Source organism: Ranitomeya variabilis, chromosome 5 (genome assembly GCF_051348905.1).
Source record: "Ranitomeya variabilis isolate aRanVar5 chromosome 5, aRanVar5.hap1, whole genome shotgun sequence".
In the NCBI taxonomy this organism is placed as follows: domain Eukaryota; kingdom Metazoa; phylum Chordata; class Amphibia; order Anura; family Dendrobatidae; genus Ranitomeya; species Ranitomeya variabilis.
The window spans coordinates 39,536,366-39,679,727 of record NC_135236.1 but is presented as its reverse complement, the minus strand read 5'-3'; the positions used below and the strand labels follow the sequence as shown (position 1 = coordinate 39,679,727).

The window sequence follows — 143,362 nt, the reverse complement described above, 5'->3', positions numbered from 1 at the left end:
CCCACAAAGTTCCAACACAAAAGTCTCTTTAATGTGTTTCCTCACAGCATTAAAGTCCAATTCACACAAATGCATATAACTCCAGTGTATATTATCAGTGTTCAGTTCACACCAGTTTATAGCAATACATATCATATGGCTTCAGATGGGTCAGACTTCCCTTGCCCAGTTTCCCTGGGCGACCGCACGCCATATTACAGACTCCATATACACAGCCTCATATGTTGGAGGCACTACACATGCCAGCCCTCCTCTGACTAGTTCTCGTGGGTGTCCTGCATCGCTGTATCACAATCTTTTATAGTCTCTTTACTCACACAGCCGTACAGTCCAGGATATCCTCCGGAAAGCAGCCGGGCACCATATCCACCTATTTGCAATCGTTACACATGCTAGTCCTCTTTCGGGCACAGGACATCCACCTCCGGGCACAGGACTGTCCACATCGGTCTCTTTTGGGCACAGGACAACCACCTCCAGGAACAGGAGTGTCCACATCTGACTCCTTCGGGCACAGGATATCCACCTCCGGGAACAGGACTGTCCACATCTGAGACCAGTATCATGGATGACTTGAATCGCTGTGTACGCTGCGGGTGCCAGGCCAATCAGCTGCCCTGGGTGCTGGCTCTGCTGGCCTGTGCCTCCATGCACTCAGCCAGCGCTCTGCAGGACTCTGCTCTGCACACCAGAACACAACAGACTGACACTGACGTGCACCTGACACACCCATACCTCTTACTGCAGGGCTTTTACCACACACAAACCTGTGGCCTTCAGCCACATGGAAAACCAGGATCGGAAATCCGTGACTCCCATGCATACCTATGGACTTCATCCGTTTGCATGTACAACCTGGGGAGAAGACACAGCGCCCCTACATCTAACATGAGTCACTGCCATACAATTCAAATAAGCCTTCTCTCTCATTTCTTGCAGTTTCTTTCCTTCATTTTGGGAGACGTACTCATGTTGTCTTTGTTTTCATGCAAAGGTTCCAGAAACTGGATGCTCCATCTCCACTGGTGTATTAGCATAAACTATATCTCCCAAGATTCCCTGCTTGGACATTCCTACTTTGAAACCCCACCATGCTTCCACATCCTACCATCATCTTGTACCTCTTTGGGGGAAGTCTGAGCTGCTCATCCAGCCCTGATGGGGCGTAACTTTCTATCTACTCCATTAGCTTGAGCTGCTCACACTTTAATGGTTACCCCACAGGCACATCAGTGCATAACACAAAACACCCGCCGGGTACCATGCAGATGTTTGATGAGGCCTCAAACAATTTAAAAGCGAGAAATCCCCTAGTGCATGACTTTAGTAACACGAGGAATATTTTTGGGACTTTGGATGATTCCTCTATAACAAAGACTAAATGATTCAAACAATTTCAAAGTGAGATGTCCCCTAGTGTACAACGCTAGTAACTGACCAATTTTTTTTAGTGTGGGTGACGCCTGTATAACTTAGAAGATATGCTCCAAACTATTTCAAAATCAGATTTAGCCTGCTGTATCACGTTTTGTAAAACCAAATTTTTTTTACAGTTGGGAAAAAAAGTATTTAGTCAGCCACCAATTGTGCAAGTTCTCCCACTTAAAAAGATGAGAGGCCTGTAATTGACATCATAGGTAGACCACAACTATGAGAGTCAAAATGAGAAAACAAATCCAGAAAATCACCTTGTCTGATTTTGCAAGACTTATTTGGCAAATTATGATGGAAAATAAGTATTTGGTCACCTAAAAACATGCCAGATTTCTGGCTCTCACAGACCTGTAACTTCTTCTTTAAGAGGCTCCTCTGTCCTACACTCATTACCTGTAGTAATGGCTCCTGATTGAACTTGTTATCGTTATGAAAGACACCTGTCCTCAAAGGGACTAGGTCACCAGCTGATCTCTACAGATGCGTTTATAAAAATGTTCCTGTGCTGAGATAATCTTATAAATGTGCCACTGCTGTGTACTGTGTAATGGCTGTGTCCATTGTAAGATAGCGCTCACTAACGCCTAGGGGGAATACTCGCTTGGCACGGGATTCAAACACTCAAGCATGGTTTCTAAACACAAAAACAGTCCATATAATTTATTTTATACAGCATAAACTGCACCGTAAGCCAGGTTACATATCATTGGCTTACACATAGTCCGTTACTTCATCATTAGCTTGCATCATTAATCTGCGGCAACTAAACGCGCTGGTCCTCTCATGACCAGTTGCCGTGGGTTGCCACACAGTTCAAAGAACATCATAAGCACCAACAGTCTATTGAGGTAGCTTTCGGAGCTCCTGCTCCACCTGCTGACTCCTTGTCAGTCCTCTCTCCTGGGGAAAGCTGCCTCACGGGAATCACCAACTTGCCTGGCAGGCATACCTCAGTCAGTCCAGACCCACCGAAGGACATAGCTTCCCCAACACAGATCGTCCAGGTCCACGGTCTCAGGTGCTCTATGAAGACTCCACTTACAGGAGCTTCCAACACAGACGGTCCAGGACCATGATCACACTGTGCTCTTCAGGACATCCATCCCACCCGGGACCGTCCAACTCAGAGACATGTGGCCTGTCCAGGTGCTATTCAGGACTTCGTCCAACACCCCAGGCCACCAGTGCGCTATTCAGGACGTCCATCCCAAACTGGGACCGTCCAACACACAGGCGTGTGGCCTGTCCAGGTACTATTCGGGACATTAGTCCAACACCCCAGGCCACCAGGTCCAAAGCCCCACCATGTGCTATTCAGGGAGATAGCACTCCCAACACATAGGCTCTCCAGGACCTTCAGCACAGACGATTCAGATCCATGCTCAGAGACCATACAGGAACATGTGACCCTCACCCTGGTCACATTATCAAGCTGTAGCCACTCCCCTAGATGGGTGTGTGGGTGTGTGGCTGGTTTGACCCGCCCATCTCTCATAACTAGCCCTGCCAGCCTCCCTTCATAGTTTTACAAACACAACACCATTACTTGTGGGTCTACAGGTCCCAGCACATCCTTACCTCAGGCTGACAGTGCATAGTATCTTCTTCTGCGACACACATACTGGCCGTTCTCAATAATGCTGGACTTTGACTCATCACCACAGTTATGCCTGCGATTGCCATGGCTTCCTATGGTCTCAATATGCCTCCATGCGTATTCCGGGAAGACCATGCAGCTCCCCCTACCTGTAACAGGGGTCACTGCATCACACCATGCAGGAACATGGTCTGATTATGGGGAAAGAGCGCATGCGAAACGCATCAAAAGATGCCTGTATTCTTTTTTTTGTGAACGCACAATTTTAATCCTTGCTTCATGTACCTTGGATAATAAAATGCACTTTTTTGGATTTCATCTGTGTGCTGGATTCTTCTGCTTTCTCCATTGGATGTTGCACCCTGCCAAGGTGTTATCCGTGCTCCAGAAATGTGGAATTGCAGGTGGTGAGCTGGATTTTCCTCTGTGATTTTGAATGGCCTGATTATACCACATTTCCTGGACAGGGGAGGATGGAAATGACAGTATACATATAGTGCAGCTCTGGATCACAGCTGATTCTTTCTTTGAGGTAGAACATTTTTAAAAACAGGCAAGGAAATGTTTTATCTCACAGAAAGAATCAGCTGTGATCCCATTCTGTGCTATCTATATACTCTCTTTTGTGTCCTTCCCTTCCCATGAGCTGGGGTATGATCAGACCATGTCCCTACACAGTCAGACACAACCATTACACAGTACACAGCAGGGGCACATTTATAAGATTATCTCAACACGTAAGAAAAAAGGACTTGTCAGCTTACCAGCATAGGTGTGTTCTTCCCGATGCAATGTCACACACGGATCAGGGCAGAACAGCCTCAGCAGAAAAAGCAAGGAAAAACCGTACGATCCAGTGAAGAAGCTATGGGTTATCTATATATAAAAAGTATCTTTTATATTAGTTATCTAAAAAGAATAAATTCATACTGTGCCAGGCACTTGTACACATAAAAGACTTGAAGGAAAAATCAACGCGTTTCTATGTGCGTATCAGTCATGATCTGACCTAGTGATTGAGTAACACAATAAAGTTGGCTGTTATCTCCTATATACTTAATTGGTCACTTTAATTTAATACAAGAAGGAGTACATATAGGATCTATCAACAAAAAACTGACTGAATATCTTCATACTGACCACCATGTCATACCCATATATCATTCGCTCCCCAAAATCCACAAAAATACCTTGCCACCACCCTTAAGGCCTATAGTGGTGAGTATAGGATCATTGGAAGAAAGAATAGGAGCATGGGTGGATCACTACTTACAGCCTTTAATTCAAGACACTCCCAGCTACATTAAAGATACAAAACATGTCACCACTGTTGAACAACTTTCCATGGTTAGAAGAATACACATGGCTTTCATGCGACATGGTAGGGCTTTATCCTTCTATCCCACATTCCATTGTCTTTGTCTATCTTACCATCTGGACACTTTTAGCTCCTATAATATTGAAACCAAATATTTTTTGCTGTCTGCTGTGAATTACCTTTGTAATCACAACTATTTTAGTTTTGAAAATCAAAATCTGTATTTCCTACAGAAAACTGGAGTAAGCATGGTTGCCAGATTCTCTCCCTCTTTGGCAAATATTGTCATGTCAAGATGGGAGGAATTATTTTTATACAATGATTAAAACGCTCATAGTCACAAAATAGTCTAGTACGGGCGTTTCATTGATGATCTCCTCCTGGTGTGGAGAGACACACAGGAGGAGGCAGAAGCATTTTTAAAATATATTAATAACAACAATTTTAATCTTACATCTACATATTCCTTCCAGAAAAATAGTATACATTTTTTGGATAATATAAGGAGTAAAAAATATCACCTTTTAGAAAACCTACAGCCAGCAACTCCATTTTGACAGCACTATTATGCCATCCTTCCACATACTAAAAAAAAAAATGGCATTTGGAGAAGTGATCTAAAATAAACTAAATTATTCTGATGAAAACACATTTATGGAAAAGTCAGAAAAAGCATGTCAAAGACTATATCAAAGAGGGTACCCTAAATGGTCCTTGACAAAAGCGGCCAAAATTGTATCTAATATAGATCGTAAAAACCTATTGGATACAAAAAGGAAAAACATTGAAACAAAAAACAATAACTCCATTGTTACATTTACAATGGAATATAGCCCACAATACAACAACAGTGTTTTCATTATAAAAAAGTATGCACCCATGCTTAACCAGGACAATAAACTGAATCAAAAGGCTCCATATTATCTCCTAGCCTTTTTAGTAGCAATTATAATCATTTTCACAAACAGAAAACATGGCTGAATATACGAAGTTGTTTTAAATGTGGAGCCAGTCATTGCAAGGCATGCGATTTAGTATAAAAAAACAGATAGTTTCTGTCATGATCCAGACCAGGTTTTGGGTTTTGTCTCTCCTTTCCTGGTCTGGTCATGTCAGGGGTTAATATTCTCTGCCTCTTTCCGGTGTTGGGTCTGCTATTTATCTACGCTGCATCCTGCAGGCAGTGTCACTTACATTTTCTGCTTTTGGCGTGTGTAGCTGGCTCTGGTGAAACCCTGATTTGTCATGCTGCATTTAGCTGTCCTTGCCCATGTCTGTTCATTCCTCTCTTCCCACCCTGACTCTGTGTGTTCCTGTGTGTTTGGATCCCCTGGTACTCACCTCTGCTTTGGCTCTGACCTGATTCTGTCTCTTCCTTCTGATACTTCTGCTATGGACCGGTACTGACCTTTTGTTGCTCCTCTTACTCTGTGTTTGGAATTTCCCTTGGTACTATGCTACTCTCTGGTATCTACCCGGCTTGTCTGACCATTCTGCTGCCACCTGGTGGTAGCCTTGCTGTAGTTCTGCTGGTCTGCTCTGAGCAGGATTTCAGCCCTCTCTCCACTCTGCTGCCATCCAATGGAGTCTGCACTTACCTTCGGAGCTTCAGCGTGACAGTTTCCAATCAAAATATAATTCTTTGAGTTTTCTAATACATGATTTTATTAATTGGAATACAAAAAATGTCATTTACTTAATATAGTGCGCTAAGTGCAAAATTCAATATGTTGGCTGCACTACAGATGCAGTGAAAGTTTGAATAAGATGGCATCGTTCTGATGCAATTAACCCCATGGCAATATCAACATTCGCAGTCTCTAAACATTTTGCAACGTCCATAAAGGAGATGCAATCGGCTTTAAATTCTCAGGCATAGAAAAAGTTTACAGATCTTACCATGGGAGTGACTACAAAAGTAAGTTACTAAACAGAGAATCCTACTGAATATTCATGTGAGATACCAGGCTTAAACAAGACTGTACTTAATCTTACAATATTACATTTATTTGCTAGCTTTAGATTTATTTCAGCTGTTATATTACACATTTTTAACTAAATTCTTCTGCTTGCTTTACATATATATTAATCTCTACTACTCTGTAATTGGCGATGAGTGAACCTTTCAAGGTTCGGTTCAGTTCCCCAAATGTTTAGACTTTCAACGAATGTACCCGAATCCCATTAAATTCAATGGGAGACCAAACCAAATATATACACAACACCTTAGGGGGTGATAAACAGCTTCCCAAACAGCTAAAATTAGGAGCAGACACCATGAAAAGACAGCAATTGACCCACAGTAGAAATTTGCAAATGGTACAGCAGCAGTCAGCCATGGGCCATGCATGAGGTATCAGGGCCTGGCCCAGCATTAACAGCTTGGAATTGAAGTTATAATGAATACCTGGTGGTTAAGGGAGCAGTGTAAGCCTTCTTATCTGGGAGCCCTGATACCTCCAATTTTTTTTCCAGCCACACTCAGATGGCACAAACATTAGTTTCATACAGTACTATTGGTAGAAAAATTTAAGGAAAGTAACACAGGTAGTTGACTGAAAGTAAGTGCAGGCCTGCCTGTCTGGGAGCCCTACGTACACAGGCAACACACATGAAGGAGACCCAACTTGGAGTCTCCACATTTCAAAAAATTATTATAGTGGCATCAATTTCCAGAGAGTAGAAACAGTATAATAGGCTCTTGACACACCTTCCAGCACAGGCAATCCATCATATGGAGACCTAACTTGGAGTCTCACCATTTCAAAAATTATTGTGACACATCACTAAAGTGGCATCAATTTACACTGAGTAGAAACAGTGTAATTGGCCTCTTATACACCTTCCACTACAGGCAACCCACCAGATGGAGACCCATGTTGGAGTCTCCACATTTCAAAAAACTGTTTGTAACATCAGCAGCAGTAGCAACAGCAGGCACAGAAGACACCACAAAGGTGGCACAGACTGCAATTACTCGAGATCAAAACATGACACTAAAAACATCAGCATAGCCTAGTGTGCCAAGCCTGAAGAAAGAAAGGTGGTCTATACTTTCAGGGGATAGCCGGATGCGCTTGTCCGTCAGGACACCACGAGGAGCGCTGAAGATACATTCTGAGAGAACGCTAGCTGCCGGGCTTGACAAAAGCTCCAAGGCATGACAGGTGAGCTCAGACCACACTTCCATTTTTAAGATCAAAATGCAACAGAGTCTAAACCCCTCCTGATGGCATTGATATTGAGCTCCAGATACTCCTGCACCATCCTCTCCAGTCATTCACAACGTGTCAGACTTGTACTCTTTTCTGCTGGTGCAGAATGTGTGAAACAACTCACAGAAATTGCCTATGCCAGTTACACTGCTACTGCTAATGCTTTTGCGATAACACCTTAATGTTCTATGGATGCACCTCTAGAACTGGGATGCGTGCTGTGTGTCTCACTGCTGTTTTGGAAAAAACAAACACTCTTAAAAATGTTTACAAGTGTGTTTCGATACTCCACCAAGCACGAGTGCCTTTCCCAGGGGGGAAGCATCTGGCTAAATTTACTCTTGTACGATGAATCTGACAGAGTGGCAACCCAGTAAACAGCACTATTTCTAACAGTAAGAATATGGGCATCATGTTAAAGATAGTGCAACAAAAAGTGCTTATGTGCCGGGCACTTACATGAGGTCCAAGTCCAGTGTGTTGGTGGCGGGTAACACTCAAGTTGCTTCCTCTGTCCCCTCCCGCCAACCACGGACAACAGAGATGGGATGATTATCCTCTTCATCTCCTGACTGTTGCGTGTCCATCGCCTCGTCCTTCATTTGCTCCTTGGGCTCCTGCACCTTCACCAGCAGTTTGTCTGGTACCATGAGCCCCCATTGATCGCTGTAAGATCCTATGGCACCCGCCTGTGTGATGACAATCCAGAAATTTCAGATATTGTTATCACTTTGCATCCTCCTCTGCTTCCATTTTTTCCTCTGGGAGCACCACCTCCTCCAGCAGACTATTCAACATGTGCTCCAGCATGTAAATGACCGGAATAGTGATGCTGATGATGGCATTGTCTGTGCTAATCATCATAATAGTAGTCATTTCAAAACTGTATAATGGTGCAGAGTTCCTTGATCTGTGCACATTCCCCAAGCGACATTTGCACCACGTCCGTACTGCCTTGCTCCAGGCAATGCAATAGGACAATATGCACCAGGGCTCGTCACTGCTGCCACAGTCGCTGCAACATGTGCAGAGTGGAATTCCACCATGTCGGAATATCACAAATCAAAATGTTAACTGGTAGACTGAGAGACCTCTGCAGCAATGCAAGTTGATGACCTGCGGGTTGCAATCATCGGAAGTGAGCACACAGTGACCATGCTTTCTGAAGCAGAGCAGAGCATCCAGGCCAAGGTAGTAGTGGAGAAATTGCTGTACCACTAGGTTGAGGCTGTGAACCATGCAAGGCACGTGTATGAGGTTGCCCCAGCATAGGGCCCCCATCAGGTTTGCACTGCTATCGCACACGGTCTTCCCTGGCTCCAGGTTCAGTGGAGACAGCCATTGCTTTAACTCAGCCTGTGTGACTGTGATCTCCAAGGCATATTAATTTAAACACTGTCCGATTGCGGTGAGCCATGGCTGCGCAGTACAGAGGTGGGGGGATTCTATCTGCATTGTTGGAACATTAATATCTCATTAATGTTTTCTCCTCTAGTTGTCAGTGGTGAAATGCACTCTGGCAGACAAAGATTTTTTCAAGGAACTGGTGATGTTGTCTGCAACATGCTGGCGTAGTGCAAGCATGGCTTTCTTAGAGAAGTAATGGCAACTGGGCAACTGGTACTGGGGGACTGCGACAGCCATCATTTTTCTGAAACCGGGAAAGGCAGCATTTCCGTGGCCATCAGATTGGAGATGGTGGAGTTCAAGCTCTTAGCTTTGCATGTGTAAGAGGAAACCTTCTTTTACGTGACCACAACTGAGGGACTGAGGGCTGGCTGCTGTGCTGAGAGAGTAGGGAGTAGGATTAGGAGTAGGGTGAGCACAAAAAACTGCTTGTTGCTTTACTGCTTGTAAACAATTGGAGTTTCTGCTGCTGGAGACCAGTGTGAGAAGACATGGCACAGTGACAGAGGAGGAAAAAGCAGCAGATGTGATTGATGGGACTGCCAGTGGTTGGCGAGGCCTGCTAGTCCACATTTTAGAGCAGTAACATTCCCACACTAAGGCATGTTGATCGCACATGTGCCAGTTCATGCATGTAGTTCTCACATTATTGCAATTTTCGCCTCTAGTGGGTTTTTGAAAATTTGCACATAAACGTGAGTTTGGTCATCCTTTGTGGTCTCAAAAAAGGCCCAGGCTATTCAGCCCTTGCCGCCCCTGCAAACGGCACACTCACGACCGGTGCTTGTCATGGTTGCATAACTTCATGTCTATGTGGGAAGCTGCAACATAACCTCCCTGTCTTCATCCTCCTCCACTTCATCTGCTGAGCTACTGAGCTGCATACCTCTGGGTTTGTACCAAGTGGGATCTACAACCTCATTATCACCCTCTCTGTTCTCACACTCCTTACCCTGAGAGTCACCCTCCTCTTCCTGCTCTGATGCCACAATAGTCCGTGCGCACCTCTTGTATCTGAGTCTCATCAGGATCACCTCCACCCCCGGTGGTTAACGTCTGATGATGGTCTGGATTCTGTTCTGACTCTACTTCGCCCAGCCCCGGATCTACAATAAAAAAAATTTGGGCATCATTGCAGATGAGTACCTCCTCTGGATTCTGTCAATCTTCAGAACAGACCTCTGATACCCATGGAAAAGAACATGTGAACAGCTCTGCAGAATGGCCTATTTGTGGTTCCCCACAGTCAGTTGGGCTTTTGGAAATGTGCAATGTAGAAAGAAACAAGGATGATTGGGGTACCAACTCTGAGGATTGTACTGTGTGTGATGTTGAAGTGGAGGAAGAGGAGAAGAGGCCATTGATGCAGCGCTTGCCATCCATTGGAGGACATGCTCTTTCTGGCCCTCATCTACAAGGTACACCGCTGTGTGGCTACCAAAGAAAGGGAATGGAGTAGCCTGTCCAGTAACAGATGTTGTCAGTGGTGTTTGGATAGGACTAAACAATGTTTGTTCACTTGAGCTTTTATTAACATTAACACCTAACCCACGTACATGTCAAACAACAAGCCTATTCCCCCTTCCACCATGACCTTGCTTTTTCCCCACTCATGTTGTATGTAGCCTTCCCCTCTGGTAACCTGCTGTATCACAACCTTAGGCCCACAGCTGTCACTCACCTGTCACTAAATGAACAATCACTTTTTATTATCTTAGATAATGTGAGTGAACAACACTGTTATACCTAACAATTTTTAAGATGAAATGTGGCCTTCTGATTTCTCACTGAAACACAGTTTATCACAAACGATTTGGATTAGCAAATGTGACCTCACAATCTACTTTGATGCTGCAAGATCAATTTCACACAGGACAGGAACCTATCTATTTAACTGATAGGTTCATGTTGTGAATTCTGTTCTCAAACTCCCTCCTGTGGTCATGAATGGTACTTCGGCGAGTTCTGTCCATGGACTCCCTCTGGTGGCTGTGAGTGGAGCTGCTGGTTCTGAGGTTCCTTCTCCAGCTGACCTCATTTAGTTCTAGGCTGGCTGCTCTATTTAACTCCACTCAGATCGTTACTTGATGCCAGCTGTCAATGTTCTAGTACTGGTTCAGTTCTCTCTTGGATCTTGCAGATGACCTGTCTACTCCAGCAAAAGCTAAGTCCCTGCTAGTTGAATTGTTTATCTCTGTTTTCTGTCCAGCTTGCTATCATGATTTTGCCAAGCTAGCTGGAAGCTCTGGGATGCAGAGTGGCACCTCCGCACCAAGAGTCGGTGCGGGGGTCTCTTTTGCACACTCTGCGTGGTTTTTATAGTTTTTTGTGCTGACCGCAAAGTTGCCTTTTTATCCTCAGTCTTTTTAGTTAAGTCTGGCCTTCTTTGCTGAAACCTATTTCATTCCTGTGTTTGTGACTTCCATCTTAACTCACAGTTAATATTTGTGGGGGGCTGCCTGTTTTCTTTGGGGAATTTCTCTGAGGCAAGGTAGGCTTTATTTTCTATCTTTAGGGGTAGTTAGCTCTTAGGCTGTGAAGAGGCGTCTAGGCAGAGTCAGGTACGCTCCACGGCTATTTCTAGTTGTTGTGATAGGATTAGGGGTTGCGGTCAGCAGAGCTCCCACTTCCCAGAGCTGGTCCTGTATTACTAGTTTGCTCATCAGGTCATTCCTAGTGCTCCTAACCCCCAGGTCACCATAACAGTACAGCTGGCCAGTAAAGTGTTAATGCATCTCAATAGAGGGATAAGAGAAGTTCTCAGACCATTTTTTTTTTCCTCTGCAGCGTGTTTTGTTTTTCCTTTCCCCTAAATCTCTGGGTGGTTCAGACACAGGTGTAGATATGGACATTCAAGGTCTGTCCTCTTGTGTGGATCAACTCACTGCAAGGGTACAAGGCATTCAAGATTATGTAGTTCAGAATCCGATGTTAGAACCCAGAATTCCAATTCCTGATTTGTTTTCTGGGGATAGATCTAAGTTCCTGAATTTCAAAAATAATTGTAGACTGTTTCTTGCTTTGAAACCCCGCTCCTCTGGTGACCCCATTCAGCAAGTAAAAATCATTATTTCTTTGCTGCGTGGCGACCCTCAAGACTGGGCATTTTCCCTTGCGCCAGGAGATCCTGCATTGCGTAATGTAGATGCGTTTTTTCTGGCGCTTGGATTGCTTTATGATGAACCAGATTCAGTGGATCAGGCAGAGAAAATCTTGCTGGCTTTGTGTCAGGGTCAGGATGAAGCGGAGGTATATTGTCAGAAGTTTAGAAAGTGGTCTGTGCTTACTCAGTGGAATGAGTGTGCCCTGGCGGCAATTTTCAGAAAGGGTCTTTCTGAAGCCCTTAAGGATGTTATGGTGGGATTCCCCACGCCTGCTGGTCTGAATGAGTCTATGTCCTTGGCCATTCAGATCGATCGACGCTTACGTGAGCGCAAAACTGTGCACCATTTGGCGGTATCTTCTGAGCAGAGGCCTGAGCCTATGCAATGTGATAGGACCTTGACCAGAGCTGACCGGCAAGAATACAGACGTCAGAATGGGCTGTGTTTTTACTGTGGTGACTCCACTCATGCTATCTCTGATTGTCCAAAGCGCACTAAGCGGTTCGCTAGGTCTGCCACCATTGGTACTGTACAGCCAAAATTTCTTTTGTCCGTTACTCTGATTTGCTCTCTGTCATCCTATTCTGTTATGGCATTTGTGGATTCAGGCGCTGCTCTGAATTTGATGTACTTGGAGTTTGCCAGGCGCTGTGGTTTTTTCTTGGAGCCTTTACAGTATCCTATTCCATTGAGAGGAATTGATGCTACGCCTTTGGCCAAGAATAAGCCTCAGTACTGTACTCAATTGACCATGTGCATGGCTCCTGCACATCAGGAGGATATTCGCTTTTTGGTGTTGCATAATTTGCATGATGTGGTCGTTTTGGGTTTGCCATGGCTACAGGTCCATAATCCAGTATTGGATTGGAAATCAATGTCTGTATCTAGTTGGGGTTGTCAAGGGGTACATGGTGATGTCCCATTGTTGTCAATTTCGTCTTCCCATCCTTCTGAAGTCCCTGAGTTCTTGTCGGATTACCGGGATGTATTTGATGAGCCCAAATCCAGTGCCCTACCTCCTCATAGGGATTGCGATTGTGCAATTAATTTGATTCCTGGTAGTAAGTTTCCGAAGGGCCGACTGTTCAATTTGTCTGTGCCAGAACACGCCGCTATGCGGAGTTACATAAAGGAGTCCTTGGAGAAAGGGCATATTCGCCCGTCGTCGTCGCCGTTGGGAGCAGGGTTCTTTTTTGTGGCCAAGAAGGATGGTTCTCTGAGACCTTGTATAGATTACTGCCTTCTCAATAAAATCACCATCAAATTTCAGTACCCTTTGCCTCTGCTGTCTGATTTGTTTGCTCGGATTAAGGGGGCTAGTTGGTTCACTAAGATAGATCTTCGAGGGGCGTATAACCTTGTGCGTATTAAACAGGGCGATGAATGGAAAACAGCATTTAATATGCCCGAGGGCCATTTTGAGTACCTGGTGATGCCATTCGGGCTTTCTAATGCTCCATCTGTGTTTCAGTCCTTTATGCATGACATGTTCCAAAAGTACCTGGATAGATTCATGATTGTATATTTGGATGATATTTTGGTCTTTTCGGACGATTGGGAGTCTCATGTGAAGCAGGTCAGAATGGTGTTCCAGATCCTTCGTGCTAATTCGTTGTTTGTGAAGGGATCTAAATGTCTCTTTGGAGTTCAGAAGGTTTCATTTTTGGGCTTCATTTTTTCCCCTTCTACTATCGAGATGGACCCTGTTAAAGTTCAGGCCATTTATGATTGGACTCAGCCTACTTCTGTGAAGAGCCTTCAGAAATTTCTGGGCTTTGCTAATTTTTACCATCGCTTCATCGCTAATTTTTCTAGTGTTGTTAAACCAATGACTGATTTGACCAAGAAAGGTGCTGATGTGGTCAATTGGTCCTCTGCGGCCGTTGAGGCTTTTCAGGAGTTGAAGCGTCGTTTTTCTTCTGCCCCTGTTTTGTGTCAGCCAGATGTTTCGCTCCCGTTTCAGGTCGAGGTGGATGCTTCTGAGATTGGAGCAGGGGCTGTTTTATCTCAAAGAAGTTCTGATGGCTCGGTGATGAAACCATGTGCTTTCTTTTCTAGAAAAATTTCGCCTGCTGAGCGCAATTATGATGTCGGCAATCGAGAGTTGTTGGCTATGAAGTGGGCGTTCGAGGAGTGGCGACATTGGCTTGAAGGAGCCAAGCATCGCGTGGTGGTCTTGACGGATCACAAGAATCTGACTTATCTCGAGTCTGCCAAGCGGTTGAATCCTAGACAGGCTCGATGGTCGCTGTTTTTCTCCCGCTTCGATTTTGTGGTTTCATACCTTCTGGGTTCTAAGAATGTGAAGGCTGATACCCTTTCAAGGAGTTTTGTGCCTGATTCTCCGGGAGTTCCTGAGCCGGCTGGTATTCTCAAAGAGGAGGTAATTTTGTCTGCCATCTCCCCTGATTTGCGGCGGGTGCTGCAGGAGTTTCAGGCTGATAGACCTGACCGTTGTCCAGCGGAGAAACTGTTTGTCCCTGATAGATGGACTAGCAGAGTTATCTCTGAGGTTCATTGTTCGGTGTTGGCTGGTCATCCTGGAATCTTTGGTACCAGAGATTTGGTGGCTAGATCCTTTTGGTGGCCTTCCTTGTCACGGGATGTGCGTTCTTTTGTGCAGTCCTGTGGGATTTGTGCTCGGGCTAAGCCCTGCTGTTCTTGTGCCAGTGGGTTGCTTTTGCCCTTGCCGGTCCCGAAAAGGCCCTGGACGCATATTTCCATGGATTTTATTTCGGATCTCCCTGTCTCTCAAAGGATGTCGTTCATCTGGGTAGTTTGTGATCGCTTCTCTAAGATGGTCCATTTGGTACCTTTGCCTAAATTGCCTTCCTCCTCTGATTTGGTTCCATTATTTTTCCAGCATGTGGTTCGTTTGCATGGTATTCCGGAGAACATCGTGTCGGACAGAGGTTCCCAGTTTGTTTCAAGGTTTTGGCGGTCCTTTTGTGCTAAGATGGGCATTGATTTGTCTTTTTCTTCAGCTTTCCATCCTCAGACAAATGGCCAAACCGAACGAACCAATCAGACTTTGGAAGCATATCTGAGATGCTTTGTTTCTGCTGATCAGGATGATTGGGTGTCCTTCTTGCCTTTGGCTGAGTTCGCCCTTAATAATCGGGCCAGCTCGGCCACTTTGGTTTCGCCCTTTTTCTGTAATTCTGGTTTCCTTCCTCGTTTTTCTTCAGGGCAGGTTGAGCCTTCGGACTGTCCTGGTGTGGATTCTGTGGTGGACAGGTTGCAGCAAATTTGGACTCACGTGGTGGACAATTTGACATTGTCCCAGGAGAAGGCTCAACGTTTCGCTAACCGCCGTCGCTGTGTTGGTCCCCGACTTCGTGTTGGGGAATTGGTTTGGTTGTCGTCTCGTTATGTTCCTATGAAGGTTTCGTCTCCTAAGTTTAAGCCTCGGTTCATTGGTCCTTATAAGATTTCTGAAATTCTTAATCCTGTGTCATTTCATTTGGACCTTCCAGCTTCTTTCGCCATCCATAATGTGTTCCATAGGTCGTTATTGCGGAGATATGTGGCTCCTATGTTTCCCTCCGTTGACCCTCCTGCCCCGGTGTTGGTTGTGGGGGAGTTGGAGTATGTGGTGGAGAAGATTTTGGATTCTCGTATTTCGAGACGGAAACTTCAGTACCTGGTCAAGTGGAAAGGTTATGGTCAGGAGGATAATTCCTGGGTTGTTGCCTCTGATGTTCATGCTGCCGATCTGGTTCGTGCCTTTCATTTGGCTTGTCCTGATCGGCCTGGGGGCTCTGGTGAGGGTTCGGTGACCCCTCCTCAAGCGGGGGTACTGTTGTGAATTCTGTTCTCAAACTCCCTCCTGTGGTCATGAATGGTACTTCGGCGAGTTCTGTCCATGGACTCCCTCTGGTGGCTGTGAGTGGAGCTGCTGGTTCTGAGGTTCCTTTTCCAGCTGTCCTCATTTAGTTCTAGGCTGGCTGCTCTATTTAACTCCACTCAGATCGTTACTTGATGCCAGCTGTCAATGTTCTAGTACTGGTTCAGTTCTCTCTTGGATCTTGCAGATGACCTGTCTACTCCAGCAAAAGCTAAGTCCCTGCTAGTTAAATTGTTTATCTCTGTTTTCTGTCCAGCTTTCTATCATGATTTTGCCAAGCTAGCTGGAAGCTCTGGGATGCAGAGTGGCACCTCCGCACTGTGAGTCGGTGCGGGGGTCTCTTTTGCACACTCTGCGTGGTTTTTATAGTTTTTTGTGCTGACCGCAAAGTTGCCTTTTCTATCCTCAGTCTTTTTAGTTAAGTCTGGCCTCCTTTGCTGAAACCTATTTCATTCCTGTGTTTGTGACTTCCATCTTAACTCACAGTTAATATTTGTGGGGGGCTGCCTGTTTTCTTTGGGGAATTTCTCTGAGGCAAGGTAGGCTTTATTTTCTATCTTTAGGGGTAGTTAGCTCTTAGGCTGTGAAGAGGCGTCTAGGCAGAGTCAGGTACGCTCCACGGCTATTTCTAGTTGTTGTGATACGATTAGGGGTTGCGGTCAGCAGAGCTCCCACTTCCCAGAGCTGGTCCTGTATTACTAGTTTGCTCATCAGGTCATTCCTAGTGCTCCTAACCACCAGGTCACCATAACAGGTTCACTTACAGCATTAACAGGAGAAGCAACGCTGCACTGTGACACTGAGAAAATGGCACCAGCAAAACAAGATGTCCACGTTTTATATGGACAGGGGCATGTGACTTTGGCAGCCAATCATAGATGACCTTGTGTTATACATTGCAAATGGTTTATGTGCCCTGATTGACTGCCGGAATCAACTCACATAAAGTTAAGGGAAAAGAAAAAAAAAGAATGTACCGCTCCTCTAACCTCTCCACACCTCCTTCCCTCAACAAACATGTACCCCCGTGTCACGCTCACGCCCTGACTGACACAGGGCTGGCAGGAACGGCAGAGACACAGGGCTGGCAGGAACGGCAGAGACACAGGGCTGGCAGGAACGGCGGAGACACAGGGCAGGCAGGCACGGCAGAGACACAGGGCAGACAGGCATGGCTGAGACACAGGGCAGGCAGGCACAGCTGAGACACAGGTCAGGCAAGCATGGCTGAGACACAGGGCAGGTTGGTGTGGTATATGAAGGAACAGGTAGGGACCTGTTCACACAGGAGGTGCAGGTAAGAAAACAAGCAGGAAGGAATGAAGTATGAAGGAACAGGTTGGGGCCTGTTCACACAGAAGATGCAGGTACAAAAACAAGCCAGAAGGAAAGGAGTATGAAGGAACAGGTTGGGACCTGTTCACACAGGAAGAGAACTGCAAGGCTGAGGATAGGAGCGGTAGAGCAGCAACAGAAGGTAAGCAGAGTTGAACCGCAAGGAATGCAGAGAGGAGCTGCAGCAAGAGATTTCTGCAGCAGCAGAAGCTAAGCAGAGCAGAACAGCAAGGAAGGCAAAGAGGAGCTGCAGCAAGAGATCTCTGCAGCAGCAGGAGCGGAGCAGAGTAGAACGGAGCAGAACCGCAGGAGTGTGAAGCAGAGGTAAAGCTTCAAGAGAGCGGAGCCAGGCAAAGTCACAAGAGCCAAAAGAGTGCGGAGCATAAACAGACAGAGGACACAAGGAAAGACAAAGCAGGGAAAGAAGCCACAGACAAGGAGACAGAGGTTGGACTAAGTTCAGACAAGATAATGAACGAGACAAGGTACAAGAACAAAGATACAGGGACCAGGATATTCTGACAGACAAAAACAAGGCAAAGCAAGGACACAGACACTAAGACCAGGATATACATCCTCCTGGAGGGCAGACCAACAAGAACCAGGCAAAGCTAAGAGTAGAGCCTCCAGAGAAAGAGGAACACAGAGCAAGGCCTGGCAGCTCAGGAGCTAAACACTGAGTTTACACATTGAACAGGCCCAGTCCACAGGGTGGAGCTGTCCTAAATACTGGAGACCTCTTGGTAATTGGTCAGGAACAGATTAGACAGATGCACCTGATTCCAATAAGAACCAGAGAGTTCTGGGGCCGCCCCCTATGCACAGAGCCAGGAAGCATGCAGAGAGCAGAGGCACAGAATATGGAGCTGGCAACAGACAGAACGCAACATGACAAGAAGCATTGAGTAAGATGGTGTGTGAGGGAAGGAAGGCCATGTAGGGATGCCAGCAGAGTTGTTATACCCCGTCTCCCTCGCTCATCATACAGCAGCACTATCCTAGCCAAAGTAATTAAAAATAAAAGCATTAGTGGAAACGTGATGATTTACCGAACTGTGACTAAATTTTGCTGACTTTGTGAAAAATGCTTGTGAAATCAAACACGAATCCGAATGTGCTACGTTCGTGCTGAATTTGAGACTGATGAACTTTTTTTAATAAGTTTGCTCATCTCTATGAGTAACCAATTAATTGCATAGGAGGTAACACCAAAGCAGATATATATAATATATAATTTTGTTACTCACTCACTAGGTCAGATCATGACTATGACGCATGTCGAAACTCTTTCCTCTAAGTCTTTTATGTGTACAAGTGCCTTACACACTATGAATTTAATCTTTTTAAATACATAAAATAAGACACTTTATATATATATATATATATATATATATATATATATATATATATATATATGTATATATATGTATATATATATAGAAAACCAATTGCTTCTTTGCTGAATCAAAGCTTTTTTCCTTGCTTATTATCTCAGTGCAGGAAATCTTTATTTGTAAACACATGCAGTTGTGGAAATGATTATTATTTCAAGATGTATTGATTAAAATTATCTTTAAAATTATCCTTGTTCATGGTAAAACCCCTTTAAAGATTGAAAAAAATAGTTGTGTAAATTTTAGGATTTTATTTTTAATATGTAAGCAAGGTAATTAAAATGTGAGTTGAATATTATTAATTTTAACTCTACTTATTTTTTAGTATAATCTCTATAATCTCATTAGGAACCGCTATGGGGTCTGGGTTCATGCCACGTTATGATAGCAATGATTTAACCACCATTTTGTCTTACAGTAAGCCTGTGGTACATCCAGTCCTCTATGGAAGATATATCAATGTACTGCAATAATTACAATTTTCAATTTTATTTTGCTTATGATCTCTATTACTTGTAACATATTTGAATTAGTACCAAGGGTTCCTATTAAGAATATTATCAAAAGTTTCACAAAAAAGTTATATTGAATGAAATTTGTCAAACTTCTTGAAGACTTTTGAAAAGAATATGACAGCCATCATTCAGTTTTCTTGCATGTAAAATATTCATATACCATAGCATTTTAAGTGATTTGATAATTGTCGACAGTACAGACCTTATATTAAAGGTGTTTAAAAATAACATGGATGTTGAAAAAAAGTATCGACGAGGATGGGATTTGAACCCACGCGTGCAGAGCACAATGGATTAGCAGTCCATCGCCTTAACCACTCGGCCACCTCGTCTACTTGCAAATCCAGATGCTATCTTTCACAAATGACATCTCAAGTTGGATTCACATGTGATTTGACTTTTTAACCCCTTAAGCCCGTATGACGTACTATCCCGTCGAGGTGGGGTGGGCCTTAATTCCCGGTGACGGGATAGTACGTCATACGCGATCGGCCGCGCTCACGGGGGGAGCGCGGCCGATCGCGGCCGGGTGTCGGCTGCATATCGCAGCTGACATCCAGCACTATGTGCCAGGAGCGGTCACGGACCGCCCCCGGCACATTAACCCCCGGCACACCGCGATCAAACATGATCGCGGTGTACCGGCGGTACAGGGAAGCATCGCGCAGGGAGGGGGCTCCCTGCGGGCTTCCCTGAGACGATCGGTACAAGGTGATGTACTCACCTCGTACCGAACGTCTTCTCCCTGCAGGCCCCGGATCCAAAATGGCCGAGGGGCTGTATCCGGGTCCTGCAGGGAGCACTTCCGGGTCGGAGCAGGCTGCAGATGAAAGCTGCAGCCTGCTCCGATGAAAGTATGATCGCGGATCTGATAGAGTGCTGTGCACACTATCAGATCTGCGATCTGTGATGTCCCCCCCTGGGACAAAGTAAAAAAGTAAAAAAAAAAATTTCCACATGTGTAAAAAAAAAAAAAAAAAAAAAATTCCTAAATAAATAATAATAAAAAAAAAAATATTATTCCCATAAATACATTTCTTTATCTAAAAAAAACAAACAAAAACAATAAAAGTACACATATTTAGTATCGCCGCGTCCGTAACGACCCAACCTATAAAACTGGCCCACTAGTTAACCCCTTCAGTAAACACCGTAAGAAAAAAAAAAAAAAAAACGAGGCAAAAAACAACGCTTTATTACCATACCGCCGAACAAAAAGTGGAATAACACGCGATCAAAAAGACGGATATAAATAACCATGGTACCACTGAAAACGTCATCTTGTCCCGCAAAAAACGAGCCGCCATACAGCATCATCAGCAAAAAAATTAAAAAGTTATAGTCCTCAGAATAAAGCGATGCCAAAATAATTATTTTTTCTATAAAATAGTTTTTATCGTATAAAAGCGTCAAAACATAAAAAAATGATATAAATGAGGTATCGCTGTAATCGTACTGACCCGAAGAATAAAACTGCTTTATCAATTTTACCAAACGCGGAACGGTATAAACGCCTCCCCCAAAAGAAATTCATGAATAGCTGGTTTTTGGTCTTTCTGCCTCACAAAAATCGGAATAAAAAGCGATCAAAAACTGTCACGTGTCCGAAAATGTTACCAATAAAAACGTCAACTCGTCCCGCAAAAAACAAGACCTCACATGACTCTGTGGACCAAAATGTGGAAAAATTATAGGTCTCAAAATGTGGAGACGCAAAAACTTTTTTGCTATAAAAAGCGTCTTTTAGTCTGGTTTCACACTTGCGTTTTTATCTGCATGCGTTTTTTAAAAAAACCGCATGTGTGAAAAAATGCATGTAAACGCGGTAAAACGCATGCGTTTTTATAGAAAAACACAAGAAAACAAGAAAAAAACAAAAAACCCTAACCCTACCCCTAACCCTACCCCTAACCTGAAATACGTGGCACTGAAATACGTGGCACTGAAATATACGTTTATATACGTATATACGTATATAAGTGCCACGATATTTCAGTGGCCACGTATATAAGTGCCACGTATTTAAGTGCCACGTATTTCAGTGCCACGTATTTCAGTGCCACGTATTTCAGTTCCACGTATTTCAGTGCCACTTATTTCAGTGCCACGTATTTCAGTGCCACGTATTTCAGTGCCACGTATTTCAGTGCCACGTATTTCAGTGCCACGTATTTACGTGCCACGTATTTACGTGCCACGTATTTTTCAGTGCCTGAAATACGTGGCACTGAAATTCGTGGCACTGAAATTCGTGGCACTGAAATATCGTGGCACTGAAATATCGTGGCACTGAAGTATTTACGTGCCACGTATTTTTCAGTGCCTGAAATACGTGGCACTGAAATACGTGGCACTGAAATACGTGGCACTGAAATATCGTGGCACTGAAATACGTGGCACTGAAATACGTGGCACTGAAATACGTGGCACTTAAATACGTGGCTCTTAAATACGTGGCACTTATATACGTGGCACTTATGACTGTCAGAAAATGTTCAGTAAACGGTTAGGGGTGAGGTTAGGGGTAGGGTTTCAGGTAGAATTGGGGAGCTTCCACTGTTCAGGCACATCAGGGGCTCTCCAAACGCGACATGGCGTCCAATCTCAATTCCAGCCAATTCTGCGTTGAAAAAGTAAAACAGTGCTCCTTCCCTTCCGAGCTCTCCCGTGCGTCCAAAAAGGGGTTTACCCCAACATATGGGGTATCAGCGTACTAGGGACAAATTGAACAACAACTTCTGGGGTCCAAGTTCTCTTGTTATCCTTGGGAAAATAAAAATTTGGGGGGCTAAAAATCATTTTTGTGGGAAAAAAAATATGTTTTATTTTCACGGCTCTGCGTTGTAAACTGTAGTGAAACACTTGGGGGTTCAAAGTTCTCACAACACATCTAGATAAGTTCCTTGGGAGGTCTACTTTCCAATATGGGGTCACTTGTGGGGGGTTTGTACTGTTTGGGTACATCAGGGGCTCTGCAAATGCAACGTGACGCCTGCAGACCAATCCATTTAAGTCTGCATTCCAAATGGCGCTCCTTCCCTTCCGAGCTCTGTCATGCGCCCAAACAGTGGTTCCCCCCCACATAGGGGGTATCAGCGTACTCAGGACAAATTGGACAACAACTTTTAGGGTCCAATTTATCCTGATACCCTTGTGAAAATACAAAACTGGGGGCTAAATTTCATTTTTGTGAAAAAAAAAATAAATAATATTTTCACGGCTCTGCGTTATAAACTGTAGTGAAACACTTGGGGGTTCAAAGTTCTCACAACACATCTAGATAAGTTCCTTGGGGGGTCTAGTTTCCAATATGGGGTCACTTGTGGGGGGTTTGTACTGTTTGGGTACATCAGGGGCTCTGCAAATGCAACGTGATGCCTGCAGACCAATCCATTTAAGTCTGCATTCCAAATGGCGCTCCTTCCCTTCCGAGCTCTGTCATGCGCCCAAACAGTGGTTCCCCCCCACATAGGGGGTATCAGCGTACTCAGGACAAATTGGACAACAACTTTTGGGGTCCAATTTATCCTGATACCCTTGTGAAAATACAAAACTTGGGGGCTAAAAAATCATTTTTGTGAAAAAAAAAAATATTTTTATTTTCACGGCTCTGCGTTATAAACTGTAGTGAAACACTTGGGGGTTCAAAGTTCTCAAAACACATCTAGATAAGTTCCTTAGGGGGTCTACTTTCCAAAATGGTGTCACTTGTGGGGGGGTTTAATGTTTAGGCACATCAGGGGCTCTCCAAACGCAACATGGCATCCCATCTTAATTCCAGTCAATTTTGCATTGAAAAGTAAAATAGCGCTTCTTCCCTTCTGAGCTCTGCTATGCACCCAAACAATGGTTTACACCCACATATTGGGTATCAGCGTACTCAGGACAAATTGTACAACAACTTTTGTGGTCTAATTTCTTCTCTTACCCTTGGGGAAATAAAAAAATGGGGGTGAAAAGATCATTTTTGTGAAAAAATATGATTTTTTATTTTTACGGCTCTGCATTATAAACTTCTGTGAAGCACTTGTTGGGTCAAAGTGCTCAACACACATCTAGATAAGTTCCTTAAGGGGTCTACTTTCCAAAATGGTGTCACTTGTTAGGGGTTTCAATGTTTAGGCACATCAGGGGCTCTCCAAATGCAACATGGCGTCCCATCTCAATTCCAGTCAATTTTGCATTGAAAAGTCAAATGGCGCTCCTTCCCTTCTGAGCTCTGCCCTGCGCCCAAACAATGGTTTACACCCACATATGGGGTATCAGTGTACTCAGGACAAATTGCACAACAATTTTTGGGGTCCAATTTCTTCTCTTACCCTTGGGAAAATAAAAAATTGGGGGTGAAAAGATCATTTTTGTGAAAAAATATGATTTTTTATTTTTACGGCTCTGCATTATAAACTTCTGTAAAGCACTTGTTGGGTCAAAGTGCTCACCACACATCTAGATAAGTTCCTTAGGGGGTCTACTTTCCAAAATGGTGTCACTTGTTAGGGGTTTCAATGTTTAGGCACATCAAGGGCTCTCTAAATGCAACATGGCGTCCCATCTCAATTCCAGTCAATTTTGCATTGAAAAGTCAAATGGCGCTCCTTCCCTTCCGAGCTCTGCCCTGCGCCCAAACAATGGTTTACACCCACATATGGGGTATCAGCGTACTCAGGACAAATTGCACAACAATTTTTGGGGTCCAATTTCTTCTCTCACCCTTGGGAAAATAAAAAATTGGGGGTGAAAAGATCATTTTTGTGAAAAAATATGATTTTTTATTTTTACGGCTTTGCATTATAAACTTCTGTAAAGCACTTGTTGGGTCAAAGTGCTCACCACACATCTAGATAAGTTCCTTAGGGGGTCTACTTTCCAAAATGGTGTCACTTGTTAGGGGTTTCAATGTTTAGGCACATCAGGGGCTCTCCAAATGCAACATGGCGTCCCATCTCAATTCCAGTCAATTTTGCATTGAAAAGTCAAATGGCGCTCCTTTGCTTCCAAGCTCTGCCATGCGCCAAAACTGTGGTTTACCCCCACATATGGGGTATCAGCGTACTCAGGACAAATTGTACAACAACTTTTGGGGTCTATTTTCTCCTGTTACCCTTGGTAAAATAAAACAAATTGGAGCTGAAATAAATTTTGTGTGAAAAAAAGTTAAATGTTCATTTTTATTTAAACATTCCAAAAATTCCTGTGAAACACCTGAAGGGTTAATAAACTTCTTGAAAGTGGTTTTGAGTACCTTGAGGGGTGCAGTTTTTAGAATGGTGTCACACTTGGGTATTTTCTATCATATAGACCCGTCAAAATGACTTCAAATGAGATGTGGTCCCTAAAAAAAAATGGTGTTGTAAAAATGAGAAATTGCTGGTCAACTTTTAACCCTTATAACTCCGTCACAAAAAAAAATTTTGGTTCCAAAATTGTGCTGATGTAAAGTAGACATGTGGAAAATGTTATTTATTAAGTATTTTGTGTGACATATGTCTGTGATTTAAGGGCATAAAAATTCAAAGTTGGAAAATTGCGAAATTTTCCAAATTTTCGCCAAATATTCGTTTTTTTCACAAATAAACGCAAGTTATATCGAACAAATTTTACCACTAACATGAAGTACAATATGTCACGAGAAAACAATGTCAGAATCGCCAAGATCCGTTGAAGCGTTCCAGAGTTATAACCTCATAAAGGGACAGTGGTCAGAATTGTAAAAATTGGCCTGGTCATTAACGTGCAAACCACCCTCGGGGCTTAAGGGGTTAATAACTTTTTTGCAGATTTTCCATTTTACTAAACTCTTGGAAAAGGACCACTAGACACAAGCCTGACAAACTTATGCTTTTTTATGTTCATGAATTATTATGTAACATAAGGCTTCACTATTAAAAGATATTGTACATCATAAAAGTGTGTTCTGCTCATACATTAACCCTGTAAGGACAGGGTATTTTTTCATTTTGCACATTACTTTTTTGCTCCTGCTCATCCAAAGACATTTTTTTATTTTTCTGTCAACATGATGGTACGAAATATTACTTTTTTATGGAACAAGTAGTTGTAGTTTTAAAAGACGCTCAATTACCATGGAGTGTACTGAAAATGAAGTTTATATTATTTTATTTATTGGGCTCTAAGAGTGCTTGTTTTTTGGATGAAGAGTAGAGTTGAGAGAATTTGCGTGGGTCCCTGCTTATTCAGCAAGCTATAGCGCTTAGGCTTCTTTCACACTTCCGTCAGTACCCGGCCGTCAGAAAGCGTCGGTGCGACGTACCGACGGACGTTGATGAAATTGTGCCAAACGTGAGCAGCGGACACAGTTTTTAAACGCGTCCACTGCTCATTCTAAAGTCCTGGGGAGGAGATAGCAATCTCCGCCCGGGCATGAACAGCCCAAATTGCAGGATGCAACTTAGAAAAAAACATTCCCATTCGAAACGATGGGCCGCTAAAACCCGACGCATCCAGTGGACGACGCATGCAACGTATGGCCATTCATCGCAGTGAGTCGCTAATGCAAGTCTATGGGGAAAAAATGCATCCTGCGGGCAACTTTGCAGGATGCGTTTTTTCTCCAAAACGATGCATTGCGACGATGGCCAAGCAACGGAAGTGTGAAAGTAGCCTAACCGAATAAGCTGCAGAGAGAACCTGGCTTCCTGGATCGCTCTGTCCAATCAGCTGTATGACTCCACAGCTGCATGTGCTGTTGCTGTGTGACATGACATATGCATGGAGAGCCTGTTTGTTGGGCTGCGATACATGCAGCTGCGGAGTCGAACAGTTGAGGAGCCAGATCCATCCAGGAAGCTAGGTTCCCTCTGCAGCTTATTCAGTAAGGCCTCTTTCACACATCCATTGGTACGGGGCCGTCGCAAACCGTCGGCCCGACGTACCGACGGACGTTGTGTAAATAGTGCACAATGTGGGCAGCGGATGCAGTTTTCAGATGCATCCGCTGCCCATTATGAGTTCCGGGGAGGAGGGGGCGGAGTTCCAGCCGCGCATGCACGGTCGGAAATGGCAGTACCAATGGATGAAAAAACATTACATTGAACGTTTTTTCGCCACGACGGGCAGCAAAATCACGATGCAACCGTTGCACGACGGTTGCGAAGTTTGGCCATACGTCGCAATGCATCGCTAATGCAGGTCTATGGAGAAAAAATGCATCCTGCGGGCAACTTTGCAGGATGCGTTTTTTCTCCAAAACGACGCATTGCGACGTTGGCCAAACGACGGATGTGTGAAAGAGGCCTTAGTGCTATAGCTTGCCGAATAAGCAGGGACCCAAGAAAATTCACATAGCTCTAAAGAAGAGCTGCAGTTCATGATGTTACACTTTTTGGGCATATATGATATTTTGATAATTTTTTTATTGCATTTATGTTGGAGGTCCATTAACCAAAAAACAGCTTATGGCATTTCATTTTTTTTCTTTACTGCATTTATGGCACTGGATAAACAATTTTACTTTTTCATCAGACTTTTACAAATGTAGTGTTACTGATTATGCTTATTTTATTTTTTAATTAAACTTTTACTTGATTTCTCATACAAAAGTGATAATGATGAAAAACAGGGATGAATTAAGATATTCAGATTCTTATTTAGGAATTTTCAGTTTAAAATTTAAAATCTAGTATTAAACCCTCTTTTCTTACAAATTCAAAGATGACAATGGATAAGATATTAATCTACAGAAATTAAATAAAACACTTTTTTTTAAACCATGTGCCGACAGGTTCTATTCTATTGTCAGTAGGATTAGATTTCCATTTTCAATCTTAACCCAAGCATCAATCAAGTTATGAAAAGATGAAAGAGATACTTGACCCCGATGTGATTTGAACACACAACCTTCTGATCTGGAGTCAGACGCGCTACCGTTGCACCACGAGGTCAATTGAAAAACATGTGTGCTCCAGTACTTCTCATGAAAACTGCATGAAATAATATATGGACCCCATCTGGAAATTTGCTACTGTTAATCACATTTTGGAAAATGATATAAACAAGGATAAATTAAGATCATGACATTCAGATTCAGGGATTTCCAGTTTAAAATGTAAAATCTAGTAATAAACCCTCTTTTTGTATAAATTCAAAGATGACAATGGCATGAACAAAGTGTTAGTTAGTGATAATTTTTTTAATGTTTTGAACTCAATTCCCAAATGATATTTCACATCAAAGTATTGATGATAGGATATTAATCTATATAATTTAAATAAAAAACTTTTTTAAACACTGTGCTGACAGGTGGCAGAAAAGTCAAGTTATTCTATTGTCAGTAGGATTACGCAGTTTCCGTTTTCAACCTTAACCCAAACATCGATCAAGTTATGAAAAAGTTACTTGACCGCGATGTGATTTTAACACCCAACCTTCTGATCTAGAGTCAGATGTGCTACAGTTGCGCCACGAGGTCAGTTGAAAAATCATTTTTACTCCAATAATTCACATGAAAAGTGATTAAGATAACTTATGGACGCCATCTGGAAATTTTCTACTTTTAATCACATTCTGGAAAAGATATAAACAAGCATGAATTAAGATTGTCACATTCGGATTCAGGGCTTTAAAGATTAAAATTTAAAATCTAGACATAAACCCTCTTTTCTTACAAATTCAACGATGACAAATTCATGAACAAAGTGTTAGTTGTTCCCGGCATAGATTAATTTTTTTGATGTTTTGAACTCGATTGCCAAATGATATTTCTCATCAAAGTATTGCTGATAAGACATTAAAATCTATAATTTAAATAAAACCCTTTTTTTAAACCCTGTGCCGACAGGTGGCAACAAAGTCCAGTTATTCTATTGTCACTAGGATTACGCAGTTTCCGTTTTTAATCTTAATGCAAGCATCGATCAAGTTATGAAAAGATGAAAGAGTTAGTTGATCCAGATGTGATTTTAACATGCAACCTTCTGATAAGGAGTCAGACGCGCTACCATTACGCCACAAGGTCAGTGGCAAAGCATGTTTGCTACAATACTTCATATGAAAAGTGCATGAGATAATATATGAACACCATCTGGAAATTTGCTACTTTTAACCCCTCTCTGACCTTAGATGTACTATCCTATCGAGGTGACCTGGGCCTATCTGACCCTTGACGGGATAGTACATCATGCCCTTTAATGCTATACCGCGACTAGTGTTGAGCATTCCGATACCGCAAGTATCGGGTATCGGCCGATACTAGCGGTATCGGAATTCCAATACCGAGATCCGATACTTACCGCATATCGGATACCGGAATCGGAAGTTCCCATAATTCAAACAGCACAAATTCCGCCAATGAGGAATGATTACAAGTGTGGGCACATCCTGTTCAGCATGGTGGGCATGTAACCACTGGCAAGGCTGTGATTGGCTGCTGAAATGATGTCATGATGCACTATAAAAAACGCTGCCACCCTTTCTGGCTCACTCTGCTGTGAATTCAGTTAGACATAGGACGCTGTGTTCTGACTGAGGGCCAGTTGAGATAGCGATTTGCTTCTTTTTGCTTTTCCCAGGCTAATTTAGCAACCGCTGTGTGTTCACCTTGCTTTTGCCTTGCAGTGCTGTTTTCACAGCGATCTGCAAGGTCTCTGTGTGTGTGTGTGAGTGCAGCCCACTCTCTAGTCTGTGTGCAGCCATAGCCGGTTGTATTCAGCTCAGGGTGGTTCACTGTCTCATACTGTTCTATCCATTCCATTGTCCTTTTTTGCAAATAGTGCAGCCCGCTGCACTTTTTTTCAAATAATTCCTATTAGTGGCTTTCACCCGTATCCAGCTAAATTGTGGAAAAACACTACATAGGATAACGTAGAGGAGGTTTTTTGGGCCTCGCAGCGCCATTTACGGCTGTCTGCACGGTCTCTGTGTGAGTGCAGCTCACCCTGTAGTCTGTGTGCAGCCACAGCTGGTTGTATCCAGCTCAGGGTGCGTCACTTCCTCATAGCGTAAAATACATTGTCCTTTTTAGCAAATAGTGCAGCCCGCTTCACATTTTTTCAAATAATTCCTATTAGTGGCTTTCCACCCGTATCCAGCTAAATTGTGGAAAAACACTACATAGGATAACGTAGAGGAGGTTTTTTGGGCCTTGCAGCGCCATTTACGGCTGTCTGCACGGTCTCCGTGTGAGTGCAGCTCGCCCTGTAGTCAGTTCAGCCCCCCAAAAATAAATAACTAATAAAGTTCACCAAACACCACTTTACAGTTGTGTAGGCCACATTAGCTCATATTAAAGTCTAGTCCACACTTTAGAAAATTAGTGTTTCTTATACCTGTTAGGAGCTGTTCAGGAATAAGCACACTAAGCCGTTAGTACTTTTCTGCTTATCTTTATCAGTCAACCAAGATGAAGAAGGCAGTTAGTAAGGCACGTGGGCGTGGGCGCGGAGCAGGGAGAGGACTTGGGGATTCTGTGCCTGCTGCTGGCACCAGTGACTCATCATAACTCAGCAGGGAACAGTCCTTCATGCGCAGCTTTGTCGGAGAGCGCCGTACACCGCTGCTGCGTGAAGACCAAATTGAAGCCGTTGTCGGATGGATGGCAGCTAACGCATCGACTTCAATTAGTGCCACATCCTCTCAGGCACAGAGCACTGGAGAGCACCCATCTGTCTCTTCACCACCTGCCAAATTGCACAGGCAGTCAGAGAGCCCAGGACAGGAGCCGTCTCTACTTCTGTTCTCTGAATCTCTTGGCTTGGAAACAGGGGGCCAGCCAAGCAGCATTGGAGAAATGGAAGAAGAGGCAGTGTGCAGTGATGCCCAACAGCTTTTTCTCTCTGAGTCTGAAGAGGCAGGTGGGCCAGTGCCTCCGGTCACCACACCGCAGTACGCAACCGCTGATGATGACACTCAGGTGCCACTTTCTGCGTGCATGCTGTGCTGCTGAGACTACCCAGGAGGAGCAGTTGGTGGCAGAGGGTAGTGTAGATGACGAGGTCCTTGACCCATCGTGGCGTGAGGGACAGGAAGGTGGTGGGAGCAGCTCTGAGGAAGAGATTCCCCGAACGGGCCAAAGAGGGAGAGGGAGGGGGAAGACTGCGGAGCCTGTAGCCTCCACTTCGGCACCCGTTAGGAGCATGCCTATTCCAACAGCCAAAAAGGGCGCTCCCAAGACTTGCAGTGCCTGGGCCTTTTTTGACACAGTTGCAGATGACATTTGCTTTGTCAAATGCAAGGTGTGTCATCAGAAAATCAAAAGAGGGTGAAATGTCAGCAGCCTCAATACGTCAAATATGTGGAAACATGTGCGGACCAGGCACACGGCGGAGTTACAAAAACACACTGAAGAGCTAGGCCAACCAACAGCGGCAGCTACCACCTCTTCAGCTCGTGTTGCCTCTTCCTCCAGCTCACACACAGCTGGTTCGGCTTCCTCCCAGGATCGCCATGGAAGAATCTCTGGCACTGTTGTCCAGAGACCCACTGTAATTCCACCCGCAGCAGCACGTTCCCAGTCATCCTCACACTCCCAGGCCAGTCTACAGCCATCGGTAGTACAGGCATGGGAGAAAAGGCGGCCATTCTCGTCAAACCACCCACGAGCACAGGCTCTGAATGCAGGCATTGCCAAACTTCTGTCACTGGAAATGCTGTCATTCAGGCTGGTGGAGACTGACAGCTTCGTTGACTTGATGGCATTGGCAGTCCCACAGTACAATGTGCCCAGCCGCTTTTATTTCAGCAGGCAAGCCGTCCCTGCCCTGCACAAGCATGTGGAGGGACACATAAAACACGCGCTACTGAACGCCCTCAGTAGCAAGGTCCACCTCACCACAGATGCGTGGACCAGTCACCATGGACAGGGGCGATACCTTTCCCTCACTGCCCATTGGGTTAATGTTGTTGAGCCGGGTACAGATCGTGCGAGTGGCGCAGGACGTGTCCTGCCCACTCCAAGGATTGCAGGAATCCAGTCTGTACGCATTGACTCCCCCTCATACACAAGTTCCTCAGAAATATTGCTGCAGGAGCCATCACAGTCCACCTCCACATGGACCCGTGAACGTTTACCTGTTACGACCGACATGAGCACAGCCGTGGCTAAACGTCAACAGGCCGTCTTGAAATTAATTTCTTTGGGGAATCGAAGCCACACAGCGCAGGAGCTCTGGAATGCCATCAAGCAGGAGAGCGATGTGTGGTTTGTGCCAGCGAATCTCCAGCCAGGCATGGTAGTGTGTGACAATGGCCGATATCTGGTGGCTGCTCTGGGCCTCGGCAACCTCACTCACATCCCATGTCTGGCACATGTGCTCAACTTGGTCGTGCAGAGTTTTTTGAGGGACTATCCGGATCTTGATGCACTGCTGCACAAGGTCCGCCTAGAGTGTGCTCACTTGCGGCGTTCCAGCATGGCAAGATAGCGCATTGCAGCTCTGCAGCGCCGATTCCGCCTTCCAGAACATCACATCATATGTGACCTACCTACCAGGTGGAATTCCACGTTACATATGTTGGAGCGATTGTGTGAGCAGCAGCAAGCAGTAATGGAGTACCAGCTGCATCAGGCGCAAAGAAGTCGCACTCCGCGCCGTTCAGACTTCACAACCACAGAGTGGGCCACTATGAAGGACGTCTGCCAGGTTTTGCGTCCCTTCGATTATTCCACGCGGATGGCGAGTGCAGATGATGCACTAGTCAGCATGACTGTCCCCCTTATCAGCTTGCTTCAACAAACACTGCAAGCGCTAATGGATGATGTTTGTTGTGAATTAGACTTTTTGGCTCCCTCTTGTGGTTACTAGTGATATGACTCTGGGATTGTCCTTCCTCAGTTTGGCTCCCACCTGGGTTGTTAGTCCAGGGGAGTTGCTATATAAGCTTCCTGGATCCTTAGTCCATTGCCTGGCATCATTGTAATCAGATCCTTTCTGTTTGCTCCTGTCTGCTGGTCCGGGTTCGTGCAAAATTAAGCTAAGTCCTGCTTCTTTGTTTTTTGGTTATTTGCTTGCTCTCATTTTTGTCCAGCTTGTACTAAATGTGATTCCTGACCTTGCTGGAAGCTCTAGGGGGCTGGTGTTCTCCCCCCGGGCCGTTAGATGGTTCGGGGGTTCTTGAATATCCAGCGTGGATATTTTGATAGGGTTTTTGCTGACCATATAAGTCATCTTACTATATTCTGCTATTAGCTAGTGGGCCTCTCTTTGCTAAATACCTAGCTCATTCTTACGTTTGTCTTCCTCTTACCTCACCGTTTTTATTTGTTGGGGGCTTGTATCCAACTTTTGGGGTCTTTTCTCTGGAGGCAAGAAAGGTCTTTCTTTTCCCTTCTAGGGTTAGTTAGTTCTCCGGCTGGCGCGAGACGTCTAGAACCAACGTAGGCACGTTCCCCGGCTGCTGCTATTTGTGGTGCTAGGATTAGATATATGGTCAGCTCAGTTACCACTGCCCTATGAGCTGGTTTTTTGTGTTTGCAGACTTAGTAATTATTTCTGAGACCCTCTGCCATTGGGGTCATAACAGTATGCCAGGCAAACATCGAATGTTTAATGCATTGCTGAAGTGGGATTATAAGAAAGGAAATTCTGAGGTTTTTTTTTTTTTTTTCCTCTCTTCCTCCCCTTTACCTCTGAGTGGCTTGTGCTTGCTGCAGACATGAATGTCCAGACCTTGATTATAAGTGTAGACCAGCTTGCTGCTCGTGTGCAGGGCATACAAGATTTTGTTACCAGTAGTCCAATGTCTGAACCTAAAATACCTATTCCTGAACTGTTTTCTGGAGACCGATTTAAGTTTAGGAATTTCAGGAATAATTGTAAATTGTTTCTATCTCTGAGACCCCGTTCATCTGGAGATTCAGCTCAGCAAGTTAAAATTGTTATCTCTTTTTTACGGGGCGACCCTCAGGATTGGGCTTTCTCGCTAGCGCCAGGAGATCCGGCATTGGCAAATATTGATGCGTTTTTTCTGGCGCTCGGATTGCTTTACGAGGAACCCAATCTTGAAGTTCAGGCAGAAAAAGCCTTGCTGGCTATTTCTCAGGGCCAGGATGAAGCTGAAGTGTATTGCCAAAAATTTCGGAAATGGTCCGTGCTTACTCAGTGGAATGAGTGTGCTCTGGCTGCAAATTTCAGAAATGGCCTTTCTGAAGCCATTAAGAATGTGATGGTGGGTTTCCCCATTCCTACAAGTCTGAATGATTCCATGGCGCTGGCTATTCAAATTGACCGGCGTTTGCGGGAGCGCAAAACCACTAATCCTCTGGTGGTGTTGTCTGAACAAACACCTGATTTAATGAAATGTGATAGAATTCCGACTAGAAATGAGCGGAAAAATCATAGACGTCAGAATGGGTTGTGTTTTTACTGTGGTGATTCTACACATGTTATATCAGCATGCTCTAAACGCCTAACAAGGGTTGTTAGTCCTGTCGCCATTGGTAATTTGCAACCTAAATTTATTTTGTCTGTGACTTTAATTTGCTCATTGTCTTCTTACCCTGTTATGGCGTTTGTGGATTCAGGTGCTGCCCTGAGTCTTATGGATCTGTCATATGCCAAGCGCTGTGGTTTTGTTCTTGAACCGTTGGTAAATCCTATTCCTCTTAGAGGTATTGATGCTACGCCATTGGCGGAAAATAAACCACAGTTTTGGACGCAGGTAACCATGTGCATGACTCCTGAACATCGGGAGGTGATTCGTTTTCTTGTTCTGCATAAAATGCATGATTTGGTCGTTTTGGGTCTGCCATGGTTACAGACCCACAATCCAGTCTTGGATTGGAAGGCAATGTCTGTGTCAAGTTGGGGCTGTCAGGGAATTCATGCTGATTCCCCGCCGGTGTCTATTGCTTCCTCTACTCCTTCGGAAGTTCCTGAGTATTTGTCTGATTATCAGGATGTATTCAGCGAGTCCAGGTCCAGTGCTCTGCCTCCTCATAGGGACTGTGACTGCACCATAAATTTGATTCCAGGTAGTAAATTTCCTAAGGGAAGACTATTTAATCTGTCTGTACCTGAGCATGCCGCAATGCGTTCGTATATCAAGGAGTCTCTGGAGAAGGGGCATATCCGTCCATCCTCTTCCCCTCTTGGTGCGGGATTCTTTTTTGTGGCCAAGAAGGATGGATCTTTGAGCCTTGTATTGACTATCGGCTTCTGAATAAAATCACTGTTAAATTTCAGTATCCTTTGCCTCTGTTGTCGGACTTGTTTGCCCGGATTAAAGGTGCCAAGTGGTTCACCAAGATAGATCTTCGTGGTGCGTACAACCTTGTGCGCATTAAGCAAGGAGATGAATGGAAGACAGCATTTAATACGCCTGAAGGTCATTTTGAGTACTTGGTGATGCCTTTTGGGCTCTCTAATGCTCCCTCAGTGTTTCAGTCCTTTATGCATGATATTTTCCGGAAGTATCTGGATAAATTTATGATTGTTTATCTGGATGATATTCTGGTTTTCTCTGAAGATTGGGACTCACATGTGGAGCAGGTCAGGATGGTGTTTCAGGTTTTGCGTGAGAATGTTTTGTTTGTTAAGGGCTCAAAGTGTCTCTTTGGAGTACAGAAGGTTCCCTTTTTGGGGTTTATTTTTTCCCCTTCTGCTGTGGAGATGGACCCAGTCAAGGTCCGAGCTATTCATGATTGGACTCAACCCACGTCAGTTAAGAGTCTTCAGAAGTTCTTGGGTTTTGCTAACTTCTACCGTCGTTTTATCGCTAATTTTTCTAGCGTTGTTAAACCTTTGACGGATATGACCAAGAAAGGTTCTTATGTTGCTAACTGGGCTCCTGCAGCCGTGGAGGCGTTCCAAGAGTTGAAGCGCCGGTTTACTTCGGCGCCTGTTTTGTGCCAGCCTGATGTCTCACTTCCCTTTCAGGTCGAAGTGGATGCTTCTGAGATTGGGGCAGGGGCCGTTTTGTCGCAGAGAGGCCCTGGTTGCTCGGTAATGAGACCATGTGCTTTCTTCTCTAGGAAGTTTTCGCCTGCTGAGCGGAATTATGATGTTGGCAATCGGGAGTTGCTGGCCATGAAGTGGGCATTTGAGGAGTGGCATCATTGGCTCGAGGGTGCTAAGCATCGTGTGGTGGTCTTGACTGATCACAAAAATTTGATGTATCTCGAGTCTGCTAAACGCCTGAATCCTAGACAGGCCCGCTGGTCATTGTTTTTCTCCCGTTTTGACTTTGTGGTCTCGTATTTACCAGGTTCAAAGAATGTGAAGGCTGATGCTCTTTCAAGGAGCTTTGTGCCTGACTCTCCTGGAGTCACAGAACCAGTTGGTATTCTTAAAGAGGGAGTTATCTTGTCGGCCATTTCTCCTGATTTGCGACGTGTGTTGCAGAGATTTCAGGCTGGTAGACCTGACTCTTGTCCACCTGACAGACTGTTTGTTCCTGATAAGTGGACCAGCAGAGTCATTTCTGAGGTTCATTCCTCGGTGTTGGCAGGGCATCCGGGAAATTTTGGCACCAGAGATCTGGTGGCTAGGTCCTTTTGGTGGCCTTCCTTGTCACGGGATGTGCGGTCATTTGTGCAGTCCTGTGGGACTTGTGCTCGAGCTAAGCCTTGCTGTTCTCGTGCCAGCGGGTTGCTCTTGCCCTTGCCTGTCCCGAAGAGGCCTTGGACACACATTTCCATGGATTTCATTTCAGATCTCCCGGTGTCTCAGGGCATGTCTGTCATCTGGGTGGTGTGTGATCGCTTTTCTAAAATGGTCCATTTGGTGCCTTTGCCTAAGCTGCCTTCCTCTTCCGATCTGGTTCCTGTGTTCTTTCAGAATGTGGTTCGTTTACATGGCATTCCTGAGAATATTGTGTCTGACAGAGGATCCCAGTTTGTTTCCAGGTTCTGGCGATCCTTTTGTGCTAGGATGGGCATTGATTTGTCGTTTTCGTCTGCCTTTCATCCTCAGACTAATGGACAAACGGAGCGAACTAATCAGACTCTGGAGGCTTATTTGAGGTGTTTTGTTTTGGCAGATCAGGATGATTGGGTGACCTTCTTGCCATTGGCTGAGTTTGCCCTTAATAATCGGGCTAGTTCCGCTACTTTGGTTTCGCCATTTTTCTGCAACTCTGGTTTCCACCCTCGTTTTTCCTCGGGACATGTGGAGCCTTCTGACTGTCCTGGGGTAGATTCTGTGGTGGATAGGTTGCAGCAGATCTGGAATCATGTGGTGGACAACTTAAAGTTGTCACAGGAGAAGGCTCAGCGTTTTGCCAACCGCCGCCGCGGTGTGGGTCCCCGACTTCGTGTTGGGGATTTGGTATGGCTGTCTTCTCGATTTGTTCCGATGAAGGTCTCCTCTCCTAAATTTAAGCCTTGCTTCATCGGTCCTTACAAGATATTGGAAATCCTTAATCCTGTGTCCTTTTGCTTGGATCTTCCGGTGTCGTTTGCCATTCACAACGTGTTCCATAGGTCTTTGTTGCGGCGGTACGTTGTACCTGTGGTTCCTTCTGTTGAGCCTCCTGCTCCGGTGTTGGTTGAGGGCGAGTTGGAGTACGTGGTGGAGAAGATCTTGGATTCTCATCTCTCCAGACAGAGGCTTCAGTATCTGGTCAAGTGGAAGGGCTATGGTCAGGAGGATAATTCCTGGGTGGTTGCCTCTGATGTGCATGCGGCTGATTTAGTTCGTGCCTTTCACGCTGCTCATCCTGATCGCCCTGGTGGTCTTGGTGAGGGTTCGGTGACCCCTCCTTAAGGGGGGGTACTGTTGTGAATTAGACTTTTTGGCTCCCTCTTGTGGTTACTAGTGATATGACTCTGGGATTGTCCTTCCTCAGTTTGGCTCCCACCTGGGTCGTTAGTCCAGGGGAGTTGCTATATAAGCTTCCTGGATCCTTAGTCCAGTGCCTGGCATCGTTGTAATCAGATCCTTTCTGTTTGCTCCTGTCTGCTGGTCCGGGTTCGTGCAAAATTAAGCTAAGTCCTGCTTCTTTGTTTTTTGGTTATTTGCTTGCTCTCATTTTTGTCCAGCTTGTACTAAATGTGATTCCTGACCTTGCTGGAAGCTCTAGGGGGCTGGTGTTCTCCCCCCGGGCCGTTAGACGGTTCGGGGGTTCTTGAATATCCAGCGTGGATATTTTGATAGGGTTTTTGCTGACCATATAAGTCATCTTACTATATTCTGCTATTAGCTAGTGGGCCTCTCTTTGCTAAATACCTAGCTCATTCTTACGTTTGTCTTTTCCTCTTACCTCACCGTTATTATTTGTTGGGGGCTTGTATCCAACTTCTGGGGTCTTTTCTCTGGAGGCAAGAAAGGTCTTTCTTTTCCCTTCTAGGGTTAGTTAGTTCTCCGGCTGGCGCGAGACATCTAGAACCAACGTAGGCACGTTCCCCGGCTGCTGCTATTTGTGGTGCTAGGATTAGATATATGGTCAGCTCAGTTACCACTGCCCTATGAACTGGTCTTTTGTGTTTGCAGACTTAGTAATTATTTCTGAGACCCTCTGCCATTGGGGTCATAACAGATGTTGTGGAAGAGGTGGAGGATGAGGACTCACCATTTCCATCACCTTCTGGACAGTCAGCGCCACGTGGTTCCTCACAAACGCGTAGGCAGGGGACACTTTGTGAGGAGGATGAGGAGGAGTCAATGTAGGTGGAAGACATCCATCCAGAGGAGGGAGTTACACAATTGTCCAGTAGTCAGTGTGTACAGCGAGGGTGGGGTGATGAAGAGCGGGCAGAGCTCACGCCTCAAGCAGGGGACAGTGTTTCTTGGCCAGTTGGCAGTCTGCAGCACATGGTTGATTACATGCTGCAGTGCCTGAGAAACGACCGGCGCATTGCCCACATTCTCAACATGGCTGATTATTGGGTGTACACTCTCCTCGATCCTCGCTACCGGGACAACGTACAAAGCCTCATCACACTGTTGAACTGGGATCGTAAAATGCGGGAGTACCAAGACACACTGGTGAATTCCATCATCTTCTCCAGTCCAACTGAGAGAAGTGCTGCTAGTGCTTTACAAAGCAGCTCAGTGCGTCCTGGCAGTGGAGGAGGCTCTGCACAAAGAGGGAGCAGAAGCAGTGCCTCTGCCCAAGGCAAGACCAGAATGACCCAACTGTGGCACAGTTTTGTGTGCCCGCCACAAATGTCTACACCATTGCAGGCGGCTCCAGTCAGCAGGAGGCAACGGTTCCGTCAGATGGTGACAGACTACATGTCTTGCCCTTTTACTGTACTCCCAGACGGCTCTTCCCCTTTCAAGTTTTGGGTCTCTAAGCTGGATACATGGCCAGAGCTAAGCCAGTATGCATTGGAGGTGCTGGCTTGCCCTGCGGCTAGTGTATTATCGGAACGCGTCTTTAGTGTTGCAGGTGGTGTACTAACAGACCGTCGCATGCGACTATCCTCCGATAACGTTGACCGGCTTACTTTTCTGAAAATGAACCAGGCCTGGATCTCGCAGGAATTTGCCACTCCTCTTCCTGATTAAATAATTGGGTGACTGTCTACAGTATCCAGGTCTCCTGTTGTGTTCATCTTTCTACCACCTGAACTGTAATTCCTGGGCTCCAATAACGCCAGTTGAGGCTCAGAAGTGCCGTCTGCACAGTCAAAACATACGACCCAGTGTTATTGGGTGTCAGTAACGTCAGCTGATCCCCAGCTGTGTAGTCGGCAATGTGTCCTGCAACCGCCACGCTGACACAACAACTTAAATTTAAGGGAACCTGTCCCCCCCCCAGGCGTTTGTTACTGAAAGAGATACCTTGTGCAGCAGTAATGCTGCACAAGGAAAAGGTAGCTATTTTTGTTTAGCTCCTTGCACACGCAGAACTTAACACTTATAAAATGTGTCCACTGATACCGTAAAACCGTCCCGGAGGTGGGACTTTCCTTCGTAACGTGACGCAGCACAGCCGTCATTCCTACCCCCTTGGTGGCGTGCGCCGCCTCCTCAGCGTTGTTTGATTCTGTCCCGGAGCCTGCGCTGTTATGTTATCCCTTGGGCAGGCACACGTAGCGCTGCCCGTCTTCTGACATCATTTGGTGTCAGGCTGACTGCGCCTGTGCGGCCGCGCTGGCCAAGATCCCGCCTCGCAGTGTCTTCTGATTTAATCACACTGCGGGCCTGGGATCCATGGCCATGCGCATTGCATATCTTCACCTCAGGCTGTCACTCATCTCCCTCCGCCTTCTTTAGACTGTGCGCCGTCAGCTGATCCCTAATAGCATGCCACGGCCGTGACGGCGCACAGTCTGAAGAAGCCGGAGGGAGGGGAGTGAGAGGCGAAGATAAGCACTGCGCATGGCCACGGATCCCAGGCCCGCAGTGGGATTACATTAGACGACACTGCGAGGCGGGATCTTGGCCAGCGCGGCCGCACAGGTGCAGCCAGCCTGACACCAAATGATGTCAGAAGACGGGCAGCGCTAAGTGCGCCTGGCCAAGGGATAACATAACAGCACAGGCTCCGGGACAGATTCAAACAACGCTGAGGAGGCGGCGCACGCCACCAAGGGGGTAGGAATGACGGCTGTGCTGCGTCCCATTACGAAGGAAAGTCCCACCTCCAGGACGGTCTCACGGTATCAGGGGACACATTTTATAAGTGTTTAGTACTGTGTTTGCAAAGAGCATAATTAAAAGAGCCACCTTTTCCTTTTGCATCCTTTGTGCTGCACAAGCTGGCTCTTTCAGCTACAAACGCCTTCGGGGTGGGGTTAAAGGTTCCCTTTCGACTTGCTCCAATTAGGCTTCGGCCTACACGGTGTTCCTCTGCTCCTCCTGCTGTCCCTGGGCTCTAACACCACTAGTTGGTGCCTGGAAGTGCTGTCCACACAGTCAACAGTCGCTCCTCTGTTATTGGGGTTCAGTAAAGTCAGCTGCTCCCCAGCTGTGTGTGCATCAATACCTCCAATCTGATCCTCCTGCTGTCCCTGGGCTCTAACACCACTAGTTGGTGCCTGGAAGTGCTGTCTGCACAGTCAACAGTCGCTCCTCTGTTATTGGGGTTCAGTAACATCAGCTGCTCCCCAGCTGTGTGTGCAGCAATACCTCCAATCTGCTCCTCTGTTATGATCCCAATGGCAGAGGATCTCAGAGATTACAGCAAAGTCTGCAAACATAAATACCAGCTCATAGGGAAGTGGTAACTAGGCTGACCATATACCTGATCCTAGCACAAACAACTAACAGTAGCCGGGGAACGTGCCTACGTTGATTCTAGATGTCTCGCCCAGCCGGAGAACTAACTAACCCTATCAGGGAAAATAAGACCTCTCTTGCCTCCAGAGAAAAGACCCCAAAGTTATAATACAAGCCCCCAACAAATAATAACGGTGAGGTAAGAAGAAAAGACAAACGTAAGAATGAACTAGATTTTAGCAAAGAGAGGCCCACTGACTAATAGCAGAAGATAGTAAGATGACTTATATGGTCAGCAAACAACCCTGCAAAATATCCACGCTGAATATCCAAGAACCCCCGAACCTACTAACGGTGAGGGGGGAGAATATCAGCCCCCTAGAGCTTCCAGCGATATCAGGAATCACATTTTGTACAAGCTGGACAAAAATATGAACAATGCAAATAAACAAAAATAAGAAAGCAGGACTTAGCTTATCTTGCAAAGAACCAGGACCTGAAGACAGGAGCAAACAGAAATGAACTGATTACAACGATGCCAGGCACTGGACTGAGAATCCAGGAAGTTCAAATAGCAACACCCCAGGCCTAACGAACCAGGTGAGTACCAACCTGGGAAAAGACAATCCAAGTGCCAAACCACTAGTGACCACAAGAGGGAGCCAAGAAGTATAGTTCACAACAGTACCCCCCCTTTAAGGAGAGGTCACCGAACCCTCACCAAGACCACCAGGGCGATCAGGATGAGCAGCGTGGAAGGCACGAACCAAATCGGCCGCATGAACATCAGAGGCGACCACCCAGGAATTATCCTCCTGACCATATCCCTTCCATTTGACCAAATACTGAAGCCTCCGTCTAGAGAGACGAGAATCCAAGATCTTCTCCACCACGTACTCCAACTCGCCCTCAACCAACACTGGAGCAGGAGGCTCAACAGCAGGAACCACAGGCACAACGTATCGCCGCAACAAAGACCTATGGAACACGTTGTGAATGGCAAACGACACCGGAAGATCCAAACGAAAAGAAACCAGGTTAAGAACTTCCAAAATTTTATAAGGACCAATAAAGCGAGGCTTAAACTTAGGAGAGGAAACCTTCAGAGGGACATACCGAGAAGACAACCAAACCAATTCCCCAACACGAAGTCGGGGACCCACACCGCGGCAGCGGTTGGCAAAACGCTGAGCCTTCTCCTGTGTTAACTTCAAGTTGTCCACCACATGATTCCAAATCTGCTGCAACCTATCCACCACGGAATCCACCCCAGGACAGTCAGAAGACTCAACATGACCCGAGGAGAAACGAGGATGAAAACCAGAGTTGCAGAAGAATGGCGAAACCAAAGTAGCGGAACTAGCCCGATTATTAAGGGCAAACTCAGCCAATGGCAAGAAGGTCACCCAATCATCCTGGTCCGCAGAAACAAAACATCTCAAATAAGCCTCCAGTGTCTGATTAGTTCGCTCCGTTTGGCCATTAGTCTGAGGATGAAAGGCAGATGAAAACGACAAATCAATGCCCATTTTAGCACAAAAAGATCGCCAGAATCTGGACACAAACTGGGATCCTCTGTCGGACACGATATTCTCAGGAATGCCGTGTAAACGAACCACATTCTGAAAAAACAAAGGAACCAGATCAGAAGAGGAAGGCAACTTAGGCAAGGGCACCAAATGGACCATCTTGGAAAAACGATCACACACCACCCAGATGACAGACATTCCTTGAGACACCGGAAGATCAGAAATGAAATCCATGGAAATGTGTGTCCAAGGCCTCTTCGGGACGTGCAAGGGCAAAAGCAACCCGCTAGCACGAGAACAACAAGGCTTAGCCCGAGCACAAGTCCCACAGGACTGCACAAATGACCGCACATCCCGTGACAAGGAAGGCCACCAAAAGGACCTAGCCACCAAATCTCGGGTACCAAAAATTCCCGGATGCCCTGCCAACACCGAGGAATGAACCTCGGAAATAACTCTGCTGGTCCACTTATCAGGAACAAACAGTCTGTCGGGTGGACAAGAGTCAGGTCTACCAGCCTGAAATCTCTGCAACACACGTCGCAAATCAGGAGATATGGCCGACACGATTACTCCCTCTTTAAGAATACCAGCTGGCTCCGAGACTCCAGGAGAGTCAGGCACAAAGCTCCTAGAAAGAGCATCAGCCTTAACATTCTTCGAACCAGGTAGGTACGAGACCACAAAGTCAAAACGAGAGAAAAACAATGACCAACGAGCCTGTCTAGGATTCAGGCGCTTAGCAGACTCGAGATACATCAGATTTTTGTGATCAGTCAAGACCACCACACGATGCTTAGCACCCTCGAGCCAATGACGCCACTCCTCAAATGCCCACTTCATGGCCAACAACTCCCGATTACCAAAATCATAGTTCCGCTCAGCAGGCGAAAACTTCCTAGAGAAAAAAGCACATGGTCTCATCACAGAGCAACCAGAGCCTCTCTGCGACAAAACAGCCCCAGCACCGATCTCAGAAGCATCCACTTCAACCTGAAAGGGAAGTGCGACATCAGGCTGGCACAAAACAGGCGCCGAAGTAAACCGGCGCTTCAGCTCCTGGAAGGCCTCCACGGCTGCAGGAGCCCAATTAGCCACATCAGAACCTTTCTTGGTCATATCCGTCAATGGTTTAACAACGCTAGAAAAGTTAGCGATAAAACGACGGTAGAAATTAGCAAACCCCAAGAACTTCTGAAGACTCTTAACAGACGAGGGTTGAGTCCAATCATGAATAGCTCGGACCTTGACTGGGTCCATCTCCACAGCAGAAGGGGAGAAAATAAAACACAAAAAGGAAACCTTCTGCACTCCAAAGAGACACTTTGAGCCCTTCACAAACAAAGCATTATCACGCAAAACCTGAAACACCATCCTGACCTGCTTTACATGAGAATCCCAATCATCAGAAAAAACCAGAATATCATCCAGATAAACAATCATAAATTTATCTAGATACTTCCGGAAGATATCATGCATAAAGGACTGAAACATTGAAGGAGCATTAGAGAGCCCAAAGGGCATCAACAAGTACTCAAAATGAGCTTCGGGCGTATTAAATGCAGTTTTCCATTCATCTCCCTGCCTAATGTGCACAAGGTTGTACGCACCACGAAGATCTATCTTGGTGAACCACTTGGCACCCTTAATCCGAGCAAACAAGTCTGACAATAGTGGCAAAGGATACTGAAACTTAACAGTGATTTTATTCAGAAGCCGATAGTCTATACAAGGTCTCAAAGACCCGTCTTTCTTGGCCACAAAAAAGAATCCCGCACCAAGAGGGGAAGAGGATGGACGAATATGCCCCTTCTCCAAAGACTCCTTGACATAAGAATGCATCGCGGCATGCTCGGGTACAGACAAATTAAATAATCGTCCCTTAGGAAATTTACTGCCAGGAATCAAATCTATAGCGCAGTCACAGTCCCTATGAGGAGGAAGAGCACTGGACCTGGACTCACTGAATACATCCTGATAGTCACACAAATACTCAGGAACTTCTGAAGGAGTAGAAGAAGCAATAGACACCGGCGGAGAATCGCGATGAATTCCCTGACAACCCCAACTCGACACAGACATTGCCTTCCAATCCAAAACAGGATTATGGGTCTGTAACCATGGCAGACCCAAAACGACCAAATCATGCATTTTATGCAAAACAAGAAAACGAATCACCTCCCGATGTTCAGGAGTCATGCACATGGTCACTTGTGTCCAATACTGCAGTTTATTTTCCGCCAGTGGCGTAGCATCAATTCCTCTGAGAGGAATAGGAACTTTTAAAGGCTCCAGGACAAAACCACAGCGCTTGGCAAACGACAAGTCCATAAGACTCAGGGCAGCACCTGAATCCACAAACGCCATAACAGGGTAGGAAGACAATGAGCAAATTAAAGTCACAGACAAAATAAATTTAGGCTGCAAATTACCAATGGTGACAGGACTGACAACCTTGGTTAGGCGTTTAGAGCATGCTGATATAACATGTGTAGAATCACCACAGTAAAAACACAGCCCATTCTGACGTCTATGATTTTGTCGTTCGGTTCTAGTCAGGATTCTATCACATTGCATTGAGACAGGTGTCCGTTCAGACAACACCGCCAGAGGATTAGCGGATTTGCGCTCCCGCAACCGCCGATCAATCTGAATAGCCAGCGCCATAGAATCATTCAAAAAAGAAAGTCTAGCACTCAACTTCGGTAAACGTGAAAAGACGTTTTTTATTTTGTAGCACTCGAAACGTTTCAGTCCTATCATGGACTTTCATCAGTCACGTGCCAGTGTGGGCCTGTGGGGCCAGGTAAGAGCCAGGAGATGTAGGCTAAAAAAACGGAAGGTACAGAGAGAAAACCCTATACGGCACAAATAAGGGAAGTAGTATATGCTTAATTGCGGTGTAACATGTGGATGTAAATACCTCCGGTATACAGTGGCACCTATGGGCCGAGACAGTGCCGATTGCAGGATTAGGGTGCAGCCTTCAGACGCGGTATCCGCCGCTAGTCTTCTCTCATAGAATCATTCAGATTTGTAGGAATTGTGAAACCCACCATCACATTCTTAATGGCTTCAGAAAGGCCATTTCTGAAATTTGCGGCCAGAGCACATTCATTCCATTGAGTAAGCACGGACCATTTCCGAAATTTCTGGCAATACACTTCAGCTTCATCCTGGCCCTGAGAGATAGCCAGTAGGGCTTTTTCTGCCTGAATTTCAAGATTAGGCTCCTCATAAAGCAATCCGAGCGCCAGAAAAAACGCATTAACATCCGCCAATGCCGGATCTCCTGGCGCCAACGAGAAAGCCCAATCCTGAGGGTCGCCACGCAAGAAGGAGATAACAATTTTAACTTGCTGAGCTGAATCTCCAGACGAACGAGGTTTCAAAGATAGAAACAATTTACAATTATTCCTAAAATTCCTAAATTTAAATCGATCTCCAGAGAACAGCTCAGGAATAGGTATCTTAGGCTCTGACATAGGACTGCTAACAACAAAATCCTGAATGCCCTGCACTCGTGCAGCAAACTGATGCACACTAGTAATCAAGGTCTGAACATTCATGTCTGCAGCAAAGCTTCAAGCCACTCAGAGAAAAAGGGGAAGGAAGAAAGAGAAGAAAAAAAAACAAAACTCAGAACTTCTTTTCTTTTAATCCCGCTTCTGCAATGCATTAACTATTCACTTGGCCTGGCATACTGTTATGATCCCAATGGCAGAGGATCTCAGAGATTACAGCAAAGTCTGCAAACATAAATACCAGCTCATAGGGAAGTGGTAACTAGGCTGACCATATACCTGATCCTAGCACAAACAACTAACAGTAGCCGGGGAACGTGCCTACGTTGATTCTAGACGTCTCGCCCAGCCGGAGAACTAACTAACCCTATCAGGGAAAATAAGACCTCTCTTGCCTCCAGAGAAAAGACCCCAAAGTTATAATACAAGCCCCCAACAAATAATAACGGTGAGGTAAGAAGAAAAGACAAACGTAAGAATGAACTAGATTTTAGCAAAGAGAGGCCCACTGACTAATAGCAGAAGATAGTAAGATGACTTATATGGTCAGCAAAAAACCCTGCAAAATATCCACGCTGAATATCCAAGAACCCCCGAACCGACTAACGGTGAGGGGGGAGAATATCTGCCCCCTAGAGCTTCCAGCGATATCAGGAATCACATTTTGTACAAGCTGGACAAAAATATGAACAATGCAAATAAACAAAAATAAGAAAGCAGGACTTAGCTTATCTTGCAAAGAACCAGGACCTGAAGACAGGAGCAAACAGAAATGAACTGATTACAACGATGCCAGGCACTGGACTGAGAATCCAGGAAGTTCAAATAGCAACACCCCAGGCCTAACGAACCAGGTGAGTACCAACCTGGGAAAAGACAATCCAAGTGCCAAACCACTAGTGACCACAAGAGGGAGCCAAGAAGTATAGTTCACAACACTCCTCCTGCTGTCCCTGGGCTCTAACACTGCTAGTTGGTGCCTGGAAGTGCTGTCCGCACAGTCAACAGTCGCTCCTCTGTTATTGGGGTTCAGTAACGTCAGCTGCTCCCCAGCTGTGTGTGCGGCAACGTGTCATGCGACCGCCACGCTGGCACAACAAAAAGGGAACCTGTCCCCCCCCAGGCGTTTGTTACTGAAAGAGCCACCTTGTGCAGCAGTAATGCCCAATGCATGGGCTGCACAAGATGGTTCTTTCAGCTACAAACGCCTTGGGGGGGTTAAAGGTTCCCTTTCGACTTGCTACAATCAGGCTTTGGCCTACACTGTGTTCCTCTGCTCCTCCTGCTGTCCCTGGGCTCTAACACCGCCAGTTGGTGCCTGGAAGTACTGGCTGCACAGTTAACACTTGCTGCCATGTTATTGGGTTTCAGTAACGTCAGCTGATTCCCAGCTGTGTATCTGGCAAAACAAATCTGCTCCTCCTGCTGTCCCTGGGCTTCAACACCGCCAGTTGCTGCCCAGAAGTGCTGTCTGCACAGTCAACAGTCGCTCCTCTGTTATTGGGGTTCAGAAACGCCAGCTGCCTCCTGCTCCTCCTACTGTCCCTGGGCTCTAACACCGCCAGTGGGTGCCCGGAAGTGCTGGCTGCACAGAGAAAAACACCCGTCAATGTGTCAGTGGGGTTCAGTAACACCAGCTGTTCCCCTGCTGTGTAGCCGGCATCGTGTCCTGCAAACGCCACGCAGACACAAGAACTGAAATTGAAGGGAACCTGTCCCCCCCCAGGCGTTGGCATGTATAACAGCCACCTTGTACAGCAGTAATGCTGCATTTGTACAAGGTGGCTCATTCAGTTATTCTCCTTGCACACGTCGAACTCAACACGTCTAAAATGTGTCCCCTGAGACCATTAAACTGTCCCTGAGGTGTGACTTTCCTTTGTAATGACACGCTGCAACCCCCTTGGTAGCGCTGCCCGTCTTCTGACATCATTGGTTGGCTGGCTGCGCCTCTGCGGCCGCCCTGCCCGACACAACGCCCCTCAGTGTCCTATTTATTTTGACTGCGAGGGTGTGATTGCTGGGCATGAGCAGTGCATATCTTCGCCTGTCACTCATCTGCTTCCGCCGTCTTCAGACTGTGCGGCTTCATGGCCATGGCATGCGATAAGGGATCAGCTGACACCGCACAGTCTGAAGCAGGTGTAAGGACACAAGTGAGAGGCGAACATATTGACTGTGCAAGGCCATGAATCCCAGCCCCGCAGTGTGAATTAATGAAAAGACTCTGCGGGGCTGGGATTCATGGGCATCGCGAACCGCTCCGGCCGACATGAAATGATGTCAGAAGACAGGCAGCGCTAATAGCGCAGGGCCAAGGGATAACACAACAGTGGTGACTCCTGTATAGCAAAATGCAATGCTCAGGAGGCCGCACCAAGCACCAAGGTAGTTTTTTTGACAGCTAGGCTGTGTCTCATTAAGAAGGGAACTCACGCCTCCAAGACAGTTTTGACTGTATAAGGGGCTAAATTTTATATGTGTTTCATTCAGCGTGTGCAAGGAACAAAATTAAAAGAGCACCCTTTGACTTGTGCAGCATTACTGTTGCCAAAGGTGTGGCTCTTCTAGTTTGGAACACCTGAGGGGGGTTAAAGGTTACCTTTAAAATTGGTTCAATTAGGTTTCAGCCTACACTCTGCTCCTCCTGCAGACCCTGGGCTCTAACACCGCCAGTTGGTGCCCGGAAGTGCTGGCTGCACAGAGAAAAACACCCGCCAATGTGTCAGTGGGGTTCATCAACGCCAGCTGTTCCCCTGCTGTGTAGCCGGCATCGTGTCCTGCAAACGCTACGCAGACACAAAGCTGCCTCCAGTGCAGGCTTCGGCCTACACTCTGCTCCCTCTGCTCCTCCTGCTGACCCTGGGCTCTAACACTGCCAGTTGGCGCCCGGAAGTGCTGGCTGCACAGGGAAAAACACTCGCCAATGTGTCAGTGGGGTTCAGCAATGCCAGCTGTTCACCTGCTGTGTAGCCGGCAACGTGTCCTGCAAACGCCACGCAGACACAGAGCTGCTGCCAGTGCAGGCTTCGGCCTACACTCTGCTCCCTTTCCTCCTGCTGTCCCAGGGCTCTAACACCGACAGTTGGCACCCGGAATTGCTGGCTGCACAGAGAAAAACACCCGACAATGTGTCAGTGGGGTTCAGTAACACCAGCTGTTCCCCTGCTGTGTAGCCGGCATCGTGTCCAGCAACCGCCACGCAGACACAAGAACTGAAATTGAAGGGAACCTGTCTCCCCCCTCAAGGCATTGGCATGTATAACAGCCACCTTCTACAGCAGTAATGCTGCATTTGTACAAGGTGGCTCATTAAGTTATTCTCCTTGCACACGTCGAATGCAACACGTTTAAAATGTGTCCCCTGATACCATTAAACCGTCCCTGAGGTGTGACTTTCCTTTGTAATGACACGCTGCAACCCCCTTGGTAGCGCTGCCCATCTTCTGACATCATTGGTTGGCTGACTGCGCCTCTGCGGCCACCCTGCCCGACACAACGCCCCTCGGTTTCTTATTTATTTTGACTGCGAGGGTGTGATTGACGGGCATGAGCAGTGCATATCTTCGCCTGTCACTCATCTCCTTCCGCCTTCTTCAGACTGTACGGCTTCATGGCCGCGGCATGCGATAAGGGATCAGCTGATGCCGCACAGTCTGTAGCAGGTGTAAGGACACGAGTGAGAGGCGAACATATTGACTGCGCAAGGCCAAGAATCCCAGCCCCGCAGTGTGAATTAATGAAAAGACACTGCGGGGCTGGGATTCATGGGCATTGCGAACCGCTCCGGCCGACATGAAATGATGTCAGAAGACGGGCAGCGCTAACAGCGCATGGCCAAGGGATAACACAACAGCGCAGACTCCTGTACAGCTAATAACGACGCTCAGGAGGCTGCGCCCAGCACCGAGGTGGGATTTTTGACAGCTGTGCTGCGTCTCATTAAGAAGGGAACTCACGCCTCCAAGACAGTTTTGGCTGTATAAGGGGCTAAATTTTATACGTGTTTCCTTCAGCGTCTGCAAGTTTCAAAACTTAAAGAGCAACCTTTCACTTGTGCTGCATTACAGCTGCACAAGGGGTGGCTCTTCTAGTTTGTAACACCTGAGGGGGGGTTAAAGGTTACCCTTAAAATTGGTTCAATTAGGCTTCGGCCTACACTCTGCTCCTCCTGCAGACCCTGGGCTCTAACACCGCCAGTTGGTGCCCGGAAGTGCTGGCTGCACAGAGAAAAACACCCGTCAATGTGTCAGTGGGGTTCAGCAATGCCAGCTGTTCACCTGCTGTGTAGCCGGCAACGTGTCCTGCAAATGCCACGCAGACACAACAGACCTAAATCTGCCTCCAGTGCAGGCTTCAGGCCTACACTCTGCTCCCTCTGCTCCTCCTGCTGACCCTGGGCTCTAACACCGCCAGTTGGCGCCCGGAAGTGCTGGCTGCACAGAGAAAAACACCCGCCAATGTGTCAGTGGGGTTCAGCAACGCCAGCTGTTCCCCTGCTGTGTAGCCAGCATCGTGTCCTGCAAATGCCACGCAGACACAAGAACTGAAATTGAAGGGAACCTGTCCCCCCCCAGGCATTGGCATGTATAACAGCCACCTTGTACAGCAGTAATGCTGCATTTGTACAAGGTGGCTCATTCAGTTATTCTTCTTGCACACTTCGAACTCATCACGTCTAAAATGTGTCCCCAGAGACCATGAAACTGTCCCTGAGGTGTGACTTTCCTTTGTAATGACACGCTGCAACCCCCTTGGTAGCGCTGCCCGTCTTCTGACATCATTGGTTGGCTGGCTGCTCCTCTGCGGCCGCCCTGCCCGACACAACGCCCCTCGGTGTCTTATTTATTTTGACTGCGAGGGTGTGATTGCTGGGCATGAGCAGTGCATATCTTCGCCTGTCACTCATCTCCTTCCGCCTTCTTCAGACTGTGCGGCTTCATGGCCATGGCATGCGATAAGGGATCAGCTGACGCCGCACAGTCTGAAGCAGGTGTAAGGACATGAGTGAGAGGCGAACATATTGACTGTGCAAGGCCATGAATCCCAGCCCCGCAGTGTGAATTAATGAAAAGACACTGCGGGGCTAGGATTCATGGGCACCGCGAACTGCTCCGGCCGACATGAAATGATGTCAGAAGACGGACAGCGCTAACAGCGCAGGGCCAAGGAATAACACAACAGTGGTGACTCCTGTACAGCAAAATGCGACGCTCAGGAGGCCGCGCCAAGCACCAAGGTTGTTATTTTGACAGCTGGGCTGCGTCTCATTAAGAAGGGATCTCACGCCTCCAAGACAGTTTTGACTGTATAAGGGGCTAAATTTTATACGTGTTTCATCCAGCGTGTGCAAGGAACAAAATTAAAAGAGCAACCTTTGACTTGTGCAGCATTACTGTTGCCCAAGGTGTGGCTCTTCTAGTTTGTAACACCTGAGGGGGGTTAAAGGTTACCTTTAAAATTGGTTCAATTAGGTTTCAGCCTACACTCTGCTCCTCCTGCAGACCCTGGGCTCTAACACCGCCAGTTGGTGCCCGGAAGTGCTGGCTGCACAGAGAAAAACACCCGCCAATGTGTCAATGGGGTTCAGCAATGCCAGCTGTTCCCCTGCTGTGTAGCCGGCATCGTGCCCTGCAAACGCCACGCAGACCCAAAGCTGCCTCCAGTGCAGGCTTTGGCCTACACTCTGCTCCCTCTGCTCCTCCTGCTGACCCTGGGCTCTAACACCGTCAGTTGGTGCCCGAAAGTGCTGGCTGCACAGAGAAAAACATCCGCCAATGTGTCAGTGGGGTTCAGCAACGCCAGCTGTTCACCTGCTGTGTAGCCTGCAACGTGTCCTGCAAACGCCACGCAGACACAACAGACCCAAAACTGCCTCCAGTGCAGGCTTCAGGCCTACACTCTACTCCCTCTGCTCCTCCTGCTGACCCTGGGCTCTAACACCGCCAGTTGGCGCCCGGAAGTGCTGGCTGCACAGAGAAAAACACCCGCCAATGTGTCAGTGGGGTTCAGCAACGCCAGCTGTTCCCCGGCTGTGTAGCTGGCATCGTGTCCTGGAAACGCTATGCAGACACAAAGCTGCCTCCAGTGCAGGCTTCGGCCTACACTCTGCTCCCTCTGCTCCTCCTGCTGACCCTGGGCTCTAACACCGTCAGATGGCGCCCAGAAGTGCTGGCTGCACAGAGAAAAACACCTGCCAATGTGCCAGTGGGGTTCAGCAACGCCAGCTGTTCACCCGCTGTGTAGCCGGCAACGTGTCCTGCAAACGCCACGCAGACACAACAGACCTAAAACTGCCTCCAATGCAGGCTTCGGCCTACACTCTGCTCCCTCTGCTCCTCCTGCTGACCCTGGGCTCTAACACTGCCAGTTGGCGCCCGGAAGTGCTGGCTGCACAGAGAAAAACACCCGCCAATGTGTCAGTGGGGTTCAGCAACGCCAGCTGGTCCCCTGCTGTGTAGCCGGCATCGTGTCCTGCAAACGCCATGCAGACACAAGAACTGAAATTGAAGGGAACCTGTCCCCCCCCAGGCATTGGCATGTATAACAGCCACCTTGTACAGCAGTAATGCTGCATTTGTACAAGGTGGCTCATTCAGTTATTCTCCTTGCACACGTCAAACTCATCACGTCTAAAATGTGTCCCCTGAGACCATTAAACCATCCCTGAGGTGTGACTTTCCTTTGTAATGACACGCTGCAACCCTCTTGGTAGCGCTGCCCGTCCTCTGACATCATTAGTTGGATGGCAGCGCCTCTGCGGCCGCCCTGCCCGACACAACGCCCCTCGGTGTCTTATTTATTTTGACTGCGAGGGTGTGATTGACGGGCATGAGCAGTGCATATCTTCGCCTGTAACTCATCTCCTTCTGCCTTCTTCAGACTGTACGGCTTCATGGACGCAGCATGCGATAAGGGATCAGCTGACACCGCACAGTCTGTAGCAGGTGTAAGGACACGAGTGAGAGGCAAACATATTGACTGCGCAAGGCCAAGAATCCCAGCCCCGCAGTGTGAATTCATGAAAAGACACTGCGGGGCTGGGATTCATGGGCATCGCGAACCGCACCGGCCGACATGAAATGATGTCAGAAGACGGGCAGCACTAACAGCGCATGGCCAAGGGATAACACAACAGCGTTGACTCCTGTACCACTAATAACGACACTCAGGAGGCTGCGCACAGCACCAAGGTTGGATTTTTGACAGCTGTGCTGCGTCTCATTAAGAAGGGAACTCACGCCTCCAAGACAGTTTTGACTGTATAAGGGGCTAAATTTTATACGTGTTTCCTTCAGCGTCTGCAAGTTTCAAAACTTAAAGAGCAATCTTTCACTTGTGCAACATTACAGCTGCACAAGGTGTGGCTCTTCTAGTTTGTAACACCTGAGGGGGGGGGTTAAAGGTTACCTTTAAAATTGGTTCAATTAGGCTTCGGCCTACACTCTGCTCCTCCTGCAGACCCTGGGCTCTAACACCGCCAGTTGGCGCCTGGAAGTGCTGAATGCACAGAGAAAAACAGCCGCCAATGTGTCAGTGGGGTTCAGCAACACCAGCTGTGCCCCTGCTGTGTAGCCGGCAACGTGTCCTGCAAACGCCACGAAGACATAAAGCTGCCGCCAGTGCAGGCTTCGGCCTACACTCTGCTCCCTCTCCTCCTGCTGTCCCTGGGCTCTAACACCGACAGTTGGTGCCCGGAAGTGATGGCTGCACAGAGAAAAACACCCGCCAATGTGTCAGTGGGGTTCAGTAACGCCAGCTGTTCCCCTGCTGTGTAGACGGCATCATGTCCTGCAAACGCCACGCAGACACAAGAACTGAAATTGAAGGGAACCTGTCCCCCCCCAAGGCGTTGGCATGTATAACAGCCACCTTGTACAGCAGTAATGCTGCATTTGTACAAGGTGGCTCGTTAAGTTATTCTCCTTGCACACGTCAAACGCAACACGTTTAAAATGTGTCCCCTGATACCATTAAACCGTCCCTGAGGTGTGACTTTCCTTTGTAATGACACGCTGCAACCCCCTTGGTAGCGCTGCCCGTCTTCTGACATCATTGGTTGGCTGGCTGCGCCTCTGCGGCCGCCCTGCCCGACAAAACGCCCCTCGGTGTCTTATTTATTTTGACTGCGAGGGTGTGATTGACGGGCATGAGCAGTGCATATCTTCGCCTGTCACTCATCTCCTTCCGCCTTCTTCAGACTGTATGGTTTCATGGCCGCGGCATGCGATAAGGGATCAGCTGACGCCGCACAGTCTGTAGCAGGTGTAAGGACACGAGTGAAAGGTGAACATATTGACTGCGCAAGGCCAAGAATCCCAGCCCCGCAGTGTGAATTAATGAAAAGACACTGCGGGGCTGGGATTCATGGGCATCACGAACCACACCGGACGACATGAAATGATGTCAAAAGACGGGCAGCGCTAACAGCGCATGGCCAAGGGATAACACAACAGCGCAGACTCCTGTACAGCTAATAACGATGCTCAGGAGGCTGCGCCCAGCACCAAGGTGGGATTTTTGACAGCTGTGCTGCGTCTCATTAAGAAGGGAACTCACGCCTCCTAGACAGTTTTGGCTGTATAAGGGGGTAAATTTTATACGTGTTTCGTTCAGCGTCTGCAAGTTTCAAAACTTAAAGAGCAACCTTTCACTTGTGCAGCATTACAGCTGCAGAAGGTGTGGCTCTTCTAGTTTGTAAAAGCTGAGGGGGGTTAAAGGTTACCTTTAAAATTGGCTCAATTAGGCTTCGGCCTACACTCTGCTCCTTCTGCAGACCCTGGGCTCTAACACCGCCAGTTGGCACCCGGAAGTGCTGGCTGCACAGAGAAAAACACCCGCCAATGTGTCAGTGGGGTTCAGCAACGCCAGCTGTTCCCCTGCTGTGTAGCCGGCATCGTGTCCTGCAAATGCCACGCAGACACAAAGCTGCCTCCAGTGCAGGCTTCGGCCTACACTCTGCTCCCTCTGCTCCTCCTGCTGACCCTGGGCTCTAACACCGCCAGTTGGCGCCCGGAAGTGCTGGCTGCACAGAGAAAAACACCCGCCAATGTGTCAGTGGGGTTCAGCAACGCCAGCTGTTCCCCTGCTGTGTAGCCGGCATCGTGTACTGCAAACACCACACAGACACAAGAACTGAAATTGTAGGGTACCTGTCCCCCCCAGGCGTTGGCATGTATAACAGCGACCTTGTACAGCAGTAATGCTGCATTTGTACAAGGTGGCTCATTCAGTTATTCTCCTTGCACACGTCGAACTCAACACATCTAAAATGTGTCCCCTGAGACCATTAAACCGTACCTGAGGTGTGACTTTCCTTTGTAATGACATGCTGCAACCCCCTTGGTAGCGTTGCCCTTCTTCTGACATCATTGATTGGCTGGCTGCGCCTCTGCGGCCGCCCTGCCCGACACAATGCCCCTCGGTGTCTTATTTATTTTGACTGCGAGGGTGTGATTGCTGGGCATGAGCAGTGCATATCTTCGCCTGTCACTCATCTCCTTCCGACTTCTTCAGACTGTTTGGCTTCATGGCCATGGCATGCGATAAGGGATCAGCTGACGCCGCACAGTCTGAAGCAGGTGTAAGGACACAAGTGAGAGGCGAACATATTGACTGTGCAAGGCCATGAATACCAGCCCCGCAGTGTGAATTAATGAAAAGACACTGCGGGGCTGGGATTCATGGGCATCGCGAACCGCTCCGGCCGACATGAAATGATGTCAGAAGACGGGCAGCGCTAACAGCGCAGGGCCAAGGGATAACACAACAGTGGTGACTCCTGTACAGCAAAATGCGACGCTCAGGAGGCCGCGCCAAGCACCAAGGTGGTTTTTTTGACAGCTGGGCTGCGTCTCATTAAGAAGGGAACTCACGCCTCCAAGATAGTTTTGACTGTATAAGGGGCTAAATTTTATACGTGTTTCCTTCAGCGTCTGCAAGTTTCAAAACTTAAAGAGCAACCTTTCACTTGTGCAGCATTACAGCTGCAGAAGGTGTGGCTCTTCTAGTTTGTAAAAGCTGAGGGGGGGATAAAGGTTACCTTTAAAATTGGTTTAATTAGGCTTCGGCCTACACTCTGCTCCTCCTGCAGACCCTGGGCTCTAGCACCGCCAGTTGGTGCCCGGAAGTGCTGGCTGCACAGAGAAAAACACCTGCCAATGTGTCAGTGGGGTTCAGCAACGCCAGCTGTTCACCTCCTGTGTAGCCGGCATCGTGTACTGCAAACGCCACGCAGACTGTTGTGAATTCTGCTCTAGGGCTCCCTCTGGTGGTTGTAAGTGGTAGCGCTGCTGTCTCTGAATCACAGCATTTATCAGGTGTGTTCACTTTTTGCAATTTTGACTGGGCTATTTAGATTTGCTTCACCCTTTAGTCAGTGCCAGTTGTCCATTGTTCCTGGAGGATTCACATCCCTTCCTGGTCTCTTCTGCTTTGCAGTTCATTTCAACAAAGATAAGTTCTGGCCTTGATTTTGCTGTCCACATGCTGTGGCCTTATTGTTCAGTTCTTTTCTATGTTTTGTCTTGTCCAGCTTGGTCTGTATAAGGATTTGTTTAGCCAAGCTGGTATCTCTGGAGATGCAGATATACCCTCCATATCTTTAGTTAGCTGTGGAGATTTTTGTATTTTCTGTGGTGGATATTTTCTAGTGTTTTAATACTGACCGCATAGTACTCTGTCCTCACCTTTCTATTTAGCTAGAAGTGGCCTCCTTTGCTAAATTCTCATTTCAGTCTGTGTATGTTTTTTCCCTCTCCTCTCACAGTCAATATTTGTGGGGGGCTGTCTATCCTTTGGGAAATTTTCTCTGTTGCAAGATAGTTTTCCCTTTTCTATCTCTAGGGGTAATTAGTCCTCCGGCTGTGTCGAGATGTCCAGGGAGCGCTAGGTACATTCCACGGCTACTTCTAGTTGCGGTGTTAAGTTCAGGGTTTGCGGTCAGTACAGGTACCACCTTCTCCAGAGTACGTCTCATGCTACTCTTAGGCCACCAGATCATAACAGTACAACTGGCCAACAATGAGTTAACCACAACTCAGAAGAAGGGAAGGAAAGTGCTGAGCCATTTTGTTTTCTGTAGTCTGTTGTGTTTTGTTTTTTTCTTCCCTCTTTACCTCTGGGTGGCTCAGAAGTTCGGCGCTGGTATGGATGTTCAGGGATTGGCTTCTCGTGTGGATCAACTTGCTGCCAGAGTACAGGGTATTTCCGATTATATCGTTCAGACTCCGGTTTTAGAGCCTAGAATTCCAACTCCTGATTTGTTTTTTGGGGATAGGTCCAAATTTCTGAGCTTTAAAAATAACTGTATACTGTTTTTTGCTCTGAAACCCCATTCCTCTGGTGATCCCATCCAGCAGGTTAAAATTGTTATATCTCTGCTGCGTGGTGACCCCCAGGATTGGGCATTTGCCCTGGAACCTGGGAATCCGGCGTTGTTTAATGTAGACGCCTTTTTTCAGGCGCTTGGGTTATTGTATGACGAACCTAATTCAGTGGATCATGCTGAGAAGACCTTGTTGGCCCTGTCTCAGGGTCAAGAAGTGGCAGAATCATATTGCCAGAAGTTTAGAAAATGGTCTGTACTGACTAAATGGAATGAGGATGCCTTGGCGGCAATCTTCAGAAAGGGTCTTTCTGAATCCATTAAAGATGTTATGGTGGGGTTCCCCACGCCTGCTGGTCTGAGTGATTCTTTTTCTCTGGCCATTCAGATTGATCGGCGCTTGTGCGAGCGCAGAGTTGTGCGCACTATGGCATTGTCTTCCGAGCGGAGTCCTGAGCCTATGCAGTGTGATAGGATTGTGTCTAGAGCTGAACGACAAGGATTCAGACGTCAGAATAGGTTGTGTTTTTACTGCGGCGATTCTGCTCATGTTATTTCTGATTGCCCTAAGCGTACTAAGAGAATCGCTAGTTCTGTTACCATCAGTACTGTACAACCTAAATTTCTGTTATCTGTGACCCTGATCTGCTCATTATCATCATTTTCTGTCATGGCATTTGTGGATTCAGGCGCCGCTCTAAACTTAATGGACTTAGAATTTGCCAGGCGTTGTGGTTTCCCCTTGCAGCCTTTGCAGAGTCCTATTCCTTTGAGGGGTATTGATGCTACTCCGTTGGCTAAAAATAAACCTCAGTTTTGGACACAGCTGACCATGTGCATGGCGACAGCCCATCAGGAAGATTGTCATTTTCTGGTGTTGCATAATTTGCATGATGCTATTGTGCTGGGTTTCCCATGGTTACAGGTGCATAATCCGGTATTAGATTCGAAATCTATGTCTGTGACTAGTTGGGGTTGTCAGGGGGTTCATGGTGACGTTCCTTTGATGTCAATTGCCTCCTCCCCCTCTTCTGAAATTCCTGAGTTTTTGTCAGATTTCCAGGATTTATTCAATGAGCCCAAGTCCAGTTCCCTTCCACCGCATAGGGACTGTGATTGTGCTATTGACTTGATTCCAGGCTGTAAGTTCCCTAAGGGCCGACTTTTCAACCTGTCTGTGCCAGAACATACCGCCATGCGGAGCTATGTTAAGGAGTCCTTGGAGAAGGGGCATATTCGGCCATCTTCTTCACCATTGGGAGCAGGTTTTTTTTTGTTGCCAAAAAAGATGGCTCCTTGAGACCCTGTATTGATTATCGCCTTTTGAATAAGATCACGGTCAAATTCCAATACCCTTTGCCTTTGCTTTCTGATCTGTTTGCTAGGATTAAGGGGGCTAGTTGGTTTACTAAGATTGACCTTCGAGGGGCATATAATCTTGTTCGTATTAAGCAGGGTGACAAATGGAAAACTGCGTTTAATACGCCCGAAGGCCATTTTGAATACCTTGTGATGCCATTCGGACTCTCTAATGCTCCATCTGTGTTTCAGTCCTTCATGCATGATATATTTCGGAATTATCTTGATAAATTCATGATTGTATATTTGGATGATATTTTGATTTTTTCAGATGATTGGGAGTCTCATGTGAAACAAGTCAGGATGGTATTTCAGATCCTTCGTTATAATGCCTTGTTTGTGAAGGGGTCTAAGTGCCTCTTTGGAGTACAGAAGATTTCTTTTTTGGGCTTCATATTTTCTCCCTCATCTATAGAAATGGATCCGGTTAAGGTTCAGGCCATTCATGATTGGATCCAGCCCACATCCGTGAAGAGCCTTCAGAAATTTTTGGGCTTTGCTAATTTTTATCGCCGTTTCATTGCCAACTTCTCCAGTGTGGTTAAACCCCTGACCGATTTGACGAAGAAAGGCGCTGATGTGATGAATTGGTCCTCTGTGGCTGTTTCTGCCTTTCAGGAGCTTAAACGCCGATTTACTTCTGCCTCTGTGTTGCGTCAGCCGGATGTTTCTCTTCCTTTTCAGGTTGAGGTGGACGCTTCTGATATTGGGGCAGGGGCCGTTTTGTCTCAGAGGAATTCTGATGGTTCCTTGATGAAACCGTGTGCCTTCTTTTCTCGAAAGTTTTCGCCTGCGGAACGCAATTATGATGTCGGCAATCGTGAGTTGTTGGCTATGAAGTGGGCACTTGAGGAGTGGCGACATTGGCTTGAAGGGGCCAAGCACCGTATTGTGGTCTTGACCGATCATAAGAATCTGATTTATCTCGAGTCTGCCAAACGGCTGAATCCTAGACTGGCCCGATGGTCCCTGTTTTTCTCCCGTTTTGATTTTGTGGTCTCGTATCTTCCGGGTTCTAAGAATGTTAAGGCTGATGCCCTCTCTAGGAGCTTTTTGCCTGATTCTCCTGGGGTCCTTGAGCCGGTCGGTATTTTGAAGGAAGGGGTGATTCTTTCTGCCATCTCCCCTGATTTACGACGGGTTCTTCAGGAATTTCAGGCTGACAAACCTGACCGCTGTCCAGTGGAGAAATTGTTTGTTCCTGACAGATGGACTAATAAAGTGATTTCGGAGGTTCATTGTTCTGTGTTAGCTGGTCATCCTGGGATTTTTGGTACCAGAGATTTGGTTGGTAGGTCCTTTTGGTGGCCTTCTTTATCACGGGATGTGCGTTCTTTTGTGCAGTCCTGTGGGACTTGTGCGCAGGCCAAGCCTTGCTGTTCCCATGCTAGTGGGTTGCTTTTGCCTTTGCCGGTCCCTGAGAGGCCTTGGACGCATATTTCTATGGATTTTATTTCTGATCTTCCGGTTTCCAAGAGGATGTCAGTTATCTGGGTGGTTTGTGACCGGTTTTCTAAGATGGTTCATTTGGTACCTTTGCCTAAGTTGCCTTCCTCTTCTGATTTGGTTCCGTTGTTTTTTCAGCATGTGGTTCGTTTGCATGGCACTCCGGAGAATATTGTGTCCGATAGAGGTTCCCAGTTTGTCTCTAGGTTTTGGCGGGCCTTTTGTGCTAGGCTGGGCATTGATTTGTCTTTTGCTTCCACATTTCATCCTCAGACAAATGGCCAAACCGAGCGAACTAATCAGACTTTGGAAACGTATTTGAGATGCTTTGTATCTGCTGATCAGGATGATTGGGTGGCTTTCTTGCCATTGGCCGAGTTTGCCCTTAATAATTGGGCTAGTTGAAAAGCATGTTTGCTCCAATACTTCACATGAAAAGTGCATGAGATAATATATGGACCCCATCTGGAAATTTGCTACTTTTAATCACAGCTTAGAAAAGACATAAAGTGGGCTGAATTAAGATCATCACATTCGGATTCATTGATTTCCAGTTTAAAATTAAAAATCTAGTAATAATCCCTCTTCTCTTACAAATTCAAAGATGACAATGGCATGAACAAACTGTTAGGTGTTCCTGCAGTGGATTCATTTTTTTAATGCTTTGAACTCAATTCCCAAAGGATATTTCTCGTCAAAGTATTGTTGTTAAGATATTATTCTATATAATTTAAAAAAAACACTTTGTTAAACCCTGTGCTGACAGGTTGCAACAAAGTTGAGTTATTCTATTATTCTACTTTTAGTAGGATTACGCAGTTTCCGTTTCAATCTTAACCCAAGCATCAATCAAGTAATGAAAAGATGAAAGAGTTAATTGACCACGACGTGATTTGAACACGCAACCTTCTGATCTGGAGTCAGACGCGCTACCGTTGTGCCATGAGGTCGATTGGAAAGCATGTGTGCTCCATTACTTCTCATGAAAAGTGCATGAGATAATATATGGAAGCCATCTGGAAATTTGCTACTTTTAATGACATTTTGGGAAAGATATAAACAAGGATGAATTAAGATCATGACATTCAGATTCAGGGTTTTCCAGTTGCAAATGTAAAATCTAGTAATAAACTCTCTTACAAATTCAAAGATGACAAAGGCATGAACAAAGTGTTAGCTGTTCCCGGCATGGATTATTTTTTTATGTTTTGATCTCAATTCTCAAATGATATTTCTCACCAAAGTATTGTTGATAAGATTTTAATCTACATAATTTAAATAAAACACCTTTTTTAAACCCTTTGCCTACAGGTGGCAACAAAGTCGAATTATTCTATTGTCAGTAGAATTACGCAGTTTCCGTTTTCAATCTTAACACAATCATCTATCAAGTTATGAATAGATGAAAGAGCTACTTGACCCTGATGTGATATCAACACGCAACCTTATCACCTTGTGTCAGAAGTGCTACCTTTGTGCACAAGATCAGTTAAAAAAGCATGTTTGCTCGAATACTTCACATTAAAAGTGCATGAGATAATATATGGACCCCATCTGGAAATTTGCTACTTTTAATCACAGCTTAGAAAAGACATAAAGTGGCCTGAATTAAGATCATCACATTCGGATTCATTGATTTCCAGTTTAAAATTAAAAATCTAGTAATAATCCCTCTTCTCTTACAAATTCAAAGATGACAATGGCGTAAACAAACTGTTAGGTGTTCCCGCAGTGGATTCATTTTTTTAATGCTTGGAACTCAATTCCCAAAGGATATTTCTCGTCAAAGTATTGTTGATAAGATATTAATCTATATAATTTAAATAAAACACTTTGTTAAACCCTGTGCTGCCAGGTTGAAACAAAGTAGAGTTATTCTACTGTTAGTAGGATTATGCAGTTTCCGTTTGAAACTTAACCCAAGCATCAATCAAGTTATGAAAAGATGAAAGAGTTTATTGACCCCAACGTGATTTGATCATGCAACCTTCTGATCTGGAGTCAGACGCGCTACCGTTGCACCACGAGGTCAGTTGAAAAGCACGTGTGCTCCAGTACTTCTCAAGAAAAGTGCATGAGATAATATATGGAAGCCATGTGGAAATTTGCTACTTTCAATCACAGTTTAGAAAAGACATAAAAGAGGGCTGAATTAAGATCATCACATTCGGATTAATTGATTTCCAGTTTAAAATTAAAAATCTAGTAATAATCCCTCTTCTCTTACAAATTCAAAAATGACAATGGCGTGAGCAAACTGTTAGGTGTTCCCGCAGTGGATTCATTTTTTTAATGCTTTGAACTCAATTCCCAAAGGATATTTCTCGTCAAAGAATTGTTGATAAGATATTAATCTATATAATTTAAATAAAACACTTTGTTAAACCCTGTGCTGCCAAGTTGCAACAAAGTTGAGTTATTCTACTGTTAGTAAGATTACGCAGTTTCCGTTTCAATCTTAACCCAAGCATCAATCAAGTTATGAAAAGATGAAAGAGTTAATTGACCCCGACGTGATTTGAACACGCAACCTTCTGATCTGGAGTCAGACGCGCTACCGTTGCGCCACGAGGTCGATTGAAACGCATGTGTGCTCCATTACTTCTTATGAATAGGGCATGAGATAATATATGGAAGCCATCTGGAAATTTGCTACTTTTAATGACATTTTGGGAAAGATATAAACAAGGATGAATTAAGATCATGACACTCAGATTCAGGGTTTTCCAGTTTAAAATGTAAAATCTAGTAATTAACTCTCTTTTCTTACAAATTCAAAGATGACAATGGCATGAACAAAGTGTTAGCTGTTCCCGGCATGGATTATTTTTTTTATGTTTTGAACTCAATTCTCAAATGATATTTCTCACCAAAGTATTGCTGATAAGATTTTAATCTACATAATTTAAATAAAACACCTTTTTTAAACACTTTGCCTACAGGTGGCAACAAAGTTGAATTATTCTATTGCCAGTAGAATTACGCAGTTTCCATTTTCAATCTTAACACAATCATCTATCAAGTTATGAATAGACGAAAGAGCTACTTGACCCTGATGTGATATCAACATGCAACCTTATGACCTTGAGTCAGAAGTGCTACCATTGTGCACAAGGTCAGTTGAAAAGCATGTTTGCTGCAATACTTCAATTGAAAAGTGCATGAGATAATATATGGACCCCATCTGGAAATTTGCTACTTTTAATCACAGCTTAGAAAAGACATAAAGAGGGCTGAATTAAGATCATCACATTCGGATTCATTGATTTCAAGTTTAAAATTAAAAATCTAGTAATAATCCCTCTTCTTTTACAAATTCAAAGATGACAATGGCGTAAACAAACTGTTAGGTGTTCCCGCAGTGGATTCATTTTTTTAATGCTTGGAACTCAATTCCCAAAGGATATTTCTTGTCAAAGTATTGTTGATAAGATATTAATCTATATAATTTAAATAAAACACTTTGTTAAACCCTGTGCTGCCAGGTTGCAACAAAGTTGAGTTATTCTACTGTTAGTAGGATTACGCAGTTTCCGTTTCAAACTTAACCCAAGCATCAATCAAGTTATGAAAAGATGAAAGTTTAGATCACAGTTTAGAAAAGACATAAAAGAGGGCTGAATTAAGATCATCACATTCGGATTCATTGATTTCCAGTTTAAAATTAAAAATCTAGTAATAATCCCTCTTCTCTTACAAATTCAAAAATGACAATGGCGTGAACAAACTGTTAGGTGTTGCCGGCATTGATTAATTTTTTTAATGCTTTGAATTCAATTCCCAAATAATATTTCTCGTCAAAGGATTGTTGATAAGATATTAATCTATATAATTTAAATAAAACTCATTTTTAAACCCAGCACTGACAGGTGGCAACAAAGTTGAGTTATTCTATTGTCAGTAGGATTACGCAGTTTCCGTTTCAATCTTAACCCAAGCATAAATCAAGTTATGAAAAGATGAAAGAGTTAATTGACCCCGACGTGATTTAAACACGCAACCTTCTGATCTGGAGTCAGACGCGCTACCGTTGCACCACGAGGTCGATTGAAAAGCATGTGTGCTCCATTACTTCTCATGAAAAGTGCATGAGATAATATATGGAAGCCATCTGGAAATTTGCTACTTTTAATGACATTTTGGGAAAGATATAAACAAGGATGAATTAAGATCATGACATTCAGATTCAGGGTTTTCCAGTTTAAAATGTAAAATCTAGTAATAAACTCTCTTTTCTTACAAATTCAAAGATGACAATGGCATGAACAAAGTGTTAGCTGTTCCCGGCATGGATTATTTTTTAATGTTTTGAACTCAATTCTCAAATGATATTTCTCACCAAAGTATTGTTGATAAGATTTTAATCTACATAATTTAAATAAAACACCTTTTTTAAACACTTTGCCTACAGGTGGCAACAAAGTCGAATTATTCTATTGTCAGTAGAATTACGCAGTTTCCGTTTTCAATCTTGACACAATCATCTATCAAGTTATGAATAGACGAAAGAGCTACTTGACCCTGATGTGATATCAACATGCAACCTTATGACCTAGAGTCAGAAGTGCTACCATTGTGCACAAGGTCAGTTGAAAAGCATGTTTGCTGCAATACTTCTTATGAAAAGTGCATGAGATAATATATGGACCCCATCTGGAAATTTGCTACTTTTAATCACAGCTTAGAAAAGACATAAAGAGGGCTGAATTAAGATCATCACATTCGGATTCATTGACTTCAAGTTTAAAATTAAAAATCTAGTAATAATCACTCTTCTTTTACAAATTCAAAGATGACAATGGCGTAAACAAACTGTTAGGTGTTCCCGCAGTGGATTCATTTTTTTAATGCTTGGAACTCAATTCCCAAAAGATATTTCTCGTCAAAGTATTGTTGATAAGATATTAATCTATATAATTTAAATAAAACACTTTGTTAAACCCTGTGCTGCCAGGTTGCAACAAAGTTGAGTTATTCTACTGTTAGTAGGATTACGCAGTTTCCGTTTCAAACTTAACCCAAGCATCAATCAAGTTATGAAAAGATGAAAGAGTTGATTGACCCCAACGTGATTTGAACATGCAACCTCCTGATCTGGAGTCAGACGCGCTACCGTTGCACCACGAGGTCAGTTGAAAAGCACATGTGCTCCATTACTTCTCATGAAAAGTGCATGAGATAATATATGGAAGCCATGTGGAAATTTGCTACTTTCAATCACAGTTTAGAAAAGACATAAAAGAGGGCTGAATTAAGATCATCACATTCGGATTCATTGATTTCCAGTTTAAAATTAAAAATCTAGTAATAATCCCTCTTCTCTTACAAATTCAAAAATGACAATGGCGTGAACAAACTGTTTGGTGATGCCGGCATTGATTAATTTTTTTAATGCTTTGAACTCAATTCCCAAATAATATTTCTCGTCAAAGTATTGTTGATAAGATATTAATCTATATAATTTAAATAAAACTTATTTTTAAACCCAGCACTGACAGGTGGCAACAAAGTTGAGTTATTCTATTGTCAGTAGGATTACGCAGTTTCTGTTTCAATCTTAACCCAAGCATAAATCAAGTTGTGAAAAGATGAAAGAGTTAATTGACCGTGACCTGATTTAAACACGCAACCTTCTGATTCGGAGTCAGACGCGCTACCGTTGCACCACGAGGTCGATTGAAAAGCTAGTGTGCTCCATTACTTCTCATGAAAAGTGCATGAGATAATATATGGAAGCCATCTGGAAATTTGCTACTTTCAATCACAGTTTAGAAAAGACATAAAGAGGGCTGAATTAAGATCATCACTTTCAGATTCATTGATTTCCAGTTTAAAATTAAAAATCTAGTAATAATCCCTCTTCTCTTACAAATTCAAAGATGACAATGGCGTGAACAAACTGTTAGGTGTTCCCGCAGTGGATTCATTTTTTTAATGCTTTGAACTCAATTCCCAAAGGATATTTCTCGTCAAAGTATTGTTGATAAGATATTAATCTATATAATTTAAATAAAATACTTTGTTAAACCCTGTGCTGCCAAGTTGCAACAAAGTTGAGTTATTCTACTGTTAGTAAGATTACGCAGTTTCCGTTTCAATCTTAACCCAAGCATCAATCAAGTTATGAAAAGATGAAAGAGTTAATTGACCCCGACGTGATTTGAACACGCAACCTTCTGATCTGGAGTCAGACGCGCTACCATTGCGCCACGAGGTCAGTTGAAAAGCATGTGTGCTCCAGTACTTCTCAAGAAAAGTGCATGAGATAATATATGGAAGCCATTTGGAAATTTTCTACTTTCAATCACAGTTTAGAAAAGACATAAAGAGGGCTGAATTAAGATCATCACATTTGGATTCATTGATTTCCAGTTTAAAATTAAAAATCTAGTAATAATCCCTCTTCTCTTACAAATTCAAAGATGACAATGGCGTAAACAAACTGTTAGGTGTTCCCGCAGTGGATTCATTTTTTTATGTTTTGAACTCAATTCCCAAAGGATATTTCTCATCAAAGTGTTGTTGATAAGATATTAATTAGTGATGAGCGAACGTGTTCACTCGAACCTGGTGTTCGATCGGACATTAGGGCGTTCGAAGGTGTTCGGTATTCGGCCGAACATCTCGCGGTACTCGAGTGAAATCTCGTTTTTGTTTTTCTCATTTTTGGCGGTTTTTCAAGGAGCCAATCATGTTAGGTGAGCCTTCTAAGCTACTAGCATGACGTAGGGACATGTACAAGACGAGAGCAGTGAGTGGCTGGCCAGATCAGGTGACCTGACCAGCCAATAGACTGCTTTCATTATGTTCGGCGCTTTCAGCCATTTGCAGTGTGAAAGAGCATAGGGACAGACGTGCTGGGGGGACTGGGAATTGATAGGGACTAGAGCAGGGACAAAGACCAGAATTAATCAGGCAGGCAGGGTGCAGAAATCAACAGCCCTTGTCAGGGCTAATCTACGTTTACTACTACTAGTCCTCTCTTGTATTTGCTGGCTAGCTGTGTGGCAGCTGGGACCAGGAGTGCAGCGGCCGCCATCTTAGCTGCGCACTCACTGTCTCAGTGCCAAGTCTCAATCTCAGTCTCCAAGTCAATCTTTATAGGCATTAGGCATTAGGCAGGGATCGTGTGTGCATTAGGCTGGGCTTTATAGTGCGGCGTCCGCCATTTTGGGCGAACGCCGCACTATTAGAATATCGGCTGCTGGATGTTCCTCAGACTCCATTTAGCCTCCAGCACACGCTGTCTGTAACCTCATTTGTGCTGCTGTCTGGGACTTGTAGTGCCTCAGACTCCAGCACACGCTGTAACCTCATTTGTGCTGCTGTCTGGGACTTGTAGTGCCTCAGACTCCAGCACACGCTGTAACCTCATTTGTGCTGCTGTCTGGGACTTGTAGTGCCTCAGACTCCGTAGAGTGGTACAGCACACGCTGTCACCTCATTTAATAATAATAATATTAATTAATAACAATAATTAATAAATTAAAAAAGGAAATATTTGCGGCCTAAAAATAAAACCGCATAAGATATAAAAATGCATTTTTGAGTGATACAGATATACCACACCTGGCCCAAAAATATTTGTTTAGCGTACACATAAGCGCAGTGTACAGAATATGCAATTCTGCCACATATATAGTATATATATATAGTATAGAATACCCTACATTCTAATCCAAGGTTTTGTGTGTCCAAAAAACCGCATTAGATAAAAATTGCATTTTTATAGCACGCCATATCTAATAGTTAAAGAAATAAAGGGTATTTGATGTGAAGAAATACCACAAATATAAACACAGTTTTATATCTGTTACTGGTACCCAAGTTTTGTGGTTCAAAAATACGCTCTGTATTTAGTGACTAGGCCTGTTGCCAGATTTGTGCACGCCATATCTAATAGTTAAAATAATAAAGGGTATTTGATGTGAAGAAATACCACAAATATAAACACAGTTTTATATCTGTTACTGGTACCCAAGTTTTGTGGTTCAAAAATACGCTCTGTATTTAGTGACTAGGCCTGTTGCCAGATTTGTGCACGCCATATCTAATAGTTAAAGAAATAAAGGGTATTTGATGTGAAGAAATACCACAAATATAAACACAGTTTTATATCTGTTACTGGTACCCAAGTTTTGTGGTTCAAAAATACGCTCTGTATTTAGTGACTAGGCCTGTTGCCAGATTTGTGCACGCCATATCTAATAGTTAAAGAAATAAAGGGTATTTGATGTGAAGAAATACCACAAATATAAACACAGTTTTATATCTGTTACTGGTACCCAAGTTTTGTGGTCCAAAAATAAGCTCTGTATTTAGTGACTAGGCCTGTGGCCAGTTTTGTGCACGCCATATCTAATAGTTACATAAAGAAGGGGTATTTGATCTGAAGAAATACCACAAATATAAAACACAGTTTTATATCTGTTACTGATACACATCAGTTTGCTGTAAACCAAGGTTTGGTTGCATAAAATACGCTCTTTACCGAATAGTCCTTTTTGCAACACGCAATATATCCTCTGTTTGGACAAATAGAGTGTATTTCACCTTCATAACTAGCTTTTCTAGCATAACCTTTACAATGGTGAACCCCAGGGGTAAGGGACGAGGACGAGGACGTGGTCGTGGGCGTCAAAGTGAGGTTGCAGGCAGAGGCCGTAGTCCTGGGCAGGGTGACACAGTACCTGCTTCTGATGGAGCACTGGAACGCCGCAGAGTACCCTTTTCTAGCTTCCTGTCCCAATTTACAGTGTCACGTGGCACACCCCTATTGGATCCCCAGCAGTGCGAACAGGTGATCAACTGGATAGCGGATAATGCATCCAGTAGTTTATCCACCGCCCAGTCTTCCACGCAGTCCACCAACGCTAGCCAAGGGAGTGGACCTCAGGATCTTTCAGCTCAACCTCCTCCTGCCCAGCCTGGCCCCTCCTTGGAAATTAGTGATTCAAATCCTGCATACTCCCAGGAACTGTTTTCCCAACCCTTCCTAGATTCACAAAGCACTGCTGAGCAGCAACCTGACCAGTGGGTCTGTCCCGATGCCCAAAATAGAGAGCTTTCCCAGTCTGTGGGTGATGAAAGTGGGGATTTACAAATAGTCTGTGGAGAGGTGTCTGAGGATGAGACACGGGTGTCAGACAGTGAAGTGCTTGTCAGTGCAGTAATTCCCAGGGGGGAGCAGGCTGATGAATGGGAGGAGGAGGAGCCGGTGGATGATGAGGTGACTGACCCCAGCTGGGTTGTTAGGCCTAGTCAAGAGAGTGCTTCGGAGGGGGAGGCAAGTGTAACATCAGAAAATGTTGCAAGAGGTAGACGTGCGACCAGAGGGAGAGGCAGGGCCAGAGTAATTTCATCAGACAGAGGTTCAACAAGTGAACCAGTTTGGTCGAGGCCTCGGTGTTCTAAAGTCTGGAGCTTCTTTAAAGAAAGTGAGGAGGACCGACGGACTGTGTTGTGCAACCTGTGCCACACCAAGCTCAGTAGGGGAGCCACCACTAGCAACCTAAGCACTACCAGCATGCGCAGGCATATGAGTGCTAAACACCCAACTCATTGGAATCAAGGCCGTTCACCTCCTTCTGGTCGCACCGCTGCTCCTTCCCCTGTGTCACATGCTGGCTCTGCCAGTAACTCCCCAGCCCAGGAGCCCGGCACCAGCGACTCCCGCCATGCAACCACCCCTGCACCTTCACCATCCCCCCCACAATCCACCAATGTGTCCCAGCGCAGTGTTCAGCTGTCTTTGCATGAAACATTTGAGCGCAAGCGCAAATATGCCTCCACCCACCCACATGCACAGGCCTTAAATGTCCACGTCTCCAAACTCCTGAGTTTGGAGATGCTGCCCTACAGGCTGGTGGAGACGGAGGCATTCCGCAACCTGATGGCGGTGGCTGCCCCTCGCTACTCCGTCCCAAGCCGCCACTATTTTTCTCGATGTGCCGTCCCAGCACTACACCAGCACGTGTCTCAGAACATCAACCGTGCCCTGACCAACGCGGTTACAGAAAAGGTCCACTTAACCACGGACACGTGGACCAGTGCTGGGGGGCAGGGACACTATATCTCCCTGACGGCACATTGGATTAATTTGGTTGAGGCTGGGACAGAGTCTGAACCGGGGTCAGCTCATGTGTTGCCCACACCCAGGATTGCGGGGCCTACCTCGGTGACTGTTTCCCAGGATTACTATACTTCTCCCCCCTCCTCCTCCTCCTCCTCCTCCTCCTCCACAAACACCACTTGTAAATTTCCATCCGTGGACACGCCACCTTCAGTCGGCAGCTGCAGTCGCAGCAGGACCGCAGTGGGCAAGCGCCAGCAGGCGGTGCTAAAACTGCTGAGCTTAGGTGACAAGAGGCACACTGCCCAGGAGCTGTTACAGGGCATGACGGCTCAGACGGATCTTTGGCTGGCGCCGCTGAACCTGAAAGCAGGCATGGTCGTGTGTGACAACGGGCGTAATCTGGTGGCGGCTCTGCAACTGGGCAGACTCACACACGTTCCATGCCTTGCCCACGTGTTCAATCTGGTGGTTCAGCGGTTCCTCAAGACCTACCCCAATCTGTCAGATTTGCTCACCAAGGTGAGACGCATCTGTGCCCATTTCCGCAAATCCACCACTGATGCTGCCACCCTGAGGGCAGTGCAACGGCGCTTACAACTGCCAGCTCACCGACTGTTGTGCGACGTGCCAACGAGATGGAATTCCACCCTACACATGTTAAACAGGGTTTACCAGCAGCGCAGAGCCATTGTAGACTGTCAGATGACCACTTCCACCAGAACCGGTAGTCAAGTTAGTCAGCTTCCTCAAATCTACAATGAGGAGTGGACGTGGATGTCTGATATATGTAAGGTGTTAAGCCACTTTGACGAGTCAACACTGATGGTCAGCGGGGATGACGCCATAATCAGCGTCACCATCCCGCTGCTTTGTCTGCTGAAAAAATCATTGCTCAGCATGAAGTCTGAGGCGCATCGATTGTCACAGGAGATGGGGGAAGAAGAGTTGACTGAGAGCCAGAACACCAGCCAGTCTGTTTCTCAGAGTGTAACTGAGGAGGGGGAGGAGGAAGATGAGGATGAAGAGGAGGAGACTGTGGGCGAGACTGAAGACGGTACCCATTCCCTCTTCTCAGTTCAGCGTGTTTGGGCTGAGGAGGAGGAGTTGGAGGAGGAGGAGGAGGAGGAAATGGAGAGTCGGCCTGTTGCGGAGGGGGAATTCTTACGTGTTGGGACTCTGGCGCACATGGCTGACTTCATGTTAGGCTGCCTTTCCCGTGACCCTCGCGTGAAAAAAATATTTTCCACCAGCGATTACTGGGTGTTCACCCTCTTGGACCCCCGGTACAAGCACAACTTTTCCACTCTAATTCCTATAGAGGAAAGGAGTATGAGACTGCATCAATACCAACTGGCCCTGGTGCACAAGCTGAAAATAGCCTTCCCATCTGACACCGCTAGCGGCAGAGGACGTGGTTCTGAGGGCCAACAAGCGAGGGAGAGGAGGGGAGCAGGCAGCTTGTCAAGCGCTGGCAGAGGATCAATCTCCAAGGCCTTTGCCAGTTTTATGTCACCCATGCAAGAGTATGCCACCAATCCACAGTCTAGACAGAGTAGAGGCGAGATTTACAGAAAGATGGTGAAGGACTACCTAGGTGACCATACCAACGTCCTGCATGATCACTCTGCTCCATACAACTACTGGGTTTCAAAGCTGGACACGTGGCCAGAACTGGCACTGTACGCCTTGGAGGTGCTGGCTTGCCCTGCCGCTAGCGTGTTGTCAGAGCGGGTCTTCAGTGCAGCTGGTGGCATCATCACCGATAAGCGTACACGCCTGTCAACTGACAGCGCTGACAGGCTGACGCTTATCAAGATGAATAAAGCATGGATTTCTACAGATTTCCACTCGCCACCGTGTTAAAGCAGCTCAAACTGAAGTCTGTCATGTCACCGTGCCACTCTCCGTGCTGACACTGCTGACGCCTCCACATGCTGGGTCTTCGCTACCTCCAAACTATGTAATTGTGCCACTCTGTGGCCTCAATGTGTAAGGAATGATGCTGCTGCCGCCTCCTCAAGGGTCCGTCACCGTGCCACTCTCCGTGCTGACGCCTCCACATGCTGGGTCTTCGCTACCTCCAAACTATGTAAATGTGCCACTCTGTGGCCTCAATGTGGAAGGAATGATGCTGCTGCCGCCTCCTCAAGGGTCCGTCACCGTGCCACTCTCCGTGCTGACGCCTCCACATGCTGGGTCTTCGCTACCTCCAAACTATGTAATTGTGCCACTCTGTGGCCTCAATGTGTAAGGATTAAGGAATGATGCTGCTGCCGCCTCCTCAAGGGTCCGTCACCGTGCCACTCTCCGTGCTGACGCCTCCACATGCTGGGTCTTCGCTACCTCCAAACTATGTAATTGTGCCACTCTGTGGCCTCAATGTGTAAGGAATGATGCTGCTGCCGCCTCCTCAAGGGTCCGTCACTGTGCCGCTCTCCGGCCTGATGCTGCCTCCGCATGCCGTGCCCATAGCTGCCATGCTGTGTCAGGCTCAATTTCGGTGTGTTTCACCTGCTACCTCATCAAAGTGGGTCACTCTGTCACCACAAAGCTGTTGGCCATAATTTGGCGTAATGGTGCATTTGGGCAGCCTCAGAGGCAACTATGCATGCTGCCCCTGCTGTTTCCTGTCCATTCCAGTGTTGTTTCCATCATTTTCTGAGCTTCCCAGGTTTTTAGGTGACCTTCCCTGTGCAGAGCTTTGGTCCCGCTGAAAAATGTTCGAGTCTCCCATTGACTACAATGGGGTTCGTTATTCGAAACGAACACTCGAACATCGGGAGATGTTCGACTCGAACAACGAGCACCCGAACATTTTAGTGTTCGCTCATCACTAATATTAATCTATATAATTTAAACAAAACACTTTGTTAAACCCTGTGCTGACAGGCTGCAACAAAGTTGAGTTATTCTACTGTTAGTAGGATTACGCAATTTTTGTTTCAATCTAAACCCAGGCATCAATCAAGTTATGAAAAGATGAAAGAGTTAATTGACCCCGACGTGATTTGAACACGCAACCTTCTGAACTGAAGTCAGACGCGCTGCCGTTGCGCCACGAGGTGAGTTGAAAAGCATGTGTGCTCCAGTACTTCTCAAGAAAAGTGCATGAGATAATATATGGAAGCCATCTGGAAATTTGCTACTTTTAATCACAGTTTAGAAAAGACATAAAGAGGGCTGAATTAAGATCATCACTTTCGGATTCATTGATTTCCAGTTTAAAATTAAAAATCTAGTAATAATCCCTCTTCTCTTACAAATTCAAAGATGACAATGGCGTGAACAAACTGTTAGGTGTTCCCACAGTGGATTCATTTTTTTAATGCTTTGAACTCAATTCCCAAAGGATATTTCTCGTCAAAGTATTGTTGATAAGATAATAATCTATATAATTTAAATAAAACACTTTGTTAAACCCTGTGCTGCCAAGTTGCAACAAAGTTGAGTTATTCTACTGTTAGTAAGATTACGCAGTTTCCGTTTCAATCTTAACCCAAGCATCAATCAAGTTATGAAAAGATGAAAGAGTTAATTGACCCCGACGTGATTTGAACACGCAACCTTCTGATCTGGAGTCAGACGCGCTACCGTTGCGCCACGAGGTCAGTTGAAAAGTATGTGTGCTCCAGTACTTCTCAAGAAAAGTGCATGAGATAATATATGGAAGCCATCTGGAAATTTGCTACTTTTAATGACATTTTGGGAAAGATATAAACAAGGATGAATTAAGATCATGACATTCAGATTCAGGGTTTTCCAGTTAAAATGTAAAATCTAGTAATAAACTCTCTTTTCTTACAAATTCAAAGATGACAATGGCATGAACAAAGTGTTAGCTGTTCCCGGCATGGATTATTTTTTTATGTTTTGAACTCAATTCTCAAATGATATTTCTCACCAAAGTATTGCTGATAAGATTTTAATCTACATAATTTAAATAAAACACCTTTTTTAAACACTTTTCCTACAGGTGGCAACAAAGTCGAATTATTCTATTGTCAGTAGAATTATGCAGTTTCCGTTTTCAATCTTAACACAATCATCTATCAAGTTATGAATAGACAAAAGAGCTACTTGACCCTGATGTGATATCAACATGCAACCTTATGACCTTGAGTCAGAAGTGCTACCATTGTGCACAAGGTCAGTTGAAAAGCATGTTTGCTGCAATACTTCAAATGAAAAGTGCATGAGATAATATATGGACCCCATCTGGAAATTTGCTACTTTTAATCACAGCTTAGAAAAGACATAAAGAGGGCTGAATTAAGATCATCACATTCGGAATCATTGATTTCAAGTTTAAAATTAAAAATCTAGTAATAATCCCTCTTCTTTTACAAATTCAAAGATGACAATGGCGTAAACAAACTGTTAGGTGTTCCCGCAGTGGATTCATTTTTGTAATGCTTGGAACTCAATTCCCAAAGGATATTTCTCGTCAAAGTATTGTTGATAAGATATTAATCTATATAATTTAAATAAAACACTTTGTTAAACCCTGTGCTGCCAGGTTGCAACAAAGTTGAGTTATTCTACTGTGAGGTTATGTGCACACGTCAGGATTTTGTCAGGCTTTTTCCTCAGGTTTTGTAGCCAAAACCAGGAGTGGGTGATAAATGCAGAAGTGGTGCATATGTTTCTATTATACTTTTCCTCTAATTGTTCCACTCCTGGTTTTGGCTACAAAACCTGAGGAAAAAGCCTGATGTGTGCACATAGTCTTAGTAGGATTACGCAGTTTCCGTTTCAATCTTAACCCAAGCATCAATCAAGTTATGAAAAGATGAAAGAGTTAATTGACCCCGATGTGATTTGAACACGCAACCTTCTGATCTGGAGTCAGACGCGCTACCGTTGCGCCACGAGGTCCGTTGAAAAGCATGTGTGCTCCAGTACTTCTCAAGAAAAGTGTATGAGATACTATATGGAAGCCATCTCGAAATTTGCTACTTTCAATCACAGTTTAGAAAAGACATAAAGAGGGCTGAATTAAGATCATCACTTTCGGATTCATTGATTTCCAGTTTAAAATTAAAAATCTAGTAATAATCCCTCTTCTCTTACAAATTCAAAGATGACAATGGCGTGAACAAACTGTTAGGTGTTCCCGCAGTGGATTCATTTTTTTAATGCTTGGAACTCAATTCCTAAAGGATATTTCTCGTCAAAGTATTGTTGATAAGATATTAATCTATATAATTTAAACAAAACACTTTGTTAAACCCTGTGCTGCCAGGTTGCAACAAAGTTGAGTTATTCTACTGTTAGTAGGATTACGCAGTTTCCGTTTCAAACTTAACCCAAGCATCAATCAAGTTATGAAAAGATGAAAGAGTGACCCCGACGTGATTTGAACACGCAACCTTCTGAACTGGAGTCTGACGCGCTACCGTTGCGCCACGAGGTCAGTTGAAAAGCATGTGTGCTCCAGTACTTCTCAAGAAAAGTGCATGAGATAATATATGGAAGCCATTTGGAAATTTTCTACTTTCAATCACAGTTTAGAAAAGACATAAAGAGGGCTGAATTAAGATCATCACATTTGGATTCATTGATTTCCAGTTTAAAATTAAAAATCTAGTAATAATCCCTCTTCTCTTACAAATTCAAAGATGACAATGGCTTGAACAAACTGTTAGGTGTTGCCGGCATTGATTCATTTTTTTAATGCTTTGAACTCAATTCCCAAATAATATTTCTCGTCAAAGTATTGTTGATAAGATATTAATCTATATAATTTAAATAAAACTTATTTTTAAACCCAGCACTGACAGGTGGCAACAAAGTTGAGTTATTCTATTGTCAGTAGGATTACGCAGTTTCTGTTTCAATCTTAACCCAAGCATAAATCAAGTTATGAAAAGATGAGAGTTAATTGACCCCGACCTGACTTAAACACGCAACCTTCTGATCTGGAGTCAGACGCGTTACCGTTGCGACACGAGGTCAGTTGAAAAGCATGTGTGCTCCAGTACTTCTCAAGAAAAGTGCATGAGATAATATATGGAAGCCATTTGGAAATTTTCTACTTTCAATCACAGTTTAGAAAAGACATAAAGAGGGCTGAATTAAGATCATCACATTTGGATTCATTGATTTCCAGTTTAAAATTAAAAATCTAGTAATAATCCCTCTTCTCTTACAAATTCAAAGATGACAATGGAGTAAGCAAACTGTTAGGTGTTCCCGCAGTGGATTCATTTTTTTAATGCTTTGAACTCAATTCCCAAAGGATATTTCTCGTCAAAGTATTGTTGATAAGATATTAATCTATATAATTTAAATAAAACACTTTGTTAAACCCTGTGCTGACAGGTTGCAACAAAGTTGAGTTATTCTACTGTTAGTAGGATTACGCAATTTTCGTTTCAATCTAAACCCAAGAATCAATCAAGTTATGAAAAGATGAAAGAGTTAATTGACCCCGACGTGATTTGAACACACAACCTTCTGATCTGGAGTCAGACGCGCTACCGTTGCGCCACGAAGTCAGTTGAAAAGCATGTGTGCTCCAGTACTTCTCAAGAAAAGTGCATGAGATAATATATGGAAGCCATCTGGAAATTTGCTACTTTTAATCACAGTTTAGAAAAGACATAAAGAGGGCTGAATTAAGATCATCACTTTCGGATTCATTGATTTCCAGTTTAAAATTAAAAATCTAGTAATAATCCCTCTTCTCTCACAAATTCAAAGATGACAATGGCGTGAACAAACTGTTAGGTGTTCCTACAGTGGATTCATTTTTTTAATGCTTTGAACTCAATTCCCAAAGGATATTTCTCGTCAAAGTATTGTTGATAAGATATTAATCTATATAATTAAAAAAAAACATTTTGTTAAACCCTGTGCTGCCAAGTTGCAACAAAGTTGTTATTCTACTGTTAGTAAGATTACGCAGTTTCTGTTTCAATCGTAACCCAAGCATCAATCAAGTTATGAAAAGATGAATAAGTTAATTGACCCCGACTTGATTTGAACACGCAACCTTCTGATCTGGAGTCAGACGCGCTACTGTTGCGCCACGAGGTCAGTTGAAAAGCATGTGTGCTCCAGTACTTAAGTGGCCAGTGGCCAGTGTCAGGCAGCTGCTACAAAGGCAAATAAAATAATGGGATGCATTAAAAGAGGCATAGATGCTCATGAGGAGAACATAATTTTACCTCTATACAAGTCACTAGTGCGACCACACTTAGAATACTGTGCACAGTTCTGGTCTCCGGTGTATAAGAAAGACATAGCTGAACTGGAGCGGGTGCAGAGAAGAGCAACCAAGGTTATTAGAGGACTGGGGGGTCTGCAATACCAAGATAGGTTATTACACTTGGGGCTATTTAGTTTGGAAAAACGAAGACTAAGGGGTGATCTTATGTTAATGTATAAATATATGAGGGGACAGTACAAAGACCTTTCTGCTGATCTTTTTAATCATAGACCGCTGACAGGGACAAGGGGGCATCCTCTACGTCTGGAGGAAAAAAGGTTTAAGCATAATAACAGACGCGGATTCTTTACTGTAAGAGCAGTGAGACTATGGAACTCTCTGCCGTATGATGTTGTAATGAGTGACTCATTGTTTCAATTTAAGAGGGGACTGGATACCTTTCTGGAAAAGTATAATATTACAGGGTATATATATTAGATTCCTTGATAAGGCGTTGATCCAGGGAACTAGTCTGATTGCCGTATGTGGGGTCGGGAAGGAATTTTTTTCCCCATGATGGAGCTTACTCTTACCACATGGGGTTTTTTTGCCTTCCCCTGGATCAACATGTTAGGGCATGCTAGGCTATGGGTTGAACTAGATGGACTTAAAGTCTTCCTTCAACCTTAATAACTATGTAACTATGTAACTATGTAACTTCTCAAGAAAAGTGCATGAGATAATATATGGAAGCCATGTGGAAATTTGCTACTTTCAATCACAGTTTAGAAAATACATAAAGAGGGCTGAATTAAGATCATCACTTTTGGATTCATTGATTTCCAGTTTAAAATTAAAAATCTAGTAATAATCCCTCTTCTTTTACAAATTCAAAGATGACAATGGCGTGAACAAACTGTTAGGTGTTCCCGCAGTGGATTCATTTTTTTAATGCTTTGAACTCAATTCCCAAAGGATATTTCTCATCAAAGTATTGTTGATAAGATATTAATCTATATAATTTAAATAAAACACTTAGTTAAACCCTGTGCTGCCAAGTTGCAACAAAGTTGAGTTATTCTACTGTTAGTAAGATTACGCAGTTTCCGTTTCAATCTTAACCCAAGCATCAATCAAGTTATGAAAAAATGAAAGAGTTTATTGACCCCGACGTGATTTGAACACGCAACCTTCTGATCTGGAGTCAGACGCGCTACCGTTGCGCCACGAGGTCAGTTGAAAAGCATCTGTGCTCCAGTACTTCTCAAGAAAAGTGCATGAGATAATATATGGAAGCCATCTGGAAATTTGCTACTTTTAATGACATTTTGGGAAAGATATAAACAAGGATGAATTAAGATCATGACATTCAGATTCAGGGTTTTCCAGTTTAAAATGTAAAATCTAGTAATAAACTCTCTTTTCTTACAAATTCAAAGATGACAATGGCATGAACAAAGTGTTAGCTGTTCCCGGCATGGATTATTTTTTTGTTTTGAACTCAATTCTCAAATGATATTTCTCACCAAAGTATTGTTGATAAGATTTTAATCTACATAATTTAAATAAAACACCTTTTTTAAACACTTTGCCTACAGGTGGCAACAAAGTCGAATTATTCTATTGTCAGTAGAATTACGCAGTTTCCGTTTTAAATCTTAACACAATCATCTATCAAGTTATGAATAGACGAAAGAGCTACTTGACCCTGATGTGATATCAACATGCAACCTTATGACCTTGAGTCAGAAGTGCTACCATTGTGCACAAGGTCAGTTGAAAAGCATGTTTGCTGCAATACTTCACATGAAAAGTGCATGAGATAATATATGGACCCCATATGGAAATTTGCTACTTTTAATCACAGCTTAGAAAAGACATAAAGAGGGCTGAATTAAGATCATCACATTCGGATTCATTGATTTCAAGTTTAAAATTAAAAATCTAGTAATAATCCCTCTTCTTTTACAAATTCAAAGATGACAATGGCGTGAACAAACTGTTAGGTGTTCCCGCAGTGGATTCATTTTTTTAATGCTTTGAACTCAATTCCCAAAGGATATTTCTCATCAAAGTATTGTTGATAAGATATTAATCTATATAATTTAAATAAAACACTTTGTTAAACCCTGTGCTGCCAAGTTGCAACAAAGTTGAGTTATTCTACTGTTAGTAGGATTACACAGTTTCCGTTTCAATCTTAACCCAAGCATCAATCAAGTTATTTGAACACGCAACCTTCTGATCTGGAGTCAGACGCGTGTCATGTTCCCAATGGCAGGGAATTAAACACATAACACGGGCAAAAACAGGACGAGCTCTAGGGTGTTGGAACCTGAGCTGACCGCGATCCTGAACCTCAACACTCAACTAACAGCAGCCGGGGAACGTTCCTGGGGGGTCTCTAGACGTCTCGAGCCAGCCGGAGATCTAGCTACCCCTATCAGAAGAATCACAGACCTATCTTGCCTCCAGAGAAATATTCCCACAGAAATAGCAGCCCCCCACATATAATGACGGTGAAATGAGAGGAAGGCACAAACGTAGTTATGAAAACAGATTCAGCAAAATGAGGCCCGCTGAAGCTAGATAGCAGAGGATACAAAAGGTGAACTGCGCGGTCAGCTTAAAACCCTTCAAAATACCATCCTGAAATTACTTGAACTCATGTGCCAACTCATGGTACATGAGTGGTAATTTCAGCCCACTAGAGCAACCAGCAGCAGAGAATTACATATCTGCAAGCTGGACTAAAAACATGAAAGCAAACATGAAACAGGGAAATCCAGACTTAGCTTGTCTTGAAGGCCTAGGAGCAGGTAGCAAAGGTAACAGAGACACACTGATACATTGATAGCCGGCAAGGGAATGACAGGAAAGCCAGGTTAAATAGGAAACACCCAGCCTCTGATGGACAGGTGGAAACCAGAGACCGCAACCCACCAAAGTCACCCAGTACCAGCTGTAACCACCAGAGGGAGCCCAAAAACAGAATCCACAACAGTACCCCCCCCTTGAGGAGGGGTCACCGAACCCTCACGAGAACCCCCAGGGCGATCAGGATGAGCTCTATGGAAGGCGCGGACCAAATCAGTCGCATGAACATCAGAGGCGACCACCCAGGAATTATCCTCCTGACCATAACCCTTCCACTTAACCAAATACAGGAGTTTACGTCTGGAAACACGAGAATCCAAGATCTTCTCAACAACATACTCCAATTCTCCCTCCACCAGCACCGGAGCAGGAGGCTCAACCGAAGGAACAACGGGCACCTCATACCTCCGCAATAACGACCGATGGAACAAATTATGAATAGCAAACGATGCTGGGAGATCCAAACGAAAAGATACAGGGTTAAGAATCTCCAAGATCTTATAAGGACCGATGAACCGAGGCTTGAACTTAGGAGAAGAGACCTTCATAGGGACAAAACGAGAAGACAACCACACCAAGTCCCCAACAAGAAGTCGGGGACCCACGCGGCGACGGCGATTAGCAAACTGCTGAGTCTTCTCCTGAGACAACTTCAAATTGTCCACCACCTGATTCCAAATCTGATGTAGCCTGTCTACCACCACGTCCACTCCAGGACAATCCGAAGGCTCCACCTGACCAGAGGAAAAACGAGGATGAAACCCCGAATTACAAAAGAAAGGAGAAACCAAAGTAGCAGAACTAGCCCGATTATTAAGGGCAAATTCGGCCAGTGGCAAAAAGGCAACCCAGTCATCTTGATCAGCAGAAACAAAACACCTTAAATAAGTTTCCAAGGTCTGATTAGTTCGCTCCGTCTGGCCATTCGTCTGAGGATGGAATGCAGACGAGAAAGACAAATCAATGCCCATCTTAGCACAAAACGTCCGCCAAAATCTAGACACAAACTGGGATCCCCTGTCAGAAACGATATTCTCCGGAATCCCATGCAAACGAACCACGTTCTGAAAAAATAAAGGGACCAACTCAGAGGAGGAAGGCAACTTAGGCAAGGGTACCAAATGAACCATCTTAGAAAAGCGGTCACACACAACCCAGATAACGGACATTTTCTGTGAGACAGGGAGATCTGAAATAAAATCCATGGAAATGTGCGTCCAAGGCCTCTTCGGGATAGGCAAGGATAACAACAACCCACTGGCCCGAGAACAGCAAGGCTTAGCCCGAGCACACACTTCACAAGACTGCACAAAGGTGCGCACATCCCTTGACAAGGAAGGCCACCAAAAAGACCTGGCCACCAAGTCTCTAGTACCAAATATTCCAGGATGACCAGCCAACACAGAAGAATGGACCTCGGAGATGACTCTACTGGTCCAATCATCCGGAACAAACAGTCTTTCTGGTGGACAACGATCAGGTTTATCCGCCTGAAACTCCTGCAATGCACGTCGCAAGTCTGGGGAGACGGCGGACAATATTACCCCATCCCTAAGGATACCAGTAGGCCCAGAGTCTCCAGGAGAGTCAGGCACAAAACTCCTGGAAAGAGCATCTGCCTTCACATTCTTTGAACCTGGCAGGTATGAAACCACAAAATTGAAACGAGAAAAAAACAACGACCAACGAGCCTGTCTAGGATTCAGACGCCTGGCAGACTCAAGGTAAATCAGATTTTTGTGATCAGTCAAGACCACCACACGATGTCTAGCACCCTCAAGCCAATGACGCCACTCCTCAAATGCCCACTTCATGGCCAAAAGCTCCCGATTACCCACATCACAATTGCGCTCGGCGGGCGAGAATTTTCTAGAAAAGAACGCACATGGCTTCATCACCGAGCCATCGGAACTTCTCTGTGACAAAACCGCCCCCGCTCCAATCTCGGAAGCATCAACCTCAACCTGAAAAGGAAGTGAAACATCTGGTTGACATAACACAGGAGCAGAAGAAAACCGGCGCTTAAGTTCCTGAAAGGCCTCCACAGCCGTAGGAGACCAATTAGCAACATCAGCACCCTTTTTAGTCAAATCAGTCAAAGGTTTAACAACACTGGAAAAATTAGTAATGAACCGACGATAAAAATTAGCAAAACCTAAGAACTTCTGAAGACTCTTAACAGATGTAGGTTGTGTCCAGTCACAAATTGCCTGAACCTTGACGGGATCCATCTCAATAGTAGAAGGAGAAAAAATGTACCCCAAAAAAGAAATCTTCTGGACTCCGAAGAGACATTTTGAGCCCTTCACAAACAGAGAATTGGCCCGCAGGACTTGAAACACCTTCCTGACCTGTAGAACATGAGACTCCCAGTCATCATAAAACACCAAAATATCATCCAAATACACAATCATAAACTTATCCAGATATTCACGGAAAATATTGTGCATAAAGGACTGAAAGACTGAAGGAGCATTAGAAAGTCCAAAAGGCATTACCAAATACTCAAAATGGCCCTCAGGCGTATTAAATGCGGTTTTCCACTCATCACCCTGCTTTATCCGCACAAGATTATACGCACCGCGAAGATCTATCTTAGTGAACCACCTAGCCCCCTTAATGCGAGCCAACAAATCAGTCAATAATGGCAATGGATACTGATATTTGACTGTAATCTTATTCAGAAGGCGATAATCTATACAAGGCCTCAGGGAACCATCTTTTTTTGCCACGAAAAAAAAACCCTGCTCCCAGAGGGGACGAAGATGGACGAATATGTCCCTTTTCCAAGGACTCCTTAATATAATTCCACATAGCAGTATGCTCTGGCACTGACAAATTAAATAAACGACCCTTAGGAAACTTACTGCCAGGAATTAATTCTATAGCACAGTCACAATCCCTATGAGGAGGGAGCGAATTGAGCTTAGGCTCCTCAAAAACATCCCGATAGTCAGACAAAAACGCAGGGACCTCAGAAGGAGTAGATGAAGCGATTGAAATCAGAGGTGCATCATCATGAACCTCCTGACATCCCCAGCTTAACACAGACATTGTTTTCCAATCCAGGACTGGATTATGAGTTTGTAACCATGGCAGACCAAGCACTAGTACATCATGTAAATTATACAGTACAAGGAAGCGAATCACCTCCTGATGAACGGGAGTCATGCACATGGTCACTTGTGTCCAGTACTGCGGTTTATTCATAGCCAATGGTGTAGAGTCAATTCCCTTCAAAGGAATAGGAACTTCCAGAGGCTCCAGACTAAAACCGCAGCGTTTGGCAAATGACCAATCCATAAGACTCAGGGCAGCGCCCGAATCCATATAGGCATCGACGGAAATGGATGACAGTGAACAAATCAGAGTTACAGACAAAATGAACTTAGACTGCAGAGTACTAATGGCAAAAGATTTATCAACCTTTTTTGTGCGTTTAGAGCATGCTGATATAACATGAGCTGAATCACCACAATAAAAACACAATCCATTTTTCCGCCTATAATTTTGCCGTTCACTTCTGGACTGAATTCTATCACATTGCATAGTCTCAGGTGCCTGTTCAGAAGACACCGCCAACTGATGCACAGGTTTGCGCTCCCGTAAACGCCGATCAATCTGAGTGGCCATAGCCATAGACTCACTCAGACCTGTAGGCGCAGGGAACCCCACCATAATATCCTTAATGGCCTCAGAAAGACCATCTCTGAAGTTTGCAGCCAGGGCGCACTCATTCCACTGAGTAAGCACCGACCATTTCCAAAATTTTTGACAATATACTTCCGCTTCATCATGCCCCTGAGAGAGGGCTAATAAAGCCTTTTCAGCCTGAATCTCCAGGTTAGGTTCCTCATAGAGCAATCCCAGTGCCAGAAAAAACGCATCCACACTGAGCAATGCAGGATCCCCTGGTGCCAATGCAAATGCCCAATTCTGAGGGTCGCCCCGCAGGAAAGATATTACAATCTTGACCTGCTGAGCAGGGTCTCCAGAGGAGCGAGATTTCAAAGAAAGAAACAATTTGCAATTGTTCCTGAAATTCAGGAAGGTAGATCTATCTCCAGAAAAAAACTCTGGAATAGGAATTCTAGGTTCAGACATAGGAGTGTGAACAACAAAATCCTGTATGTTTTGAACTTTTGCAGCAAGATTATTCAGGCTGGAAGCCAAACTCTGGACATCCATGTTAAACAGCTAAGGTCAGAGCCATTCAAGGGTTAAGAGGAGGTAAGAAGCAGCAAGACAGCAATTAAGGGCTAGGCAACAAAACTCTGAGGGAAAAAAAAAAAAAAATTCCCTTCAACACTTCTTTTTCTCCTGCTTCAGCCCAAACAATTAACACTTTGTGGGCCGGCTATACTGTCATGTTCCCAATGGCAGGGAATTAAACACATAACACGGGCAAAAACAGGACGAGCTCTACGGTGATGGAACCTGAGCTGACCGCGATCCTGAACCTCAACACTCAACTAACAGCAGCCGGGGAACGTTCCTGGGGGGACTCTAGACGTCTCGCGCCAGCCGGAGATCTAGCTACCCCTATCAGAAGAATCACAGACCTATCTTGCCTCCAGAGAAATATTCCCACAGAAATAGCAGCCCCCCACATATAATGACGGTGAAATGAGAGGAAGGCACAAACGTAGTTATGAAAACAGATTCAGCAAAATGAGGCCCGCTTAAGCTAGATAGCAGAGGATACAAAAGGTGAACTGTGCGGTCAGCTTAAAACCCTTCAAAATACCATCCTGAAATTACTTGAACTCATGTGCCAACTCATGGTACATGAGTGGTAATTTCAGCCCACTAGAGCAACCAGCAGCAGAGAATTACATATCTGCAAGCTGGACTAAAAACATGAAAGCAAACATGAAACAGGGAAATCCAGACTTAGCTTGTCTTGAAGGCCTAGGAGCAGGTAGCAAAGGTAACAGAGACACACTGATACATTGATAGCCGGCAAGGGAATGACAGGAAAGCCAGGTTAAATAGGAAACACCCAGCCTCTGATGGACAGGTGGAAACCAGAGACCGCAACCCACCAAAGTCACCCAGTACCAGCTGTAACCACCAGAGGGAGCCCAAAAACAGAATCCACAACAGACGCGCTACTGTTGCGCCACGAGGTCAATTGAAAAGCATGTGTGCTCCAGTACTTCTCAAGAAAAGTGCATGAGATAATATATGGAAGCCATCTGGAAATTAGCTACTTTCAATCACAGTTTAGAAAAGACATAAAAGAGGGCTGAATTAAGATCATCACATTCGGATTCATTGATTTCCAGTTTAAAATTAAAAATCTAGTAATAATCCCTCTTCTCTTACAAATTCAAAGATGACATTGGCGTGAACAAACTGTTAGGTGTTGCCGGCATTGATTAATTTTTTTAATGCTTTGAACTCAATTCCCAAATAATATTTCTCGTCAAAGTATTGTTGATAAGATATTAATCTATATAATTTAAATAAAACTCATTTTTAATTCCAGCACTGACAGGTGGCAACAAAGTTGAGCTATTCTATTGTCAGTAGGATTACGCAGTTTCCGTTTCAATCTTAACCCAAGCATAAATCAAGTTATGAAAAGATGAAAGAGTTAATTGACCCCGACAAGATTTAAACACGCAACCTTCTGATCTGGAGTCAGACACGCTACCGTTGCACCACGAGGTCGATTGAAAAGCATGTGTGCTCCATTACTTCTCATGAAAAGTGCATGAGATAATATATGGAAGCCATCTGGAAATTTGCTACTTTTAATGACATTTTGGGAAAGATATAAACAAGGATGAATTAAGATCATGACATTCAGATTCAGGGTTTTCCAGTTTAAAATGTAAAATCTAGTAATAAACTCTCTTTTCTTACAAATTCAAAGATGACAATGGCATGAACAATGTGTTAGCTGTTCCAGGCATGGATTATTTTTTTATGTTTTGAACTCAATTCTCAAATGATATTTCTCACCAAAGTATTGTTGATAAGATTTTAATCTACATAATTTAAATAAAACACCTTTTTTAAACACTTTGCCTACAGGTGGCAACAAAGTCGAATTATTCTATTGTCAGTAGAATTACGCAGTTTCCGTTTTCAATCTTAACACAATCATCTATCAAGTTATGAATAGACGAAAGAGCTACTTGACCCTGATGTGATATCAACATGCAACCTTATGACCTTGAGTCAGAAGTGCTACCATTGTGCACAAGGTCAGTTGAAAAGCATGTTTGCTGCAATACTTCACATGAAAAGTGCATGAGATAATATATGGACCCCATCTGGAAATTTGCTACTTTTAATCACAGCTTAGAAAAGACATAAAGAGGGCTGAATTCAGATCATCACATTCGGATTCATTGATTTCAAGTTTAAAATTAAAAATCTAGTAATAATCCCTCTTCTCTTACAAATTCAAAGATGACAATGGCGTGAACAAACTGTTAGGTGTTCCCGCAGTGGATTCATTTTTTTAATGCTTTGAACTCAATTCCTAAAGGATATTTCTCGTCAAAGTATTGTTGATAAGATATTAATCTATATAATTTAAATAAAACAGTTTGTTAAACCCTGTGCTGCCAAGTTGCAACAAAGTTGAGTTATTCTACTGTTAGTAAGATTACGCAGTTTCCGTTTCAATCTTAACCCAAGCATCAATCAAGTTATGAAAAGCTGAGTTAATTGACCCCGACGTGATTTGAACATGCAACCTTCTGATCTGGAGTCAGACGCGCTACCGTTGCGCCACGAGGTCAGTTGAAAAGCATGTGTGCTCCAGTACTTCTCAAGAAAAGTGCATGAGATAATATATGGAAGCCATCTGGAAATTTGCTACTTTCAATCACAGTTTAGAAAAGACATAAAGAGGGCTGAATTAAGATCAACACTTTCGGATTCATTGATTTCCAGTTTAAAATTAAAAATCTAGTAATAATCCCTCTTCTCTTACAAATTCAAAGATGACAATGGCGTGAACAAACTGTTAGGTGCTCCCGCAGTGGATTCATTTTTTTAATGCTTTGAACTCAATTCCCAAAGGATATTTCTCGTCAAAGTATTGTTGATAAGATATTAATCTATATAATTTAAACAAAACACTTTGTTAAACCCTGTGCTGACAGGTTGCAACAAAGTTGAGTTATTCTACTGTTAGTAGGATTATGCAATTTTCGTTTCAATCTTAACCCAAGCATCAATCAAGTTATGAAAAGATGAAAGAGTTAATTGACCCCGACGTGATTTGAACACGCTACTTTCTGATCTGGAGTCAGACGCGCTACCGTTGCACCACGAGGTCAGTTGAAAAGCATGTGTGCTCCAGTACTTCTCAAGAAAAGTGCATGAGATAATACATGGAAGCCATCTGGAAATGTGCTACTTTTAATGACATTTTGGGAAAGATATAAACAAGGATGAATTAAGATCATGACATTCAGATTCAGGGTTTTCCAGTTTAAAATGTAAAATCTAGTAATAAACTCTCTTTTCTTACAAATTCAAAGATGACAATGGCATGAACAAACTGTTAGGTGTTCCCGCAGTGGATTCATTTTTTTAATGCTTTGAACTCAATTCCCAAAGGATATTTCTCGTCAAAGTATTGTTGATAAGATATTAATCTATATAATTTAAATAAAACACTTTGTTAAACCCTGTGCTGCCAGGCTGCAACAAAGTTGAGTTATTCTACTGTTAGTAGGATTACGCAGTTTCCATTTCAATCTTAACCCAAGCATCAATCAAGTTATGAAAAGCTGAGTTAATTGACCCCGACGTGATTTGAACACGCAACCTTCTGATCTGGAGTCAGACGCGCTACCGTTGCACCACGAGGTCAGTTGAAAAGCATGTGTGCTCCAGTACTTCTCAAGAAAAGTGCATGAGATAATATATGGAAGCCATCTGGAAATTTGCTACTTTTAATGACATTTTGGGAAAGATATAAACAAGGATGAATTAAGATCATGACATTCAGATTCAGGGTTTTCCAGTTTAAAATGTAATATCTAGTAATAAACTCTCTTTTCTTACAAATTCAAAGATGACAATGGCATGAACAAAGTGTCAGCTGTTCCCGGCATGGATTATTTTTTTATGTTTTGAACTCAATTCTCAAATGATATTTCTCACCAAAGTATTGTTGATAAGATTTTAATCTACATAATTTAAATAAAACACCTTTTTTAAACACTTTGCCTACAGGTGGCAACAAAGTCGAATTATTCTATTGTCAGTAGAATTACGCAGTTTCCGTTTTCAATCTTAACACAATCATCTATCAAGTTATGAATAGACGAAAGAGCTACTTGACCCTGATGTGATATCAACATGCAACCTTATGACCTTGAGTCAGAAGTGCTACCATTGTGCACAAGGTCAGTTGAAAAGCATGTTTGCTGCAATACTTCACGTGAAAAGTGCATGAGATAATATATGGACCCCATCTGGAAATTTGCTACTTTTAATCACAGCTTAGAAAAGACATAAAGAGGGCTGAATTAAGATCATCACATTCGGATTCATTGATTTCAAGTTTAAAATTAAAAATCTAGTAATAATCCCTCTTCTCTTACAAATTCAAAGATGACAATGGCGTGAACAAACTGTTAGGTGTTCCCGCAGTGGATTCATTTTTTTAATGCTTTGAACTCAATTCCCAAAGGATATTTCTCGTCAAAGTATTGTTGATAAGATATTAATCTATATAATTTAAATAAAACACTTTGTTAAACCCTGTGCTGCTAGGTTGCAACAAAGTTGAGTTATTCTACTGTTAGTAGGATTACGCAGTTTCCGTTTCAATCTTAACCCAAGCATCAATCAAGTTATGAAAAGCTGAGTTAATTGACCCCGACGTGATTTGAACACGCAACCTTCTGATCTGGAGTCAGACGCGCTACCGTTGCACCACGAGGTCAGTTGAAAAGTATGTGTGCTCCAGTACTTCTCAAGAAAAGTGCATGAGATAATATATGGAAGCCATCTGGAAATTTGCTACTTTCAATCACAGTTTAGAAAAGACATAAAGAGGGCTGAATTAAGATGATCACTTTCGGATTCATTGATTTCCAGTTTAAAATTAAAAATCTAGTAATAATCCCTCTTCTCTTACAAATTCAAAGATGACAATGGCGTGAACAAACTGTTAGGTGTTCCCGCAGTGGATTCATTTTTTTAATGCTTTGAACTCAATTCCCAAAGGATATTTCTCGTCAAAGAATTGTTGATAAGATATTAATCTATATAATTTAAATAAAAGAGTTTGTTAAACCCTGTGCTGCCAAGTTGCAACAAAGTTGAGTTATTCTACTGTTAGTAAGATTACGCAGTTTCCGTTTCAATCTTAACCCAAGCATCAATCAAGTTATGAAAAGATGAAAGAGTTAATTGACCCCGACGTGATTTGAACACGCAACCTTCTGATCTGGAGTCAGACGCGCTACCGTTGCGCCACGAGGTCGATTGAAAAGCATGTGTGCTCCATTACTTCTTATGAATAGTGCATGAGATAATATATGGAAGCCATCTGGAAATTTGCTACTTTTAATGACATTTTGGGAAAGATATAAACAAGGATGAATTAAGATCATGACATTCAGATTCAGGGTTTTCCAGTTTAAAATGTAAAATCTAGTAATAAACTCTCTTTTCTTACAAATTCAAAGATGACAATGGCATGAACAAAGTGTTAGCTGTTCCCGGCATGGATTATTTTTTTATGTTTTGAACTCAATTCTCAAATGATATTTCTCACCAAAGTATTGCTGATAAGATTTTAATCTACATAATTTAAATAAAACACCTTTTTTAAACACTTTGCCTACAGGCGGCAACAAAGTCGAATTATTCTATTGTCAGTAGAATTACGCAGTTTCCGTTTTCAATCTTAACACAATCATCTATCAAGTTATGAATAGACGAAAGAGCTACTTGACCCTGATGTGATAACTAGGGTTGAGCGACTTTCATTTTTTTAAGATCGAGTAGGGTTTTGGGAAACCCGATTTTGTCCAGAGTCGAGTCGAGTGCAGTCGGCCGATTATCGCTAAAAGTCGGGGATCGACCGAAACACGAAACCCAATGCAAGTCAATGGGGAAGCATAGTCGGCAGTGAGTGGAGGCCAGGAAAACACCTACAGTGCCCATTTTAATGCCAAAAACATCCATTCTTGTTTCTGAAGCTTGCCACTCTTAATTAACTGTATAATAATAGTTGGGCATAGGGAATTGGGGGAAAGTTGTGGGGGGAGTAGGGCTGGCTCAAGTTTTTCGTGGGCCCAGGAAATGCGGACTACGTCACGGCGGTGTTGCAGGGAAAGGTAAGTATTTAAACGTTGCAAGTGCTGTGATCCTGAGCAAGCAGGGGGGGGCCCACTCGTTCGCATTGGCACTAGCACAGGGCCCCTCAAAGTACGGCGGTGTGTTTGCATGGCGGGGGCGCCTCCCACCAGCAGCGACACTTTTGCGTACTCTGAGGGGCCCTGTGCCAGTGACGTCGCCAACGAGTATGCCCCCCCACCTGATGAAGGAACCTGCACTTTCATCTGCACCTTCCTCTTTGTCCCTGTGTAAGGTGGTATAACATGCGGGAAGGGGAACCTTACTTTCAGCAGGGTCAGATTCTGGCTGTGTAGAGTACAAGGGGAATGTAGTGGTCTAGGTCAATGTACCAGCAGACTCATTTAGCAGTGGCTGGGCAATGGGCAGGATGAGGAGGAAACAGATATAGGGCCAAAGAATAAAGTAGGCTAAATGCAGTTCAAAATTGGTAACAGGACTAAACAGGCGGCATTGCTTTGTTCAGTGGAGTAGCAAACCCAAGAGCAGCAGACACTGTTTCAAGGGCCTAACCACACTAGTAGGCCAAATGCAGTTTAATATCTGATAGTATAGGGCGAAAGCCAGAATGTGGAAGCTCAGCTTTGTTCAGTTGAGGACAACACCAGGGAGGGGCAGACACCTTTAGTAGGCCGGAAAAGCCTATTGCATTTTTTAAAATGGTAATTTGGAGCAGAAGGTTGAAGCTCAGCTTTATTTAGTTGAGGGCAACACCAGGGAGGGGCAGAAGCCGTTAGTAGGCCCTAACCACCATTTTTTTTTTTAAAAACCACTTAATGAGAGCCGGAAGGTTGAAGCTCAGCTTTATTCAGTTGAGGACAACACCAGGCAGGGGCACACAGACAGACACCTTTAGTAGGCCGGAAAAGCCTATTGCATTTTTTAAAATGGTAATTTGGAGCAGAAGGTTGAAGCTCAGCTTTATTTAGTTGAGGGCAACACCAGGGAGGGGCAGAAGCCGTTAGTAGGCCCTAACCACCATTTTGTTTTTTAAAAACCACTTAATGAGAGCCGGAAGGTTGAAGCTCAGCTTTATTCAGTTGAGGACAACACCAGGCAGGGGCACACAGACAGACACCTTTAGTAGGCCGGAAAAGCCTATTGCATTTTTTAAAATGGTAATTTGGAGCAGAAGGTTGAAGCTCAGCTTTATTCAGTTGAGGACAACACCAGGCAGGGGCACACAGACAGACACCTTTAGTAGGCCGGAAAAGCCTATTGCATTTTTTAAAATGGTAATTTGGAGCAGAAGGTTGAAGCTCAGCTTTATTCAGTTGAGGACAACACCAGGCAGGGGCACACAGACAGACACCTTTAGTAGGCCGGAAAAGCCTATTGCATTTTTTAAAATGGTAATTTGGAGCAGAAGGTTGAAGCTCAGCTTTATTTAGTTGAGGGCAACACCAGGGAGGGGCAGAAGCCGTTAGTAGGCCCTAACCACCATTTTTTTTTTTAAAAACCACTTAATGAGAGCCGGAAGGTTGAAGCTCAGCTTTATTCAGTTGAGGACAACACCAGGCAGGGGCACACAGACAGACACCTTTAGTAGGCCGGAAAAGCCTATTGCATTTTTTAAAATGGTAATTTGGAGCAGAAGGTTGAAGCTCAGCTTTATTTAGTTGAGGGCAACACCAGGGAGGGGCAGAAGCCGTTAGTAGGCTCTAACCACCATTTTGTTTTTTAAAAACCACTTAATGAGAGCCGGAAGGTTGAAGCTCAGCTTTATTCAGTTGAGGACAACACCAGGCAGGGGCACACAGACAGACACCTTTAGTAGGCCGGAAAAGCCTATTGCATTTTTTAAAATGGTAATTTGGAGCAGAAGGTTGAAGCTCAGCTTTATTCAGTTGAGGACAACACCAGGCAGGGGCACACAGACAGACACCTTTAGTAGGCCGGAAAAGCCTATTGCATTTTTTAAAATGGTAATTTGGAGCAGAAGGTTGAAGCTCAGCTTTATTTAGTTGAGGGCAACACCAGGGAGGGGCAGAAGCCGTTAGTAGGCTGTTATGACCCCAATGGCGAGGGTCTCAGAGGAACGTGGAAGTCTGCAGAATACAAAAATCCAGCTCATAGGGCAGTGGTAACTGGGTTGACCATATATCTACTCCTAACGCCAACACTAGAAGTAGCCGGGGATCATTCCTACGTTGATTCTAGATGACACGCGCCAGCCGGAGAATCTAGCTACCCCTAGTAGAGGAAAACAAAGACCTTTCTTGCCTCCAGAGAAGGGGACCCCAAAGCTGGATAGAAGCCCCCCACAAATAATGACGGTGAGGTAAGAGGAAATGACAAACACAGAAATGAACCAGGTTTAGCACAGAGAGGCCCGCTTACTGATAGCAGAATAAAGAAAGGTAACTTATATGGTCAACAAAAACCCTATCAAAATCCACACTGGAAATTCAAGAACCCCCGAACCGTCTAACGGTCCGGGGGGAGAACACCAGCCCCCTAGAGCTTCCAGCAAAGGTCAGGATATAGATATGGAACAAGCTGGACAAAAATACAAAACCAAAACAAATAGCAAAAAGCAAAAGGCAGACTTAGCTGATATAACTGGAACCAGGATCAGTAGACAAGAGCACAGCAGACTAGCTCTGATAACTACGTTGCCAGGCATTGAACTGAAGGTCCAGGGAGCTTATATAGCAACACCCCTAACTAACGACCCAGGTGCGGATAAAAGGAATGACAGAAAAACCAGAGTCAAAAAACTAGTAACCACTAGAGGGAGCAAAAAGCAAATTCACAACAGTACCCCCCCCTTAGTGAGGGGTCACCGAACCCTCACCACGACCACCAGGGCGATCAGGATGAGCGGCATGAAAGGCACGAACTAAATCGGCCGCATGAACATCAGAGGCGACCACCCAGGAATTATCCTCCTGACCATAGCCCTTCCACTTGACCAGGTACTGAAGCCTCCGCCTGGAGAGGCAAGAATCCAAGATCTTCTCCACCACGTACTCCAACTCGCCCTCAACCAACACCGGAGCAGGAGGCTCAGCAGAAGGAACTACAGGCACAATGTACCGCCGCAACAAGGACCTATGAAATACATTGTGAATAGCAAACGACACAGGAAGATCCAGACGAAAAGATACAGGATTAAGGATTTCCAATATCTTGTAAGGCCCAATAAAACGAGGTTTAAATTTGGGAGAGGAGACCTTCATAGGAACAAAGCGGGAAGAAAGCCACACCAAATCCCCAACGCGTAGTCGGGGACCCACACCGCGGCGGCGGTTGGCAAAGCGCTGAGCCTTCTCCTGTGACAACTTCAAGTTGTCCACCACATGATTCCAGATCTGCTGCAACCTATCCACCACAGAATCCACCCCAGGACAGTCAGAAGGCTCCACATGACCCGAAGAAAAGCGAGGATGGAAACCAGAGTTGCAGAAAAAAGGCGAAACCAAGGTGGCGGAACTAGCCCGATTATTAAGGGCAAACTCAGCCAACGGCAAGAATGTCACCCAATCGTCCTGATCAGCAGAGACAAAACACCTCAAATAAGCCTCCAAAGTCTGATTGGTTCGCTCCGTCTGTCCATTAGTCTGAGGATGGAAAGCAGACGAAAACGACAAATCAATGCCCATCCTACTACAAAAGGATCGCCAGAACCTGGAAACGAACTGGGATCCTCTGTCTGACACAATATTCTCAGGGATGCCGTGCAAACGAACCACGTTCTGGAAAAACACAGGAACCAGATCGGAAGAGGAAGGCAGCTTAGGCAAAGGAACCAAATGGACCATCTTGGAGAAGCGATCACATATCACCCAGATAACGGACATGCCCTGAGATAGCGGAAGATCAGAAATGAAATCCATGGAGATATGTGTCCAAGGTCTCTTCGGGACAGGCAAGGGCAAGAGCAAACCGCTGGCACGAGAACAGCAAGGCTTAGCTCGAGCACAAGTCCCACAGGACTGCACAAATGACCGCACATCCCTTGACAAGGAAGGCCACCAAAAGGACCTGGCCACCAGATCTCTGGTGCCAAAAATTCCCGGGTGACCTGCCAACACCGAGGAATGAACCTCGGAAATGACTCTGCTGGTCCACTTATCCGGGACAAACAGTCTGTCAGGTGGACAAGACTCAGGCCTATCAGCCTGAAATCTCTGCAACACACGTCGCAGATCCGGAGAAATAGCTGACAAGATAACTCCATCTTTAAGAATACCAACAGGATCAGCGACTCCAGGAGCATCAGGCACAAAGCTCCTAGAAAGAGCATCGGCCTTCACATTCTTTGAACCTGGTAAATACGAGACAACAAAATCAAAGCGGGAGAAAAACAATGACCAGCGGGCCTGTCTCGGATTAAGGCGTTTAGCAGACTCGAGATACATCAGATTTTTGTGATCAGTCAAGACCACCACACGATGCTTAGCACCCTCGAGCCAATGACGCCACTCCTCAAATGCCCATTTCATGGCCAACAACTCCCGATTGCCCACATCATAATTTCGCTCGGCAGGCGAAAACTTCCTAGAGAAAAAGGCACAAGGCTTCATAACAGAGCAACCAGGGCCTCTCTGCGACAAAACGGCCCCTGCCCCAATCTCCGAAGCATCCACCTCAACCTGAAAGGGAAGTGAGACGTCAGGCTGGCACAAAACAGGCGCCGAAGTAAACCGGCGTTTCAACTCCTGGAAAGCCTCCACGGCAGCAGGAGCCCAGTTAGCTACATCGGAGCCCTTCTTGGTCATATCCGTCAAAGGTTTCACAATGCTAGAAAAATTAGCGATAAAACGACGGTAGAAGTTAGCGAAGCCCAAGAACTTCTGAAGACTCTTAACTGACGAGGGCTGAGTCCAATCAAGAATAGCTCGGACCTTGACTGGGTCCATCTCCACAGCAGAAGGGGAAAAAATGAACCCCAAAAAGGGAACCTTCTGTACACCAAAGAGACACTTTGAGCCCTTGACAAACAAAGAATTTTCACGCAAAATTTTAAAGACCAACCTGACCTGCTCCACATGCGAATCCCAATCATCAGAAAAAACCAAAATATCATCCAGATAAACAATCAAAAATTTATCCAGATACTTCCGGAAAATGTCATGCATAAAGGACTGAAAAACTGAAGGCGCATTGGAGAGCCCAAAAGGCATCACCAAGTACTCAAAATGACCTTCGGGCGTATTGAATGCGGTTTTCCATTCATCACCTTGCTTAATGCGCACAAGGTTGTACGCACCACGAAGGTCTATCTTGGTGAACCACTTGGCACCCTTAATCCGGGCAAACAAGTCAGACAACAGCGGTAAAGGATACTGAAATTTGACAGTGATCTTATTTAAAAGCCGATAATCAATACAAGGTCTCAAAGATCCGTCCTTTTTTGCCACAAAAAAGAATCCCGCACCAAGAGGGGAAGAAGACGGACGAATATGTCCTTTTTCCAGAGACTCCTTGATATATGAACGCATAGCGGTATGTTCAGGTACCGACAGATTAAACAGTCTTCCCTTAGGAAATTTACTGCCTGGGATCAAATCTATAGCACAGTCACAGTCCCTATGAGGAGGCAGTGTACTGGACTCAGACTCACTGAAGACATCCTGATAATCAGACAAATACTCCGGAACTTCCGAAGGCGTAGAAGAAGCAATAGACACAGGCAGGGAATCCTCATGAATACCACGACAGCCCCAACTTGAGACTGACATAGCCTTCCAGTTTAGGACTGGATTATGGGTCTGTAACCATGGCAGCCCTAAAACGACCAAATCATGCATTTTATGTAAAACCAGGAAACGTATCACCTCGCGGTGTTCAGGAGTCATGCACATGGTAACCTGAGTCCAATACTGCGGTTTATTTGCTGCCAATGGTGTAGCATCAATACCCCTAAGAGGAATAGGATTTTCTAATGGTTCAAGAGTAAATCCACAGCGCTTAGCAAATGAGAGATCCATGAGACTCAGGGCAGCACCTGAATCTACAAACGCCATGACAGGATAAGATGACAGTGAGCAAATCAAAGTTACAGACAGAATAAATTTAGGTTGCAAATTACCAACGGTGACAGGACTAACAACCTTAGCTATACGTTTAGAGCATGCTGAGATAACATGTGTAGAATCACCACAGTAGTAGCACAAGCCATTCCGGCGTCTATGAATTTTCCGCTCATTTCTAGTCAGGATTCTATCACATTGCATTAAATCAGGTGTCTGTTCAGACAACACCATGAGGGAATTTGCGGTTTTGCGCTCCCGCAACCGCCGGTCAATTTGAATAGCCAGTGCCATAGTATCATTCAGACCTGTGGGAATGGGAAAACCCACCATAACATTCTTAATGGCTTCAGAAAGGCCATTTCTAAAATTAGCGGCCAGTGCACACTCGTTCCAATGTGTCAGCACGGACCATTTCCGAAATTTTTGGCAATACACTTCAGCCTCGTCCTGCCCCTGAGACATAGACAGCAAGGCCTTTTCTGCCTGAATCTCAAGATTGGGTTCCTCATAAAGTAAACCGAGCGCCAGAAAAAACGCATCAAGATCAGCCAATGCCGGATCTCCTGGCGCCAGCGAAAAAGCCCAATCCTGAGGGTCGCCCCGTAAGAACGAAATAACAATTTTTACTTGCTGAGCAGAATCTCCTGATGAACAGGGTCTCAGGGACAAAAACAATTTACAATTATTCACGAAATTCCTAAACTTAAACCTGTCTCCGGAAAACAGTTCAGGAATCGGTATTTTAGGTTCTGACCTAGGATTTCTGATAACATAGTCTTGTATGCCCTGCACACGAGTAGCCAGCTGGTCCACACTTGTAATCAAGGTCTGGACATTCATGTCTGCAGCAAGCATAGCCACTCTGAGGTAAAGGGGAAGGAGAAAAAAAAAACTCAGAATCTTCTTTCTTATAATCCCTCTTCTGCAATGCATTAAACATTTAATACTGGCCTGGCAAACTGTTATGACCCCAATGGCGAGGGTCTCAGAGGAACGTGGAAGTCTGCAGAATACAAAAATCCAGCTCATAGGGCAGTGGTAACTGGGTTGACCATATATCTACTCCTAACGCCAACACTAGAAGTAGCCGGGGATCATTCCTACGTTGATTCTAGATGACACGCGCCAGCCGGAGAATCTAGCTACCCCTAGTAGAGGAAAACAAAGACCTTTCTTGCCTCCAGAGAAGGGGACCCCAAAGCTGGATAGAAGCCCCCCACAAATAATGACGGTGAGGTAAGAGGAAATGACAAACACAGAAATGAACCAGGTTTAGCACAGAGAGGCCCGCTTACTGATAGCAGAATAAAGAAAGGTAACTTATATGGTCAACAAAAACCCTATCAAAATCCACACTGGAAATTCAAGAACCCCCGAACCGTCTAACGGTCCGGGGGGAGAACACCAGCCCCCTAGAGCTTCCAGCAAAGGTCAGGATATAGATATGGAACAAGCTGGACAAAAATACAAAACCAAAACAAATAGCAAAAAGCAAAAGGCAGACTTAGCTGATATAACTGGAACCAGGATCAGTAGACAAGAGCACAGCAGACTAGCTCTGATAACTACGTTGCCAGGCATTGAACTGAAGGTCCAGGGAGCTTATATAGCAACACCCCTAACTAACGACCCAGGTGCGGATAAAAGGAATGACAGAAAAACCAGAGTCAAAAAACTAGTAACCACTAGAGGGAGCAAAAAGCAAATTCACAACAGTAGGCCCTAACCACCATTTTGTTTTTTAAAAACCACTTAATGAGAGCCGGAAGGTTGAAGCTCAGCTTTATTCAGTTGAGGACAACACCAGGCAGGGGCACACAGACAGACACCTTTAGTAGGCCGGAAAAGCCTATTGCATTTTTTAAAATGGTAATTTGGAGCAGAAGGTTGAAGCTCAGCTTTATTTAGTTGAGGGCAACACCAGGGAGGGGCAGAAGCCGTTAGTAGGCCCTAACCACCATTTTGTTTTTTAAAAACCACTTAATGAGAGCCGGAAGGTTGAAGCTCAGCTTTATTCAGTTGAGGACAACACCAGGCAGGGGCACACAGACAGACACCTTTAGTAGGCCGGAAAAGCCTATTGCATTTTTTAAAATGGTAATTTGGAGCAGAAGGTTGAAGCTCAGCTTTATTTAGTTGAGGACAACACCAGGCAGGGGCACACAGACAGACACCTTTAGTAGGCCGGAAAAGCCTATTGCATTTTTTAAAATGGTAATTTGGAGCAGAAGGTTGAAGCTCAGCTTTATTTAGTTGAGGACAACACCAGGCAGGGGCACACAGACAGACACCTTTAGTAGGCCGGAAAAGCCTATTGCATTTTTTAAAATGGTAATTTGGAGCAGAAGGTTGAAGCTCAGCTTTATTTAGTTGAGGACAACACCAGGCAGGGGCACACAGACAGACACCTTTAGTAGGCCGGAAAAGCCTATTGCATTTTTTAAAATGGTAATTTGGAGCAGAAGGTTGAAGCTCAGCTTTATTTAGTTGAGGGCAACACCAGGGAGGGGCAGAAGCCGTTAGTAGGCCCTAACCACCATTTTGTTTTTTAAAAACCACTTAATGAGAGCCGGAAGGTTGAAGCTCAGCTTTATTCAGTTGAGGACAACACCAGGCAGGGGCACACAGACAGACACCTTTAGTAGGCCGGAAAAGCCTATTGCATTTTTTAAAATGGTAATTTGGAGCAGAAGGTTGAAGCTCAGCTTTATTTAGTTGAGGACAACACCAGGCAGGGGCACACAGATAGACACCTTTAGTAGGCCGGAAAAGCCTATTGCATTTTTTAAAATGGTAATTTGGAGCAGAAGGTTGAAGCTCAGCTTTATTTAGTTGAGGGCAACACCAGGGAGGGGCAGAAGCCGTTAGTAGGCCCTAACCAAAGTTGAAGGCCAAATGCAGTTTAATTTCTGATACTATAGGCCGAAAGCCAGAAGGTGGAAGCTCCGATTTAGACAGTGGAGGACAATTTGAATTAGGGACTGCAGACAGACTTAGTAGGCTGTCCCCTGTGGACCATGCATCCAACACATTAACCCATTGCGCCGTAATGGACACATAATCTTCCGTGGCCATGCCTACAGGTCCATGCGTCTGTTGTCAGGTGCACCTTTGTACTCACAGATTGCCAGAGTGCATGGACAATGCGGTCTTCTACATGCTGGTGGAGGGTTGGGATGGCTTTTCTCGCAAAAGAAGTGTCGACTGGTTAGCTTGTAGCGTGGTACAGCGTAGTCCATCATGGCCTTATTAATAGTAAATAAAATATATAACTAGGCTCTATGAACTTTTAAATAGGTTCCAGGGGTACACGGGCAGCATTGGTGTGGTCAGTGGAGGAGTATTGCAAGTAGGGGCTGCAGACAGGCTATCAAAGGCCTAAAATAACAAACAGTAGGCACTCATGGCAGTTTTACATCGGTTACATGGATACACAGGCAGGCACTCCAGGCAGCATTGTGGTCAGTGGAGGAGTATTGCAAGTAGGGGCCGCAGACAGGCTATCAAAGGCCTAAAATAACAAACAGTAGGCAGTCATGGCAGTTTTACATCGGTTACATGGATACACAGGCAGGCACTCCAGGCAGCATTGTGGTCAGTGGAGGAGTATTGCAAGTAGGGGCCGCAGACAGGCTATCAAAGGCCTAAAATAACAAACAGTAGGCAGTCATGGCAGTTTTACATCGGTTACATGGATACACAGGCAGGCACTCCAGGCAGCATTGTGGTCAGTGGAGGAGTATTGCAAGTAGGGGCCGCAGACAGGCTATCAAAGGCCTAAAATAACAAACAGTAGGCAGTCATGGCAGTTTTACATCGGTTACATGGATACACAGGCAGGCAGCATTGTGGTCAGTGGAGGAGTATTGCAAGTAGGGGCCGCAGACAGGCTATCAAAGGCCTAAAATAACAAACAGTAGGCAGTCATGGCAGTTTTACATCGGTTACATGGATACACAGGCAGGCACTCCAGGCAGCATTGTGGTCAGTGGAGGAGTATTGCAAGTAGGGGCTGCAGACAGGCTATCAAAGGCCTAAAATAACAAACAGTAGGCAGTCATGGCAGTTTTACATCGGTTACATGGATACACAGGCAGGCACTCCAGGCAGCATTGTGGTCAGTGGAGGAGTATTGCAAGTAGGGGCCGCAGACAGGCTATCAAAGGCCTAAAATAACAAACAATAGGCTCATTGCAGTTTTACAGCGGTTACATGGATACACAGGCAGCTAGGTGGTGAGTGGAGGAGTATTTAAAGTAAGGACCGCAGACAGGCTATCAAAGGCCTAACATAACAAACAATAGGCTCATGGCAGTTTTACAGCGGTTACATGGATAGACGGGCAGGCAGCTTGGTGGTGAGTGGAGGAGTATTTAAAGTAGGGACCGCAGACAGGCTATCAAAGGCCTAACATAACAAACAATAGGCTCATGGCAGTTTTACAGCGGTTACATGGATACACGGGCAGGCAGCTTGGTGGTGAGTGGAGGAGTATTTAAAGTAGGGACCGCAGACAGGCTTCAAAGGCCTAACATAAGAAAATGGGCTGGCTGTAGGCACTTTATAATTGGTTCCAGGGGTACACGGGCAGCAGTGGTCTGGCCAGTGGAGGACTAGTGGAAGGAGGGACCGCAGACAGGCTTCAAAGGCCTAACATAAAAAAATGGGCTGGCTGTAGGCACTTTATAATTGGTTCCAGGGGTACACGGGCAGCAGTGGTCTGGCCAGTGGAGGACTAGTGGAAGGAGGGACCGCAGACAGGCTTCAAAGGCCTAACATAAAAAAATGGGCTGGCTGTAGGCACTTTATAATTGGTTCCAGGGGTACACGGGCAGCAGTGGTCTGGTCAGTGGAGGACTAGTGGAAGGAGGGACCGCAGACAGGCTTCAAAGGCCTAACATAAAAAAATGGGCTGGCTGTAGGCACTTTATAATTGGTTCCAGGGGTACACGGGCAGCAGTGGTCTGGTCAGTGGAGGACTAGTGGAAGGAGGGACCGCAGACAGGCTTCAAAGGCCTAACATAAAAAAATGGGCTGGCTGTAGGCACTTTATAATTGGTTCCAGGGGTACACGGGCAGCAGTGGTCTGGCCAGTGGAGGACTAGTGGAAGGAGGGACCGCAGACAGGCTTCAAAGGCCTAACATAAAAAAATGGGCTGGCTGTAGGCACTTTATAATTGGTTCCAGGGGTACACGGGCAGCAGTGGTCTGGCCAGTGGAGGACTAGTGGAAGGAGGGACCGCAGACAGGCTTCAAAGGCCTAACATAAAAAAATGGGCTGGCTGTAGGCACTTTATAATTGGTTCCAGGGGTACACGGGCAGCAGTGGTCTGGTCAGTGGAGGACTAGTGGAAGGAGGGACCGCAGACAGGCTTCAAAGGCCTAACATAAAAAAATGGGCTGGCTGTAGGCACTTTATAATTGGTTCCAGGGGTACACGGGCAGCAGTGGTCTGGTCAGTGGAGGACTAGTGGAAGGAGGGACCGCAGACAGGCTTCAAAGGCCTAACATAAAAAAATGGGCTGGCTGTAGGCACTTTATAATTGGTTCCAGGGGTACACGGGCAGCAGTGGTCTGGTCAGTGGAGGACTAGTGGAAGGAGGGACCGCAGACAGGCTTCAAAGGCCTAACATAAAAAAATGGGCTGGCTGTAGGCACTTTATAATTGGTTCCAGGGGTACACGGGCAGCAGTGGTCTGGTCAGTGGAGGACTAGTGGAAGGAGGGACCGCAGACAGGCTTCAAAGGCCTAAAATAACAAACAATAGGCTCATGGCAGTTTTACAGCGGTTACATGGATACACGGGCAGGCAGCTTGGTGGTGAGTGGAGGAGTATTTAAAGTAGGGACCGCAGACAGGCTATCAAAGGCCTAAAATAACAAACAATAGGCTCATGGCAGTTTTACAGCGGTTACATGGATACACGGGCAGCTTGGTGGTGAGTGGAGGAGTAGTGCAAGGAGTGTCTGTCCCAGTACTCCCAAAATATAAATAGATGTTAATGTCTCGCAAAACAACCAAAACAAAAAAAAAGGTGGCATACTTAGGTACAGGGGTGGGCTCATCTGCTGAGTTTCTGACATAGTAATTTGGCAGTAACTATTTAATGGTGCCAATATAGGACACAGACACAGACTACTTTAAGTTGCATCATAGATGTCTACAAATTTGTATTGTCAGTGCCAGACATTGAATGATGTCAGCGAATAGACTAAAGATTGGTGGAGCTGTGCGACATAATTTTGCATGTGGTAGAGCACATTTTGAGCTGGGGTAGGGGGGAACTCTCTAGAGGCCGGCGGGACCGCCCCAGGGCCCCTCATGTTACAACGGTGTGTCTGACGTTGGGTGCGCACCACCACCGCCAGAGACACTACATTGTACTATGAGGGACCCAGTAGCAATGCCGTCAACCAAAAGCGAGCACACCCACCTCTTCAGACAAACAGCAGTCTCACGGGTGCTTGCGCCAAGTCGCGATACCACGGCCCCGTGTGGGGAGTTTGGCCATTTAGGGAGGTGTAAACATGTCGTATGCTGTACAATCAGCTGCAGCAAATTAGACATTAGAAAAGTAATTCACAGGCAAGAGCCTTTCATAGGAAAGCTAGGTGTCGGCCGGGCAAGGTGGGGCAAAAGATTTCGAAATCCAGTTGTGGTTCATTTTAATGAATGTTAGATCGTCAACATTTTGGGTAGCCAGACGAGTCCTTTTTTCGGTTAATATTGAACCTGCAGCACTGAATACTCTTTCTGATAGGACACTTGCTGCCGGGCAAGCAAGCTCCTGCAATGCATATTCTGCCAATTCTGGCCAGGTGTCTAATTTGGAGGCCCAGTAATCAAATGGGAATGACGGTTGAGGGAGAACATCGATAAGGGATGAAAAATAGTTAGTAACCATACTGGACAAATGTTGTCTCCTGTCACTTTCAATTGATGCAGCAGTACCTGTCCTGTCTGCGGTCATAGCAAAATCACTCCACAACCTGGTCAGAAAACCCCTCTGTCCAACGCCACTTCTGATGTGTGCACCCCTAACACTCCTAGTCTGCTGCCCCCTGGAGCTCGTGTGAGAACGATCACGTGCGCTGTGTGCTGGGAATGCCTGAAGCAAACGGTCAACAAGAGTTGATTGTTTGGTTGCTAATATTAGTTCCAAGTTCTCATGTGGCATAATATTTTGCAATTTGCCTTTATAGCGTGGATCAAGGAGGCAGGCCAACCAGTAATCGTCATCGTTCATCATTTTCGTAATGCGTGTGTCCCTTTTTAGGATACGTAAGGCATAATCCGCCATGTGGGCCAAAGTTCCAGTTGTCAAATCTCTGGTTGTGATTGGTTGAGGGGCAGTTGCAGGCAAATCTACGTCACTTGTGTCCCTCAAAAAACCAGAACCCGGCCGTGACACGCAACCAATTTCCTGTGCCCCCGGGAAAGGTTCGGCATTAAAAATATACTCATCCCCATCATCCTCCTCGTCCTCCACCTCCTCTTCGCCCGCTACCTCGTCCTGTACACTGCCCTGACCAGACAATGGCTGACTGTCATCAAGGCTTTCCTCTTCCTCTGGTGCAGACGCCTGCTCCTTTATGTGCGTCAAACTTTGCATCAGCAGACGCATTAGGGGGATGCTCATGCTTATTACGGCGTTGTCTGCACTAACCAGCCGTGTGCATTCCTCAAAACACTGAAGGACTTGACACATGTCTTGTATCTTAGACCACTGCACACCTGACAACTCCATGTCTGCCATCCTACTGCCTGCCCGTGTATCCTCCCACAAATAAATAACAGCACGCCTCTGTTCGCACAGTCTCTGAAGCATGTGCAGTGTTGAGTTCCACCTTGTTGCAACGTCTATGATTAGGCGATGCTGGGGAAGGTTCAAAGACCGCTGATAGGTCTGCATAGGGCTGGCGTGTACAGGCGAACGTCGGATATGTGAGCAAAGTGCACGCACTTTGAGGAGCAGGTCGGAGAACCCAGGATAAGTTTTCAATAAGCACTGCACCACCAGGTTTAAGGTGTGAGCCAGGCAAGGAATGTGTTTCACTTGGGAAAGGGAGATGGCAGCCATGAAATTCCTTCCGTTATCACTCACTACCTTGCCTGCCTCAAGATCTACTGTGCCCAGCCACGACTGCGTTTCTTGTTGCAAGAACTCGGACAGAACTTCTGCGGTGTGTCTGTTGTCGCCCAAACACTTCATAGCCAATACAGCCTGCTGACGCTTGGCAGTAGCTGGCCCATAATGGGACAACTGGTGTGCAACAGTGTCATCTGCCGATGGAGTGGTTGGCAGACTGCGTTCTGTGGAAGAGCTGTAGCTTCTGCAGGAGGACGAGGAGGAGGAGGAGGAGGGGGTGCGAACGCCTACAGCCAACTGTTTCCTAGACCGTGGGCTAGGCACAACTGTCCCTAAATTGATGTCGCCTGTGGACCCTGCATCCACCACATTCACCCAGTGTGCCGTGATGGACACATAACGTCCCTGGCCATGCCTACTGGTCCATGCATCTGTAGTCAGGTGCACCTTTGTACTCACAGATTGCCTGAGTGCATGGACGATGCGCTGTTTAACATGCTGGTGCAGGGCTGGGATGGCTTTTCTGGAAAAAAAGTGTCGACTGGGTAGCTCGTATCGTGGTTCAGCGTACTCCATCAGGGCTTTGAAAGCTTCGCTTTCAACTAACCGGTAGGGCATCATCTCTAACGAGATTAGTCTAGCTATGTGGGCGTTAAAACACTGTGTACGCGGATGCGAGGATAAGTACTTCCTTTTTCTAACCAGAGTCTCATGTAGGGTGAGCTGGACTGGAGAGCTGGAGATCGTGGAACTTTCGGGTGTGCCGGTGTACATGGCAGACTGAGAGACGGTTGGAGACGGTATTGTTTCCGCCGGTGCCCTAGATGCAATATTTCCTCCTACAAAACTGGTGATTCCCTGACCCTGACTGCTTTTGGCTGGCAAAGAAACCTGCACAGATACTGCCGGTGGTGCGGAAAATGGTGGCCTTACAGTGACGGAAGGGATGTTGCGTTGCTGACTAGCTTCATTGGCCGAGGGTGCTACAACCTTGAGGGACGTTTGGTAGTTAGTCCAGGCTTGAAAATGCATGGTGGTTAAGTGTCTATGCATGCAACTAGTATTTAGACTTTTCAGATTCTGACCTCTGCTTAAGCTAGTTGAACATTTTTGACAGATGACTTTGCGCTGATCAGTTGGATGTTGTTTAAAAAAATGCCAGACTGCACTCTTCCTAGACTCGGATCCCTTTTCAGGGATTGCAGACTGAGCTTTAACCGGATGGCAACGCTGTGCTCCAACAGGTTTTGGCTTTGACACGCGTTTTGGGCCAGATACGGGCCCGGCAGATGGAACCTGTTGCGATGTTGATGCCTGCTGCGGCCCCTCCTCCACCTCCGCTTCTGAACTACTGCCGCCTGCACCCTGTTCCCCCAATGGCTGCCAATCGGGGTCAATAACTGGGTCATCTATTACCTCCTCTTCGAGCTCGTGTGCAACTTCGTCTGTGTCACTGTGTCGGTCGGTGGTATAGCGTTCGTGGCGGGGCAACATAGTCTCATCAGGGTCTGATTGTGGATCTGTACCCTGAGAGGGCAATGTGGTGGTCTGAGTCAAAGGAGCAGAATAGTACTCTGGCTGTGGCTGTGCATCAGTGCACTTCATGTCAGAATCTACTTGTAATGGGCATGGCCTGTTAAATGTTTCACTTTCTAAGCCAGGGACGGTATGTGTAAAGAGCTCCATGGAGTGACCCATTGTGTCGCCTGCTGCATCCTTCTCTCTTGTTGTAGTTTTTGCTGAGGAGGACAAGGAAGCGACTTGTCCCTGACCGTGAACATCCACAAGCGACGCGCTGCTTTTACATTTACCAGTTTCTGAAGAGGAGGCAAAAGAGCTAGAGGCTGAGTCTGCAATGTAAGCCAAAACTTGCTGTTGCTGCTCCGCCTTTAAAAGCGGTTTTCCTACTCCCAGAAAAGAGAGCGTTCGAGGCCTTGTGTAGCCTGACGACGAAACTGGCTCCACAGCTCCAGACTTAGGTGGAATATTTTTATCCCCACGACCACCTGATGCTCCACTACCACTACCATCATTACCAGCTGACAATGAACGCCCACGACGACCTCTTGCACCAGACTTCCTCATTGTTTTAAAATCTTAACCAAAGTAACTTTATTTGTTGCTGTCAAACAACTTACACGGTGAGCTATAACTTCAGTATGATTTCAATATCCCTTAACAGGTTGGTGAGACCACAAGGAAAATCAGGCACAATGTTACACACTCTGTTTTCTGTGGCACAAAATCACAGAGATGACACACACGCAGGACTGTCACTCAAGCACTAATGTCAATATTAATCTCCCACCTAATTTATTTATTTTTTTTTCTCAGGGAGACTTTAGAAACCAAATAATATTAAAAAAAAAAAAAAAAGGCTTTCTATGGCCCACAATTAGAGAGAGAGAGGTGGCACACCCAGGAGTCAAGACTGGCGCACAAGCTGAAAGGGCAATATTACTCTCCCACTGTTTTTTTAAGTTTTTTTTTTATTTCAGGGAGACTTTAGAAACCAAATAATATTAAAAAAAACAAAAAAAAAATAGCCTTTCTATGGCCCACTGAATGAGAGAGAGAGGTGGCACACCCAGGAGTCAAGACTGGCACACAAGCTGAAAGGGCAATATTACTCTCCCACTGTTTTTTTTTTTTTTTTTTTTTTTTTCAGGGAGACTTTAGAAACCAAATAATATTAAAAAACCAAAAAAAAAAAATAGCCTTTCTATGGCCCACTGAATGAGAGAGAGAGGTGGCACACCCAGGAGTCAAGACTGGCACACAAGCTGAAAGGGCAATATTACTCTCCCACTGTTTTTTTATGTATTTTTTGTTTTTTAAGGGAGACTTTAGAAACCCAATAATATTTTAAAAAAAAATAAATAGGCTTTCTATGGCCCACTGAATGAGAGGGAGAGAGGTGGCACACCCAGGAGTCAAGACTGGCACACAAGCTGAAAGGGCAATATTACTCTCCCACTGTTTTTTTTATGTTTTTTTTTTTTTTTTCAGGGAGACTTTAGAAACCAAATAATATTAAAAAAACAAAAAAAAAAATAGCCTTTCTATGGCCCACTGAATGAGAGAGAGAGGTGGCACACCCAGGAGTCAAGACTGGCACACAAGCTGAAAGGGCAATATTACTCTCCCACTGTTTTTTATGTATTTTTTGTTTTTTAAGGGAGACTTTAGAAACCCAATAATATTTAAAAAAAAAAAAAAAAAGGCTTTGTATGGCCCACAATTAGAGAGAGAGGTGGCACACCCAGGAGTCAAGACTGGCACACAAGCTGAAAGGGCAATATTACTCTCCCACTGTTTTTTTATGTATTTTTTGTTTTTTAAGGGAGACTTTAGAAACCCAATAATATTTAAAAAAAAAAAAAAAAAAAGGCTTTCTATGGCCCACTGAATGAGAGGGAGAGAGGTGGCACACCCAGGAGTCAAGACTGGCACACAAGCTGAAAGGGCAATATTACTCTCCCACTGTTTTTTTATTTATTTTTTTTTTTTTTCAGGGAGACTTTAGAAACCAAATAATAAGAAAAAAAATACATAAATAAATAGGCTTTCTATAGCCCACTGAATGAGAGATAGCACACACAGCAGTGGCACACAAGCCCTGGCTGAGGCCAATATTTTTCTCCCACTGATTGATGTAGTGTTTTTGTGTTGAGGTAGATTTTAGAACACAAATCAAGGAAAAAAAAAATGCTTTCTATGGCCCACTGAATGAGAGAGAGGTGGCACACCCAGGAGTCAAGACTGGCACACAAGCTGAAAGGGCAATATTACTCTCCCACTGTTTTTTTATGTATTTTTTGTTTTTTAAGGGAGACTTTAGAAACCCAATAATATTTAAAAAAAAAAATAAATAGGCTTTCTATGGCCCACTGAATGAGAGGGAGAGAGGTGGCACACCCAGGAGTCAAGACTGGCACACAAGCTGAAAGGGCAATATTACTCTCCCACTGTTTTTTTATGTTTTTTTTTTTTTTTTAAGGGAGACTTTAGAAACCCAATAATATTTAAAAAAATAAATAAATAGGCTTTCTATGGCCCACTGAATGAGAGGGAGAGAGGTGGCACACCCAGGAGTCAAGACTGGCACACAAGCTGAAAGGGCAATATTACTCTCCCACTGTTTTTTTATGTATTTTTTGTTTTTTTCAGGGAGACTTTAGAAACCAAATAATATTAAAAAAACCAAAAAAAAAAAAAAGCCTTTCTATGGCCCACTGAATGAGAGAGAGAGGTGGCACACCCAGGAGTCAAGACTGGCACACAAGCTGAAAGGGCAATATTACTCTCCCACTGTTTTTTTATGTATTTTTTTTTTTCAGGGAGACTTTAGAAACCAAATAATATTAAAAAAAAACAAAAAAATAAATAGCCTTTCTATGGCCCACTGAATGAGAGAGAGAGGTGGCACACCCAGGAGTCAAGACTGGCACACAAGCTGAAAGGGCAATATTACTCTCCCACTGTTTTTTTATGTATTTTTTGTTTTTTCAGGGAGACTTTAGAAACCAAATAATATTAAAAAAACCAAAAAAAAAATAGCCTTTCTATGGCCCACTGAATGAGAGAGAGAGGTGGCACACCCAGGAGTCAAGACTGGCACACAAGCTGAAAGGGTAATATTACTCTCCCACTGTTTTTTTATGTATTTTTTTTTTTTTCAGGGAGACTTTAGAAACCAAATAATATTAAAAAAAACAAAAAAATAAATAGCCTTTCTATGGCCCACTGAATGAGAGAGAGAGGTGGCACACCCAGGAGTCAAGACTGGCACACAAGCTGAAAGGGCAATATTACTCTCCCACAGTTTTTTTAGGTTTTTTTTTTTTTTCAGGGAGACTTTAGAAACCAAATAATATTAAAAAAAAATAAAAATAAATAGGCTTTCTATAGCCCACTGAATGAGAGATAGCACACACAGCAGTGGCACACAAGCCCTGACTGAGGCCAATATTTTTCTCCCACTGATTGATGTAGTGTTTTTGTGTTGAGGTAGAATTTAGAACACAAATCACGGAAAAAATAAATAGGCTTTCTATGGCCCACTCAGTGAGAGATGGCACACACAGGGATGGCACTGTAGCAGAAATGCCAATCTTAATCTCCCACAAAAAAAACAAAAAAAAAACAGGGACTGTCCTACAATTACTATCTCCCTGCAGTAATCTAAGCCAGGTATGGCAGGCAGCAATAGGAGTGGACTGATGCACAAATTAAATAAAAAGTGTGGACAAACAAAAAAGATAGCTGTGCAGAAAGGAAGGAACAAGAGGATATGTGCTTTGAAAAAAGCAGTTGGTTTCCACAGTGGCGTACACACAGCAATACAGCTATCACGGAGCCTTCTAGGGCAGCCCAATGAGCTACAGCGCTGAGGGGAAAAAAAAAAAAAATAGCTTCCACAGTCCCTGCACACCGAAGGTGGTGTTGGACAGTGGAAATCGCTGCAGCACAAGCGGTTTGGTGGTTAGTGGACCCTGCCTAACGCTCTCCCTGCTTCTGACGAAGCGGCAGCAACCTGTCCCTAAGCTCAGATCAGCAGCAGTAAGATGGCGGTCGGCGGGAACGCCCCTTTATAGCCCCTGTGACGCCGCAGACAGCAAGCCAATCACTGCAATGCCCTTCTCTAAGATGGTGGGGACCAGGATCTATGTCATCATGCTGCCCACACTCTGCGTTCACCTTCATTGGCTGAGAAATGGCGCTTTTCGCGTCATTGAAACGCGACTTTGGCGCGAAAGTCGCGTACCGCATGGCCGACAAGCACAGGGATCGGATCGGGTTTCATGAGACGCCGACTTAGCCAAAAGTCAGCGACTTTTGAAAATGATCGACCCGTTTCGCTCAACCCTAGTGATAACAACATGCAACCTTATGACCTTGAGTCAGAAGTGCTACCATTGTGCACAAGGTCAGTTGAAAAGCATGTTTGCTGCAATACTTCACATGAAAAGTGCATGAGATAATATATGGACCCCATCTGGAAATTTGCTACTTTTAATCACAGCTTAGAAAAGACATAAAGAGGGCTGAATTAAGATCATCACATTCGGATTCATTGATTTCAAGTTTAAAATTAAAAATCTAGTAATAATCCCTCTTCTCTTACAAATTCAAAGATGACAATGGCGTGAACAAACTGTTAGGTGTTCCCACAGTGGATTCATTTTTTTAATGCTTTGAACTCAATTCCCAAAGGATATTTCTCGTCAAAGTATTGTTGATAAGATATTAATCTATATAATTTAAAAAAAACAGTTTGTTAAACCTTGTGCTGCCAAGTTGCAACAAAGTTGAGTTATTCTACTGTTAGTAAGATTACGCAGTTTCCGTTTCAATCTTAACCCAAGCATCAATCAAGTTATGAAAAGCTGAGTTAATTGACCCCGACGTGATTTGAACACGCAACCTTCTGATCTGGAGTCAGATGCGCTACCGTTGCGCCACGAGGTCAGTTGAAAAGCATGTGTGCTCCAGTACTTCTCAAGAAAAGTGCATGAGATAATATATGGAAGCCATCTGGAAATTTGCTACTTTCAATCACAGTTTAGAAAAGACATAAAGAGGGCTGAATTAAGATCAACACTTTCGGATTCATTGATTTCCAGTTTAAAATTAAAAATCTAGTAATAATCCCTCTTCTCTTACAAATTCAAAGATGACAATGGCGTGAACAAACTGTTAGGTGTTCCCGCAGTGGATTCATTTTTTTAATGCTTTGAACTCAATTCCCAAAGGATATTTCTCGTCAAAGTATTGTTGATAAGATATTAATCTATATAATTTAAACAAAACACTTTGTTAAACCCTGTGCTGACAGGTTGCAACAAAGTTGAGTTATTCTACTGTTAGTAGGATTACGCAATTTTCGTTTCAATCTTAACCCAAGCATCAATCAAGTTATGAAAAGATGAAAGAGTTAATTGACCCCGACGTGATTTGAACACGCTACCTTCTGATCTGGAGTCAGACGCGCTACCGTTGCACCACGAGGTCAGTTGAAAAGCATGTGTGCTCCAGTACTTCTCAAGAAAAGTGCATGAGATAATATATGGAAGCCATCTGGAAATTTGCTACTTTTAATGACATTTTGGGAAAGATATAAACAAGGATGAATTAAGATCATGACATTCAGATTCAGGTTTTTCCAGTTTAAAATGTAAAATCTAGTAATAAACTCTCTTTTCTTACAAATTCAAAGATGACAATGGCATGAACAAAGTGTCAGCTGTTCCCGGCATGGATTATTTTTTTATGTTTTGAACTCAATTCTCAAATGATATTTCTCACCAAAGTATTGTTGATAAGATTTTAATCTACATAATTTAAATAAAACACCTTTTTTAAACACTTTGCCTACAGGTGGCAACAAAGTCGAATTATTCTATTGTCAGTAGAATTACGCAGTTTCCGTTTTCAATCTTAACACAATCATCTATCAAGTTATGAATAGACGAAAGAGCTACTTGACCCTGATGTGATATCAACATGCAACCTTATGACCTTGAGTCAGAAGTGCTACCATTGTGCACAAGGTCAGTTGAAAAGCATGTTTGCTGCAATACTTCACGTGAAAAGTGCATGAGATAATATATGGACCCCATCTGGAAATTTGCTACTTTTAATCACAGCTTAGAAAAGACATAAAGAGGGCTGAATTAAGATCATCACATTCGGATTCATTGATTTCAAGTTTAAAATTAAAAATCTAGTAATAATCCCTCTTCTCTTACAAATTCAAAGATGACAATGGCGTGAACAAACTGTTAGGTGTTCCCGCAGTGGATTCATTTTTTTAATGCTTTGAACTCAATTCCCAAAGGATATTTCTCGTCAAAGTATTGTTGATAAGATATTAATCTATATAATTTAAATAAAACACTTTGTTAAACCCTGTGCTGCCAGGTTGCAACAAAGTTGAGTTATTCTACTGTTAGTAGGATTACGCAGTTTCCGTTTCAATCTTAACCCAAGCATCAATCAAGTTATGAAAAGCTGAGTTAATTGACCCCGACGTGATTTGAACACGCAACCTTCTGATCTGGAGTCAGACGCGCTACCTTTGCACCACGAGGTCAGTTGAAAAGCATGTGTGCTCCAGTACTTCTCAAGAAAAGTGCATGAGATAATATATGGAAGCCATCTGGAAATTTGCTACTTTCAATCACAGTTTAGAAAAGACATAAAGAGGGCTGAATTAAGATGATCACTTTCGGATTCATTGATTTCAAGTTTAAAATTAAAAATCTAGTAATAATCCCTCTTCTCTTACAAATTCAAAGATGACAATGGCATGAACAAACTGTTAGGTGTTCCCGCAGTGGATTCATTTTTTTAATGCTTTGAACTCAATTCCCAAAGGATATTTCTCGTCAAAGTATTGTTGATAAGATATTAATCTATATAATTTAAATAAAACACTTTGTTAAACCCTGTGCTGCCAGGTTGCAACAAAGTTGAGTTATTCTACTGTTAGTAGGATTACGCAGTTTCCGTTTCAATCTTAACCCAAGCATCAATCAAGTTATGAAAAGCTGAGTTAATTGACCCCGACGTGATTTGAACACGCAACCTTCTGATCTGGAGTCAGACGCGCTACCTTTGCACCACGAGGTCAGTTGAAAAGCATGTGTGCTCCAGTACTTCTCAAGAAAAGTGCATGAGATAATATATGGAAGCCATCTGGAAATTTGCTACTTTCAATCACAGTTTAGAAAAGACATAAAGAGGGCTGAATTAAGATGATCACTTTCAGATTCATTGATTTCCAGTTTAAAATTAAAAATCTAGTAATAAAACCTCTTCTCTTACAAATTCAAAGATGACAATGGCGTGAACAAACTGTTAGGTGTTCCCGCAGTGGATTCATTTTTTTAATGCTTTGAACTCAATTCCCAAAGGATATTTCTCGTCAAAGAATTGTTGATAAGATATTAATCTATATAATTTAAATAAAAGAGTTTGTTAAACCCTGTGCTGCCAAGTTGCAACAAAGTTGAGTTATTCTACTGTTAGTAAGATTACGCAGTTTCCGTTTCAATCTTAACCCAAGCATCAATCAAGTTATGAAAAGATGAAAGAGTTAATTGACCCCGACGTGATTTGAACACGCAACCTTCTGATCTGGAGTCAGACGCGCTACCGTTGCGCCACGAGGTCGATTGAAAAGCATGTGTGCTCCATTACTTCTTATGAATAGTGCATGAGATAATATATGGAAGCCATCTGGAAATTTGCTACTTTTAATGACATTTTGGGAAAGATATAAACAAGGATGAATTAAGATCATGACATTCAGATTCAGGGTTTTCCCGTTTAAAATGTAAAATCTAGTAATAAACTCTCTTTTCTTACAAATTCAAAGATGACAATGGCATGAACAAAGTGTTAGCTGTTCCCGGCATGGATTATTTTTTTATGTTTTGAACTCAATTCTCAAATGATATTTCTCACCAAAGTATTGCTGATAAGATTTTAATCTACATAATTTAAATAAAACACCTTTTTTAAACACTTTGCCTACAGGTGGCAACAAAGTCGAATTATTCTATTGTCAGTAGAATTACGCAGTTTCCGTTTTCAATCTTAACACAATCATCTATCAAGTTATGAATAGTCGAAAGAGCTACTTGACCCTGATGTGATATCAACATGCAACCTTATGACCTTGAGTCAGAAGTGCTACCATTGTGCACAAGGTCAGTTGAAAAGCATGTTTGCTGCAATACTTCACATGAAAAGTGCATGAGATAATATATGGACCCCATCTGGAAATTTGCTACTTTTAATCACAGCTTAGAAAAGACATAAAGAGGGCTGAATTAAGATCATCACATTCAGATTCATTGATTTCAAGTTTAAAATTAAAAATCTAGTAATAATTCCTCTTCTTTTACAAATTCAAAGATGACAATGGCGTAAACAAACTGTTAGGTGTTCCCGCAGTGGATTCATTTTTTTAATGATTGGAACTCAATTCCCAAAGGATATTTCTCGTCAAAGTATTGTTGATAAGATATTAATCTATATAATTTAAATAAAACACTTTGTTAAACCCTGTGCTGCCAGGTTGCAACAAAGTTGAGTAATTCTACTGTTAGTAGGATTACGCAGTTTTCGTTTCAAACTTAACCCAAGCATCAATCTAGTTATGAAAAGATGAAAGAATCAATTGACCCCAACGTGATTTGAACATGCAACCTTCTGGTCTGGAGTCAGACGCGCTACCGTTGCACCACGAGGTCAGTTGAAAAGCACGTGTGCTCCAGTACTTCTCAAGAAAAGTGCATGAGATAATATATGGAAGCCATGTGGAAATTTGCTACTTTCAATCACAGTTTAGAAAAGACATAAAAGAGGGCTGAATTAAGATCATCACATTCGGATTCATTGATTTCCAGTTTAAAATTAAAAATCTAGTAATAATCCCTCTTCTCTTACAAATTCAAAAATGACAATGGCGTGAACAAACTGTTAGGTGCTGCCGGCATTGATTAATTTTTTTAAAGCTTTGAACTCAATTCCCAAATAATATTTCTCATCAAAGTATTGTTGATAAGATATTAATCTATATAATTTAAATAAAACTTATTTTTAAACCCAGCACTGACAGGTGGCAACAAAGTTGAGTTATTCTATTGTCAGTAGGATTACGCAGTTTCCGTTTCAATCTTAACCCAAGCATAAATCAAGTTATGAAAAGATGAAAGAGTTAACTGACCCTGACCTGATTTAAACACGCAACCTTCTGATCTGGAGTCAGACGCGCTACCGTTGCACCACGAGGTCGATTGAAAAGTATGTGTGCTCCAGTACTTTTTAAGAAAAGTGCATGAGATAATATATGGAAGCCATGTGGAAATTTGCTACTTTCAATCACAGTTTAGAAAAGACATAAAGGGGGCTGAATTAAGATCATCACTTTTGGATTCATTGATTTCCAGTTTAAAATTAAAAATCTAGTAATAATCCCTCTTCTCTTACAAATTCAAAGATGACAATGGCGTGAACAAACTGTTAGGTGTTCCCGCAGTGGATTCATTTTTTTAATGCTTTGAACTCAATTCCCAAAGGATATTTCTTGTCAAAGTATTGTTGATAAGATATTAATCTATATAATTTAAATAAAACACTTTGTTAAACCCTGTGCTGCCAGGTTGCAACAAAGTTGAGTTATTCTACTGATAGTAGGATTACGCAGTTTCCGTTTCAATCTTAACCCAAGCATCAATCAAGTTATGAAAGAGTTAATTGATCCCGACGTGATTTGAACACGCTACCTTCTGATCAGGAGTCAGACGCGCTACCGTTGCACCACGAGGTCAGTTGAAAAGCATGTGTGCTCCAGTACTTCTCAAGAAAAGTGCATGAGATAATATATGGAAGCCATCTGGAAATTTGCTACTTTTAATGACATTTTGGGAAAGATATAAACAAGGATGAATTAAGATCATGACATTCAGATTCAGGGTTTTCCAGTTTAAAATGTAAAATCTAGTAATAAACTCTCTTTTCTTACAAATTCAAAGATGACAATGGCATGAACAAAGTGTTAGCTGTTCCCGGCATGGATTATTTTTTTATGTTTTGAACTCAATTCTCAAATGATATTTCTCACCAAAGTATTGTTGATAAGATTTTAATCTATATAATTTAAATAAAACACCTTTTTTAAACACTTTGCCTACAGGTGGCAACAAAGTCGAATTATTCTATTGTCAGTAGAATTACGCAGTTTCCGTTTTCAATCTTAACACAATCATCTATCAAGTTATGAATAGACGAAAGAGCTACTTGACCCTGATGTGATATCAACATGCAACCTTATGACCTTGAGTCAGAAGTGCTACCATTGTGCACAAGGTCAGTTGAAAAGCATGTTTGCTGCAATACTTCACATGAAAAGTGCATGAGATAATATATGGACCCTATCTGGAAATTTGCTACTTTTAATCACAGCTTAGAAAAGACATAAAGAGGGCTGAATTAAGATCATCACATTCGGATTCATTGATTTCAAGTTTAAAATTAAAAATCTAGTAATAATCCCTCTTCTCTTACAAATTCAAAGATGACAATGGCGTGAACAAACTGTTAGGTGTTCCCGCAGTGGATTCATTTTTTTAATGCTTTGAACTCAATTCCCAAAGGATATTTCTCGTCAAAGTATTGTTGATAAGATATTAATCTATATAATTTAAATAAAACAGTTTGTTAAACCCTGTGCTGCCAGGTTGCAACAAAGTTGAGTTATTCTACTGTTAGTAGGATTACGCAGTTTCCGTTTCAATCTTAACCCAAGCATCAATCAAGTTATGAAAAGATGAGTTAATTTACCCCGAAGTGATTTGAACACGCAACCTTCTGATCTGGAGTCAGACGCGCTACCGTTGTGCCACGAGGTCAGTTGAAAAGCATGTGTGCTCCAGTACTTTTTAAGAAAAGTGCATGAGAGAATATATGGAAGCCATGTGGAAATTTGCTACTTTCAATCACAGTTTAGAAAAGACATAAAGGGGGCTGAATTAAGATCATCACTTTTGGATTCATTGATTTCCAGTTTAAAATTAAAAATCTAGTAATAATCCCTCTTCTCTTACAAATTCAAAGATGACAATGGCGTGAACAAACTGTTAGGTGTTCCCGCAGTGGATTCATTTTTTTAATGCTTTGAACTCAATTCCCAAAGGATATTTCTCGTCAAAGTATTGTTGATAAGATATTAATCTATATAATTTAAATAAAACACTTTGTTAAACCCTGTGCTGCCAGGTTGCAACAAAGTTGAGTTATTCTACTGTTAGTAGGATTACGCAGTTTCCGTTTCAATCTTAACCCAAGCATCAATCAAGTTATGAAAAGATGAAAGAGTTTATTGACCCCGACGTGATTTGAACACGCAACCTTCTGATCTGGAGTCAGATGAGCTACCGTTGCGCCACGAGGTCAGTTGAAAAGCATGTGTGCTCCAGTACTTCTCAAGAAAAGTGCATGAGATAATATATGGAAGCCATGTGGAAATTTGCTACTTTCAATCACAGTTTAGAAAAGACATAAAGAGGGCTGAATTAAGATCATCACTTTCGGATTCATTGATTTCCAGTTTAAAATTAAAAATCTAGTAATAATCCCTCTTCTCTTACAAATTCAAAGATGACAATGGCGTGAACAAACTGTTCGGTGTTCCCGCAGTGGATTCATTTTTTTAATGCTTTGAACTCAATTCCCAAAGGATATTTCTCGTCAAAGATTTGTTGATAAGATATTAATCTATATAATTTAAATAAAACAGTTTGTTAAACCCTGTGCTGCCAAGTTGCAACAAAGTTGAGTTATTCTACTGTTAGTAAGATTACGCAGTTTCCGTTTCAATCTTAACCCAAGCATCAATCAAGTTATGAAAACATGAAAGAGTTTATTGACCCCGACATGATTTGAACACGCAGCCTTCTGATCTGGAGTCAGACGCGCTACCGTTGCACCACGAGTAGTGTTGAGCATTCCGATACCGTAAGTATCGGGTATCGGCCGATACTTGCGGTATCGGAATTCCGATACCGGGATTCCGATACTTGCCGCGTATCGGATACCGGAATCGGAAGTTCCAAGATTCAAAATGCAGAAATTCAGCCAATGAGAATGATTCCAAGTGTGGGCACATCCTGTTTAGCATGGAGGGCATGAAACTACTGGCAAGGCTGTGATTGGCTGCTGAAATGATGTCATGATGCAGTTTAAAAGTCGCTGGTGCCATTTTGCGATCACTCTGCTGTGAATTCAGTTAGTGACAGGACGCTGTTTGCTGACTGAGGGACAGTTTAGAGATAGCGATTTGCTTCTTTGTGCTTTCCAAAGGCTAATTTAGCAACCGCTGTGTTCACCTACTATTCACCTTGCTTTTGCCTTGTAGCGCTGTTTTCACAGCGATCTGCAAGGTCTGTGTGTGTGTGTGTGTGAGTGCAGCCCACTCTCTAGTCTGAGTGCAGCCACATAGGCCATCCATAGCTGGTTGTATTCAGTTCAGGGAGGGTGGTTCATTGCCTCATACTGTTCTTTTTTTTTTTTTTTTCAAGTAGTGTAGTTTGCTGATAATTTATTCAAAAAAATCCTATTAGTGTCTTTCCACCCGTCTCCAGCTAACTTGTGGAAAAACACTACATAGGATAACGTAGAGGAGGGTTTTTGGGCCTTGCAGCGCCGTTTACGGCTGTCTGCACGGTCTCCGTGTGACTGCAGCTCGCCCTGTAGTCTGTGAGCAGCCATATCCTGGTTGTCTCAAGCTCAGGGATGTTCACTGCGTCATACCGCCAAATCAATTTTCATTTTGTTTTAAGTAGTGCAGGCTGCTGCACATTTTTTCAAAAAATTCCTGTTAGTGTCTTTCCACCCGTCTCCAGCTAATTTGTGGAAAAACACTACATAGGATAACGTAGAGGAGGGTTTTTGGGCCTTGCAGCGCCGTTTACGGCTGTCTGCACGGTCTCCGTGTGACTGCAGCTCGCCCTGTAGTCTGTGAGCAGCCATAGCCTGGTTGTCTCCAGCTCAGGGTTGTTCACTGCGTCATACCGCCAAATCAATTTTCATTTTGTTTTAAGTAGTGCAGGCTGCTGCACATTTTTTCAAAAAATTCCTATTAGTGTCTTTCCACCCGTCTCCAGCTAATTTGTGGAAAAACACTACATAGGATAACGTAGAGGAGGGTTTTTGGGCCTTGCAGCACCATTTACGGCTGTCTGCACGGTCTCCGTGTGACTGCAGCTCGCCCTGTAGTCTGTGAGCAGCCATAGCCTGGTTGTCTCCAGCTCAGGGTTCTTCACTGCGTCATACCGCCAAATGAATTTTCATTTTGTTTTAAGTAGTGCAGGCTGCTGCACATTTTTTCCAAAAAATCCTATTAGTGTCTTTCCACCCGTCTCCAGCTAACTTGTGGAAAAACACTACATAGGATAACGTAGAGGAGGGTTTTTGGGCCTTGCAGCGCCGTTTACGTCTGTCTGCACGGTCTCCGTGTGACTGCAGCTCTATCCGTTGTCAGTTCAGCCCCCAAAAAATAAATAAATAATAAAGTTCACCAAACACACCAGTTACACCACTTTACATTTGTGTAGGCCACATTAGCTCATATTAAAGTCTAGTCCACACTTTAGAAAATTAGTGTTTCTTATACCTGTTAGGAGGAGTTGCTCAGGAATAAGCACACAAAGCCGTTAGTACTTTTCTGCTTATCTTTATCAGTCAACCAAGATGAAGAAGGCAGTGAGTAAGGCACGTGGGCGTGGGCGCGGAGCAGGGAGGGGACGTGGGGATTCTGTGCCTGCTGCGGGCACCGGTGACTCATCAGCACCCACTTTCACCAGGCAACAGTCGTTCATGCGCAGCTTTGTGTCAGAGCGCCGTACACCGCTGCTGCGTGAAGACCAAATTGAAGCCGTTGTCGGATGGATGGCAGCTAATGCATCAACTTCAATTAGTGCCACATCCTCTCAGACACAGAGCACTGGAGAGCAGCCATCTGTCTCTTCACCACCTGCCAAATTGCCCAGGCAGACAGAGAGCCCAGGACAGGAGCCGTCTCTACTTCTGTTCTCTGAATCTCTTGGCTTGGAAACAGGGGGCCAGCCAAGCAGCATTGGAGAAATGGAATAAGAGGCAGGGTGCAGTGATACCCAACAGCTTTTTCTCTCTTCCTCTGAAGAGGCGGGTGGGCCAGTGGCTCCGGTCACCACATCGCAGGCCGCATCAGCTGATGATGACACTCAGGTGCCACTTACTGGTGCGTGCTCTGCTGCTGAGACTACCCAGGAGGAGCAGTTGGGGGCAGAGGGTAGTGTAGATGATGAGGTCCTTGACCCATCTTGGCGTGAGGGACAGGAAGGTGGTGGGAGCAGCTCTGAGGAAGAGATTCCCCGTACGGCCCAAAGAGGGAGAGGGAGGGGGAAGACTGCGGATCCTGCAGCCTCCGCTTTGGCACCCGTTAGGAGCATGTCTCTTCCAAAAGCCAAAAAGGGCGCTCCCAAGACTTGCAGTGCCTGGTCCTTTTTTGACACAGTTGCAGATGACATTTGCTATGTCAGATGCAAGGTGTGTCATCAAAAAGTCAAAAGAGGGAAAAATGTCAGCAGCCTCAATACCTCCAACATGTGGAAACATGTGCGCACCAGGCACCCGGCGTTGTTAGAAAAACACACTGAAGAGCTAGGCCAACCAACAGCGGCAGCTACCACCTCTTCAGCTCGTGTTGCCTCTTCCTCCAGCTCACACGCAGCTGGTTCGGCTTCCTCCCAGGATCGCCATGGAAGAACCTCTGGCCCTGTTGTCCAGAGACCCGCTGTAATTCCACCCGCAGCACCACTTTCCCAGTCATCCACACACTCCCAGCCCAGTCTACAGCCATCGGTAGTACAGGCATGGGAGAAAAGGCGGCCTTTCTCGTCAAACCACCCACGAGCACAGGCTCTGACTGCAGGCATTGCCAAACTTCTGTCACTGGAAATGCTGTCATTCAGGCTGGTGGAGACTGACAGCTTCCGTGACTTGATGTCATTGGCAGTCCCACAGTACAATGTGCCCAGCCGCTTTTACTTCAGCAGGCAAGCCGTCCCTGCCCTGCACAAGCATGTGGAGGGACACATAAAACACGCGCTACTGAACGCCGTCAGTAGCAAGGTCCACCTCACCACCGATGCGTGGACCAGTCAACATGGACAGGGGCGATACCTTTCCCTCACTGCCCATTGGGTTAATGTCGTTGAGCCGGGTACAGACCGTGCGAGTGGCGCAGGACGTGTCCTGCCCACTCCAAGGATTGCAGGAATCCATTCTGTACGCATTGACTCCTCCTCTTACACCAGTTCCTCAGAATCATCGCTGCAGGAGCCGTCACAGTCCACCTCCACATGGACCCGTGATGAACGTGTACCTGTTACGACCGACATGAGCACAGCCGTGGCCAAACGTCAACAGGCCGTCTTGAAATTAATTTTTTTGGGGAATCGTAGCCACACAGCGCAGGAGCTCTGGAATGCCATCAAGCAGGAGAGCGATGTGTGGTTTGTGCCAGCGAATCTCCAGCCAGGCATCGTAGTGTGTGATAATGGCCGAAATCTGGTGGCAGCTCTGGGCCTCGGCAACCTCACTCACATCCCATGTCTGGCACATGTGCTCAATTTGGTCGTGCAGAGCTTTTTGAGGGAATATCCGGATCTTGATGCACTGCTGCACAAGGTCTGCCTAGAGTGTGCTCACTTGCGGCGTTCCAGCACGGCAAAAGCGCGCATTGCGGCTCTGCAGCGCCGACACCGCCTGCCGGAACATCGCATCATATGTGACCTACCTACCAGGTGGAATTCCACGTTACATATGTTGGAGCGGTTGTGTGAGCAGCAGCAAGCTGTAATGGAGTACCAGCTGCTTCAGGCGCAAAGAAGTCGCACTCAGCGCCGTACAGACTTCACAACCACAGAGTGGGCCACTATGAATGACGTCTGCCAGGTTTTGCGTCCCTTTGATTATTCCACGCGGATGGCGAGTGCAGATGATGCACTAGTCAGCATGACTGTCCCCCTTATCTGCCTGCTTGAAAAATCACTGCAAGCGCTAAGGGATGATGTTGTGGAAGAGGTGGAGGATGAGGATTCACCATTTCCATCATCTTCTGGACAGTCAGCGCCACGTGGTTCCTCACAAACGCGTAGGCAGGGGACAGTTTGTGAGGAGGATGAGGAGGAGTCAATGGAGGAGGAAGACATCCATCCAGAGGAGGGAGTTACCGAATTGTCCAGTACTCAGTGTGTACAGCGAGGGTGGGGTGATGACGAGCGGGCAGAGATCACGCCTCCAGCAGGGGACAGCGTTTCTTGGGCAGTTGGCAGTCTGCAGCACATGGTGGATTACATGCTGCAGTGCCTGAGAAACGACCGCCGCATCGCCCACATTCTCAACATGTCTGATTAGTGGGTGTTCACCCTCCTCGATCCTCGCTACCAGGACAACGTAGAAAGCCTCATCACACCGTTGAACCGGGAGCGAAAAATGCGGGAGTACCAAGACACACTGGTCAATTCCATCATCTTCTCCATTCCAACTGAGAGAAGTGCTGCTAGTGCATTCCAAAGCAGCTCAGTGCGTCCAGGCAGTGGTGGAGGCTCTGCACAAAGAGGGAGCAGAAGCAGTGCCTCTGCCCAAGGCAAGACCAGTATGGCCCAACTGTGGCACAGTTTTCTGTGCCCCCCACAAAAGTCTACACCATCACAGACGGCTCCAGTCAGCAGGAGGCAACGGTTCCGTCAGATGGTGACAGACTACATGTCTTGCCCTCTTGCTGTACTCCCAGACGGCTCTTCCCCTTTCAAGTTTTGGGTCTCAAAGCTGGATACATGGCCAGAGCTAAGCCAGTATGCATTGGAGGTGCTGTCTTGCCCTGCGGCCAGTGTATTATCGGAACGTGTCTTTAGTGCTGCAGGTGGTGTACTAACTGACCGTCGCATGCAACTATCCTCCGATAACGTTGACCGGCTTACTTTCGTGAAAATGAACAAGGCCTGGATCTCGCAGGAATTTGCCACTCCTCCTCCTGATTAAATAATTAGGTCACTGTATACGTTATCCAGGTCTCCTGTTGTGTTCATCTTTCTACCACCTGAACTTAAATTCCTGGGCTCCAACACCGCCAGTTGAGGCTCAGAAGTGCCGTCTGCACAGTCAAAACATACGACCCAGTGTTCTTGGGTTTCAGTAACGTCAGCTGATCCCCAGCTGTGTAGCTGGCAATGTGTCATGCGACCGCCACGCTGACACAACAACTGAAATGTAAGGGAATCTGTCCCCCCCCCCAAGGCGTTTGTTACTGAAAGAGCCTCCTTGTGCAGCAGTAATGCTGCACAAGGAAAAGGTAGCTATTTTGGTTTAGCTCCTTGCACACGCAGAACTTAACACTTATAAAATGTGTCCACTGATACCGTAAAACCGTCCCGGAGGTGGGACTTTCCTTCGTAATATGACGCAGCACAGCCGTCATTCCTCCCCCCCCGGCGCCGCGCCCCGGCTCCTCAGCGTTGTTTGATTCCGTCCCGGAGCCTGCGCTGTTATGTTATCCCGTGGCCAGGCACACTTAGCGCTGCCCGTCTTCTGGCATCATTTGGTGTCAGGATGGCTGCGCCTGTGCGGCCGCGCTGGCCGAGGGCCCGCCTCGCAGTGTCTTCTGATTTAATCCCACTGGGGGCCTGGGATCCATGGACATGCGCAGTGCATATCTGAACCTCCACCTCTCACTCATCTCCCTACGGCTTCTTCAGACTGTTCGGTGTCAGCTGGTCCCTAATAGCATGCCACGGCCGTGACACCGCACAGTCTTAAGAAGCCGTAGGGAGGGGAGTGAGAGGCGAGGATATGCACTGCGCATGGCCATGGATCCCAGGCCCCCAGTGGGATAAAATCAGAAGACACTGCGAGGCGGGCTCTCGGCCAGCGCGGCCGCACAGGCGCAGCCAGCCTGACACCAAATGATGTCAGAAGATGGGCAGCGCTAAGTGTGCCTGGCCAAGGGATAACATAACAGCGCAGGCTCCGGGACGGAATCAAACTACGCTGAGGAGCCGGGGCGCGGCGCCCGGGGGGGAGGAATGACGGCTGTGCTGCGTCATATTACGAAGGAAAGTCCCACCTCCGGGACGGTTTCACGGTTTCAGGGGACACATTTTATAAGTGTTTAGTTCTGTGTTTGCAAGGAGCATGATGAAAAGAGCCACCTTTTCCTTTTGCATCTTTTGTGCTGCACAAGCTGGCTCTTTCAGCTACAAACGCCTTGGGGGGGGGGTTAAAGGTTCCTTTTCGACTTTCTCAGGCTTCGGCCTACATTGTGTTCCTCTGCTTTTCCACCTGTCCCTGGGCTCCAACACCGCTAGTTGTTGCCTGGTAGTGCTGTACGCACAGTCAACAGTCCCTCCTCTGTTATTGGGGTTCAGTAACGTCAGCTGTTCCCCTGCTGTGTGTGTGGCAATCCCTCCTACCTCCTCCACCTCCTCCTCCTCCACCTGTCCCTGGGCTCCAACACCGCTAGTTGTTGCCTGGTAGTGCTGTACGCACAGTCAACAGTCCCTCCTCTGTTATTGGGGTTCAGTAACGTCAGCTGTTCCCCTGCTGTGTGTGTGGCAATCCCTCCTCCACCTCCTCCTCCTCCACCTGTCCCTGGGCTCCAACACCGCTAGTTGTTGCCTGGTAGTGCTGTACGCACAGTCCCAACAGTCCCTCCTCTGTTATTGGGGTTCAGTAACGTCAGCTGTTCCCCTGCTGTGTGTGTGGCAATCCCTCCTACCTCCTCCACCTCCTCCTCCTCCACCTGTCCCTGGGCTCCAACACCGCTAGTTGTTGCCTGGTAGTGCTGTACGCACAGTCAACAGTCCCTCCTCTGTTATTGGGGTTCAGTAACGTCAGCTGTTCCCCTGCTGTGTGTGTGGCAATCCCTCCTCCACCTCCTCCTCCTCCACCTGTCCCTGGGCTCCAACACCGCTAGTTGTTGCCTGGTAGTGCTGTACGCACAGTCAACAGTCCCTCCTCTGTTATTGGGGTTCAGTAACGTCAGCTGTTCCCCTGCTGTGTGTGTGGCAATCCCTCCTCCACCTCCTCCTCCTCCACCTGTCCCTGGGCTCCAACACCGCTAGTTGTTGCCTGGTAGTGCTGTACGCACAGTCAACAGTACCTCCTCTGTTATTGGGGTTCAGTAACGTCAGCTGTTCCCCTGCTGTGTGTGTGGCAATCCCTCCTCCACCTCCTCCTCCTCCACCTGTCCCTGGGCTCCAACACCGCTAGTTGTTGCCTGGTAGTGCTGTTCGCACAGTCCCAACAGTCCCTCCTCTGTTATTGGGGTCCAGTAACGTCAGCTGTTCCCCTGCTGTGTGTGTGGCAATCCCTCCTACCTCCTCCACCTCCTCCTCCTCCACCTGTCCCTGGGCTCCAACACCGCTAGTTGTTGCCTGGTAGTGCTGTACGCACAGTCAACAGTCCCTCCTCTGTTATTGGGGTTCAGTAACGTCAGCTGTTCCCCTGCTGTGTGTGTGGCAATCCCTCCTCCACCTCCTCCTCCTCCTCCACCTGTCCCTGGGCTCCAACACCGCTAGTTGTTGCCTGGTAGTGCTGTACGCACAGTCAACAGTCCCTCCTCTGTTATTGGGGTTCAGTAACGTCAGCTGTTCCCCTGCTGTGTGTGTGGCAATCCCTCCTCCACCTCCTCCTCCTCCACCTGTCCCTGGGCTCCAACACCACTAGTTGTTGCCTGGTAGTGCTGTACGCACAGTCAACAGTCCCTCCTCTGTTATTGGGGTTCAGTAACGTCAGCTGTTCCCCTGCTGTGTGTGTGGCAATCCCTCCTCCACCTCCTCCTCCTCCACCTGTCCCTGGGCTCCAACACCGCTAGTTGTTGCCTGGTAGTGCTGTACGCACAGTCAACAGTCCCTCCCCTGTTATTGGGGTTCAGTAACGTCAGCTGTTCCCCTGCTGTGTGTGTGGCAATCCCTCCTCCACCTCCTCCTCCTCCACCTGTCCCTGGGCTCCAACACCGCTAGTTGTTGCCTGGTAGTGCTGTATGCACAGTCAACAGTCCCTCCTCTGTTATTGGGGTTCAGTAACGTTAGCTGTTCCCCTGCTGTGTGTGTGGCAATCCCTCCTCCACCTCCTCCTCCTCCACCTGTCCCTGGGCTCCAACACCGCTTGTTGTTGCCTGGTAGTGCTGTACGCACAGTCCCAACAGTCCCTCCTCTGTTATTGGGGTTCAGTAACGTCAGCTGTTCCCCTGCTGTGTGTGTGGCAATCCCTCCTACCTCCTCCACCTCCTCCTCCTCCACCTGTCCCTGGGCTCCAACACCGCTAGTTGTTGCCTGGTAGTGCTGTACGCACAGTCAACAGTCCCTCCTCTGTTATTGGGGTTCAGTAACGTCAGCTGTTCCCCTGCTGTGTGTGTGGCAATCCCTCCTCCACCTCCTCCTCCTCCACCTGTCCCTGGGCTCCAACACCGCTAGTTGTTGCCTGGTAGTGCTGTACGCACAGTCAACAGTCCCTCCTCTGTTATTGGGGTTCAGTAACGTCAGCTGTTCCCCTGCTGTGTGTGTGGCAATCCCTCCTCCACCTCCTCCTCCTCCACCTGTCCCTGGGCTCCAACACCGCTCGTTGTTGCCTGGTAGTGCTGTACGCACAGTCAACAGTCCCTCCTCTGTTATTGGGGTTCAGTAACGTCAGCTGTTCCCCTGCTGTGTGTGTGGCAATCCCTCCTCCACCTCCTCCTCCTCCACCTGTCCCTGGGCTCCAACACCGCTAGTTGTTGCCTGGTAGTGCTGTACGCACAGTCCCAACAGTCCCTCCTCTGTTATTGGGGTTCAGTAACGTCAGCTGTTCCCCTGCTGTGTGTGTGGCAATCCCTCCTTCACCTCCTCCTCCTCCACCTGTCCCTGGGCTCCAACACCGCTAGTTGTTGCCTGGTAGTGCTGTACGCACAGTCAACAGTCCCTCCTCTGTTATTGGGGTTCAGTAATGTCAGCTGTTCCCCTGCTGTTTGTGTGGCAATCCCTCCTACCTCCTCCACCTCCTCCTCCTCCACCTGTCCCTGGGCTCCAACACCGCTAGTTGTTGCCTGGTAGTGCTGTACGCACAGTCCCAACAGTCCCTCCTCTGTTATTGGGGTTCAGTAACGTCAGCTGTTCCCCTGCTGTGTGTGTGGCAATCCCTCCTACCTCCTCCACCTCCTCCTCCTCCACCTGTCCCTGGGCTCCAACACCGCTAGTTGTTGCCTGGTAGTGCTGTACGCACAGTCAACAGTCCCTCCTCTGTTATTGGGGTTCAGTAACGTCAGCTGTTCCCCTGCTGTGTGTGTGGCAATCCCTCCTCCACCTCCTCCTCCTCCACCTGTCCCTGGGCTCCAACACCGCTAGTTGTTGCCTGGTAGTGCTGTATGCACAGTCCCAACAGTCCCTCCTCTGTTATTGGGGTTCAGTAACGTCAGCTGTTCCCCTGCTGTGTGTGTGGCAATCCCTCCTACCTCCTCCACCTCCTCCTCCTCCACCTGTCCCTGGGCTCCAACACCGCTAGTTGTTGCCTGGTAGTGCTGTACGCACAGTCAACAGTCCCTCCTCTGTTATTGGGGTTCAGTAACGTCAGCTGTTCCCCTGCTGTGTGTGTGGCAATCCCTCCTCCACCTCCTCCTCCTCCACCTGTCCCTGGGCTCCAACACCGCTAGTTGTTGCCTGGTAGTGCTGTACGCACAGTCCCAACAGTCCCTCCTCTGTTATTGGGGTTCAGTAACGTCAGCTGTTCCCCTGCTGTGTGTGTGGCAATCCCTCCTACCTCCTCCACCTCCTCCTCCTCCACCTGTCCCTGGGCTCCAACACCGCTAGTTGTTGCCTGGTAGTGCTGTACGCACAGTCAACAGTCCCTCCTCTGTTATTGGGGTTCAGTAACGTCAGCTGTTCCCCTGCTGTGTGTGTGGCAATCCCTCCTCCACCTCCTCCTCCTCCACCTGTCCCTGGGCTCCAACACCGCTAGTTGTTGCCTGGTAGTGCTGTACGCACAGTCAACAGTCCCTCCTCTGTTATTGGGGTTCAGTAACGTCAGCTGTTCCCCTGCTGTGTGTGTGGCAATCCCTCCTCCACCTCCTCCTCCTCCACCTGTCCCTGGGCTCCAACACCGCTAGTTGTTGCCTGGTAGTGCTGTACGCACAGTCAACAGTACCTCCTCTGTTATTGGGGTTCAGTAACGTCAGCTGTTCCCCTGCTGTGTGTGTGGCAATCCCTCCTCCACCTCCTCCTCCTCCACCTGTCCCTGGGCTCCAACACCGCTAGTTGTTGCCTGGTAGTGCTGTTCGCACAGTCCCAACAGTCCCTCCTCTGTTATTGGGGTCCAGTAACGTCAGCTGTTCCCCTGCTGTGTGTGTGGCAATCCCTCCTACCTCCTCCACCTCCTCCTCCTCCACCTGTCCCTGGGCTCCAACACCGCTAGTTGTTGCCTGGTAGTGCTGTACGCACAGTCAACAGTCCCTCCTCTGTTATTGGGGTTCAGTAACGTCAGCTGTTCCCCTGCTGTGTGTGTGGCAATCCCTCCTCCACCTCCTCCTCCTCCTCCACCTGTCCCTGGGCTCCAACACCGCTAGTTGTTGCCTGGTAGTGCTGTACGCACAGTCAACAGTCCCTCCTCTGTTATTGGGGTTCAGTAACGTCAGCTGTTCCCCTGCTGTGTGTGTGGCAATCCCTCCTCCACCTCCTCCTCCTCCACCTGTCCCTGGGCTCCAACACCACTAGTTGTTGCCTGGTAGTGCTGTACGCACAGTCAACAGTCCCTCCTCTGTTATTGGGGTTCAGTAACGTCAGCTGTTCCCCTGCTGTGTGTGTGGCAATCCCTCCTCCACCTCCTCCTCCTCCACCTGTCCCTGGGCTCCAACACCGCTAGTTGTTGCCTGGTAGTGCTGTACGCACAGTCAACAGTCCCTCCTCTGTTATTGGGGTTCAGTAACGTCAGCTGTTCCCCTGCTGTGTGTGTGGCAATCCCTCCTCCACCTCCTCCTCCTCCACCTGTCCCTGGGCTCCAACACCGCTAGTTGTTGCCTGGTAGTGCTGTATGCACAGTCAACAGTCCCTCCTCTGTTATTGGGGTTCAGTAACGTTAGCTGTTCCCCTGCTGTGTGTGTGGCAATCCCTCCTCCACCTCCTCCTCCTCCACCTGTCCCTGGGCTCCAACACCGCTTGTTGTTGCCTGGTAGTGCTGTACGCACAGTCCCAACAGTCCCTCCTCTGTTATTGGGGTTCAGTAACGTCAGCTGTTCCCCTGCTGTGTGTGTGGCAATCCCTCCTACCTCCTCCACCTCCTCCTCCTCCACCTGTCCCTGGGCTCCAACACCGCTAGTTGTTGCCTGGTAGTGCTGTACGCACAGTCAACAGTCCCTCCTCTGTTATTGGGGTTCAGTAACGTCAGCTGTTCCCCTGCTGTGTGTGTGGCAATCCCTCCTCCACCTCCTCCTCCTCCACCTGTCCCTGGGCTCCAACACCGCTAGTTGTTGCCTGGTAGTGCTGTACGCACAGTCAACAGTCCCTCCTCTGTTATTGGGGTTCAGTAACGTCAGCTGTTCCCCTGCTGTGTGTGTGGCAATCCCTCCTCCACCTCCTCCTCCTCCACCTGTCCCTGGGCTCCAACACCGCTAGTTGTTGCCTGGTAGTGCTGTACGCACAGTCAACAGTCCCTCCTCTGTTATTGGGGTTCAGTAACGTCAGCTGTTCCCCTGCTGTGTGTGTGGCAATCCCTCCTCCACCTCCTCCTCCTCCACCTGTCCCTGGGCTCCAACACCGCTAGTTGTTGCCTGGTAGTGCTGTACGCACAGTCCCAACAGTCCCTCCTCTGTTATTGGGGTTCAGTAACGTCAGCTGTTCCCCTGCTGTGTGTGTGGCAATCCCTCCTTCACCTCCTCCTCCTCCACCTGTCCCTGGGCTCCAACACCGCTAGTTGTTGCCTGGTAGTGCTGTACGCACAGTCAACAGTCCCTCCTCTGTTATTGGGGTTCAGTAATGTCAGCTGTTCCCCTGCTGTTTGTGTGGCAATCCCTCCTACCTCCTCCACCTCCTCCTCCTCCACCTGTCCCTGGGCTCCAACACCGCTAGTTGTTGCCTGGTAGTGCTGTACGCACAGTCCCAACAGTCCCTCCTCTGTTATTGGGGTTCAGTAACGTCAGCTGTTCCCCTGCTGTGTGTGTGGCAATCCCTCCTACCTCCTCCACCTCCTCCTCCTCCACCTGTCCCTGGGCTCCAACACCGCTAGTTGTTGCCTGGTAGTGCTGTACGCACAGTCAACAGTCCCTCCTCTGTTATTGGGGTTCAGTAACGTCAGCTGTTCCCCTGCTGTGTGTGTGGCAATCCCTCCTCCACCTCCTCCTCCTCCACCTGTCCCTGGGCTCCAACACCGCTAGTTGTTGCCTGGTAGTGCTGTATGCACAGTCCCAACAGTCCCTCCTCTGTTATTGGGGTTCAGTAACGTCAGCTGTTCCCCTGCTGTGTGTGTGGCAATCCCTCCTACCTCCTCCACCTCCTCCTCCTCCACCTGTCCCTGGGCTCCAACACCGCTAGTTGTTGCCTGGTAGTGCTGTACGCACAGTCAACAGTCCCTCCTCTGTTATTGGGGTTCAGTAACGTCAGCTGTTCCCCTGCTGTGTGTGTGGCAATCCCTCCTCCACCTCCTCCTCCTCCACCTGTCCCTGGGCTCCAACACCGCTAGTTGTTGCCTGGTAGTGCTGTACGCACAGTCAACAGTCCCTCCTCTGTTATTGGGGTTCAGTAACGTCAGCTGTTCCCCTGCTGTGTGTGTGGCAATCCCTCCTCCACCTCCTCCTCCTCCACCTGTCCCTGGGCTACAACACCGCTAGTTGCTGTCCAGAAGTGCTGTACGCACAGAGCCAAACACCTCGCCAATGTGTTAGTGGGGTTCAGCACCGCCAGGTGTTCCCCTGCTGTGTATACGGCAACGTGTACTGCGACCGCCACACAGGCACAACAAGTTAAATTTAAGGGAACCTGTCCCCCCCCCCCAGGCGTTTGTTACTGAAGGAGCCACCTTGTGCAGCAGTAATGATGCAAAGGGAAAAAGTGCCTCTTTTCGTGGTGCTCCTTGCACATGCTGAACCTAACACTTATGAAAAGTGTCCCCTCCTACCGTGATACCGTCCGGTAGGTGGAACTTTCCTTTGTGATGTGACGCAGCACAGCCGTCATTCTTACCCCCTTGGCACCGTGCGCCGCCTCCTCAGCGTTGTTTGAATCAGTCCCGGAGACTGCGCTGTTAGGTTAGCCCTTGGCCATGCACACATTTTGCGCTGCCCGTCTTCTGACATCATTTGGTGTCAGGCTGGCTGCGCCTGTGCGGCCGCGGTGGCCGAGATCCCGCCTCGTACTGTCTTCTGATTTCATCCCACTGGGGGCCTGAGATCCATGGACATGCGCAGTGCATATCTGAACCTCCACCTCTCACTCATCTCACTACGGCTTCTTCAAACTGTGCGGTGTCAGCTGGTCCCTAATAGCATGCCACGGCCGTGACACCGCACAGTCTGAAGAAGCCGTAGGGAGGGGAGTGAGAGGCGAGGATATGCACTGCGCATGGCCACAGATCTCAGGCCCCCAGTGGGATGAAATCAGAAGACAGTACGAGGCGGGATCTCGGCCAGCGCGGCCGCACACGCGTAGCCAGCCTGACACCAAATGATGTCAGAAGACGGGCAGCGCAAAATTTGTGCATGGCCAAGGGCTAACCTAACAGCGCAGGCTCCGGGACTGATTCAAACAACGCTGAGGAGGCGGCGCACGGCGCCAAGGGGGTGAGAATGACGGCTGTGCTGCGTCACATCACAAAGGAAAGTTCCACCTACCGGATGGTATCACGGTAGGAGGGGACACTTTTCATAAGTGTTAGGTTCAGCATGTGCAAGGACCATAATTAAAAGAGCTAAGTTTACCTTTTCCAGCATTAGTGCTGTACACGATGGCTCTTTCAGCTACAAATGCCTGGGGGGGGGTTAAAGTTTCCCTTTCAACTTGCTCCAGTGCAGGCTTCGGCCTACACTCTGCTCCCTCTCCTCCTCCTGCTGACCCCGGGCTCCAACACCGCCAGTTGGGGCCCGGTGTTATGACCCCAATGGCGAGGGTCTCAGAGGAACGTGGAAGTCTGCAGAATACAAAAATCCAGCTCATAGGGCAGTGGTAACTGGGTTGACCATATATCTACTCCTAACGCCAACACTAGAAGTAGCCGGGGATCATTCCTACGTTGATTCTAGATGACACGCGCCAGCCGGAGAATCTAGCTACCCCTAGTAGAGGAAAACAAAGACCTTTCTTGCCTCCAGAGAAGGGGACCCCAAAGCTGGATAGAAGCCCCCCACAAATAATGACGGTGAGGTAAGAGGAAAATGACAAACACAGAAATGAACCAGGTTTAGCACAGAGAGGCCCGCTTACTGATAGCAGAATAAAGAAAGGTAACTTATATGGTCAACAAAAACCCTATCAAAATCCACACTGGAAATTCAAGAACCCCCGAACCGTCTAACGGTCCGGGGGGAGAACACCAGCCCCCTAGAGCTTCCAGCAAAGGTCAGGAAATAGATTAGGAACAAGCTGGACAAAAATACAAAACCAAAACAAATAGCAAAAAGCAAAAGGCAGACTTAGCTGATATAACTGGAACCAGGATCAGTAGACAAGAGCACAGCAGACTAGCTCTGATAACTACGTTGCCAGGCATTGAACTGAAAGTCCAGGGAGCTTATATAGCAACACCCCTAACTAACGACCCAGGTGCGGATAAAAGGAATGACAGAAAAACCAGAGTCAAAAAACTAGTAACCACTAGAGGGAGCAAAAAGCAAATTCACAACAGTACCCCCCCCTTAGTGAGGGGTCACCGAACCCTCACCACGACCACCAGAGCGATCAGGATGAGCGGCATGAAAGGCACGAACCAAATCGGCCGCATGAACATCAGAGGCGACCACCCAGGAATTATCCTCCTGACCATAGCCCTTCCACTTGACCAGGTACTGAAGCCTCCGCCTGGAGAGGCGAGAATCCAAGATCTTCTCCACCACGTACTCCAACTCGCCCTCAACCAACACCAGAGCAGGAGGCTCAGCAGAAGGAACTACAGGCACAATGTACCGCCGCAACAAGGACCTATGAAATACATTGTGAATAGCAAACGACACAGGAAGATCCAGACGAAAAGATACAGGATTAAGGATTTCCAATATCTTGTAAGGCCCAATAAAACGAGGTTTAAATTTGGGAGAGGAGACCTTCATAGGAACAAAGCGGGAAGAAAGCCATACCAAATCCCCAACGCGTAGTCGGGGACCCACACCGCGGCGGCGGTTGGCAAAGCGCTGAGCCTTCTCCTGTGACAACTTCAAGTTGTCCACCACATGATTCCAGATCTGCTGCAACCTATCCACCACAGAATCCACCCCAGGACAGTCAGAAGGCTCCACATGACCCGAAGAAAAGCGAGGATGGAAACCAGAGTTGCAGAAAAAAGGCGAAACCAAGGTGGCGGAACTAGCCCGATTATTAAGGGCAAACTCAGCCAACGGCAAGAATGTCACCCAATCGTCCTGATCAGCAGAGACAAAACACCTCAAATAAGCCTCCAAAGTCTGATTGGTTCGCTCCGTCTGTCCATTAGTCTGAGGATGGAAAGCAGACGAAAACGACAAATCAATGCCCATCCTACTACAAAAGGATCGCCAGAACCTGGAAACGAACTGGGATCCTCTGTCTGACACAATATTCTCAGGGATGCCGTGCAAACGAACCACGTTCTGGAAAAACACAGGAACCAGATCGGAAGAGGAAGGCAGCTTAGGCAAAGGAACCAAATGGACCATCTTGGAGAAGCGATCACATATCACCCAGATAACGGACATGCCCTGAGATAGCGGAAGATCAGAAATGAAATCCATGGAGATATGTGTCCAAGGTCTCTTCGGGACAGGCAAGGGCAAGAGCAAACCGCTGGCACGAGAACAGCAAGGCTTAGCTCGAGCACAAGTCCCACAGGACTGCACAAATGACCGCACATCCCTTGACAAGGAAGGCCACCAAAAGGACCTGGCCACCAGATCTCTGGTGCCAAAAATTCCCGGGTGACCTGCCAACACCGAGGAATGAACCTCGGAAATGACTCTGCTGGTCCACTTATCCGGGACAAACAGTCTGTCAGGTGGACAAGACTCAGGCCTATCAGCCTGAAATCTCTGCAACACACGTCGCAGATCCGGAGAAATAGCTGACAAGATAACTCCATCTTTAAGAATACCAACAGGATCAGCGACTCCAGGAGCATCAGGCACAAAGCTCCTAGAAAGAGCATCGGCCTTCACATTCTTTGAACCTGGTAAATACGAGACAACAAAATCAAAGCGGGAGAAAAACAATGACCAGCGGGCCTGTCTCGGATTAAGGCGTTTAGCAGACTCGAGATACATCAGATTTTTGTGATCAGTCAAGACCACCACACGATGCTTAGCACCCTCGAGCCAATGACGCCACTCCTCAAATGCCCATTTCATGGCCAACAACTCCCGATTGCCCACATCATAATTTCGCTCGGCAGGCGAAAACTTCCTAGAGAAAAAGGCACAAGGTTTCATAACAGAGCAACCCGGGCCTCTCTGCGACAAAACGGCCCCTGCCCCAATCTCCGAAGCATCCACCTCAACCTGAAAGGGAAGTGAGACGTCAGGCTGGCACAAAACAGGCGCCGAAGTAAACCGGCGTTTCAACTCCTGGAAAGCCTCCACGGCAGCAGGAGCCCAGTTAGCTACATCGGAGCCCTTCTTGGTCATATCCGTCAAAGGTTTCACAATGCTAGAAAAATTAGCGATAAAACGACGGTAGAAGTTAGCGAAGCCCAAGAACTTCTGAAGACTCTTAACTGACGAGGGCTGAGTCCAATCAAGAATAGCTCGGACCTTGACTGGGTCCATCTCCACAGCAGAAGGGGAAAAAATGAACCCCAAAAAGGGAACCTTCTGTACACCAAAGAGACACTTTGAGCCCTTGACAAACAAAGAATTTTCACGCAAAATTTTAAAGACCAACCTGACCTGCTCCACATGCGAATCCCAATTATCAGAAAAAACCAAAATATCATCCAGATAAACAATCAAAAATTTATCCAGATACTTCCGGAAAATGTCATGCATAAAGGACTGAAAAACTGAAGGCGCATTGGAGAGCCCAAAAGGCATCACCAAGTACTCAAAATGACCTTCGGGCGTATTGAATGCGGTTTTCCATTCATCACCTTGCTTAATGCGCACAAGGTTGTACGCACCACGAAGGTCTATCTTGGTGAACCACTTGGCACCCTTAATCCGGGCAAACAAGTCAGACAACAGCGGTAAAGGATACTGAAATTTGACAGTGATCTTATTTAAAAGCCGATAATCAATACAAGGTCTCAAAGATCCGTCCTTTTTTGCCACAAAAAAGAATCCCGCACCAAGAGGGGAAGAAGACGGACGAATATGTCCTTTCTCCAGAGACTCCTTGATATATGAACGCATAGCGGTATGTTCAGGTACCGACAGATTAAACAGTCTTCCCTTAGGAAATTTACTGCCTGGGATCAAATCTATAGCACAGTCACAGTCCCTATGAGGAGGCAGTGCACTGGACTCAGACTCACTGAAGACATCCTGATAATCAGACAAATACTCCGGAACTTCCGAAGGCGTAGAAGAAGCAATAGACACAGGCAGGGAATCCCCATGAATACCACGACAGCCCCAACTTGAGACTGACATAGCCTTCCAGTCCAGGACTGGATTATGGGTCTGTAACTATGGCAGCCCTAAAACAACCAAATCATGCATTTTATGTAAAACCAGGAAACGTATCACCTCGCGGTGTTCAGGAGTCATGCACATGGTAACCTGTGTCCAATACTGCGGTTTATTTGCTGCCAATGGTGTAGCATCAATACCCCTAAGAGGAATAGGATTTTCTAATGGTTCAAGAGTAAAACCACAGCGCTTAGCAAATGAGAGATCCATGAGACTCAGGGCAGCACCTGAATCTACAAACGCCATGACAGGATAAGATGACAGTGAGCAAATCAAAGTTACAGACAGAATAAATTTAGGTTGCAAATTACCAACGGTGACAGGACTAACAACCTTAGCTATACGTTTAGAGCATGCTGAGATAACATGTGTAGAATCACCACAGTAGTAGCACAAGCCATTCCGGCGTCTATGAATTTTCCGCTCATTTCTAGTCAGGATTCTATCACATTGCATTAAATCAGGTGTCTGTTCAGACAACACCATGAGGGAATTTGCGGTTTTTCTATCACATTGCACCGAATTAGGTGTCTGTTCAGACAACACCATGAGGGAATTTGCGGTTTTGCGCTCCCGCAACCGCCGGTCAATTTGAATAGCCAGTGCCATAGTATCATTCAGACCTGTGGGAATGGGAAAACCCACCATAACATTCTTAATGGCTTCAGAAAGACCATTTCTAAAATTAGCGGCCAGTGCACACTCGTTCCAATGTGTCAGCACGGACCATTTCCGAAATTTTTGGCAATACACTTCAGCCTCGTCCTGCCCCTGAGACATAGCCAGCAAGGCCTTTTCTGCCTGAATCTCAAGATTGGGTTCCTCATAAAGTAAACCGAGCGCCAGAAAAAACGCATCAAGATCAGCCAATGCCGGATCTCCTGGCGCCAGCGAAAAAGCCCAATCCTGAGGGTCGCCCCGTAAGAACGAAATAACAATTTTTACTTGCTGAGCAGAATCTCCAGATGAACAGGGTCGCAGGGACAAAAACAATTTACAATTATTCACGAAATTCCTAAACTTAAACCTGTCTCCGGAAAACAGTTCAGGAATCGGTATTTTAGGTTCTGACCTAGGATTTCTGATAACATAGTCTTGTATGCCCTGCACACGAGTAGCCAGCTGGTCCACACTTGTAATCAAGGTCTGGACATTCATGTCTGCAGCAAGCATAGCCACTCTGAGGTAAAGGGGAAGAAGAAAAAAAAAACTCAGAATCTTCTTTCTTATAATCCCTCTTCTGCAATGCATTAAACATTTAATACTGGCCTGGCAAACTGTTATGACCCCAATGGCGAGGGTCTCAGAGGAACGTGGAAGTCTGCAGAATACAAAAATCCAGCTCATAGGGCAGTGGTAACTGGGTTGACCATATATCTACTCCTAACGCCAACACTAGAAGTAGCCGGGGATCATTCCTACGTTGATTCTAGATGACACGCGCCAGCCGGAGAATCTAGCTACCCCTAGTAGAGGAAAACAAAGACCTTTCTTGCCTCCAGAGAAGGGGACCCCAAAGCTGGATAGAAGCCCCCCACAAATAATGACGGTGAGGTAAGAGGAAAATGACAAACACAGAAATGAACCAGGTTTAGCACAGAGAGGCCCGCTTACTGATAGCAGAATAAAGAAAGGTAACTTATATGGTCAACAAAAACCCTATCAAAATCCACACTGGAAATTCAAGAACCCCCGAACCGTCTAACGGTCCGGGGGGAGAACACCAGCCCCCTAGAGCTTCCAGCAAAGGTCAGGAAATAGATTAGGAACAAGCTGGACAAAAATACAAAACCAAAACAAATAGCAAAAAGCAAAAGGCAGACTTAGCTGATATAACTGGAACCAGGATCAGTAGACAAGAGCACAGCAGACTAGCTCTGATAACTACGTTGCCAGGCATTGAACTGAAGGTCCAGGGAGCTTATATAGCAACATCCCTAACTAACGACCCAGGTGCGGATAAAAGGAATGACAGAAAAACCAGAGTCAAAAAACTAGTAACCACTAGAGGGAGCAAAAAGCAAATTCACAACAGCCCGGTACTGCTAGCTGCACAGAGAAAAACACCAGCCAATGTGTCAGTGGGGTCCAGCACCGCCAGCTGTTCCCCTGCTGTGTAGCCGGCATCGTGTCCTGCAAAAGCCACGCAGACACAAGAACTGAAATTGAAGGGAACCTGTCCCCCCTCCCCCAGGCGTTTGTACGTTTTACAGCCACCTCGTACAGCGGTAATGCTGCATGTGTGCAAGGTGGCTCATAAACGTATTCTCCTCGCACATGTGGAACTGAAAACACGTCTAAAATGTGTCCTCTGTGTGACCATTTAACCGTCCCGGTGGTGTGACTTTCCTTTGTAATGACACGCTGCAACCACCTTGGTAGCGCTGCCCGTCTTCTGGCATCATTCTTTGGCTGCCTGCGCCTCTGCGGCCGCCCTGACCCACACAACGCCCCTCGGTGTCTTATTTATTGGGACTGCGAGGGTGTGATTGATGGGCATGAGCAGTGCATATCTTCGCCTGTTGTCACTCATCTCCTTCCGCCTTCTTCAGACTGTGCGGCTTCATGGCCGTGGCATGCGATAAGGGATCAGCTGACGCCGCACAGTCTGAAGCGGGTGTAAGGACCCGAGTGCGAGAGGCCAACATATGTGCTGCGCCAGGCCATGAATCCCAGCCCCGCAGTGTTTTAACAATGTTAAGACACTGCGGGGCTGGGATTCATGGTCATCGCGAACCGCACCGGCCGACATTAAATGAGGTCAGAAGATGGGCAGCGCTAACAGCGCTAGGCCGGGGGATAACACGACAGCGCAGACTCCTGTACAGCAAATAACAACGCTCAGGAGGCTGCACCCAGCACCAAGGTGGGATTCTTGACATCTGTGCTGCGTCTCATTACAAAGGGAACTCGCGCCTCCAACACAGTTTGACTGTATAAAGGGCTAAATGTTATACGTGTTTCATTCGGCGTGTGCAAGGAGCAAAATTAAAAGAGCAACCTTTGACTTGTGCGGCACTACTGCTGCATAAGCTGTGGCTCTTCTAGTTTGTAACCCCTGAGGGGGGGGTTAAAGGTTACCTTTGAAATCGGTTCAATTATGCTTCGGCCTACACTCTGCTCCACCGGCAGAGCCCGGGCTCCAACAACGCTAGTTGCTGTCCGGAAGTGCTGGCTGCACAGAGCCAAACACCTCGCCAATGTGTCAGTGGGGTTCAGCACCGCCAGCTGTTCCCCTGCTGTGTAGCCGGCAACGTGTCCTGCGACCGCCACGCAGGCACAACAGACCCAAAGCTGCCGCCACTGCAGGCTTCGGCCTACACTCCCCTCCCCCTTGCTCCTCCTCCTCCTCCTGCTGACCCCGGGCTCTAACACCGCCAGTTGGGGCCCGGTACTGCTAGCTGCACAGAGAAAAACACCAGCCAATGTGTCAGTGGGGTCCAGCACCGCCAGCTGTTCCCCTGCTGTGTAGCCGGCATCGTGTCCTGCAAAAGCCACGCAGACACAAGAACTGAAATTGAAGGGAACCTGTCCCCCCTCCCCCAGGCGTTTGTACGTTTTACAGCCACCTCGTACAGCGGTAATGCTGCATGTGTGCAAGGTGGCTCATAAACGTATTCTCCTCGCACATGTGGAACTGAAAACACGTCTAAAATGTGTCCTCTGTGTGACCATTTAACCGTCCCGGTGGTGTGACTTTCCTTTGTAATGACACGCTGCAACCCCCTTGGTAGCGCTGCCCGTCTTCTGGCATCATTCTTTGGCTGCCTGCGCCTCTGCGGCCGCCCTGACCCACACAACGCCCCTCGGTGTCTTATTTATTGGGACTGCGAGGGTGTGATTGATGGGCATGAGCAGTGCATATCTTCGCCTGTTGTCACTCATCTCCTTCCGCCTTCTTCAGACTGTGCGGCTTCATGGCCGTGGCATGCGATAAGGGATCAGCTGACGCCGCACAGTCTGAAGCGGGTGTAAGGACCCGAGTGCGAGAGGCCAACATATGTGCTGCGCCAGGCCATGAATCCCAGCCCCGCAGTGTTTTAACAATGTTAAGACACTGCGGGGCTGGGATTCATGGTCATCGCGAACCGCACCGGCCGACATTAAATGAGGTCAGAAGATGGGCAGCGCTAACAGCGCTAGGCCGGGGGATAACACGACAGCGCAGACTCCTGTACAGCAAATAACAACGCTCAGGAGGCTGCACCCAGCACCAAGGTGGGATTCTTGACATCTGTGCTGCGTCTCATTACAAAGGGAACTCGCGCCTCCAACACAGTTTGACTGTATAAAGGGCTAAATGTTATACGTGTTTCATTCGGCGTGTGCAAGGAGCAAAATTAAAAGAGCAACCTTTGACTTGTGCGGCACTACTGCTGCATAAGCTGTGGCTCTTCTAGTTTGTAACCCCTGAGGGGGGGGGTAAAGGTTACCTTTGAAATCGGTTCAATTAGGCTTCGGCCTACACTCTGCTCCACCGGCAGAGCCCGGGCTCCAACAACGCTAGTTGCTGTCCGGAAGTGCTGGCTGCACAGAGCCAAACACCTCGCCAATGTGTCAGTGGGGTTCAGCACCGCCAGCTGTTCCCCTGCTGTGTAGCCGGCAACGTGTCCTGCGACCGCCACGCAGGCACAACAGACCCAAAGCTGCCGCCACTGCAGGCTTCGGCCTACACTTCCCTCCCCCTTGCTCCTCCTCCTGCTCCTCCTCCTGCTGACCCCGGGCTCTAACACCGCCAGTTGGGGCCCGGTACTGCTAGCTGCACAGAGAAAAACACCAGCCAATGTGTCTGTGGGGTCCAGCACCGCCAGCTGTTCCCCTGCTGTGTAGCCGGCATCGTGTCCTGCAAAAGCCACGCAGACACAAGAACTGAAATTGAAGGGAACCTGTCCCCCCTCCCCCAGGCATTTGTACGTTTTACAGCCACCTCGTACAGCGGTAATGCTGCATGTGTGCAAGGTGGCTCATAAACGTATTCTCCTCGCACATGTGGAACTGAAAACACGTCTAAAATGTGTCCTCTGTGTGACCATTTAACCGTCCCGGTGGTGTGACTTTCCTTTGTAATGACACGCTGCAACCCCCTTGGTAGCGCTGCCCGTCTTCTGGCATCATTCTTTGGCTGCCTGCGCCTCTGCGGCCGCCCTGACCCACACAACGCCCCTCGGTGTCTTATTTATTGGGACTGCGAGGGTGTGATTGATGGGCATGAGCAGTGCATATCTTCGCCTGTTGTCACTCATCTCCTTCCGCCTTCTTCAGACTGTGCGGCTTCATGGCCGTGGCATGCGATAAGGGATCAGCTGACGCCGCACAGTCTGAAGCGGGTGTAAGGACCCGAGTGCGAGAGGCCAACATATGTGCTGCGCCAGGCCATGAATCCCAGCCCCACAGTGTTTTAACAATGTTAAGACACTGCGGGGCTGGGATTCATGGTCATCGCGAACCGCACCGGCCGACATTAAATGAGGTCAGAAGATGGGCAGCGCTAACAGCGCTAGGCCGGGGGATAACACGACAGCGCAGACTCCTGTACAGCAAATAACAACGCTCAGGAGGCTGCACCCAGCACCAAGGTGGGATTCTTGACATCTGTGCTGCGTCTCATTACAAAGGGAACTCGCGCCTCCAACACAGTTTGACTGTATAAAGGGCTAAATGTTATACGTGTTTCATTCGGCGTGTGCAAGGAGCAAAATTAAAAGAGCAACCTTTGACTTGTGCAGCACTACTGCTGCATAAGCTGTGGCTCTTCTAGTTTGTAACCCCTGAGGGGGGGGTTAAAGGTTACCTTTGAAATCGGTTCAATTAGGCTTCGGCCTACACTCTGCTCCACCGGCAGAGCCCGGGCTCCAACAACGCTAGTTGCTGTCCGGAAGTGCTGGCTGCACAGAGCCAAACACCTCGCCAATGTGTCAGTGGGGTTCAGCACCGCCAGCTGTTCCCCTGCTGTGCAGCCGGCATCGTGTCCTGCAAAAGCCACGCAGACACTTGCTCTTGTACCTTCTGCTCCCCATCCTGGTTCCAGTACTGTCAGCTGGTTCTGGGCAGAGCCTTTGGCTTAGGTGCCTCCCTCTGGGTATCCGAGTTCCACCAACGTCAGGTGGTCCTTGGTAGTGCTTTCAGGCACGGGTACCTCCTGCTTAGTAACCGGGTTCCAGTAACGTCAGCTGGTCCTCGGTAGTTCCATTGGCTCTTGGACCTTCGGCTACCCATCCGGGTTCCAGCACCGTCAGCTGGTTCTCGGCAGTGTCTTTTGCTCTTGTACCTTCTGCTCCCCATCCTGGTTCCAGTACCGTCAGCTGGTTCCGGGCAGAGCCTTTGGCTTAGGTGCCTCCCTCTGGGTATCCGAGTTCCACCAACGTCAGGTGGTCCTTGGTAGTGCTTTCAGGCACGGGTACCTCCTGCTTAGTAACCGGGTTCCAGTAACGTCAGCTGGTCCTTGGTAGTTCCATTGGCTCTTGGACCTTCGGCTACCCATCCGGGTTCCAGCACCGTCAGCTGGTTCTCGGCAGTGTCTTTTGCGCTTGTACCTTCTGCTCCCCATCCTGGTTCCAGTACCGTCAGCTGGTTCCGGGCAGAGCCTTTGGCTTAGGTGCCTCCCTCTGGGTATCCGAGTTCCACCAACGTCAGGTGGTCCTTGGTAGTGCTTTCAGGCACGGGTACCTCCTGCTTAGTAACCGGGTTCCAGTAACGTCAGCTGGTCCTCGGTAGTTCCATTGGCTCTTGGACCTTCGGGTAGCCATCCGAGTTCCAGTTCCATCAGCTGGTTCTCGGCATTTTCTCAGCCTTCTTGTACCTTCTGCTACATTTCCAAGTTCAAGAGACTAAACACGATGACCCGGAAGACCACCCCTAAGATGACGACGACACCAGAGACGACAACCACCGTGATGACGACGACCCTGGAGACGATGACCCTGAAGACCACCCCGATGACGATGACCCCGGAGACGACGACCCTGGAGACGACGACGACCTGGAAGACCGAGAAGCAGAAGAACAAGAGGCTGCAGAACAAAGAGCAGAAGAACATTAAGCATAACACTAAATATCAGAGCAAAAAATATTATCTAAATTATAAGCAGAAGAAGACTAAGCAGTGTATGGGGGTGAGTCCATTCCTCCTCGTGGTGCCCCTGGATAAAGCCTGATGCTGCAGGCCAAACTGAACGCGGACAAATGTAACTGTTTTGTGACAGGCAGAACGGAAGGTGTAATCTTCAAACTTTTATAGATAACAACTACGGGAATGCCTAACACAAATAAGAATATGATGAAGAAGTAGAATATGATGAAGATAATAGTAAAATAAAAAGAATATGAACAATGTAACCAAAAAAATAATAGGTAGAAGATGAAGAAGAAGATGAATAAGGTGAAGAAGTTGATGTCAAAGAAGCTGATGATGAGGATAATGAAGAAGAAAGTGTGGGAGAAGTAAAAAAGAAGGTGAAGGGCGTGGAAGTAGTGAAACATCAATATCTGACAAAATAAAAAAAAAATTAACATAGTCAAAATCTTTCTACCGCCGAACGTCATAAAAAAAAACAAAATCCTGCTATTCTATTACATTGGGCTAAACCTCTGTGCCTTTAATGTCTCCGCCACGTCCCCCAATACAGCCTACATTATTCTTAGTTGTTTTCCTTCATGTAGAATTAACCTACAAGGAAAGAAAGGATTTATTTTAATTCCGATATTTTCGTCCCATTGACTTGCATTGGGATCGGGTATCGGTATCGGATTAGATCCGATACTTTGACGGTATCGGCCGATACTTTCCGATACCGATACTTTCCGATATCGGAAGGTATCGCTCAACACTAACCACGAGGTCAGTTGAAAAGCATGTGTGCTCCAGTACTTCTCAAGAAAAGTGCATGAGATAATATATGGAAGCCATCTGGAAATTTGCTACTTTCAATCACAGTTTAGAAAAGACATAAAGAGGGCTGAATTAACATCATCACTTTTGGTTTCATTGATTTCCAGTTTAAAATTAAAAATCTAGTAATAATCCCTCTTCTCTTACAAATTCAAAGATAACAATGGCGTGAAC

General features: G+C 45.8%; 24 non-coding genes across 24 annotated transcripts; all 24 read right to left on the bottom strand.

Annotated features, from left to right (window-relative positions):
* Nucleotides 1–19,416: 19,416 nt before the first annotated feature.
* On the bottom strand, nucleotides 19,417–19,498 carry TRNAS-GCU (transfer RNA serine (anticodon GCU)). Its single transcript has one exon. It is a non-coding gene; the product is annotated as a tRNA-Ser (tRNA).
* Nucleotides 19,499–26,995: 7,497 nt separating this feature from the next.
* Nucleotides 26,996–27,067, bottom strand: TRNAW-CCA (transfer RNA tryptophan (anticodon CCA)). Its single transcript has one exon. It is a non-coding gene; the product is annotated as a tRNA-Trp (tRNA).
* A 33,220-nt stretch (nucleotides 27,068–60,287) lies between these two features.
* TRNAW-CCA (transfer RNA tryptophan (anticodon CCA)) lies at nucleotides 60,288–60,359 on the bottom strand. Its single transcript has one exon. It is a non-coding gene; the product is annotated as a tRNA-Trp (tRNA).
* A 1,553-nt stretch (nucleotides 60,360–61,912) lies between these two features.
* On the bottom strand, nucleotides 61,913–61,984 carry TRNAW-CCA (transfer RNA tryptophan (anticodon CCA)). The gene has a single exon. It is a non-coding gene; the product is annotated as a tRNA-Trp (tRNA).
* Nucleotides 61,985–63,382: 1,398 nt separating this feature from the next.
* TRNAW-CCA (transfer RNA tryptophan (anticodon CCA)) lies at nucleotides 63,383–63,454 on the bottom strand. The gene has a single exon. It is a non-coding gene; the product is annotated as a tRNA-Trp (tRNA).
* Nucleotides 63,455–65,554: 2,100 nt separating this feature from the next.
* On the bottom strand, nucleotides 65,555–65,626 carry TRNAW-CCA (transfer RNA tryptophan (anticodon CCA)). Its single transcript has one exon. It is a non-coding gene; the product is annotated as a tRNA-Trp (tRNA).
* Nucleotides 65,627–73,020: 7,394 nt separating this feature from the next.
* On the bottom strand, nucleotides 73,021–73,092 carry TRNAW-CCA (transfer RNA tryptophan (anticodon CCA)). Its single transcript has one exon. It is a non-coding gene; the product is annotated as a tRNA-Trp (tRNA).
* A 1,195-nt stretch (nucleotides 73,093–74,287) lies between these two features.
* TRNAW-CCA (transfer RNA tryptophan (anticodon CCA)) lies at nucleotides 74,288–74,359 on the bottom strand. Its single transcript has one exon. It is a non-coding gene; the product is annotated as a tRNA-Trp (tRNA).
* A 466-nt stretch (nucleotides 74,360–74,825) lies between these two features.
* On the bottom strand, nucleotides 74,826–74,897 carry TRNAW-CCA (transfer RNA tryptophan (anticodon CCA)). Its single transcript has one exon. It is a non-coding gene; the product is annotated as a tRNA-Trp (tRNA).
* A 1,012-nt stretch (nucleotides 74,898–75,909) lies between these two features.
* TRNAW-CCA (transfer RNA tryptophan (anticodon CCA)) lies at nucleotides 75,910–75,981 on the bottom strand. Its single transcript has one exon. It is a non-coding gene; the product is annotated as a tRNA-Trp (tRNA).
* A 469-nt stretch (nucleotides 75,982–76,450) lies between these two features.
* TRNAW-CCA (transfer RNA tryptophan (anticodon CCA)) lies at nucleotides 76,451–76,522 on the bottom strand. Its single transcript has one exon. It is a non-coding gene; the product is annotated as a tRNA-Trp (tRNA).
* A 1,274-nt stretch (nucleotides 76,523–77,796) lies between these two features.
* Nucleotides 77,797–77,868, bottom strand: TRNAW-CCA (transfer RNA tryptophan (anticodon CCA)). Its single transcript has one exon. It is a non-coding gene; the product is annotated as a tRNA-Trp (tRNA).
* Nucleotides 77,869–86,196: 8,328 nt separating this feature from the next.
* TRNAW-CCA (transfer RNA tryptophan (anticodon CCA)) lies at nucleotides 86,197–86,268 on the bottom strand. The gene has a single exon. It is a non-coding gene; the product is annotated as a tRNA-Trp (tRNA).
* A 471-nt stretch (nucleotides 86,269–86,739) lies between these two features.
* TRNAW-CCA (transfer RNA tryptophan (anticodon CCA)) lies at nucleotides 86,740–86,811 on the bottom strand. The gene has a single exon. It is a non-coding gene; the product is annotated as a tRNA-Trp (tRNA).
* Nucleotides 86,812–87,278: 467 nt separating this feature from the next.
* On the bottom strand, nucleotides 87,279–87,350 carry TRNAW-CCA (transfer RNA tryptophan (anticodon CCA)). Its single transcript has one exon. It is a non-coding gene; the product is annotated as a tRNA-Trp (tRNA).
* Nucleotides 87,351–88,359: 1,009 nt separating this feature from the next.
* On the bottom strand, nucleotides 88,360–88,431 carry TRNAW-CCA (transfer RNA tryptophan (anticodon CCA)). Its single transcript has one exon. It is a non-coding gene; the product is annotated as a tRNA-Trp (tRNA).
* Nucleotides 88,432–88,902: 471 nt separating this feature from the next.
* Nucleotides 88,903–88,974, bottom strand: TRNAW-CCA (transfer RNA tryptophan (anticodon CCA)). Its single transcript has one exon. It is a non-coding gene; the product is annotated as a tRNA-Trp (tRNA).
* Nucleotides 88,975–110,321: 21,347 nt separating this feature from the next.
* On the bottom strand, nucleotides 110,322–110,393 carry TRNAW-CCA (transfer RNA tryptophan (anticodon CCA)). Its single transcript has one exon. It is a non-coding gene; the product is annotated as a tRNA-Trp (tRNA).
* A 471-nt stretch (nucleotides 110,394–110,864) lies between these two features.
* Nucleotides 110,865–110,936, bottom strand: TRNAW-CCA (transfer RNA tryptophan (anticodon CCA)). Its single transcript has one exon. It is a non-coding gene; the product is annotated as a tRNA-Trp (tRNA).
* A 1,009-nt stretch (nucleotides 110,937–111,945) lies between these two features.
* TRNAW-CCA (transfer RNA tryptophan (anticodon CCA)) lies at nucleotides 111,946–112,017 on the bottom strand. Its single transcript has one exon. It is a non-coding gene; the product is annotated as a tRNA-Trp (tRNA).
* A 467-nt stretch (nucleotides 112,018–112,484) lies between these two features.
* Nucleotides 112,485–112,556, bottom strand: TRNAW-CCA (transfer RNA tryptophan (anticodon CCA)). The gene has a single exon. It is a non-coding gene; the product is annotated as a tRNA-Trp (tRNA).
* Nucleotides 112,557–113,027: 471 nt separating this feature from the next.
* TRNAW-CCA (transfer RNA tryptophan (anticodon CCA)) lies at nucleotides 113,028–113,099 on the bottom strand. The gene has a single exon. It is a non-coding gene; the product is annotated as a tRNA-Trp (tRNA).
* Nucleotides 113,100–115,191: 2,092 nt separating this feature from the next.
* Nucleotides 115,192–115,263, bottom strand: TRNAR-CCU (transfer RNA arginine (anticodon CCU)). The gene has a single exon. It is a non-coding gene; the product is annotated as a tRNA-Arg (tRNA).
* A 1,552-nt stretch (nucleotides 115,264–116,815) lies between these two features.
* Nucleotides 116,816–116,887, bottom strand: TRNAW-CCA (transfer RNA tryptophan (anticodon CCA)). Its single transcript has one exon. It is a non-coding gene; the product is annotated as a tRNA-Trp (tRNA).
* Nucleotides 116,888–143,362: the final 26,475 nt, after the last annotated feature.